At 36.7% G+C, this 102,625-nt stretch overlaps 12 protein-coding genes and 1 long non-coding RNA gene across 21 annotated transcripts; 4 read left to right on the top strand and 9 right to left on the bottom strand.

Annotated features, from left to right (window-relative positions):
• The first annotated feature begins 4,515 nt into the window (after positions 1-4,515).
• LOC137962238 (serine carboxypeptidase-like 45) lies at positions 4,516-7,619 on the top strand. 2 transcript variants are annotated; one of them, XM_068808993.1, is made up of 10 exons: positions 4,516-4,919; positions 5,287-5,388; positions 5,478-5,573; positions 5,746-5,838; positions 5,941-6,020; positions 6,143-6,424; positions 6,510-6,634; positions 6,747-6,839; positions 6,981-7,098; positions 7,239-7,619. In XM_068808993.1, the coding sequence occupies exons 1-10, from the start codon at positions 4,664-4,666 to the stop codon at positions 7,386-7,388; spliced, it is 1,395 nt and encodes a 464-aa protein (XP_068665094.1). In that variant the 5' UTR covers positions 4,516-4,663; the 3' UTR covers positions 7,389-7,619. The 2 variants fall into 2 exon arrangements, with proteins under 2 accessions (XP_068665094.1, XP_068665095.1); XM_068808994.1 differs by having other exon boundaries at positions 4,517-4,910; positions 7,239-7,618.
• Positions 7,620-8,528: 909 nt separating this feature from the next.
• On the bottom strand, positions 8,529-13,188 carry LOC137962892 (protein NEOXANTHIN-DEFICIENT 1). 2 transcript variants are annotated; one of them, XM_068810013.1, is made up of 12 exons: positions 13,012-13,188; positions 12,426-12,497; positions 12,248-12,331; positions 12,073-12,136; positions 11,903-11,949; positions 11,580-11,634; positions 11,441-11,479; positions 10,801-10,969; positions 10,301-10,376; positions 10,168-10,224; positions 9,404-9,693; positions 8,529-8,875 (listed from the first exon to the last, which is right to left on the bottom strand). In XM_068810013.1, exons 2-11 carry the CDS (start codon positions 12,491-12,493, stop codon positions 9,444-9,446), a joined length of 909 nt encoding a protein of 302 aa, XP_068666114.1. In that variant the 5' UTR covers positions 12,494-12,497; positions 13,012-13,188; the 3' UTR covers positions 8,529-8,875; positions 9,404-9,443. The 2 variants fall into 2 exon arrangements, with proteins under 2 accessions (XP_068666114.1, XP_068666115.1); XM_068810014.1 differs by lacking the exons at positions 8,529-8,875; positions 9,404-9,693 and adding an exon at positions 9,866-10,088.
• Positions 13,189-18,341: 5,153 nt separating this feature from the next.
• LOC137964008 (vacuolar protein sorting-associated protein 26B-like) lies at positions 18,342-30,873 on the bottom strand. The gene is made up of 13 exons (XM_068811270.1): positions 30,848-30,873; positions 29,127-29,427; positions 23,653-23,703; positions 21,421-21,495; positions 21,211-21,285; positions 20,983-21,055; positions 20,851-20,895; positions 20,219-20,330; positions 19,600-19,666; positions 19,457-19,501; positions 19,254-19,309; positions 18,973-19,148; positions 18,342-18,870 (listed from the first exon to the last, which is right to left on the bottom strand). The coding sequence occupies exons 3-13, from the start codon at positions 23,653-23,655 to the stop codon at positions 18,692-18,694; spliced, it is 906 nt and encodes a 301-aa protein (XP_068667371.1). The 5' UTR covers positions 23,656-23,703; positions 29,127-29,427; positions 30,848-30,873; the 3' UTR covers positions 18,342-18,691.
• On the bottom strand, positions 30,818-38,569 carry LOC137964007 (protein MEI2-like 4). Of its 5 annotated transcripts, none has more exons than XM_068811264.1 (15): positions 37,955-38,569; positions 36,839-36,999; positions 35,926-35,971; positions 35,246-35,557; positions 34,683-35,125; positions 34,430-34,588; positions 34,250-34,381; positions 34,021-34,172; positions 33,667-33,764; positions 33,128-33,577; positions 32,370-33,036; positions 32,188-32,272; positions 32,033-32,101; positions 31,736-31,915; positions 30,818-31,573 (listed from the first exon to the last, which is right to left on the bottom strand). In XM_068811264.1, the coding sequence occupies exons 2-15, from the start codon at positions 36,926-36,928 to the stop codon at positions 31,412-31,414; spliced, it is 3,045 nt and encodes a 1,014-aa protein (XP_068667365.1). In that variant the 5' UTR covers positions 36,929-36,999; positions 37,955-38,569; the 3' UTR covers positions 30,818-31,411. The 5 variants fall into 5 exon arrangements, with proteins under 5 accessions (XP_068667365.1, XP_068667366.1, XP_068667367.1 ...); XM_068811265.1 differs by having other exon boundaries at positions 31,076-31,573; positions 33,131-33,577; XM_068811266.1 differs by having other exon boundaries at positions 31,076-31,573; positions 34,024-34,172.
• A 4,322-nt stretch (positions 38,570-42,891) lies between these two features.
• On the bottom strand, positions 42,892-48,241 carry LOC137964006 (protein MHF1 homolog). The gene is made up of 5 exons (XM_068811263.1): positions 48,126-48,241; positions 47,960-48,031; positions 45,064-45,144; positions 43,554-43,719; positions 42,892-42,981 (listed from the first exon to the last, which is right to left on the bottom strand). The coding sequence occupies exons 1-4, from the start codon at positions 48,226-48,228 to the stop codon at positions 43,574-43,576; spliced, it is 402 nt and encodes a 133-aa protein (XP_068667364.1). The 5' UTR covers positions 48,229-48,241; the 3' UTR covers positions 42,892-42,981; positions 43,554-43,573.
• Positions 48,242-49,168: 927 nt separating this feature from the next.
• LOC137962191 (transcription factor bHLH52-like) lies at positions 49,169-50,100 on the bottom strand. The gene is made up of 2 exons (XM_068808922.1): positions 49,450-50,100; positions 49,169-49,366 (listed from the first exon to the last, which is right to left on the bottom strand). The coding sequence occupies exons 1-2, from the start codon at positions 50,098-50,100 to the stop codon at positions 49,169-49,171; spliced, it is 849 nt and encodes a 282-aa protein (XP_068665023.1).
• Positions 50,101-59,299: 9,199 nt separating this feature from the next.
• Positions 59,300-61,522, top strand: LOC137962837 (trihelix transcription factor ASR3-like). 2 transcript variants are annotated; one of them, XM_068809938.1, is made up of 3 exons: positions 59,300-60,022; positions 60,474-60,515; positions 60,960-61,522. In XM_068809938.1, exons 1-3 carry the CDS (start codon positions 59,401-59,403, stop codon positions 61,247-61,249), a joined length of 954 nt encoding a protein of 317 aa, XP_068666039.1. In that variant the 5' UTR covers positions 59,300-59,400; the 3' UTR covers positions 61,250-61,522. The 2 variants fall into 2 exon arrangements, with proteins under 2 accessions (XP_068666039.1, XP_068666038.1); XM_068809937.1 differs by having other exon boundaries at positions 60,459-60,515.
• On the bottom strand, positions 61,474-64,702 carry LOC137962836 (uncharacterized). Of its 2 annotated transcripts, XR_011115172.1 has the most exons (3): positions 64,301-64,702; positions 62,006-62,974; positions 61,474-61,785 (listed from the first exon to the last, which is right to left on the bottom strand). XR_011115172.1 is itself a non-coding variant. In XM_068809936.1 (2 exons), the coding sequence occupies exons 1-2, from the start codon at positions 64,661-64,663 to the stop codon at positions 62,060-62,062; spliced, it is 1,278 nt and encodes a 425-aa protein (XP_068666037.1). In that variant the 5' UTR covers positions 64,664-64,702; the 3' UTR covers positions 61,474-62,059. The 2 variants fall into 2 exon arrangements, 1 of the variants encoding a protein (XP_068666037.1); XM_068809936.1 differs by having other exon boundaries at positions 61,474-62,974.
• Positions 64,703-64,849: 147 nt separating this feature from the next.
• LOC137964034 (stress-induced protein KIN2-like) lies at positions 64,850-65,509 on the bottom strand. Its single transcript, XM_068811297.1, has 3 exons — positions 65,388-65,509; positions 65,215-65,316; positions 64,850-65,143 (listed from the first exon to the last, which is right to left on the bottom strand). Exons 1-3 carry the CDS (start codon positions 65,439-65,441, stop codon positions 65,057-65,059), a joined length of 243 nt encoding a protein of 80 aa, XP_068667398.1. The 5' UTR covers positions 65,442-65,509; the 3' UTR covers positions 64,850-65,056.
• A 1,896-nt stretch (positions 65,510-67,405) lies between these two features.
• LOC137962971 (NEDD8-conjugating enzyme Ubc12-like) lies at positions 67,406-71,685 on the bottom strand. Its single transcript, XM_068810127.1, has 7 exons — positions 71,546-71,685; positions 69,960-70,033; positions 68,786-68,899; positions 68,275-68,383; positions 68,089-68,167; positions 67,873-67,989; positions 67,406-67,786 (listed from the first exon to the last, which is right to left on the bottom strand). Exons 3-7 carry the CDS (start codon positions 68,892-68,894, stop codon positions 67,649-67,651), a joined length of 552 nt encoding a protein of 183 aa, XP_068666228.1. The 5' UTR covers positions 68,895-68,899; positions 69,960-70,033; positions 71,546-71,685; the 3' UTR covers positions 67,406-67,648.
• Positions 71,686-79,542: 7,857 nt separating this feature from the next.
• Positions 79,543-80,020, top strand: LOC137962189 (late embryogenesis abundant protein 29-like). Its single transcript, XM_068808920.1, has 2 exons — positions 79,543-79,665; positions 79,817-80,020. Exons 1-2 carry the CDS (start codon positions 79,543-79,545, stop codon positions 80,018-80,020), a joined length of 327 nt encoding a protein of 108 aa, XP_068665021.1.
• A 16,573-nt stretch (positions 80,021-96,593) lies between these two features.
• On the top strand, positions 96,594-98,470 carry LOC137963765 (basic helix-loop-helix protein 80-like). The gene is made up of 8 exons (XM_068810960.1): positions 96,594-96,935; positions 97,054-97,239; positions 97,337-97,402; positions 97,516-97,584; positions 97,686-97,775; positions 97,874-98,047; positions 98,152-98,271; positions 98,381-98,470. The coding sequence occupies exons 1-7, from the start codon at positions 96,594-96,596 to the stop codon at positions 98,239-98,241; spliced, it is 1,017 nt and encodes a 338-aa protein (XP_068667061.1). The 3' UTR covers positions 98,242-98,271; positions 98,381-98,470.
• A 450-nt stretch (positions 98,471-98,920) lies between these two features.
• LOC137963766 (uncharacterized) lies at positions 98,921-100,282 on the bottom strand. The gene is made up of 3 exons (XR_011115242.1): positions 99,700-100,282; positions 99,235-99,325; positions 98,921-99,131 (listed from the first exon to the last, which is right to left on the bottom strand). It is a non-coding gene; the product is annotated as an uncharacterized lncRNA (long non-coding RNA).
• Between the last annotated feature and the right edge of the window lie 2,343 nt (positions 100,283-102,625).

Here is a 102,625-nt window from a genome sequence, read left to right as displayed (position 1 = left end):
TGACTTCTCATTCATACTTGTCTTGTTGCGAGTCTTATATGTGTAAAATTAAACCACGAGGCATGACTGCAAGCATCAAAAACAAAAAAACGAAAGCTCCAAGGGTCCAAATTTCAAGGATAAAAAAGGGAAGGGCCGCGGGGACCATGTGAGTATATTTGGTGAAAAGCCAAGGTATCTCTTTCCCATTATCAATATCCATGTAAAAAGCTTAAATTTTTTCAGAAAAGCTGCTCTTTAATGGAAGGAGAGCTGCTGGTCACGGGACATGCAGACCAAGGCTGATTTTGACAAGAAATGGAGGGAGCGTTGGTACTGCCCTCCTCACAAAGTTTTAACTTTGCAATCGATGGCTTCTCTGTTCGATAAAGCTGGGAACTGGGAAGTCTTCCCCTCCCTGCCACCCATGGCATCTCTGCGTCCTGAATCCAAGGACACTTTTTGTGTTTTGTTTCCGCCTTGAGTTAAAAAAAAAAAACACAAACATTAAGTGTTAGCACCACTTCCTTGTTATGGTCTTAATTACTAGAACACCGATCCAAATCAAGGTCCAACTAGTGGAACAAAAAAAATTTGGGTCCCATCTGGATGTAATGTGCCACATAGTCATAAAACAAGTGGCCCTCAGAGTTGGTGTGACCATCTTTTTCTTAAGTGGAAATCATTCCAGTCTTGACAAAATCATGATTCCAAAGTGTGAAGTGAGAAAAATCCCCAAATCAAGGTAGAGGGAGGTGGGGATGAGGATGGTTTTCTCAAACCTCCCATTCCCACCTTTTGATGCTCCCATCCACATGCTTATTCATTTTTTAATCTTTCTTTTTTACTTAGATCATGTTAAGTTTCCCCTTTGACTCATCTTTTAAACTATTTCCCATGTTTGAAATCACCTTTTTGTAATTAATTCCTTATTTTTTTATGATAACTAAGAGGTAGACTACTACATATGTGACTTTTCTTCTCTTTCTAAATGAGAATCTCAAAGTTTTAATTTAAATTAAACTACATTAATGAAATAAAGATATAAAATTTGGTTTGTACAAAGGGGGTTTTAAAGGTTTAATGGGTCTCATATATTCCATTGAAGTTTTTAATGTTGTTAAAAGGAACTTTTAGAGGGTATTATTATGTTATTTATGTATAGTGAATTTAATGTTCTTAATTAAAAAGTGTTAAACGTCAAACGCCTAGTCAATACAACTCAAAAGATCGGTCACTTAAGAGCGAAAAACTACCGTTGACACCTACCGTTCCCGTTCCCTACAGCTGCACTCCGGGATTCGAATGCTGAACGTAGTGAAAGGTGTGGAACGCCTAGCCAATACTATTCAAAAGACTGGTATCTTAGGAGCAGAAAGCTATCGTTGACAAAAAGACAATAGAATCATGCATTTTTTTAACCTAAAAATCTTTCTTGACAAAACCAATTCTTGCCCACTTAAGCATAATAAAAATGGGTTAACCTTGATTCTTATCTAATTCGTTTTTAATTGAATTAAACATAAAATTAAGTAATTTTTTTTTTGTTAATACCTACCCATTATTGCCTAATGTAAATTCAAAGCTCCCTTATGCAAATTAAAGTAAGATTACCATCACAAAAACTTTAGCTTGTTTGTGTTCTAAGACAACAATTAATTAAGAAAAAAACTAGGAATGGGGTTAAGAGACCCACTTAAAAGACATCCTCTTCTCTTCTTCAACCTCAAGACTATTCCTTTTACCAAAGTTGCAAATTATGAGAGAGAGAGAGAGAGAGTGAGAGGAATTCTAGTGAAAAAGCTAATGGGCTTTTCCAAGAACAATAATTAAAAACCTACTAAAACCAAGTAAAAGTTGCGTAAAAAGGAAAGGCAAAAGTCCTCCTTTGCTTCCTTCACAAACCTACAATATATCAATTTTAGAGAGAGAGAGAGAGAGAGTGACCACACTCTGACTCTCACATTTTCCAACTCCCATGCCTGATGGCACCCACTCTTTTTAAAATAATGATTTTTTTTTTTTAATGAAATGGTTGTCTTCCCAAAGGAGATGGAAGGGACAAAAAGAGTCTGTTTGGGAGTATAATACTGTCTTTTGTTCTGTGAGCTTTCCATTGCCATTTTGTCATTTTTGCAGTTGTACTCAATGACCCTTTAAACATCATTCTTAATGGATTCTCTGGTTTTGATTAACAATTAAGAAACATATTCTTAATACTCTCTTTTGTATCTATGATTAGAACAGATTTTATCTGATTTACGAACAATTTTTTACCGAATCGGAACCCAAATTATGGTATTTGAATCGGGTAATTATCCGAAATCGAAACTTTGTAGCTAGATCTAAAGTTGGAAGGTTGAAATTACCCAATCTTTAACATACTCTCTACTCTCCTTAATCAAGATTAATTTTGAGAGAGAGAGAGAGAGTTAAAATGGGATTACCATTTTCGGAGATCACGCGAGTCACTAGTCTCTAAACCGTTTGAACCATTTGCAACTTCCGTAGTCCGACCAGTTAGGCCGAAAAGTCCACGGAGGGTAATTCCGTCAATAATCTAAGCAAGAACACTCAGACGGACTAAACTACTAAAATACCCTTTACTTCCTGTCTACAATGTCCGTTTCCATTGAAAGGGTGGCATTAAAGTAAATAAGTATCGAAGAGTGGGCGAATGAAAAGTCCGTGGGGTCCCTTTTCCTTCCCAGCCTGTCGCGGCGGCCGGTTAGTAAGACGATGAAGACAAGGTATCGTTTTCAGCAGACTATGTGACAACAAAAAGTAGAGGGAAAAAAGGGAAACTACAGAAACATAAAAAAGGAGCTCAGATTATAAATAACCCGCATGTGGCTGCCAATCAGGCTATATCACCTTCTGAGATTCTCATGCCCTAGCTCCAATCCCACCTCCCATCTCCCAGTAAATCCTCACAGTGTAATGGGTTATTGTGTAGATCATAATTGCACAATTGGGTTTTATTTGTTTCTAGAATCTGAAAATGAGAACTTGTTCGAGGGGATGAGAGAACAATGGAGACTACTGTAATTTATAGTATCAGAAGTCAAGTGGGAGGGCTGTGGAAAAAAGGAAACCAAGAGGAAATTTTTCTTCTGTTGAATCCATTCCCAGTTCCCACCCTACCTTTCACAGCAATAAAAGAAAAAAACAAAAAAACTTTTGGAAGGTCAAACAAAGGAACATACCGACAAGCAACTGCTGTTCCATTTCAATCTTCTGGACAAGCAGGTGGCGAAAGGAATTGCAAGCATCTAATCTATTTCAAGAAATCTCTGTCTTGTTGTTGCGTATTTTTCTACTGAATGTGAAATTGTTGAGTGATGACTCTGGAGTTTAATAAAGGATCCGCTTTGTGAGACCAAGATCCATTTCCTTCTTTTTTTGTCTAAAAGAATTAGAGAGTTGGAAGTGGGGAGCACGAGTCTTATCCTTTGAAAGTACTTGAATAAGACAGAATATCGCTCCTGTGGAAGGCCCAGTTTCTGTAGCAGAGTAAATATAATGATTTTTGCTGCCAAAAAAGTTGAGTGTGGAGATACCAGTTCATGTCCATCCGAAGGGAGTGAGATTGAGTAACATCTTCTTCTTGATTCATGGGCAGAAGACGGCAAAGATGAAAAACTTACACAATTCCCATGTCTGAATATGTGAATTTGGTACTTGACATGAAAGCCATCAGATATCAATCACTCAACAAGTCTATTTGCTGGGAAAGCTCAGAAAGTGCGTCTATATTCCTTTTGTAAATTATGTCTCTTTTGTCACAGTTAATCCTTGAGTATTTTCCTTATGAACATGATAAGAAGCATAATTAGTGTGTTTGTACAGATTGCATACTTTTATGGTATTAATTTCTTTTTTTCTCCTGACAATTGTACCAGTAGTCTTGCATCGGTTATGATTCTTACCTGTTTGTCCTGGAAGACTGCAGTGAGTTCGTATTAGTGTTATCAGGTAAGAATCTTGCTTCAGAGGAGCCTTACATCCTGCAATATACCAGTGCTTTATGTCATCAAAGATTGAATGAAAGGTTACCCATGATCAAAAAAGCATGTCAACCCTCCTTCCCCTGAGAGAAAAAGGAAAAAAAAAAAAACTCTTTGTTTGCATTGGAATCTCTTTTTCTTTTGGAGTCTTGATGGCTGAATGGTTAAAACTCTAAAGTCTAAAGCTAACTCTCCCTCGACCCATTTCAGCAGAATCTGATAAAAAGTAAAGAAATTTAGATGCTTGATCTTTGCCTTTTGTTTCTTTCTCTTTTCGTAAGGTAGCAAAGTAGAAACGGAAATATATGAGTTTTGTTCATTACAAAGAAAAAATAATATTTTCAACAGTGTAACACTAGAATTGAGAAGGATGCAGATTTGGATTTCATTCTCAGTACATTTTAACAGGAACAGATTCAAATGCTGGATCAGCTTGGGGTCCCACGAGCATCTCTGGCATGAAGGATGATGGACCCCTCCAGCATTTCTGCACTTTTTCTCTCCAAGCATGCACATAGGAAAAGGCTTAAAAAATTTGAAGGAAGAAGGCGCTGTCCTTATTTATTGGCCACCCTTTTGCTCAAAGTTCCGTTAAGCTGCATCTTCTTCTTTTTCTTTCCCTTCAAACTTCTGCCATCCGTTCTACTTCTCTGTGAATTTTTTTTTTTCATCCAAACATGGATTCTGGAGCATGGAAAGTCATGGCAGTAGCTTTGGTTATCCTTTTTGTATGCTCCTTCGTAGGTGTCGATTCATTTCCGTCCGACAAAATCACCAAGTTACCCGGACAACCTCCGGTGAGCTTTCAACAGTTTGCTGGATACGTCACAGTTGATGAAAAAAAGGGGAGAGCTCTGTTTTATTACTTCGTTGAGGCGGAGATAGATCCAGCTTCAAAGCCTCTGGTCCTTTGGTTAAATGGAGGTATGAAATGTATGAGATCTTCACCGAATCCGTGACTTGGGTCTTCGTAATTCGACTAACAAATGAGATTGACGAAGGGGGGATGAGGGATTTTATTTGGTCTTCAAATGTGTAGTTTTTTTCTGTTGAAGATGGGTATCTTCTGGCTCCAGTTCTGGGTAATGCCGATTTGTACTCTTGTGATTTAACGGAAGTTTCCACTGTTTAATTGGTAAAGTGGCCACTCAAAATTTGCGTCACAGAATTGAAGCACCAAAAAAGAGCGAGACTGTGCTTGGGGTTTTGAATGCGGACTGTGTTATTTCTGGGTATAGAATGTGGCTGTTGTTTTCCTCTTCGTTCTTCTTGTCTTGACTGTGCTTCCTACTGTACTCAGGTCCTGGCTGCTCTTCTGTGGGCGTCGGTGCATTCTCTGAAAATGGGCCGTTCAGACCAAGCGGGGAGCTTTTAGTGGGAAATGAGTACAGCTGGAACAAAGGTAACCCAGAAAATTCATCACCGTCTCTCTTTTAACATGATAATTTGAAGATCAACCGTTACCTGACTTGATCTTTCTGTGATTTGCAGAGGCTAATATGTTATACTTGGAGACACCAGCAGGAGTCGGCTACTCTTACTCTGCTGATTCTTCCTTCTATGAGAGCGTGGATGATAAGATAACAGGCACGAGTTTCTCATCTTCTTTCTTCTGATTCTTCAAATGAGAAGCAATAATTTGTCATTCTGTGAGCTTTTTCCATGATTTTTTCTTTTGGTTTTAACGATCGATTGATCGTAACATCTTAAGGCGTTTTGTCTTTGTGTTTTGAAACCGATGTTCTCTTTGGTTCTTAAGCTAGGGACAATCTAGTTTTTCTTCAGCGCTGGCTCCGTAAGTTTCCCCAGTACAAGACCAGAGATCTCTACATCACAGGAGAAAGTTATGCAGGTACTCTATTTGTTGAAGCCTCAAATATTTTCTCCGATTAAAATAAAAATTTTGGCCATTCCAAACTGAAATTCTTTTTTTTTCCATGTTTTGAAATCACAGGACACTATATTCCACAGCTTGCAGAGCTCATGGTTGAATTCAACAAGAAAGAAAAGTTGTTTAACCTCAAAGGAGTTGCTGTAAGTAATTAACATGAAAAACTAAACCAGTCAGATCGTTAGTGGGATTTTGGGATGATCGCTGACATGGGTTGTTTCCAGGATTATGCTTGAGCTGAATCATTGGCTTTTGTGTATTGTAGCTGGGAAATCCAGTTCTGGAATTCGCAACCGACTTCAACTCAAGAGCTGAATTCTTCTGGTCTCATGGGTTAATCTCAGATTCAACATTCAAAATCTTCACTACTGCCTGTAATTACTCTCGATACGTGAGTGAGTACTACAGAGGGTTCGTTTCTCCTGTTTGCTCCAGAGTTTACAGTCAAGTGACCAGAGAGACGAGCCGCTTTGTTGACAAATATGATGTCACACTTGATGTTTGCATTTCTTCAATTCTTTCCCAATCAAAAATCCTGCGTCCTCAGGTGAGTTCCGTGCCTGTTTTAATCCTTTTTGTTGTACTTCTGTTTCTTTCTTCTTGTTCTAATTGCTATTTTGATTACATTTTAGCAAGTAACAGAGCATATTGATGTATGTGTGGAAGATGAGACGGTCAATTACCTCAATAGAAAGGATGTGCAGAAGGCTCTTCATGCTCATCTAGTTGGAGTCAATACATGGCTAGTTTGCAGCAGGTACTATCAATTGATTTCATTGCAGACTGCAAATTTAAGGTAGTTCACTCTAGTTAACTGAGAACTAATGCGAGAACTACAAGATGATTTTAGCTTTTATCTTTGATGGCAGCGTGCTTCAATATGAGGTTCTCAACTTGGAGATACCCACAATTTCTGTTGTGGGTTCACTGGTCAGATCCGGCATTCCAGTTCTGGTTTACAGGTAAATGCTTCAGTTAAGCTCTATAACAAGCCCATGCCTGGTTTCAGAGAGGAAGAAGAAAAGCTTTACTGGTTGTAATCGATCAATCATTCAAAAAAAGAAAAAAAAATGAGTTAATCTTGAATTTATCTTTGTCTGCAGTGGAGATCAAGATTCTGTGATTCCACTTACTGGGAGTCGAACCCTAGTCCATGGGTTGGCAAATGAAATGGGACTCAACACAACTGTACCTTACAGAGTCTGGTTTGAGGGGAAGCAGGTAATGTTACAATGATTGTAATGGTTTCTAGATACTGCAGTCTAAGCTACTTCAGGTTCATTTTTTCTTAAACAATCTGTTATTCTGGTATTGGAAGTTCTAACATTACTGATATTTGATAATTTATCCGGGGTTTTCAGGTTGGTGGATGGACTCAGGTTTATGGAAACATTCTTTCCTTTGCAACAGTCAGAGGTGCTTCTCACGAAGCTCCATTCTCCCAACCGGAGAGATCACTTGTGCTGTTCAAAGCATTTCTTCAAGGAAGGCCATTGCCGGAGACATTCTGACCCATTGCTCAGATCAAAATATGTCTGTAAGTAATGTTTGGAATGTCAATTAACAAGTAAATGTAAATCTTCATTTTGTTCTCTGTCTTGTCCAATGTGATGACAACTGTGAGTTTCAAGTAATTTTGTAGATGTTCACATGAAGGAATGTTTCTGATCCATTCTCCATGTAACTTGAATTCGTCCAGCTTACAAAGATGAATGACTAAACAAATTATCAGAACCAAAGCAGAAAGTAAATGTAAATTTGCAGAATCCTCATGCAGATCTTTCTTTCTGATCTTCAATTACTTGCCTGCCATTCTTCTAATAAACCAACTTATTGACAAACCGGGTACTCGCCCCCCCCAAAAAAAAAATGCAGTTAATTAATCAGTGGCCTCAACACCTCCTCTCCATGGGGACCGAGACATTCCAAGCAAAGACATTTAACAAATAAAGCAATTAAATACTAAGACCATAAAGAATTTCAGAAATGAGATAACTCATAATGCATAAATTAAGTTCAGATACCAGTCTGAAAAGAGTATTTAGAGTATTCTGGGGTTCATTATTACCTGATAAAAACTTTAGCTACAGTGCACATCCTATCATTGCATTTACACACATACAGGGGCTCAATGGGAGTTCATGAAAGTGATACCAAATGGGAGCTCAGAAGAGCAGCTAGTGGCAGGGGTGAGAAAAATGAAAACTTAATCAATCAATACCTAGTATTTCTGCACTTTAGTTGTAAAATCCAGAAAAGAAATGTGTTTTATTGGCCTTGAGTGGATTTTGAGCAGTTCATGTTGAGATTGCCATGGAAAACAATAGCCTCTGTTTACATAAGTTCACTGTGTTAAACAGTGTGCATGATGGGTTAAATGACACATTGTGTTTCTTTTTGCATATAAAAAATGAAGCTCTTGGTGGCCATTGGTTCCAAGTAATCGAGTTGGATTCATGTGAAGCCCCTAAAATTGTTCAGTTTGCCAAATTGGCCATTTTAAACATCAGAACAAGCATCTCCCATTCAGGTAGAAACAGCCACTGACCTTTCTAAATGGAAAATTCCTTTATGAGAAAAAATGTTTCACTTTTTACCTATTTTCTTGCAAGAAGAATTTTATTTAGGCTTCTAGTGCCAATAGATGAACATACAACATATTACATGCAATGCAAAAATCAAATCACTTCACGTTCTCTTCCCCCTCCCATTTCCCATGTTGGAGAATGGAAAATGCTTTAACATCTTATTCTTAAGTGGTGAGAACGAGGAAGTATTTTTATATTGGAAAACGTGGCACAAACAAAAGAATATTTTTTTATGCTCTTATTTTCTATTGTTTTTCACAAGCAGAAGGCACCCCATCTTGCTTGAATTGGTTGTTTTCCCAAAAGACTCTCTGAGTGGCTTCCAAGTATATTTGTGATTGATTCCTCTAGACATGCATTTGCCTTGCTCTGAACTCATTATCCTTGACTTCTGGTGGAGAATATGCAGGCTAAAGCAGAGAGCTGATCAGTAATTTCAGGAAAACAACCACTGAAAGCAAATGAAACAAACATAACAATGGATGCTAGAGTTCATTAACCAAAGAATGAGATACTAAATTGATGAATAAACTTAAAAAGACTATAGTTTTGCATCTGGGTAATCAATTGTGAAAGAGAAATTGATTCAAGTTCGACATGAGAAATTTTTTGTCTGCCTTGACCGGGTAATGTAATTGATTGTAAAGTTGTTTTAGGGGAGCTCCAGTAGAAAGCAGCGGGACTGGTGCTCAGAAACTGAAAGGTCTCTGATGGCCAACATGATGGAGTTAAATTACAACTAAATTCAATGTTGCCTGGTACACAAGCATCCAATGCAGTTACTGTTAAAAGATTTTCAACAATAATAAGGATACACGCAGTATATCACAGTTAATGAATAAGTTATAACAGCTTGAAGTTAGCCCACCATTTTTGTTCTGTTACTAGGTCCCCTCAGCAAAGAGATGCACAATTATGATACTTCAAATTGAGCATACCTATATACAAATACCCAAAATGAAGGAAATGATCAGGGGATTAAAATGCTTTGGACGGCTTCCAAAATGATCCAGCTGTCTTCAGTTGAGGTATCACTACAGTGGGTGCTTCAACTTGCATACCAAGGGGATCAAACTGCAGAGCCAGTATGGGTTTTGACAGCAACACAGAGAGGCTCCTTTCTAATCCATCATCTTCTGCTGACTCTCTTACGAGGCAAGATCCTTTTTCATTGTCTATTGATGCAGTATCTAATCTTGAAATTTTTGCAGGTTTCACTGCCCGAACCCTACAAGGTGCATTATAACCATAAATATCGAAGGAAGTGTTCGTGCGTGAATGATATCTGATCTCTGTTTCTTTAACATATATCATGAAAGAATCTATATCGATGCTTTTTGAATTCTCTGCAATTCATTCATTCAAGTAAGAGGTCCATAAAAGGAGTTAAGCCACCTTGAAGTTGGTGTTGGTATCAAGTTATTTACTAGTTCAACCTCAACTGTAATCGGGTCATTTTCAGTGTTCATATGAGTTCTCGGAAGTCTCAGTTTGTTTGTGGAGCAAAATTATGATACAAACTATGCCAATCCCAGAGCAGCAAAAAAGGAAATGTCAATACCATAGCAAGTGATATTTACATGGAGGCAGGCCTATGTGTTACTATTATTGGGGCTCAGAAATCTGGAGGAAAAAAGAGTACATGAGGAAAATCCAATAAAATACTTCTCACCAACCAAAGAAAAGAAGTGTGGTCACAAACCTGCACTTAATGTGGCAAGAATACTTTAGAAGTTGAGGATTATAAACTGTTTGGCCACTGCAATTGAACCATAAAACTTTGTTTATGTTGAAGTTAAAATTACCTCAAATAGTTAAGACCATGAGAGGGCTACCTAAAACTTGGTAGTGACATTTGAATCTCAGGCCATGAATGCTTTGTGTCTGACTTTGCCTGTGCCTCTGAAATAACTGAACCACTCAAATGTGAGTCTTTATATTGGGATTGATTGGAAATATAGGGAAAAGAAAGATGGAAACACACCTAAATCATAAGCACACAGACCTTAAAATTTTAAATTTCGTTACGAGATTTGTGAAAAAACCCACAATTACTTTACTAATTCAAAACATTTATATTCTGGTTGACATAACAAAGATAATTCTCAAAAAAAAAAAAAAAAATGACAATCACTCCATAAGCAGTTCAGATCTGCCATTTATGATGTGCTACAAGAGGCAGCACCTCTGTCAATTTAAGACATGAGCATCCTTTTATCCAAGGTCCCAAGTAGACCTGTACCTTTTCTATTACCATCATCATTCCTTGGGAAAAATTCAACAGTTTTTTCATTTTTTACAGTCCAAACAAGAAACCTGAATCCAGAAAGCTCACCAGAGTTTGGAAGGTTGATACAACAGACAGCTGTTGCAGCAGAGCCCTGAATCTCACTGACTTGAATTTCTACATCGTCCTTTGCAGTGGACAAAGCTGAACCCATACCAACCAAGTTTAGAATTCCATGGGATTTTTCTTTCTCTGAGCGCAGGACCGGCGTAACTCTCTGCACCGAACAAAAGTTCCATTCTACTTAACATGACTTTTAGAACTTAGTTTAATATTGTAATAACAATCTGTTGACATGAATGGATCAGCTTATGACAGTGAAGAGGTATGTCTCACTATAATAGTATTTAACACCAAGTTGCAATCTTATACCAGTGCCTAGTTGTAACTCTACTACCAATTTTAATATATTTTACTGGCATTAGATCGTGAAACAAGTTCATGGGTTTTACTAATCACTTATCTTTCATTTTCAGGAAATCAAGCATTCATATGAAGTAAGCTATTCGCTTTCAAAAGGAAAAACAAATTCACACAAACTGGAAATTGGAAAAATGAGATTTGAAGCTTTTGGTCTGTAAGCATGAGAAGTAGATTGTAATCCAAAGTCTCCTATGGTGGAACTAAGAGGTCCATTCATGCCTTCCTCGCTCAATCTGGCTATCATAACTATTAGTTAATAGTCTACCTTTGAAAATTCTGCAACATGACTTGGAAGTCCTACTTCCTGCAAAAGCAAAGAACTTGGCCCTCATGGTAAGATTGTGAACCTGATTTCAAAATAAAGAACTTCAGTGTGTTGAATATGTTCTGCTACTCTGTCCAACCTGTCTTCCATGCGCACAAGCGTCAGAACTGTTGACGAGTACCCTTGCAGCCCATCTATTAGAAGAAAGCTACCACTTAACCAATTTGCAATATTTAAAAGCTCTCAAATCTATAGAAAGTAATGCGTGGTCAGAATCCACATCATTAAGAAAGATTAAGGAGGAGAGTTGCTTGTCCCAACATTAAAATAAACTAAAAATTCCATGTTGCACATTCTTAATTTTCTTTCGAACCACTATCTCATACTGTTACCTGCAAGCCTAGCCTCCTTAGAGGAATATCTATCTCACATTGGTAATGTATTACCAGAATAAGAACTTACGCGCATGAAGTAGGAGGATTCCATACAATGCCAGCAATCACAACCAGCTAGGAATAAATGCAGGTCAAGATAGTTTAGTCAGTTACTGATTGAGATTGATCCAATATGTTTCAGTGTAACCATATCCATTTTGATTTGTAGAGAGAAATTAAACCAGGAATGATCAATACCTCATCAAACATTCCAGCAGGGCTGTCATCATAACGAGCAAGAAAAAAACCACCAAGAGTGTATCTGCAAAGCACAAATTTTACTAGGAATTATAGTATTCAAGAGAAAGAGAAATGACTCCAAATCAGCCAAAAAGATAGGAACCAGAGCCCCAGAAACAACAAGGATGACTACCCAAAAGCTTCCACTAACTTAAGCTCCTTTGGGATAAAAGCCCGTGCTGTTTTGGCCTTTACAAGATGCAGTTGGTAGAGTGCTCTGGAGAGAACAAATAAATCATATCATTTATAAAAAATCTATACTGGAAGCGAGCTTATTTACCAAGCGAAATTTCAAAACAAGAGCTTCTTGCCTTCCTCTGAACAACCATGGAGGACCATTAGCATAACCTGAAGAAGATTGATTTTCCTTGACCTTCATGGACCTGGCAGAATAGGAAGAATATCATCCTCTAGAAAGAAAGAACCAAAATCCGAGAAACGCGCGTGGAAAGGAGATCGACATTGAAGATTCTAATGCTCTGAGCTCAGCCCAGTCGTCCTCCAGAACAGACCGACAACTAAATTATATAAAGTAGCCGATAGATATACACCCAAAGACACGGTAGCAACCATGCGCTTCATTTTTCTCTCAATCCATCTCTACAATTCAATTTATTTCACGAAGATTATGCCCGCTCGCATTTAACAAACCCATTTTGTGAAAAACCAGAATTTCAGGACAAAGAGAGTAAGCATCAGTATTTATCCACCCTCTCTGCTAAGAAAGCTACATAAACAGTTTTACTCCGCCTCTGCGAAAATGACAGCAAATACTTCTAATTATCGTAGAAGCAAAACACACGGAGAGGCAACAAGAACTGAAAAGAAATGACAAAGTCTCGTCAAACAAACACTAGAAGAAACTGGAACAACTTCAAAACTAAAGGATCTTTCTACCCTTTCACACACTGCGGGGTAAGTAAAACGACAGAGTAAAGCACCAGCCCCCGAGCCCTAACGTTGCAGAAGATTAGCTTCGAGAATCGTATTAGCAACGAGAAGAAGAAGACTGGAGAACACAGAGAGAATTTTTGAAACGCCGAGGGAATTCCTCCCTGAGAGTGCAATGGAAAGAGAAGCTACGAAGAAGGGAAACTATCCGAACAGATAAGCAACGGATAGACGTTATCTAATCATTTGGCGCCAATTCAAAGCGCACACGTACGAGGAGTGGCCAGGACGACAACGTATTAGAAATTCAGTAAAAGCAGGGACTTGCGCGGGGGCATGGCTGCCACCACTTTTAATCCAATCTTGTAGAAATTCACTCTAAGACCCTTACAACCTTTACAGCCCTCTCCTTTTTGTCGGATATCTGAAATTAAACTTTCTGTCATCTGGAGAGTCTGCCTAGTTAGCACCCTCAAAGCTTCCAATATTAATATGGCTATGACATTTATTTAAGAGTCACTATCTAGGAGCTTTCTTTAAGTATCAGAGGCTCCTCTCTAGGGTCTACCAGTGACAACTTTGAGGCGTATGCACAATCTTGTAGAAATTCACTCTAAGACCCTTACAACCTTTACAGCCCTCTCCTTTTTGTCGGATATCTGAAATTAAACTTTCTGTCATCTGGAGAGTCTGCCTAGTTAGCACCCTCAAAGCTTCCAATATTAATATGGCTATGACATTTATTTAAGAGTCACTATCTAGGAGCTTTCTTTAAGTATCAGAGGCTCCTCTCTAGGGTCTACCAGTGACAACTTTGAGGCGTATGCATGTACTGGCTAAAAACATTCACAACAAAGTAGATAATAGGTTTAGGCAGTGGGATATACTAATTTCCTTAATGGCCTTTGGTATTTCCCCACGTATACATTTTCTCCAGAATTGTTGGAAGATATTATGTAATTAGGGTGACATTGATGTAATTAGTTTACGTTTTTTGTCTCTTATTCACTCTTACTAGGGTGAAGGGTATTCTTGTAATATTAGTTTTTTTTTATATCTATAAATACAACTTAAGGGGGAGGGTTTGGACTAAGTCCATATCCTTATTCTTTATCCTCTTTTCTCCAAATTCGTTACTCTTCCTATTCTTCTCCTAAAACTTTCTCTCCACAATTCTTCTTCTTCTTCTCACCCTTTAATCCTCTTCTACCATGATTATATATTATGGAAACCTAAGTTTTAACATGGTATCAGAGCAGGGAAAGATCTGAGATGGAAAAGGAGAGGAAGATGGAAAAGAAGGGGAGGAAGAAGAAGAACAAGGAAAAAAAAACAAGAGGAGTTTCTTATTTTTCCTTTAGTTTTCTTTCTTAATTCATATTTTTCATTGGATTTTTAACTCTCTTACCATATGTTTCATATAGCAAAATATATACTATTGGAAAGATATTTCAGTTTAGTTTTCAAATCAAATGAATTGTTGAAATCAGATTTTTCTAGGAAGAAAAATTGATCTCTAAAGCAAATGTCAAATAGCAAAAAAGTTTTGTGCAACATTAGAAAACTTCAAATTTCAAGTCATTTTATGCCATCAAGAACAAGACTTTATATGGAGAATTATATATCAAAAGAAAGATCTATAAGTCTATTTTCTTACCTATTCATCCAATTATCAATCTGAGTTTTTTAGATGGAGATATCAATCTAGGAAGAGTCAATGATCTGTTGGGTTCTCTAGCTATGGATCGTGTCACCCGACGTTCCCCTCTTGAGTCCAGTGTTGAAGATGAAAAATGAAGTGTTGTAGTTCTCTTTGAACGTCAACTAGCTGCTGGTGAGTTCAGAGAGAAGAGAGAACAGAGGTGAGTGAAATGCTGGCGAGTTCAGTGAAGGAGATGAGTAACTGCGTGAAGAGAATGGAGGTCAAAGGAGAACCTGATTTCCAATTTACCTACTGGAATTAACCTACTGAATTTTTCTTCTCTTCATTTCATTCTATAAAACCAAGGTGTGCTTTACATATTCAACGTCAAGAGACATGGATTCCAGCAATATTACATCAACCTGCCACTAAGTAAAAAAACCAACAGCCAACGTCAAGAGACATAGATTTCAACAATATTACATCAACCTGCCACTAAGTCAAAAAAATCCAAAAATTACACAAGTCACCCTCTTCTTCTATCAGCTACTCTTGATGCTATGGAGTCCATAACATGATCATGCTGGCCAAAGAAATAAGAGTACAAAGTTCGGCCTGATTAGAAAGTCCGAAATATATCAGATTATTTATCTAAAAAATATATATTTTATGAAGAAAATTTATACTTGGATGAAATGTATTTAAGTCTAGTTTCAGAAGGATAAAATTTCATGTCAATCTCATCTATATTTAAGGAGATGACCGCATTGGAAGAATCAAAAGTCATGCCGATATTTTGTTGCATCAAAGATTCAAATTTAAGCTGAATTTTTTGCTTCATTTTTTGAATTATTATTATTGATCAACAATATCTGAAAAGTATCTCATGATCTATCCTTGGAAATTTTCTATTTGTTAGCTAACAATATTTGAAAAAAAAAAATTAGAATATCATCTCATTTCCAGAAGCTTTCGTTGATTTATTTGTCAAAGAGAATAAGTGTTCTTATCCTAAATTATGGCAACTTCCTAAAAAAAAAGTTACTTGCTTTAATATTGCAAATTACAGATGTAACTATATAAGGAGATTTTGATCTAGGATAAAATTCAAAACGTGTGTTTCTTCTCTGGTTATGAGAAATCTTTGTAGCATATTAACAGCATGTTGGAGTAGCACTCGATGTATTTATCCCCTTATGAAGTGAGTAGCTTCACTCAGCCTATCACTCGGTGAAATCCTTTCAAGTTATAACTGTTATAGCCTCAAGATGTGCTTTGGGTTTTTTATCTTGAATTTTAGAATTGGTTTCATTCTGTAATTACATCTCGCGTGACCTATATTAAAAAATATGACATCTATGTCATTGGCTACTAATGCATTGGTTTAATATGGATAGCTCTTTGTTTGGTGTCTGAATTGATCACTAATGTAGTAAGTGGGGAAGTAACATCCATTACTATTTTATTCACTCTTCTCTGTTTTTTAGAAGACCTTGTAGCTGCTCTCGGAACCAATAACATTCAGTTCAATTATTCTTTTTTAGAAGATTAATAACACTTGGTTCAACTTATTGACAACCTATTACTCGGTTCCAACTTATTATTTGGTGCACATCTTCTTTATTCAAGAATGGACTTGCTATAGATTATCTCATGTGTCCTTATTATTCTTAAGGATTTTTTCTATTTATCAGTTATCTTCTTCTATATAATAACATATTTGGTATGTGTTATTTGGTACTGCCTCATTTCCATTGTTCCTATTGTATCTTTTTTATTGAGACATTATTATTGAATAAGAACTCCTTGGTTGCTTGCCTTGGGTTCATTATTTTTTGATTATTGTCAGTATTGGTTTACTAGTTTTTATGATGAAGATTTGTATTACTTATGAAAATAAAGCACATGGTGGCCCCGACATCTTATCTTCCTTTGATTCCCATTACCCTCTTCTTATTTGGCAATCTTTCTTCTAACGTCCTTTATTTGACTCTCACTTACCCCTTTGGCCAACCCTTTAGGAGCGTTGCTTTGGTTGATCTCTTTTATTTATATGGGTATTTTAAGTCATTTGAAACTTTTTTATTGGCACCTTTGGGTCTTTTATCGTCGTCTTATGAATGACAGATATTACCCACTTTGGTCAAAATCCTTTGAAGATAACTTATATTTTATCGCTCATTTCTATATTTGAAAATCGGTATCTGGTGTTGGAACACCGTGATGGATTAGTTTATTACTACGTCTATGATATTTGGTTCAAGTTGAAACGATGAGTTGGTGGAAGATATAACATAGGCATTTAGTATTTAGAGTTTAAATCTAAATTAATATCTGCTTTTGAGATTTCTCGCAAGACCTTTTTGTTATTCTTAAGCAATATTGTTTCATCGTCATGAGATGGAATCGGTCAGGATTGTCCAATCATTCTGACCCTGATTCTGTCTCATATGCGTTTAAATTTAAAAAACACTGAGATTCCGTGAGATATTTTGAGGAGCCCCCTGTAATCAGTATCGAAACATGACAGAAGAATACGATTGTCCATTCATGTAAGCCATAATTCCTTCTCAGTGAAATGAGCTGCAGCTCTGGAACTCCGAACCCCGATGATGTCCCATTTGTTTCTAAAGTTACGGTTTCAGGTACAAATGAAGGTGTTTGATGCCGCTGGGTATTCGTTTGCCCCTTTACCGTTGTTTGCAGGACAACAAAGGAGTCTTGGGTCGCTCTCTAGCATTTGGGAAGATTCAGCAGTGATTCGTTTGGCCCTTCACCGTTGTTTCTCTCAATGGGGTCGACTAGATTGAAGTTTGCTGGATCAGTCTTGGGGTTGTAGTTCCCTATTCCTTTCCCAACAGCAAAGAAGTTGAATCCATGGAGGTGGATGGAGTGGTTCTCCGGAGCTATCAGCCCAGTGTCTTGCAACACAAGTTGCACGGTTGAGTTGTACTTGAGTCTGTAAAGCCGCGTTCCGTTCTGGGTGGCGAGATTCATGGTCGTCAAGTTGCCGGTGTAGTTGAACTTACTCGGAGGATTGGCAGGGAGGTCGTCAGTGAAGACACCGCTGTTGTTTAACTAACGGGCTAGAAGGAGGGCCGTGGTGGGCATGACGAAGCCGACATTGTTGATGTTCGCCACCACTCAGCTGCCGTTGTTACAGGTGGCACAAGGGTTGACGCCAAGGCCGATGGCGAACAGAAGATAGTGATCGACGGTCAGGGGGAACCTTTTCCGGGTACTTGTTGGAGTTGAGGCTGCGGAAGGCGGAGGTGAAGTTGTTGGAGACGGGGGTGGCGTTCTGCGGGGGAGTCTTGGTGAATGTGGAGAGAGAGGAGGCGAGGGTGCCGTTGTAGTGCTGGAAGGCTGTGGCTGTCTGATTATCGATGGCGACTATCGGGGGTGTCCATGAAAGTGGAGGCGGCGACGACGACGTAGCTGCCGGCGTTTTTGTCTGCCTTGAGAAGAACGTTGGTGGTTCGGCCTGGGGCAATGAGGACAGTGTCGGTGGTGAAGGGCTTGATGTAGGTGGCGTCGACTTCTACCACCGTCATCTGGTGGCCGGCGATCTTAAAGAAGGGTGTTGGTATTTAATAATTTGTGTGAATAGGTCAAGTGAATTAAGTTGCTATTAATTTTTAAGGAAATTTTAAGATATTACCCCTTTTTTTAACATTATTTACACAAATACCCAACTTTGAACCAGAGACATGCTCATGTCTGTAGGCTAAATAGAAAGAAAAACCCTACTCCGAATTTAACAGAAAGAGAAGGGTGTTGATTCAGAGAAAGAGAAAGTGCAGTAGAAACACATGCTTGTCTTCAGTTGCCGAAGATCCTTGGAAGCAAAACACAGCAAAGAATAAATGAGCTTTAAGAATCACATTCGTCACTGAAATATGCACATTCAAACAAGTACCCTTGCAGGATCTTTCTCATTCATCCGACCTCAATTCTTTGCAAATGGAGATGCACAAGCAGCAGTACTCGTTGTTGCTGTAGTATGAATTCTTGTCCCACTAGAATGCCCTCAGGACCTTGGCATCAAGAAGCTTCTACTAGTCGGTAAACTGTGATCTCTTGCTGCTTGAAATACCGTCTGTCCTCTTCGTCCACAAGAACAAGATTCAAGTAGTACTTCACACTGAACTTGTTGTTGATATTGCTATATGTCGGTGTGAGTTCATATGGGCTTAGAAACAATCTAATAGGGATGGATTCCCCTGATGGCCAGAGAAACAAAAAGGCCACATTTAAGTTATTGGTAATCTCGAAGCACAGGGTTAAGGGTCACTGCAAGAAATTGGATTAGATTAAAGAGTTACCTCTGACTGGAGCACCATCCATCAATTCGAACTTTGCTAGCGTCTCAGTTTCAACATATGTGTTGGGGCCTGACCCTGTGGATTCTCGGCGCCGGATTTCAAGCTCCATGTTTTTAATCTTGATTCTTACTAGGAGGAAATATATTTTGCCTACAATGACATCCTTCAGATGGTATCTGGATTTTGCAAACATTTCAATTAACAAATACAATACCATCACCAACAATTCCCACAAATATTTGCAGTTAATCATTCATCTGCACAGAATAAATTCCACTTACTTGCTTTTACCATACTCAAACTCGATGTGCAAGCAATCCTCAATTCCAACTTCCATCTGTGTAAATAAGCAAATGAAAAGTTTTATGCATTTAAAAGGGGCAACAGTACATATACCTTGCTCTACAAAACCTAGACAATTGACATGATCTTGGAAAATAACGAGAATATTTGATATGTTAAACTTTACGAAAAAAACACGGACCTTTATGCTATTGTTGATTGATGGAAGAGGACTATAATGGCGAACCTGAACCAAAAAAAAAAAAAAAAAATTGTCATTTCCATAGAAACCAGAACAGCTGTAACTTTATTCATCAAGAACCCAGACAACAGAAAACTGATTACCCAGATATCCTGGTACTCCACAATGTTGCTGACATAGTTCCGGCTGATTGTTACTTTCAGAATATACCTGAATAATTGAAAGGCACAATAAAGATGTTGAGTTTTTTTTTATGTGAGAAAAAGAAAAACAAAGAGATAAACGAGGGGATGGCTGAAGTGGAAATTGGAGCCTGAAGAGCCATGCAATAGGTGCACATGGAAAAGGGTGATGGGCACTACAGAAGAAACATCTACAGAAGATAAAGGTAGCAGACACGAGAACATTTGAATGGATGTGTGACAAAAATAACACAAGTATAGGAGAAAACAAGAGTTTTTTTCATATGGCTTAAATAGGTTTAGAGGATGGTTGAGTGGAAGGGCAAACATGGCACAAGACAAGTTGTGAAAGGATTATAGAAGGGTAGGTCAGTGATGAAAGCTCATCGAAAAAGCAGTAGGACAATCCATGTATATGACAGGAAAAAAAGTTGGGACAAATCTATTATGATAACCAATGCTGAGAAACAAATTCTTCAAGGCAAATCTAGAAAGCATCCAGATTCTGGAAATTCAGCTAATCGAACTTTCTTTACGCAGAACGTCAGAAGATTGAGAGAAGACTTAAATAGAAATATACCTAAGTCTTACGTTTACCCCATTGTAGGACTCATATGGCATTTCAACAGTAGAAAACTCAAAAGGGTATGTTTTCCGTTCATATATATCACCGGGAACATCTAGTTCACGCACTGCATACAAGATTAACACCAGTCAAGACTTATTTTCTGAAAATGATTAATATAAATAACTGGGAATAGATCCAAGGCATGAAACCTCGGAAAAATTACACATGCAACACATAAAATGATATTTTATATTTTATATTAATAGATTTCTATATTAATGGAAATAAAGATTTACATAATCATTTAATCATTTAATCATTTAAAAATTATGTTTAGCATAAATTCAAAAAAATTAGAAAAATATTATTTTGGTGGACACAACAACTTAATGATTTTAGCTCCAAATCAAATAGAACGATGACAATACAGCTCTTATAATCAGATACACTGGTTATCCAATCTTTTTCTTAATAAAAGAGTATGCTAAGCCTAAAAGGACTTCATCAGTAGCAAAAAGTCCAAAATTTTCATTAACCTAGAATTATCAAATTGGCTAGAGAGCAGAATGGGAATGTATAACATAAAATCTCAAGCTGTCCACCAATAACTATTTTCAAAAAAAATATCAAGATTGTCAACTCACCAAGAGAAGTGAAGTCATAAAATTTGCCACGATCAAAGTAGAGCTCTGCAAAAAAAAGAAAAAGTGACAATCAGAATGTCTATATGAAACAGCCTCAAAAGACATTTGGTTATTAAGATATTAGAAGCTCACCTATCTGCCCTAGAAGTTCAATTTTGACACCATTGTGTTCAACCTTTTTACCTTGAATTGGTTCTATAGCAATCTGCATAAAATTTGACACATCACATCATGTCTCAGGATTATAATTCTTTAACTACAATCCCTAGGCAACAGAGTGTAGGACTACGAAAACCTCCAAAGAAATCAATACTAAAGTATCCTATGGACATAATATAATACAGATAAGTTTTGTTGTACCTCCCCAACAATGTTTTCCTGACTTTGAAAAAGAGGAACTAATGCTATTTGCCCATTTTCCTTCTTTATGGAGGCCTGAAAAAAGTATTTCTTCTGAAGTATAAATATAAAACTCAGAAATAAACAAATAAGAGAAATAAACATGAAAAACTTCTCTTCAGGATCTTTGCAAAGTGTTCTTATTTGTAAATAAGAAGATTATCACCGTACCTGCTTGCGTGCTCTTCCACCAGAAATTGTAATTGAAATGTTACATGGAGGCTTAAATGCTCCTATTAGGTAATTCTGATTGATTATCACAAAAAAAAGATATGTTAGAGTTGATGAATTACATTTTATAGATTTGAAGCTTGTTGAAATTAGTAGGATATGAAATATCACAAACAGGGAAGTCAAAGTAACAAAAATTAATGAATAAAATATGGAAGATAGGTATCCTAGAACCCAAGCTACAGGGATTCAATAAGTATATCCAAGAACCTAAGCAACAGATATGGAAGAGTTTTACATGACTCTCACAGTAAGAAATCTCATAAAACCAGAATTAATATGGTGGAGCCTTACAAGAGTCTCACAGAAGGAGATCTCACAAAAGAGTCTCAGTTAAAGGTGTTTTAGTTATGTTAGTCTCCTATTTATGTTCAGTTGTTCAATTGTTTTAGGACTTATCTTTTAGTGTTTAACTTTGGGTGTAACCGGGACAAGGGTAATTTACTTGTAATTGGATTCTACTTGTTTCCTCTATTGTAAGCAAAGACTTATTGTACTCAAATTACAACAAGTCAATGAAGTATTTCTCTTTTCTAGAAATTAATAAATAAAACATGGAAGATAGGTATCCTAGAACCTAAGCTACAAGGATTCTATAAGTATATCCAATAACTAGTTACAGAATATATGAAAAGTGGCAGAATAAACAATCACTTGAAACATCTTTATTTTGTCACAGGGTTATATATGACTTCGACAGAGAAATCTCCCTCCAGTCAGCAGGTAGAGATCAATCAAAATTACATAGAATATTTCATTAAGAACAATTCTGCCTTGTTCAGAGACAGAAGAAAAAAATTACAATGCAAATACTGAAAAGGGAGAAGTTTGAACAAAAACGAAAAAGAAAAAGGTAGGCATCAAATTAAGGATGTAATGCTTTGATAGCATAAAATCATGATGATATATGGAGAATCAAATAAAGTGACAACAGGAGAAAAAGAGAGAAATTTGATGCAGAAGAGAGGTAAAAAGTTGAGCAAAGGCTTCTAATTGCAACCCCCCGTCCCTCCTTCCTTTTGTAAGCCACTCACTAGAAAGTATGTCCCCAAGAGAACTGATACTAAAAATGGGCAGAAATAGCAGTGGGTATGGGCATTAAAAGGTAGATGGGAAAAAGGAGGAGATCATATGATAAACTAATAAAAAGAAATTCGTCAAAGTGAGTAAAGAACTTGGGGGAAGGTTAGGAGGAGACTTGACCAGAAATGTAGCAAGTCAAAGTCTGCCATGTGGCATTCTCAAGTTAATTCCCACAACACATTATCCTAGGAGCTAACAAATGAGATACCAGATGGAAGAATGTGGACTAATTTAACAATGACGGAGATGATGACTAAATATCCAGACAATACATTCTTGAAAAGTAAAAATGATAAATACAAGACAAACTGTGACATGTGGTGATATGAAAATGTCATAATACAAAGGACGAAACACCATCATGGTGTAAAAAGTTTTTCTTTTAACAGATGAATTGATCAGAAGATCACTTTTTATCCTCTTAACTTTTTGAATGTTCAATAAAATTGGTGCTTGAAGAAAAATGCAATTGAAGTTTATCATATTGACAGTAATTTGTCAAAATAAAGATAAATGAATTGACAGAGTAATTAGGCATAGATAGGCATTTATTATTTTTATAGCTAGCAAAAAAGAACCTAAAGAAGAAAACAAACCCTCATCAGGAGACACTTTTAAAAGTATATATAATGTACAAATTCTTTACAGCCTCTATGAAATTTATATTGTGGCAAGCTAAATGTAAGCACTAAACATAAGCTTCCATGGTGATCACCTATATTAGCTTTACATTTCTGAAAGGCCAAATGGACAAGATTACCACCTATGTGTAAGGTGACAAAGATTAGACAATACAGAAAATAAGCGTATTAAAAACATTATCTGCAAAACAGCAAGAACAAAACCAGTTCATGTGATCACAATATAGATCTCAACACGGATAAAGCAATCAAAATCTAACAGGACCTGACTGTTACTTCATAGCAATAAAGCAAACATGTCTCAAAAAAACAGATCCAATAAGGTTAATACTAAAGAAAGGAACAGGATAAAACCAAACAAGAATTAAAATGCTAAACAACAATGAAAAAATGCTGCTGTAAATTCAATCACTTTGAACGTTCAGAACCAGGTCTCCTGGTTGCTTACCATGCTTTCTACAATCAGTGAGTGGCTTGAAGTCCTACATCCAACAAGGACCTACATGCATACATGCAATGGGAATCACTTCCAAATTCAAATAGAAAGGCCAGTAGCATATATGACAGTATATCGTTTCCCACATAAACATGGATATGTTGGATGACTAGTAAAAACAACTAGACAAAGGATATGCACTATATGCTCTTCTCTCAATTTCATAGAAAAGACTATTCTGGCTTTGTTCACTCCTGACAAAAAGCAATCCAGCTTGTTGCATTGCAGGACGATAAATCTAGTCAAGAATGCCTTATGTCCTGGTTTCTCCAATCAAGACATTTGTATCTCTATGTTTGCGCTACTAAACTAAGCTGGGATTGAATATAAGAAACTCATAGAAAGCTGGAGAAAACCTTAACAATCCTAGCTCTTTGTACTGCTTTTTTTGGTTAAACATGGCATCATTACAACTATTATGGATCTTATTTAGCCATTAACATATTTTACCAAAAAAATCAGCCAAAAGTTACCAGAAAATGCAACAATATATTCTTTGATCAAGGGCTTTATAAGAGACCAACATCACAAAATAAAAAATAAAAACAAAAATAATAATAATAAAGAATAAAAGAATATTCCTTACACTATTTCAGAAAAAGGCATACAGTTAGCATATACAAACTTGCAAGCCGTTAAGATCTGTTCTTCTCAATTAGACCAGGAAACACGAGGCAATATATCACCCTGTGTTTTAAAATAACATTAAGGGTAACTGGTGAATAAAAGGAAATAAGTTCTTGAGTTAATACAGAAAATAGTTGATTGTTAACAATGTGAATGATGTCTAATGTCATTAGCACTTCCAGTTAAAGAACACAGAGCATATGTATATGCTCTGGTCACTAGATAGTGGAGAATTTAAAAGAGCATAAAGGCGAAGAGACACTTACAAATGATTAGAAACTCAGGGAACAATGACTATTGGCAACTTTAAGAGAAACATCAAGCAACAATAGTACAAAGAAATATTCCACAAAGAACAAAGAGCACCATAATTCCAAGATAATCAACAGTTTTCAAAATCTTTAACCTTCTTAAGATTTCATATAAGAACAGAAACAGACCAAAAACCCAAGAAAACCAAATTATACAAAAAAAAGAAGATAGATTTAGCCATTCTAAACACAAAATAGCCTCACTAGAATTGTCATCCTTTTGATGTTTTTTTTTAAATGTGTCATCCTATTGATGTTGATAGATAATCTAACAACAGTTGACCATATTTTTGTTTCGCCAATGGCTTATTCTCTATCTTCTCTGCAACTTTTGTATGGTTTGCTTCTCCCTAAGAGCTTTAAGGTAAGGTATAAGTAACTAGGTAGTACAACTTGTACATCCAATAGGATAGGACAAACTAACAAAATACAGTCTTGCCAACGAGGGGCAACATAATGACACAAACACAAACCACAATTTTGAGCAGGATCCAGTGGATGGCATAGATGAAAACTAATGTTTTATGTAGTCCTAAAATTTCATAGATTTTGCAGCTATTTGTCTTACTCTTACTAGGGCTTCATGACTGGCTGTGTTTTGGCACTTCATAGACACATTAGCAATCTCAGAAATAAGGTCATAAGTCGTTCAGTCTACCATCTACCAACTCACTGTCTTATTACCACTCTGATGCACTCTTGCTTTGGTAGAGTTATGATTATATCCAAACTATGATACTGACTATACCACATATTTAACTATCAAAAAGAGAAAAAGGCATGATAAGGATATGTATTATCATTCCATTCGCGTAGCTCCCTCATTCAGAATAATTGGAGAAGAGTAATCTTTCTCCTCTAATCCAAATGCTCATGCTCATTTATTGGTCTCCTCCTCCTTTTGGTTCTCTTAAGCTAAATTTTGACGGTAGCTCTTGCAGAAATCCTAGGTTGGCTGGTGGAGGTGGTGTTATTCGCCTTTTGGTTCTCTTAAGCTAAATTTTGATAGTAGCTCTCGCATAAATGCTGGCTTGGTTGATGGAGGTGGTGCTATTCGAGACTCCTCATGTAATATTCTTTTTTTTTTTGGAAAGGTGATATGTAATATCCAACTTGTTTTTTTCTAATTTCTTTGGCTTGTGTGATTTCACAATGTCAAAATAAAGAGCCCTTCTTCAGGGCCTTAAAATTTACTCAACTAGTTTCTCTATGCTTCTTATAGTAGAAGGAGACTCCTTAATTATAATCAGTCCGGCTTCAAGGAAGTAAATCCCTCCACAAGTATTTAATGGATTTTTGAAAAAAAATTAATGATTGTATTTTTGGTTTTGGTTTCTTTTGCTTGTTGCTAGTTTCATCTTCTTTTTATGTATTTCTCTTTTACTGGAGCTTCTTTTATGTAATATATTTTTCGATGTTATAAAAAAAGGGATACTGATTAATCATTAAGATGCGATGCATTTAGTTGCATTGTGACTCTAGGTTATGGAGGTTTTTACTCAACACAAGCATTGATTATTTGATGAAACTTATACTCTTTAGTGCACATGTAATCCTGTTTACAAAATTAAGGAGTAAACTAGAAGAGCAACCATACACTCGCCCTGAATCATAACTCCAAACTTGTACAAGCTGAGCAGTTGATCTCATGATTGGATTTTTTGCACAAACCTTGCAACCTATAGTTGGACCAACCTCTACAACTAAATGTACAAATATGGAGTTGCACATTCATGGTGCACAAATTATTATCAAATTAGAGTAGCGAATAGACTAAGCCCATTTAAGTACTAATTTTCAAAGTTAGTGGTATTTTAATGCCATGAACTTATTTAATCCACATTTCAGTCATCTCCATAGTGCAGTCCTTAATAAAGCATTGAATGGATGTGGCTGTTTTTTTTTTTTTCCATAGGTGAATTGGTTAAAACTTAATCTTGATGATTGTTTTAAAGGAAATCCAGGTCCCACGGGACAAGGGGATTACTTTCGAGATCACACAGGTATGGTCCTTTGTATTTTCCCTCCCCTTGAGTGAGTATGACTCTGAGGTAAAGTTTCATGTTCTTCTCCATGGTTTAAGGGCCATATAACCAGTTGTTTATATCTCCCATTATCATTGAAAAAGATTCTAGAGTGAGCATTAGTTGGCTTACGGCATTGGCAAGGCCCCATGGCGTTTACTCCATGTACATGATGAGATTTGTCCTCAGTCAGGGAGTCATTCTTGTTGAAAGCATGTAGTAAGAAGTGCTAATTGTACTACAGACTCTTAGCCCACTTGTGGTTACTTAACAACACGGTGTTGTTGGTGATTCATTCCCTTTTAGATACTGGCTGGGTTTTTTCTTTGTTAAGGCTGTTTGCTGCTCTCTCTTTGTATCCTTCTTATTCTTTTGTTTAATGAATTTCTCACATTACTCAAAAAAAAAAAAAAAAAATCCACATTTCTGCAAATGCCCACACAGAAATAGAGATTCATTGATAATCACTGAGTTCATTCTTCTCATTTTTTGGTAGGAGGGTAGAAAAATTAGTAGTGCAACAACAGGGATGATGTGGATTGGACCTTTGGCTCAAAAGCACATGCAGGGTTTCTAATGTGAAGTCTTGGGTTCAAGCCTCACCAGGGTATAGGGTGTATGCATGTTTAAACAACATTAGGAAAGGAAACTTTAAGAACACAAATGGGATGATACAATTAGGACGGTAAAGAGCAAATTGCATGCATAAGCATAGAGGTAGCAAATGTCTTTTAGCTTAACTGTTGAAAATCTTCAGAAATATTACCATATGGCACTAACAAGAGAGCAAAGTCCCATTTCCAGTTGCTTCTCGAAAAAGTACCATTTCCAGTTACTTTTTGAGGTTCACTCACTAGTCACCTTTCCTTCTTCGGTTCAGAAAAATGGTAATGAGGGGTCTATAACCTTCTTAGTTGCTCATGGAGTTGTAGATTCAACAAAAGAGGAGTGTATTGACAGTACTAGAGCTCCACTTCATCAGATTTAGAAGCCTACTATCAGGAAAAGAAATTATGGAAGTATCATTAGATTTTGACACATATGAATGTTTAACCTAGGAGCATTTCATAATTGCCTACTCAAACAGGATATCTATCTTTAGCTAACCTGAGGTAGCATGTTATCCAGGGACTTGTCAGAAACATAATCACGTGTAAAAGGCCGCACAGATGGGTAAGATATTGTCCAAATCTCCCTTAGATGGTCTTAGTTTTCTTCTTTTTATGTCCTAAATGCCTGACTCAGTCTTTCTGCACTTCTAATATTGTTCATTTTGGCTTTATTTCTACCATAACTTGATATGTTCACTATAGTAAAAGGAGGCTACAATTTTTAATCCCAAAAGTCTCGAGCTTCTCATGCAATAAACAAGCAGTTTCTAGGAAGGGAAAAAAAATATAACTAAATAAAATTATGAATGTCAAAATTAAGGATATTAAGGAAACAAATGAGAGTAGATAAATGATTGGAACCACCTTACAACTGTAGCATCCAGCGACAAAACTATGAAAAGAACTTTCCTTGCAAAAAGCAATAAGCTCCTATCAAGGTTTTTTTACAGCCTTTCCAATTTATTTAATTTTGGTCATTAAATTGTTGTTGTCCTAATATTTGAAACCCTCTGTTTTGGTGGTTCATAATAATATTACTCCATATTCAATTCCCACTTCCTTTCTTTCTAATTTCATGGCTCTTTTTAAACTTGTTATTAATAGAACCTACAAACCTTTCTCATGTAAATATATAAAAACTTATTAACTTAACCTAAAAACCTTTCTCAAAAAAGTATATATATATATAACCAACAAAACTGATAGGGTAATAGAATTCTGACATAGACTCATCAATCATATTTTTTTCCACACCTAAGACTGACCTTACACCCTTATGTCTTGAATAAGAAACCAAACAACATAAGTGCAAATAAAAAACAATCCTCATCAAATTGCAGAGCTGTAATGACAATGCTCAACTTTATCAAAACAAAAGGACAGATTTTTCTTAATGCAACTTGTGGTGCATGGTTCATCAGACGATACAGATTTCGGATACGACAGAAATAATTCAGATATTGCCCTGATTGAGCTCATCAAACTCAACAAAAACTAAGAACCAAATCTTCCAACCATCTCATCATCATGCACGACTGAGGTCCATGCTCTGCACTATCAGCCCGTTAGTATCCCCCTGTATTAAAACCCCACGGAACGCTCATAGACACTTTTGACAATCAGAAATAAGAAATATAGAAATCCCCTTTGGATACATGTACTAAAATGCATAACAAAGTAATTACAAGATTGCTCCCAAAATTATAAATCTAAAACCCCTGTTCGTAACCACCTCAAAATCCAATGCCCACTAATCGAGACAAGTGATTCAGATAGCAATCGATGCAGAGACGAAGAACGCAAATTCAGATGAAAATAACAAAATTAATTTTTCAACTAATCAGATATCTTACATTCGACGTGGTCCATTAATAAAGGGAGAAAACTTCCACGAAGAAACCGCGTCGAATCTGAGTGTCAAAGTGACCTGGAGCTAATGCAGTCACGGAGTTCTCTTCGTTCTCGCTGACGATCTTTTAGGCCGTCTGGGCGGTTGACGGGAAGAGAGAAAACGGAAGTTTGACGGCTACAGATCAGTGAAGAATTCGAGAGAGTGGTAGTCGACGGAAACCGTTTTCTGTTCTTTTCACGTTCTGAATTTTAACCAGAGGCTTGAAACGGATTTTGACTCGGAACGGATGGGCTCAGTTCTGCCTGTCATGGACAAGGGGGAGAATAAATGGGATCAAAATTTTGAAAATAACCCTAATTAGAATAAGAAAAACTTTTAGATGCAATTGTTCTCAGCAAAATAGCCTTGTAAATGTTTATTTTAATTCGAGAGAAATATAAAAATTATGTCACAAGACCAAAAAATTATAATAAAATATAGCAAAAACACTTAAAAAAAATGTAACATGTGTGATATCACACTAATAAAAAAATTTATGTGTGCATCTCAAATTACTCAAACTAGTAATTCTTAGCCTATGTATATGATCCATAGGAAAGGTATTCATATGTCGGTCTACCTGCTAGGAAGAGACGAGTATAAAGCTGATTACCCTCAAATTGTGGCCTAAATAAATATGATAACCCTTTAAAATGGTATAAAAGTTTTCTTTGTTGTTCGAACCTCTCTTGCTTTCTGACCTTTTTTGTTTCGAATATCGATTTATCTTTGTAGAAAAAACTGACTGTTAAAATTCTTTTGCATATAAAAGTAAACTCAAAGATTTTTTCATCAATATATAATTTGTAAATTGAAAAGTTCAGTATGGATGTGTGAACGCCACGAAAATAACTTATAAAATAGGAGATCTATGTTAATTAATATATAAAAATAAAATATAATTCAAAATTTTATATTAATGATCTAAATAATCTAAAATAATAAAAATAAAAACAATACATTTTTATTATTTAAAAGAAAATTATTAAATAAACTATTTATATTTTTACATACATTAAATTAATTGTGTTATAATATATCCACTAGTTTATATTTCTACATATTTATATACACTTTGAGACTTGAATGCTAATTGTGGATTATGTTACTGCACTTTGTTGAGTACTGAATTAGAAGATGCAATTAAAACCTGAATATAAGAAATTTTTTGGGGATTTTGGAGATAGGATCCCCACTTAACCCAAAGATGAGAGACACAAGATGTGGCTGCCAAGCCTTCAAGTCTTTAGAAGACATTGCCCAATTAAAGAATTCATGAAGCTTGCTCTTATTCTTGTCAATGGCAGAGATTGGAGATCTAAAACATGCAAAGCAACCAAATGAGTACAGAGAAACAAACCTGGCTGAACCGACAGTTTGTTAATTGTAGCATGTTCCTTCTCAGAATCACCTTTACAACCAACTTTTATTTATTTATTATGTATACTTAAATGTAGGCATATGCATTTTGTGACAGCAGGGCTAGATTGGAACAAAGAGATGCTGGCAAATGGCTTTGCTGTACAGGGCTGTTTTTTTTTTGTCTTGGGAGGATTATTATATTGGATAACTTTGATCCATTTCTTAAAGCATGCCATGATTGCAAGCAAAGGCCTACAAGGAGAGATAACAAAGAAGGGGCAGAAAGAAGAGTTAAAAGTAAAGAGGAGATTAGCCACATACCTTCAATTAATGGATGGACTTTTCCCCTTTTCTTTCATTAGTCAAACATTTCATGAACAGCACTGCAAAAACAAAATTCACAGGGCTACACACACAATATACCTCAACAGAGAATATCAGTATTTCACCCTGCCACTCCAAAAAACACAAAAGAAAAAAGAGAGAGATACCCAGATAATGGGGTCTCCAATCTGAGGAGAAGAAAACAACAAAAGGATAGTGAAGAAAGAAAGGAAAATCAGAGGAGCCCTTTCAAACCGCAGCAAAAATACAGATTGATCCCACTGCTCTCACATACAAATTCCTCCTGTACACTTATTTCTCTTGACAGTCCAAAATTCTTGAGCTTTGTCCACTGTTTGGCCTCGCCTATCCCTCGTATTTAGGCCTTTGGTTCCAAAACTAAAGGGCTACTCGAAAGTGTCCAAAAGAATCCGTCAGATCTCCGCCAGTGTTACAAACACTAAAAATTACATAAATAAAAGAAAATTTCTTGGGGACAAGTTCTTTCTTTGTATTACTGGTTTATGGATCTAAGTTAGTGCCCAAAAAAGCTGGATTTGGTCACTCAGAATCCTTTGAAGAACCTGAAGAAGATTCTGTTCCGTTGGAAGCTTCCTCCCCATTTGCAGAGGTTGATGGGCTTCCTTGGTGAGTTTCGTCGCTGTTGTTGGTCCTGGTTTTGCCAGGACGACTACGGATGTTCACCCCGATTGGAAAAGGCTCCTATAGAGAAAAAAAGGCATTCAACAATTACTAAAAGTATAAATTAAAATGACTCAGCAAACAAGATAACATAACATTTTCATTTAAAAAAAAACAATAAAACATTTCACAAAAAAAATAACAGCATAAGTTTTAAATAATTAGGATACTGTGGAACATTACCTGATCACCGACATTCGGACCATCCGAGTGAAACAGTATTGGTCGACATCGTTTATCCTCATTCATCAAACTTGAATTTTGGAAGTGAGCAATGAGAGCAGTTTTCCCCTGGATGCGGGCATAAGCAAGTGATGCGACTTTCTCACTGTTAAACTTCTCCCACTTTTTCCCATTGAAAGCCTGAATAGGATTCCCTCATTTTTAAGTCTTTTTGCCAAAATGGAATAGAATTCAAAGTGAATGATTTTTTTTTAATACATCAAATAGATTATGATAGCATTACACTAAAAACGGTACCTGATAGAATGGGACAATTTGCACCGGATCAATCATGTTGATGAAGGCATAGCCCACATTGCATTTATTCTATAAAATCAAAACACAAAATATTATAAAAAAAAGGAGCACAAAAATAGTTTAACCATTTAAAAGAAATTCAGAGTTGATCTTGCCTTAAAGTCAATAGGCAAATAAATGAAATCATATGTTCCTCTGTGGTGCTCATCAATTGCAGCCAAAAGCATCTTCGAAGTATACCTGTGAAAAAAAAAAAATCAATAACAATAATGAAAACAAACCCAGAAGATACAAATAAAAGCGACTGATGGAAGATAGGAGAGAGGAACTTGCATACTTGTTAGGAATGTTTTTTATCATAAGTGTAGTTCTGGTGTCCTCCCCACGCACAATACGGTCAATATCAAGTTCATACTGCTTCCTGTTGTCAGGTTGATTAGAATTTGATTCACCACCTCTCCTACCTCTAACCCGATGTTCACTAGGGCCATCAAATGAATTAGGCATGGGAGGAATCATCGGATTTCTTCCAGGGAACATGTGGGTCCTCTGCTGAGTTGAGGGCATCCCAACATTTGCAGGTGAAATAGAAGGATCAATGCAGTTCCCACTGACATGAGGAAACATGTTATGGGTAGCAAGTTCAAGTGGATGTAAGGTAGAGTTCCCAGAATATCCAATAGTTCCAAGAGAACCAGGGTGAAAACCAGATGCTTCAGCAGAGTCCCCTGCATAAGCAGGGTGTCGGTCCCAAAGCGAAGGATTAACTGCAGGTGCAGAACCTACATGGTGTTGATGGGGTAGAGGTAAAACAGTGCTCATTATGTGAGATGGTGCATGAGGAAGTCCATGCAGTTGTTGTGGAAGACCTTGCACACTGTTCACAAAAGATGGAGAGTTTGACCACATCATGGGGCCAGGAGGAGGATGATAGGAATTGGAGTTTCCCCAGACATAGTGATGCCCATGAAGGGGGCAACTTCCGTTTCCGGAGGTTCCAAAAACTGCAGTATCACAAAAAGCAATTAGTAAAAGAAAAAAAGCACAACAACATCCAGGCAAGAAGCTAAAAGAGCAACACAAGGTTTTGCTTACCACCTTCATTGACTTCAAAAGAATGTGAATGCCTATTAGGGACACCCGAACCTAATCTATGCATGTGTCGAGCATCAACTCCATCGCTTTGCACAGAATTCAAACTGACTGCCATGGTGGACATGGTTCCTGGGGAATTGTATGGGATGCCGCCATTGGTTACACCATCAGGGTACTCAGGTAGTGATTGAGGATGAAATGTTGGCATGTTTTGGAAGCTAAATTTCATTTGGCCCAATGAGTGACTGGCTTCACCAAGCCCAGATTGATTGGCATGACTCCCCACAGATACAACCCTAACAGGAGAGGACATGCTATGAGGAACACTCGAAGAAAGCCCATGAAATCCATTTTCAGTGAATGGGCTAATGGGAACTCTAATTGCAGAATGTAGACCCTGGATAGCTCCATTCTCATGGCTTGAAGCGATTGATCCATGTGGAAGAGATCCTGAAAGGACAGGAATTAAATTTAAGAAGTCAAGGCTTAATAACCATTTGTAAACACTAGACAGGAGGGATGGAACCAAAGCATCATACCATAACCTCCAGAAGGCGAGTCACTAGTTGGGCTGCTAGGTTGCTGGAATCCAACAGCTTCCTCCTCGTCCAGTTCTGGAGAGAATTGCTGCATCAAGCTGATAAATTTTTTTTTTGTCAAACCATGAAATGCCACTAGGGATAATACCCTACAGATGCAGAAAGAAAGTATTCAAAATGAACATTTCTTAACTCCTTGAGAAGGGGGTTTGGGGTTAGAGAAGGGATGACTATTAAAAGCACCATTAAAATAACAATTCTAAAAGAAGCTCGATAGAGGGTCTGAAGTCCTAAAATTGAAAACCTCTAAATGATTAAATGAAAGAAAGAAGACACATTTTGAATGGAGAATACCACCGTCTTGCACCCCCAGGGCGGCTGGGCTCAAGCTTGATACGCTTTCCTGCAATATCACTCCTGTTCAAAGCACGAAGTGCAGCTTCAGCAGCTCTAACATCATAGAACTCGATGAATTTGTGATGACGCTTGTGTGGAGTTTCACGGATCTGTAGACCAGCAAATCAGATCTTAGCAGGTCGAGTAATACAGAAGCCTACAGCTTGACAACAGAATCAAGTTTCACCTCTTTAATTTCTCCATAAATACCGAAAATCTGGCGGAGTTCATCATTAGAAACTGAAGAATCAAGGTTGAATACCACTAATGTGCCCTGGTTAATATCTTTCTCAGTAGGATTATCCTGCAAATACATAATCTATCATCAGACTCTACCAGGAAGGTTGCAGTCAGAGATAGCAAGTACCTTAGGAATTGAAAAATGTATGTCCAGCTTCCTACGCCTCAATGGCTTATTTTGAAGAGCTCGCATTGCGTTCCGAGCAGCCCTTATATCATAATAAGATATCATCACAAAACCTCGATGTTTACAGACAGTGTACAAGGTACGTATATCTCCATATTGCTGAACATTTTTTAATCAAAGTTGTCAGAATCCACTTGCTACTAACAACAAACAATTGACTCAAAATGATCAGCATATGAGTGAGGAATGGTACCTCAAAAAGAGCCTTAAGCTCCGAATCTTCCACATTGCTATTTATATTTCTTACAAAAAGTGTTCTAGAAGGGTGCTCCCCATAAGGATGCTCACCAGCAAAAGGGCTATTTGGACATCCTTGCTGACCATTCGATAAACCTTCAAGTAATTCTGAACTCTTGTTACCACCATAGCCATTTAGACCATCGTCTGCTTCTAGTTCCAATCCACCACCACTACTAAACAGATCGAAATCTTCAATATCCTCTCCAGTATTGGACTGGCCAACATATTCAAGTTCATCGAGTACTCCTGATAGCAGGTCATCATCATCAGGAAGGAGGTTCCCAATAGTCTGAGCCTCAATTTCTTTGAGGGACCCTAAGGGCTCATCTTCATCAAACTGAGAGGCAACAGTATCAACAGACTGACCATAAAGTACATCACTTGTTGATAATCTCACTGCATTAAAAAAATATAACAATAAGCATTTTTCTTAAAAAATGCAATAAGCAATTAAACCATCATTCTGGAAAAAGTATAGCCATAAGAGCAAATAATCACAGATAACTCCAAACTTACACTTTCTTGTAAACATGTCTGACAATGAACTGGAGAAGAGACCGTTCTCAAAATGGGTTCCTTCACTGTTGTTCCCTTCACCAAAAAAGGTTGCAGGTTGCACATATAAATTTGACTTTGATCCAAAATCTTGATCCATTACTTTCCATGATGCCATAGGCAAGCTGGATGCCCTCTCATGACTTACCAAATGTCTCTCAAAGCTAACCTTGGCCTTATGATCTATAAACTGATGAAGTTCTAAACGCTCCATGGTACTTGCACCTACCACATGCAGTTTTTCCAATGGTGATGAACAATCAGCCTTATTGCCTGACAACAGTAGCATCTATTATTATCATTTCCAAAACAGATTAAAATATTAGTAAACAATAAAGCAATTTGTAACGCCACAGTAAGAGCTACTGAAAATTTTGATGACAGAAGTTCTCTCTAGATAATTGTTTACTTCAATGGACATCAGAGTTTGCCATTTCTTAGATATAGAAATTCCACACATAGATAGACACTATATCAAATCTGTGTAATGCGCATAACATACAATCACTAATCACTATAGATCTTAATAGATCAGAACTTGCTCTCAGAAGATCCCAGATGTTGGATTTCAATCCTTACACACTAAAGAATCTTTCATGAAACCAGAAATGGAACATTAAACCTCTAGTGAAAATACTCACCATGATGACTTGGCACGGACTCAGGTTTCCAAAACCCCACTTGTCTCTGTGAGAAAAAAAGGCAAAGAAGAATAATGACAAACTAACACAAAAAAGTAGAATTTACAAATTGACGTTGGGAGCAAAACCAAGAAGCTAAATAGCCATTTCCACAAGAAAATTTGCAAAGGATTACAAGGCACCTTCAATTGATACACCCAAAGTATTAATATAAAAAAATACAATGAATGCTTAAGAAATACTGATCATGAAGAGCCATGATGAAACAGTTAAATGAATGAAGGAGGGGGGAAAGTAATTATCATCACAAAACCAAATTACGAATCACAGTATGACAGATGTTTATAGGAAGTTCAAGAGTAATAGTAAGATATACAGAATTCAGAAAGAGAGTAGTTTCAAAAGCCAAAGCGCTGAAAGCATTCTAAGAGGCATTTGGCCAATAACAAGATCGAATATAGAAATCAGGTTCAGGGTTAAAAAGATAACTGTAATAACATCCAGAATACACGATAGTTTAAGATATTTCATACAAAATGTATTGCTTCAGAAGTGATCAGGCAATGCTGAAGAGAATATGAAAGAGATCTAAGAAATTGATGCCTTCCAGGCATAGGAGGGAGGGGGAGGACAAAAGGATAAAAATCACAAATGGTCTACTAAAAAGAAAAACTCCAACAAAGACAACATTTGCAATTTCCAAAAGAAGATGAAAAAAGAATACGAGGCTTCTGCAAGGCACGAAGACCAAAGTCTGTCAGCTCAACTGAGAAACTCAGGTGGATGCAGAAAAATTGAACTGCATGAAGCTCTCTTCAGACCTCAGCAGATGGATAATAAGAAATAGAAACGGCCCACAAATTATGAGGTGTTAAAAAAAAAAAATAGTCTCAAGTAAAATAAGGGTACATACCTCAGCAGGAAATCGGAGCTCCTCAGAAAAGAAGGATGATGGCCCATACATTGACGACAAGCCTCTTTTGTCCATTATTTCAGACGGCATCCTTCAGAACAGAAACCTAAGCCTTAAAGGTTGTCTCCCAAGCATCAAGATTGAAACCAAAGACCTGCAATCTGCATCGGGTTGTCAAGCCAATCAATTCAAATTCAGCCGGCATTCAAAACATTAAATTTAAAAAGCTGAAACCCGAATTGCCTCAAATACCAACGCCTACTATTACTAAAGAAACCAGAGTCATAGGAACAATAACATTTAACAAACAGGGAATGAAAAATGGGTATCATAAACGAAACGGATGAAAGGGGAGAGAGGAGATCAAGTACATCGGTGTACGAGGAAATCAAAGAGCACCCAGAGAGAGTTCTACGTCATTCCATTAAATTCAATTTGACAAATCATCACCACAGGGGTAAACTAATCGAGGTTTAGAACCAAAAGTTGCAGAATTGCACCGCAAAAGTTGTAAAATGGGAATGTGGAATTAACAACCATAATATTGGAAGAAAAAGAGCCACTAGTACGAAACAAGTAAAACGAATGAAGGAAAAATCCTCGCCAAACAGTAAACCGAGCAAGTACATCAAAATTCAAACACAGGAGAACTCCCACGAAATCGGTAGTAGTGGGAATGTTAGGGAAGAAAAATGAGGTAAAACGTGAGATCGCGACACAAAAATTCATACTGCCGAAAAACGAGAGACAGAAAAATTCAAGCCAAGAAAGTGACAATCGATCTCAAAAGAAAAAAACTAAAACTTTCCCGGCCTCAAAAATTCAAAAAAGAAAACAAAAACATAAACCATAAAAAAGAAAACAAAATAAAAATCCCCTTACGGAAAAACTGAGACTATTTTCGCAAAATCCCGATCACAGAACGCGCAATTCAACCGTAGATCACAACAAGGAACTCAAAGCCATGTCAAACCCAACCGGAAAATAACTCAGCACGTACTAAACCCAACGATCGGCAGGCAAAAACTTTAAAAAAAAAGAAAAAGGAAGAAACGAAGAACGTCATAAAGACGAATTCCCAAAAAACAAAGAAAAAAAAATGCAAAACCACCTCACCCGATCACGCTCTCGGTCCTCGGCTCTCCACAACTCCCCTTATCTCAACCAGTCCGACAACGCAAAAGAACCACAACGGAACGAGAGGAGAGAGGAGGAGAAGGGCAGGGTGCGCATTTAACCCCACGACGGAGCGGAAATGGAATGGATTACGGCATAAGGCAAGGGTGTTTGAACAAGGGATCTCGGCATCTGTGCCGTGTAAGAAGCTCCAAAGCGATGCCTTCTTTTTCCCGCATTGCACGAAATACACCCAGAAACTCAAAAAAGAAGAAAAAAAAAAAAAAAGGAAAAAAAAGGGAACGTTGAACGCCAACAAAAATCCCTTTCTCCTAATCCGTTTCCTCCCGGAGGCCTCTCACCGTGGGTATCTACGGCAGCCCCGGTGAAGGATCTGCACCCGAATTCTGACTCCGGCGACGGCGAGAGGAATCAGAAGAAATACCGAGTATTCTCCGATCCCTCGCCCGCTCGCTCGAAAAGAGAGAGGGAGAGGGCAAGGAGAGAAGGTGTAGGGGGGCTTTGAGGGAGATGTGAGAGAATGAAAAGAGGCGAGACAGGCGAGGGGGTTGCGGAAGAATGGATAAACGGCCGTAAAGCAGAATTCCCAACTGATCGGCCTTCCTACAAACACGAGAGGAGAGAGGGGCGGGTCGGAACCGCTGACGGCCGTTAATGAGAGAAAAAGCGAAACCGTCCCCGGCCGTTAAACTGTTAACGGCGCCCTCGTATCTTCTCCAGCCGAGCCGTGGCTCACAGCAGTCCAAACCAGGCTCCAATTCTAACAAATTACGTAAAATACCAAAATGTGGGACCCACAGTTAAAAATAACTCTGGGCCGTTAATTATCAGAAAAGAAAATAGAAACACTTTGGATGATGATGGGATCGGGAGAGGGTAATTAATAGTAATATAAGAAAATCCAAATAATACGTGGAATAACGAGGACGAGGGACTGGTTCGGTACTCCCGAGGGACACAGAATAACTGACCCGCGAGCCTCCGCCCCACGCGGACGCGTGAAAGTGACCACAGATTCGCGGCGCACAGATTTGCGTGTTTCTTCGAAGACGGATTTAAACGGAGATTAATTAATTTAATTTATTTTTTATTTTTGTTGATATGCTTGGCGCAAAATAAAATATTAAGAGGTCTCCGTTGTCTCCCACGTAACCGTATCGGCGTTACCAAACGAAACGTGACGGCGGATAGAAACGATACAATTGTTTGTCCGCTTGTTTCGGGCATAGGGTTGGACCGATAACGGATCTTTAGCATTTGGTGGGATTTATTTTTTTAATATTTTTTTGAAATTATTTTCAACGTTTAGAAAATTGGCCTGGAGGAGGGTAAGTTGACTAAGTAGAGTAAAAATAATTGAATAATTGATTTAATTAAGTCCGTTACCAAAGATTAAAAAATAGCTTTGATTTTTTTTTTTTTTATGAATTCAATAATTTGACTTGTTAGATTTTGTTGAAGTCATCGTTTGAGCTACCGAGTGTTTGTTCTGGATTTTTGGTATTTTTTTGTAGATTAAATTATTTCAACTTGTTTTCTTTCAAACTCGAACAATACATTGCTAAATTGATACTTAATAAGAAAAATCATTTAGTGCAAAACATACAAAACGGAATCTCAACCGTCCAATCGTGATCAACAACTATCTCATCTGATTGAAATAGCCGTTTTGCATGTTTCACACCAAATGATTTTTTGTATTAGATCAGTCGCGTGTATGTATATATATATATATATATATATATATATACACACATATATATATATATATACACACACACATATATATATATATACAAATATATATATATATATATATATATATATGTATATGTCAAACTCTCAAAAACTCGGTATATATTACAAGGCTAAATGTGGCCCAAACGATCAATACGAACTCTCAAAACTGTAAAAAAAATCATGGAAAAATAGACAATTTTTTTGCCTACAGATAATTTTATTTAAAATTATTGGGATTTACCAAATATTAATAAAAAAATCTTATAAGCTATGGTTGATGGTGACAATAACTTGGTAAAAGAGTAAGATTATCGTTTATGTGAATCATCCTACATTTATTTGATATAATTATTATTTCTTGGTAAATGGTAAGACTACCCTTTCTTCATTAACCAATCTTGCTTGAGAAATAAGTTACCAGTGTAGCATTATTCTTCCTCTCTCTTGGGTGGCCTATAATTAAATTATAGGGTAATTTCCTTTCCCTTCCTCTCTCTTCCTCTCTCTTTTGGGTGGCCTCCTCCCTTCTTTCTATTTAAACATAGAGAGAAGAGAAGGGGAGGGGTACACCACTTTTATATTAGTTGGTCTCTACTGGGTAACATTAATTAGGTCAACCCCATGTAGGAGGTGTCACAAGAAATCCTTATCCACCCCTTTGGTCCCATTTGTCCTTTTTGAATTCAATTTTGGGACATGGGAAAGGTTCACTAAAAGGAGGTAGATATGTCCTTCTCAAGAAAGTTTTGTTGCCAATTATAGAAGTCAAGTAAATCTACTCCAGGCCAAAGGGCACATAGTAGTGAGGGGTGGGGTACCCACACATGAAAGGATAAAATTATCACATCATGGGTCCAATTTAATTTCTAGGTTCATTTCCATATGATTGAACTAGTAGTGCCTTGAGAGGCTTTATAAAAAAAATACAAATAAGAATTGGAGTAGGGATGGGAAATGGGTGTAAGGGATATTACAAAATAAAAATGCCCTTCTCTTCTTAAAGCTAAAAAACATAAAAAAAAAAAAAATTAGGACTAAGGATTAGATACTAAATTTTAGGTTATTATCAATTTTTATCCCAATATTTATACGTTAAATTTATATTAGAAATTCAAAACTCCGATGAGACAAAAAAACATTATACTAATTTCTAAGAACTGGGTATCGAAAAATTCGATATAGGTTGACGAGTTTGGGCAATTCAAATGATTTTCTAAGTATTTGTCAATTAATTCACCTAAAAAAATGAACCCCTACAATCTTAATTATTATTAAATAATATTTTTTAATGGAAAGATTTTATTTTTATTTTATTTTCTAAAAGAGAGAGATATAAACACTACCCTCCCAAAGGGCAGCTATGTAACTACTTAAGGACATTTTTGTCAACTTCCAAAACCAAGTACAAGGCCTCTATCAGTTAAATAGCAATAACTCACTTGTTGAATAAAACCTACCCATCAAGTTCAAATGGGTCCGACACTAAAGACACCCAAGCCAATCATAGGAGACATCCATATTTAATAATGTGACCTTCGAAGAGCCTTGGAGATCACCAATTCCAAGATTGCCACTCAATTTCAACCACTCACCCATAACCCTTATTTTAATGAACTAAACACATGGGCCTATCTACACAGACATTTAATCTAGTGGACCCCATGATGGGCTTTTTTAGTGGTTCCCTAGAAGCATAAAATGAGGGTACATCTTCAATCACCCATGATAGATTTTTATTTTTATTTCGGATTCTGACATGTTGAGTAAATTTTTATTGAATGATTTCAGACTTCAGATTTCAGAGTTCTGAGAAGGTCTATGGTGAAAGCTAGGAGTAGGAGTCAGTTGTCCTGCTCATTTTTTATTTTTTATTTTAGTTTTTTAATTGGAGGGGTTTTGGATTAAATATTCTCAGGTTAGGTCTTGGGATCTTGTGTTAGGCATCTCAGGATTAATAAATTGTACTAAAAAAATTCACCTATGTTGAATGAATGATCTGTATTAAGGAATGATAGATATTTGAATTTTGGGGGAACATGGCAAAGATTTAGGCAAATGTAGAGACCAATTCTGATTCCTAACACTAACACTTGTCACAAATGACCCACCAACCTCTTGTTCTCGTACAAATTTGGGAGGACATGTACCATAGGACTCCCTTAAGTCCAATTTAATTATCACCTGGTACCACATACCCTTCTCAAAACAAATTATGGGTCTAAGAATTTTTGTTATTATTTATTGATAATTTAAGTTTTATTCAGTTTATAGCTGAAATCATATGTGAACACTGCTAGGTTCGATAGTTAGGAATCATTAAATAATGGATATCATATAGATCAAGATGAATGTTTTATTTAGGGGGGTTAGTCAACTTGAAGTCCGAGATAAAGATCAACCGTATGATGCCCTTCATCAGTTGAAGTCGTTAGTGGAGCGCATATGACATTTCATCTGGATGCTGGAGCTGAAGCGGTCCTTCATCTCCACGTTTTAAAATCCTTCGTCTCATTGAAGACCATTTTTTATCTTCTTCGAGATGAAGGACGCGCACGGCTGGTTTTTTTTTCCCCCTCTCTCTCCTTGCACCCCCCTCTCTCGCACGTCTTCATTTCCCTTTTTTCCTCCCTCTCTCCCGCACCCCCTCTCTCGTCTCCCTGCGCCCCCGACGTCGCTGCTCCCTCTCTTCTCTTGAACTCTCGTCTCTGACCTCCGTCTCTCGGTCTTCTCTCGGACTCGCTCTCCGTTTTTCTCTCTCGCTTCTCTCTCTCTCTTATCCCTCTCGACCTCCCTTTCTTCTCTCTCTTCTCCCTCTCTTCCCCCTTTCAACCTCCCACTCCCTTCTCTCTCTAGCTATTCTCCTTTTCCCCAAAATACCTTTCGATTTCGTTCGATTTCCCCATTTCGATTTCGAAGATGAAGATGAACTTGTCCACACTAACACCCTATTTCGAAGATTTCAAACATGAATATGTCCACACTAACACCCGTTTCGAAGATGAAGATCATGTAGATGCATGAGATGAAGATGAAGATCAAATTTCTAGTTTGTTGACTAACCCCCCTTAGGTAATCTGTTTATTAAAATTCATAACTACGTAAAGATTTATTATTTATTAAATGAAATGGAGATAGATAAAGATTTTTTTATCAAAATAAAGAGAGGGATAGTAAAATATGTTTCAAATGATCAAAACAAGTAATAAAATACCCCTTATCTGCTCGTCATTTTTTGCCATCCCTCGCGGTGTGTCTTGGATCTGGACCTTGAAATTCAATAAGAAACGTTAACAGGTTAATTTGATTATTGGGATGTATCACACTTGTTTGGGGTCTAAAATTTGTCAAAAGACAATATAGCTTCATGTGACACGAATTAGTTATAAGATCTTAGTGTAATCCATGGGATAAGGGTAGTTTCTCCAAAAATATTGAGATGGGTACAGATGTGAAGTTGGGGCCTTGGGCCCATCCCATGATGACTAGCCAACTTAAGAAGCCTCTTTTCCAATTAATAAATTCAAGATCTTTGTGTTCACTAATCCATGTGGGATTATTCCTTAACACTCCCCCTCATGTGGAGGCCCTCTTTTGTGGCTTTACATGTGGATAATTTGGATGGAGACCCACATATGACTATCTGCTCTGATACTATGTGAAGTTGGGTCCAAGACCCATCCGATAATGACTAGCCAACTTAGGAAGGCTCTTTCCAAAATAATAAAATCAAGATTTTTGTATTCACTAATTCATGTCGGACTATTCCTTAACAACTGAGAGATGATTTTTAATGTACAATTGCAGAAATTCCCACTGCTAATATGTTAGAGATATTTACCTGAGCAATTAAAATTAGGCCTATGACAAGTCCAGTACGTCAGCAACTGCAGCTCTTTCATCCTTCTTGGAAGACTTTTTACGCTTCTTTTCGTTTTGGGGTTCTTTGGCCTTCAGTTCCCAAGACATGGATCTCAGCAAGGTAGCCACATGCTCATTCCTATGAGCTGAAACCAGAGTCGAGAAGATTAAGTATAACCTAGAAATTCTGGCAGGTGTTTGGGCTAGAGAATATAAAATATGGAGGAATTTAAAACAATTGCTGCAGTTTATAGCAATAGCAATAATTACAGAGTTCATAATGGCACTATTGAATGAGATTATTGGATAAAGAATTTCAACAACATAATAAGATATCTTCTACAATGACGACAAACCAACCTGTGTTGTTCAAAAGATGGTGACATCTTTCTTGAAAATCAAAATGGTCTCACAATCTTGTTGCTATCAGTACCTTAATCATACTAACGAAGTCAGGTTACTAGTGTTGATATCATGGAAATGATGAAGTTCTTTGTAAATTCATCAATTTTTTTCTTTTCTAACTTAACCAAATACCACATCATCATCATGGTCATACACATTCCAACAAATAGAGTCCATTTTCTAATGCCATCCCCCAATCCATCCACTGATCTATCTTGCTTATTTTCTTAATGAGAACCATCATCCAAACCGATTTGTTACAAAAAAAATTCCCCTGTTTCATGTACTTTAAGTGTATATAAAGAGAGTCCATTTTCTAATGCCATCCCCCAATCCATCCACTGATCTATCTTGCTTTTTTTCTTAATGAGAACCATCATCCAAACCGATTTGTTACAAAAAAAATTCACCTGTTTCATGTACTTTAAGTGTATATAGAGACTTACAATTAGTTAAAGTTGTTTCTTCAATGTTGATTATAATACACCTGTTGAAAAAACTCTTTTATGTGGCCATTTAACAAAAGGGCCAATTAATTAAAGATACTGAATATATAAATGACTACGGAAGAGTGCAACCAGGTATGAGGAATTCAAAGATTATGAGCGTGGGCTTCTCATATTCTTCTGCTTCATTTTTCATCAATTTACACCTTCCACAGTGTCAGTCTTTAAGTAACTATCCATAATGCAATATTGTCCATTGCAACTTTGTTTGAACTATGTTACACCCAGTAACGTTATTTGACTTGTATTGGGCTGCAACTAAGATTATAATACTAAACAACCAGATACTCATTTGGAATATAAGAATCAAGATTGATAGTTTATTAAGTGCATTACTATTTGAAGACCCTTGTAGAATGGATAATTAGCAGGCTTGCATAGATAAAAATAGAAGCAAAAAATCCAATGGTCTAAGATTCATCATGGCTGCCAATTTGTCAGGTGCAGAAAAAGGTGCACAAAGCTTCTTTTATTTAATTATTTGTTTATTTTAGAAAACGCAAATAGCACTTTGCCTGAAGTCAACACAGTTTTTAGGAGTTAACGTTTCTTGAAACATGAAACACACAACACGCTTACCAGAAAGTACTACATCATCCATGTTCACAGATTTGCGGTTCCCATGGTGAGCAAAAAGCTCGAGGTCCTTAGCCAACTGCTCTGTTTGTCATAGGAAGAACTGTTAATTACTTCACAAAGGAAAAAACAAGTATGAAAAATACACTCAAAGAAAATAAAAAATGGCTGCACGAAATTCCTTTTCAGCATAACAGTATATTCAGAAATAAGTTTTTGCAAGTTAGGCATCTAGAGAGACCAAGATGGTGGCACTGCCAACTGTCAGAACTAGAGGATGAACTAAAGGGTAGAGAAGATCATCATTACCTGCATGTTTTCATCAAGCATAAGGAATAGAAAGGACTCAATGCTGGGATTCCCACTGGGGGGAATGGGACAGATGACCAGTGGACACTACACTTTTCTCTTATGATGCGGACTTTCCTTCAAATCAGTATCAGTGATGTGGATAGAAACAATGCAGTGCAAGGACCTCTATGAGGCTTAGGCAAAGGAGGAAGGTGACCAGTGGACAACCTCACATCTCCTCTTGCTCTCTAAATTTTCATTCAGATCAGTATCCGTAAGCCTGATTCAGATAATTTTAATTTGATTTTATAGATCCAGTTAATATTCAGAAATTAAATGAATTTTTTGTAAGTAACAATTATGATGAGTTTAACATGTTATTCTGTATGAACGCATTAACAAGGTTCACAAATGTACTTTGAACTTGCAAAAAGGAAGTTCATCATGATAATTTCCAGCTCTAGGGGCTCCCGTTCATGGATTGGGCGGTTCTTTGGAATAAAGAGGTCAGCAATCATCTTTTAATTACTTCTAAATGCTCCTCCATTGAGCTCCTTGAAGGGATCCAGAATACTTATCCACGACAAGGTTTGAGGTGTCTTCCAAAGAAGAATTCTTTCTGTTGAAGTTCCTCTTGGTTTCTTTCCGACCAGATACCCCTCGGAACGTGGGCAAGACAGGCCTTGAGCATAATCCTACCCAACTTCTAGCAGCATCTCTGTGGAGCACTCCCACCAGCAATCCTAACCCACTAGGTCCTGAGCAGGTAGCTTCAGGGTGGACTATGAGCAACCTAATTAACAAATGAGGAAGAGGATAAGATAGTCAAGAAATCATAATTGTTGAATTGAGAAGGATTTTTTGTTCTAGAGACTGATGTGCTCTCCATAAAGTTGAAAGAGAGGGATTCATCAAACTCAGATAAGAGTTTTTGAGTGAAAAAGGTGGTAAAAGTGAATTCCCAGATGCGATGAATGCTACATTGAACACTGGTTTCCTGAGAGGATCAATGACAGTCTTTCTGAATAGATTAAAAGAGTTGATGTCTTGAGCAACAATAAGGAAATCCTCTTCCCAAGGTTTATCATGTAGAGAATTTACATTCTTCCTTATAAAACAAAGTGTATGCACATCACTGGATACATGAAATTGACCAATAGTACCACAAGCAATCTCCTCTGGTACAGATAAACACCACAACCCTACAATACTGAACCTCTGGGCCATTCATCTTCTTTTTAAACAACTAATATAGTCATGTGAAGTGCATCACTCATGCTGATCAACTGGTGACAGCATGTACGCACTAAGTGCAAAAACAAGCGCAAAAAGAGAAGACAGAACAACAGGAAACAATAATAGATTCACATCTATATGCTGTTAAACCTGGTGAAATGTGAACAAAAAAATGTATTTTTTTAGAAAAATAAATCAGTATATAAATCCTTGATTATGTAATATGTCTTTGAAGTATCAAAAGAAAAGAAACAATGAAGAAAGGGAGAACTGAACATAACCAATGACCTCTGATTCCTTTGAAGAGAACGAATGCATTTCTTTTTTCACGTTTGTTTTAAATAATGAGTGAACTCATTTTCTTTTTTCTTTTCCCCTTGATGTGTAGTGTCTTGGCCTGTTCCCTGGGCTTTTCATTATTCTTAATTCATTAATAAACTCAGCATTAGTTAAAAAATGATTAAGGAAGACATGAATAATACTTTTCAGCAGCCTCTAACGTCAGAGGCAATTGGAATAAAGCAATCCCATTCGTTGTTTTGACCTACATAAGAAATCAAAGGGCTGAAAAATTCCTCAGCATAATTCAAGAAGGATGTATTGCTGATAGTTAATTGTGTGAAGAAACTCTGCAATGATTTGGTAGGAGCAAAGAGATTACACCGGTAAGGATCAGACCGGCTGATAGAAAAGGAGAGAAGAACTAAGCAATGCCAACAATATAACCAATGGAAAGAACTGAGCTGGGTAAAGCTAGAATAACAAATCCAGACGTGCGGCAGAAAGATAGAAGTAAACAGAAAATGTATAAGAAAACTGTTAATTTGAATGCCTTCTTACAATAAATCTGACACCTAGAAAAATGATTGTGGTTTTTCTTCTGCAATATTAATTATCGTACTTCTCTGTTCTGCGTACTCTTTATCAGGATTTGTATACCTAAACAACTCAATAGTAGCTGTACGCCTTTCCCCAAGTACCGCTAGCTGCACGATTAAGATAAATCCAGTAAAAGCCGAAGCTCCTCATTCAAGATCATAAATGTTAAGTTACAAAAATCATTCATCCTTTTCTCTGGACAACGTAATAATTAACACAATGACTTTTTTACGTTTTGAACCAGCTTTTGCTCTTCTTATTGCTAACTGTTCACAGAAGGAATCGTTCACGTAATTGTTGCAAATCACCAAATAGTATTTCCAACCCCAACCTATTAGATCATGATCCTTGCCGAGTCTCATGCAATAGAAGCTTCTCAATTTCGCGCACTAGCGCCACAAATGAAACCCAAACAGTTGAAAAACAACAAGCAGATAAAACTGACAGATATGATATCAGTAGAAAATAGAGAGAGAGAGAACTCCGAGGTTGCCTGTCAATTTGAAAGCTAGATCAGAAATGCATGCCATCACTGGTGCAGAGACCTCCGTATCGTACTTTTTAGCTGTTAAAAACAGCAGCCCAGAGAAAAATCGTAAATAAAATTGCATGAAAATTAAACAAGAGAAACAGGTGTAAGAGAAAGTTCAAAACTAAACCTTCGGTTTCCGCAATAGAAATGACAGAGAGACGGAAACGATCTCTCAATAGCTGCATTCCTTCGTCTTCGTCAATCTCCAAATCGCTCCCGCCTCTGTTCATTGGCGCGGTCGTTCTGGCCCCCGGGGTGGACTATCCCTGACAGCGCTGCTGGCTTTGTAGTGAAAACGCGGTCACATGGTTATGGGAAGGCTGGGCTGGAGTTCTCCGGTCCGAGTTTCATGGTTTTTCCACTCGGACGAACCGACTCGGTCACCTTGAAGTACCTAGTCGGGTATATGCAAGTTGTATTAACTAAAAATATACAAAGAGATTCCGACTCTCTTTTAAGCCAGATGTTCAATTTCTTCCAAAGAGATTTTCATATAACTAGGTTCCAGGTTTAGTAGGCGATAAATGCTCGATGAATGCTTAAGGACATGCTTAAGTCCCTATTTACAAGTTGAAACTAGCCCAATTTTTTGGCGTTGATCGATACACTTGCTTGACACATTCAGTATGGTGAACCATATCCAAGGTGCTTGATCGATCATGCATTATAAGCCTATATGTTAACATAATGTATGATCAATCATGGTTTATATCGAAGATTTGCTACCCATGAGATGAATGATCATACAACTAAGTGGATGATCGATGATGTTGTTTTGCAATATATATCATTACGCTCTATAAGGTGTTTCTTCAATGTGACTTGAATCTTCATTTGGCTTGAGGTCTTGTATTAGATTTGTCGATTCTTTCTTGTAGACCTTATAGTTTGTATCACTCGAAAGAAATACATTTGAAATGCTTACGATTTTCCAATTGTTCGCATAACTTGAGTTTTGTTATCATCAAAATCCCAATAATTGATCAGAGGCAACATTTCCTTCTTGAGAACTTGAACTAAAAAAAATGTAAGTACGCCTTAGTTTGGACTAACACAACAAAATCGATCACTAACCTGTTCCATGAAAATTAGGTATTTACAGGGAAAAGATTAGTACAAATACAACAACAACAATGGGACAAAATTGGTTGATTACGCAGCCAAAACTCTTCAACTCAGTGATTGGAGCAAGCAATGCAGGTCTTTGGAGATTGACGGATTTGATCGGAGGCGCTGATCCATCGCTAGGGTTCCGACAAGGTCTTTCGGTACCATACATTTCCCGTCTTCGTACAGTTTCTCCTGGATCTTCGGAGAGCAAATGAGTGCATGGAGGCCTTTGACATTGCCTGAATCTTTCTCAGTTTCCTGCACGAAAGCGAGCAAACGGAGATTCGAGTTCAGTTTTGAGAAAAAAGAAGAGACCGTCAATGGGAAGAAGAACCTGATACCTGAAGCGACCCCATGAATTGGAGTAGTGCAACTTGAGCCTCCATAAACTTGACGTAGTTGAAAGTAGCTTGGAACATCTCGGCTGTGTTCATTTTGTTCCCTCCCGGAATCAGCTTCCCGAGCTCCTGCGTCTTATCACTGATCTTCTTCCGCCGCTGCCGAGCGGCCACACTCTGCACGGATAAGCTTCCGCCCTCGGGCTTCTTCTTCTGAGTATCACCACTTACCGGAACTTGGAACTCCGAAGCCGATGCCGCAAACCCAGTGAAGAACTCCGGCGCGGGGACGGAATTCAGAACGGACCCATCAAAGGGATTGAACTGGGGGGCCGCCGGGGTGAAGTCGGAGTACGTTCGAGCACGTTTCCGGTAGTAGAAGTAATCGAATTCGTCGGGCCGGAAGAAGTCCGGCGACAAATTAGAGGAGAACAACGAGTACTGATCTTGCTGAGGGAAGTGTGGAGGAGGCTGGCTGAAGTAAGGGTCCTGCACCTGGTAAAAGCCGTCGAATAGAGTGTTCAAGTTGCCACAACTGTCGCAGAAGCAGGGAAACACGTTCCCTGAACAAGCTTCCGTAATTTCATGGAAGTCGCTACTCTCTGGGTTGAGATACGGGTACGTCCCGTAATCGGAGAAATAGCTTAAAGCCATGGCGACGCAAATTCGACGAATCTGAAACAAGTCGAATTGATCAGAAGACGGAAACCCAACAAAGAACTGGAGTGACATGACAGTGAAGTGTAATATCTAAAAGAAGCAGAAAATCTAGAAGAAGAATCTACGAAGAGTAAGATCTACCTGAAACGAATCCGACCGAGACTGCTCCAGATATCGCTCCGTTGTCGTCTGGTGGAACAGAAGCAGATGAGGGGATCGAATGGAAACACAGAGAGAGAAGGAGAGAGAGGAACGTGGAGGAAACGGATTAATGGAGAGGAGAAACGGTTAACGACCTTCGAATCAGGCGTCATGTGGATTAATCAGCCCCTTTAATTCGCAGCGGCTTTCTCCTTTATTCCAGAAACCGTTACGCCGTTATTCACCGTCAGAAATGAACTTCTAGTTTCCCTTATTTACGGACCGGACCGGCTTTCTCTTCACAGCCTCTTCGTCTAGGGTGGCAATGGTCGGGTTGTAACTCAAGTTTGGGTCCGGTAAATTTAACTTGTTGTTAAATGGTGAGAAAAATAAGAAAATACATAAAACATGATAATTTTTTATTTAAAATATTACAATATATAATTTATAAAAGAAATATTTTATTATTAAATAGATTATTTTAAATATAAATAATAAAGAACAATTTTTTTTTGACAATGTTATAAAATTAACTTGGATCGAATTGGCCAATTGAATCGATTCAATACAAACGGGGCTCAATTGGCTAGGATCCTATTAGGTTCGGTGGCGAACAAACTTAGAAGGAGGAGGGGTGAATAGATTTGCTAACTTTGACGCTAATTTTTATTCTTTCTTTTTTTAATTTCTTTACCAAGTCCTTAAGTATGTTCATTATATCATACAATTAAATGTGTAATATAAATATAAAAATCGGAGCTCAAGTATAATTAGTTAAATACCATGCAGAAGCAATCTCATAATAAACACAAAAGAATACAGAACAATTTATAGTGGTTTACGATCCTTTTAACAAATTTCTATTCCACTCCCAAGGTTTTGCATCACTGTGCTCTCCAGGACTTTAAGTCTTTCAAATGACCACATAACAAATTTACAACAAGTCACCATTATATATGAATAGGACGACTACTAGATTGTGCAACCTCTATGCTCAAAGGGATTTTACAACAAACAATTGGGTAATCTTACCTAGACAGACACAAAGACACAATAGTTCACTAGGCATACTTGTCTAGACCTACACACTGGGATTTTCAGTACTACCTACCTCCATAAGATCTTATAGTTGACAATAGCAGCACATCAATTTTTGTTGCATTTCCCTTCTCAACAACTCGTTGTTTTCTCAATCCAATTGGGTAGAGAACGGTTTTATGTTGCCTAGGCTTGACCAAAAGATACAAGGTTTACTTTCTTACAATTGAAGCTAAATAGAAAAACCTTTAAATAGGGAAGATCTTACAATTAAATCACAAGCAAATAGATACACCAACCCTAAGAACGTATTGAAAGTAAAATATAGCAGCTCAAATGGTCCTGAATGACTTGAATCTAAACTTCAAAGTTCAAGATAAAATTGGATTGGTTTTTTGAATATGGAGGAATCACTTTAAGCAGTTCAAATCAAATATAATTTTAAAATACAAGCACACTAGTCAGGGATCTGAACACAATATCTTGAGTTCAGATTTGTTATACCAATATCAATCAATTAATTTCAAAGTGTAAGCTTAGTGATGCTTGATTTTTTTAAAACCCTCCCAGATATTATCTGAACACTTAAACTTGATTTCTTAGTAAGAAAATGATGATTTAGATAGGCCTAATCAAGTATGAATCAATGATTTCAAAATATGAAAAAGTAGATACTTGGTTTTTCTAAATATCGGCCCCAAAATTTCAAAACTATTTAGCAATCCCTTCAATTTCAAATGCTAGAATGAGTAATATAATTTCAAAGTATAAGAACCATAACTTTAGCATGAAAGATTCTAAGCAAATAAAGATTTCAAAGTAGAAGCACAAGGAGTACTTACCTCTTTTTTAGGTGCCTTTTTGAATTCCGTAATTCAATCCCCAATTATGTTTCAAAGTGTGAGAGCACATAAGAGTCATTGATTGGTCCTTAGGAATCAAGAGAGTGTTTGTTTGGGGCAAAAATATTTTAAATTAATACGTTCTTGACGTTTAAAAAATGAATCGTTGAGTTCGAAAACGGACCTTTGTCTCCTTGTGAATTTTGATAAAATCGTGATTAAGAATCTTGATAAAATACTTAAATTTTTCATGATGAATTGTTAATCACATGGATAGGCCATTTAAAATTTTGGAGACCTATATTGTTTGATTTGAAGTTTTCTTTCTCATTCTGCAATTTTTTAGGAATGGGTCATTCAAATGGGTGATCACTGGTCAGACAATCTTCATTAAAAGTCTCTTCATCACCTTCTGAGCATTTGGCTTCTTTGTCTAGGTTGTTCAGGTGATTCACCAAATGAAATCATCCAACAACTTTTCTCTATCATATCAATTGAACGGGAGCAATTTGGTTGGTTGGTTGAACTTCATCTGTTTCTTCTTCTCTTCCGGTCTTCATGCACTTGATCCTTTCCAGATATTGTTAGTTAAAAAATAGAAACTTTCCAATGGTAGATCATGAGATAATTTCCTGATATTGTTGATCAATAACAACAACTCAAAAAGTGAAGCAAAAAATTCAGATCTTCCCATGCAACAAGATACCACTATGACCTTTGATTCTTCTAATGCGAATATCTCCTTAAATATAAAAAAAAATTGACATTAATTTTTCTCCTTCTAAAATTAGACTTAAATACCTTTCATCCAAGTATAACTTCTCTTCATAAAATGTATTTCTTTTGAGATAAATAATTTGATAGATTTCAAACTCTTTAATATGGCCAAACTAATTACTCTTCCTTGTTTATTATTTACTCTTACTAGGGTGAAGGGCATAATTATAATATTATACTTTTATCAGTTGTAAATAGAGTTTAAGGGGGGATTGTTGGAAGATATGCATATGTTGGAGTGTCATTGATGTAGGTTTGGAAAAAGTCCATAACCCTAATTCTTCATCCACTCTCTCCTTCTCCAAATTCGTAACTCTTCTTTTTCTCCTCCTCAATCTTCTCTCCACAATTCTTTTTTATCTTCTCATCCTTAATTCCCTTCTACTTTAATTATACATCATGGAATCCTAAGTTTCAACATGGTATCAAAGTGGGAAAATATTTGAGAGGGAAAAAGAGAAGAAGATAGAGAAAAATGGGAGGAAGAAGAAAAAAAAAGAAAAAGAAGCGAGAGGAGATTCTCGTTTTTCTTCAAGTTTTTTTCCCGATTCCTATTTTTCATTAAACATTTTAACTCTCTTATCGTATGTTTCATATATAAAATTATATATTTTTGGAAAGATATTTGAGTCTAGTTTTCAACTCAAAAGAATTGTTGAAATCGGATTTCTAAAAAGAGAAATCAACATCTGAAGCAGCAAAAGTCAAATAGCAAAAAACATTCGTGCAACAGTAGAAAATTTCATGTAGCAAAAGAAAACTTCAACTTTTGAAATATTTTATGTCATCAAGAACGAGACTTTATATGGAGAATTATATATAAAAAAAAAGATCTATAAGTCTATTTTCTTACCTATTCAACCAATTCTCAATCCGATTTTTTTAGGTGAAGAATTAGGTTATAAACTTTTTCCAAACCCTTCTCCTTAAGCTCTATTTATAAATAATAAAAGTACAATATTATTATTATGCACTTCACCTAGTAAGAGTAAAGAAAAGACAAGAAACATAAACTAATTATATCAATAACACCCTAATTACATCATATCTTCCAATAATTCTCTAAATTGAATGGAGAATTAGGCATGAACAATCCACCTAACTCTACTAGGCAAAATTGGAGATAAATGAAGTGTTCTTCCTTAAATAAAATGACAAATTGAGATGAATAAAAAAGTAAAAAATTTCAAAAACCAGCACCACAATGATCAATTAGTCACTTAAGACAATGATCAATCATTGACATAGATATATTAATGGTGATAACAAATGACCGATCATTCTTAAAAATTATTTTTAAAAGGGTCGCATCATTTGGAATACCCCAAACATTCAAACCTCCACATTCACACTTTGTGAAACCCTAACCTAAACCCATAGAAGAGGACATAGAGCCAAATCCAAGCCATTCTCCATGGATTTTTGGTAACCTTGAATGCCTAGCCACGACTATGTCACACAACAAATTTCTCTACCAAATATGAGCTTGATTAGGACTTGATTGAGCGTTTAACTACCAAAATCCAAAGATTATCAAACCTAAAGAAATGATACAACATAGGCATGCCAAGGAGAAGATCACTTAAAGAGTATCAGTTATGCCATTTCCTTAGTCATTGGACAAATTGTACGAACCCCGTATGTCATAGACATTAAAAAATTAAGCATGAAATTTAGACTATTTATGAATAATAGTGACTCACATCCTCAATTAGAGGAAGGGTACTAACTCACAACTCACCACTATGGATGTCTTTTGGATGTGTGCTTTAACTCAACAAGTCAAAATTGATTATACCTATTTAGTGATAAATAGGATAATTGATATGGTTGGAAACACCAAGGCCTACACACTTTCCTTTTGGACTGATAATTACCTTAATCCTAGCACATCATGGAGTCCACTTTGATCATGAAGTTGTCTTTCCAACCAATAAAACAATTATTTATGAAGTCAAGGTAATTAAAATTAGATTTGTAAAGGCTAGAGGCCTATGGATCTAAAAAATCAAAAAGGAAAAGAAATTTTGATTGTGTATCGGTGGACGAGAAGATTGAAGATGAAGAACAACCTAATAACTATGTCTTTTGTGAAAAGAAAAAGAGTTAGGAAGGATCTTCTTGTTCAGATGTCTCACCGAACTTGAAGATAGTGTGAAATAACTTAAGGGAGCGTTGATGAAAATGTACATAGGACAAGGGCTGACCGAAAAGCCTATTTCTAAAGTTAGGACCCTACTTTATAGTGTGCCTAACCTCCACCTCCACCTCCACCTTAGACATAGATATTTGGTTTTACCTTGTAAAGGGCCCGACTTTTATAATTTTCCTTAAGTTACCTTTTTTATGTATTTTGTGACCATGGACTACATTTTGTATTTTGTGAAGCTTATTGAAAACTTTTTTTTTATCTATTTTGTCATCTTTGTGTTTCATTTGTTCAATTCCTTTTTTAAGGAAAGGCAAAAGGAGGGCAAAAAAATCTATCATAGATCAACGGGGAGTTAACTATAGAATTAAAATTTGAAATTAATGAAAATAAATTTTGGCATAAATTAAAGGGGATTTTACATTTTCTCAATTTTTTTATAAGTTGGAGATTTGTCATCATAAAAAGGAGGAGATTGTTGACTTAGATTGACTCAAATCAAAGAGTTTGAATTCCCTACATTTTGAGGAGAACAAAACTCAATCTTTTTGGACTAACTAGCTTTTTAAAACCGTCGTACAAATGTTTTAAACAATCTATTTTATCATATTTAAGAAATTTTCACATTCTCACCTTGTTTTAGAAGGAACTGCGAAAAAGATTGATTGATTGATTATTCAAAGAACAACAAGCCTTCTACATTACGAATAATTGATCATCCAAAAAGCTACAAGGCAAGTTGATAAAGATTGATTGATCAACCTTTTATGAGTTATAATCAATCAATCAAAATGTTATTGGTCTCCATAAAATAGCAATCATTAGGCTAGAGAATTTAAAAAATAGAACCATTGGAAGGCCTTAATTGATCAATGTAAACTAAATGACTAGTCGATAGTTGACTTTCCTCCAATGTTCCATACTGGCTAGTTTTTTTTTGGCTATCGATAGAGGACCTAAGTGCTTCCTCAACCATAAAAAAAACTTACAATTTGCATACTCAAAGCCTTCACATGCCACTTGCCTATTTTCTTGTGCTATTTTTATTGAAAAGAGAAGTTTTCTCTCATTTCTTTCCTAGTCTCTACAAGCTCCACACTCCTGGTCTCTAACCCCTCAGTATAAATTAAGTGTTCTAAGTCAATTGATGTCTTGTTTTTTACGTTATAGGTAGAATTAAGAACAGAATCAAGCATCTTACCTTCATATTTATGTTGTGTCATACGTATTAGAGAGCGCTTATACCTTCTTATCATTCATAATTAAAAAACAATAACACCACTCTTCGTAAACAATGTAAGACTAGCAGCAAGAATATAGAAATAGAAGTTAAACTTAACATTGTTAAAATAAAAAAATTCCTCTAAATATTTATGGATATACTAAGTAGATCAAAACGTGTTTCTGGGTATTTAACATTTTAATTTTTAGTCATTGTGTTATTTTTTATAAAAAAAAATTCTTTTTCCAGTTATTTATGTATAAGATGGATTAAAATTGTACTTAAAACTCGTACTATTTTAAATCAAAGTCTATAATTAGTAAAATACTCAAATAAAAGAGATAATCAACATAATTTGATATTTTAGTTTGTTGTTGTTGTTATTGTTGTTTGCTTACTTATTTGGCTTATATAAAGAATGGTGGTTTGACTCGAACTCTATAACCAATTTGGGTACTTGAAAACTCGGATTGTTGCATTAGAACTCATAAATTTAATTACTAGACTTGGGGCGAGCCCCGTGTTAGAAGGGACTTGCTTAAAACAAGAGTGGTCCGATCCCCGACCCAACCCTCTACATCCAAGTCGACCAACCTTAGCTCAAAGAGAAGGGGTGAGTCCAACTTTTGAATCAACCCTCCTAAATCCAAGTTAACCCACTTGAATCATAGAGTCAAACTTGAGGGGTTGGAGCACTATGATGTAGAGTGTTATGTAAATCTAATTAGTACAAGATGAGAATAATGACATAGGTAATGGGGGATAATATAAGAAATGACACAAAATGGAAATCAAGTGTTTATATTAGAAATATGGTTCAAAACCTTGCATTAAGTTAATGGTTAAAATCCAATCTACTCAAGGAAGGATTTTTTTTAATCAGGGAGGTTTTCTTACTGAGGTAGACATGGTGGAGTACCAAAGACAAGATTGAGTAATATAAAAGAAGGATTATGATGGGTAAGAATCACCATCTCGGCTTTTCTCATGTGCCTCTCTCATATTCTTTTCCCAATATGAAAAAGGGTAAGCCCCATTGTTACTATGCTAGTGACCCTTTCGTTTAAAACAGATATTGCAGAGAACGAAAACAAGGGAAGAAGAAGAAAGGGTGGAAAAAGCTACATGGAGAAAGGAAGAAGTGGGGGTAGTTCTTGTGGTTGGTGTAGGACACCCCCACCCCTAACTGCTCTTTTTTCTCTTTCTCTCTCTCCCCATCTCCCTCCCCTTCTTTTCCTACTCTCACTTTCTCTTCTCTTTTTCTTACATCAATAGTGACAAGGGCAGGTCGGTGGGGGATCCCCACACTGTTACCCACTTGCCCATTGTTATATCTGTTTCAGAAAAATTCAAAACCATGACAAATTTTCACTGGGGGTAGTTCTTGTGGTTGGTGTAGGACACCCCCACCTCTAACTGCTCTTTTTCTCTGCTTTCTCTCTCCCCATCTCCCTCCCCTTCTTTTCCTTCTCTCACTTCTCTTCTCTTTTTCTTACATCGATAGTGACTAGGGTAGGTGGGTGCTGGATCCCCACACTGTTACCCACTTGTCCATTGTTACATCTGTTTCAGAAAAATTCACAACCATGCCAAATTTTCACTGGGGCACTACAAAAACCTAAACCTTCAAAAGGTTTCTTGGTATAACATTAGGATCCGTCTTGCAAGTTCTTGAATCCCTTCATTTGAAAGAATCATAATTTGCTTAACCCAGCTGGGCAATTCATCAGTAACTAGCAGGGCAGAAGTTGCAGGCAGCAGGATCTAATCTTTCTTAAACCACAGAACAAGCAGAAAGCTTAACCAGGACTGCCATGATTTCCACAGTTTGAACAGAAGAATCCAAAAGGAGGGTAAATTTTTTTCATACTTAGATTCAAACTCATAAACGAATCCTGGGAGAGTCGTAGTTTGATCTTAACAGCTACCTAACCTAACCCAGCAAATGAGATCACCAACTTAAACCACCAAACAGAAGGGGATTAAACTGGTCAAAACACAGATGTGTCATTCAAATACTAAATACATGACATTCAATGAATCATGGCCGATCATGGCTTTTCACTTTGAGAAGAAATGCAGTAAATTAATGTTGTAGAGAAGACAAACTGCCCCATTAAGCCTTCTAAATGAGTGCTTGTCATTATAACAGGACAGGAACTTCAAACTGTCCCTACACCTTAACAAATGCCAAACAATATCCACATCACAGCCAAAACTTACAAATCATACTGTATAGTCAGGAGGAAAGAGTTGAAAATTAGGTGAAGTGTGAAACATCAAAACTTGAATTCACTGAAGAAAAGAAAAAGAAAAAGAAAAGAGAGATGTGGGTAAAGGTCCTAAGTGAGGGGATAAGCCCCCTATAATTAGAAAAACCATTAAAGCAAATGATGTGATATGGGGCATAGTTAATTGACATGATAAGGTAAGACTTCATTATCTAGAGGTCTGAAAGGGCAATAACCCTAGAGAAAGGAAGGGACGGATTACCAAGAAAGAGGGTGAAGCCAGTTGGGTATGGACAAAAGAAAAGGCGAAAGTGGCAGATGCCCGAGTGTCCCAATGAGGGAAAAGCAGGAGAGATGGGTTACTTAGAAAAGGGCAGAAGGTGGTCCTCCCCCTCCACTAGTGACCTACCCTAACCAGTCAAGATTTATGCCTCACAAAGCCCTTTTCACTAACTTCCTTTGAGGGAATAAAGATTGAAGGTTTGATCTTTGTAAAGCAGAAAGATTTGATTAATGGAAGGAGTGAGACGTCTTAGGCCCATCATTAGATTGAGTGATGGACGAAATTACTAAGTGGGGGAAGGGCTAAGGATTAAGAAGAAGGGTGGGGGTGGATAAATGAAGAAGGCGTTGAGCTTTTTCCTGTAGAAAAGAAGACTCTCATAAACAACAACAACAACAAAAGCCTAAACCATAATCAAAATCTGGAAATTATATAATAAACACTTTGATTAGACACGCCATCTTTGAGACTCGTCTTCCCTTCCCTTCCCTTCCCCTGCCTTCCCCAGTTCCCTCATGTCATAGGGCACATATGCCCTCCGCGCCCAAACCCCCGTTACGTCGGCCCCGTTACGCCGTCACGTGACTAAGTGTTCCCTTCAATCCACCCCAATGGACCCCGACACCGGGTCCACGGCGGCCGCCGCCTCCGCTAACGGCGTTGAGCGGCCGCCGCGCCTACCTCGCTGGACCCGCCAGGAGATCCTCGTGCTCATCCAGGGGAAGAAGGTCGCTGAGAATCGCGTCCGCCGGGGGGCCCGGGTCGTCGCCACGGCCTTGGGTACGGCCAATTTGCCGGAGCCCAAGTGGGCGTCCGTGTCCTCCTACTGTAGGAGACATGGTGTCAACAGGGGCCCCGTGCAGTGCCGGAAGAGGTGGAGCAATCTTGCCGGTGACTTCAGGAAGATCAAGGACTGGGAGTCGCGGATTAAGGATGACGCGGAGTCGTTCTGGGTGATGAGGAACGATGTGAGGAGGGAGAACAAATTGCCTGGGTTTTTTGATAGGGAAGTTTATGATATATTGGATGGAGCGGGAGGGGCCGATGGGAAGAGAGAAGGGGCCGCGGCGGAGGATGAGGTGGTCTTTGATAGTGGTCGGACTGCCGGGGCCGATGAGGGTTTGTTCTCGGATTTTGAACAGTCCGGTCAAGATGGTGCCGCTGAAGCTAGCCCGGAGAAGGACGGAGACAGCCCGGCTACGGAGACTCCTGCCGCCCCTTTGCCGATTTCCGGTACTCTAGTTGCCAATTGCCAGATTCTTCTCGCGTTTCAACTTATTAAAAACGTAATTGTATCTAATCATATCGATTAATTATGGTTCTGCTGATCAAGAATAGCTGCATGTCTGCGTCTGTATTTCGGTCGTTCAGAAAACTGATTTATTTTTTTCTTCTGGTTTTGAATTTTCTGTAATCCGCATACGCATCTTTGTTTTGCTTATTGAGAAATTTTTCTTTTTTCTTCTACCCTTTTTCAGTTTCTGTATTTGACATCCAATTGTTTTATCAAGTTTTTTTTTTTTTTTTTTTTTGGCTTCAGAATTTGGTGGCAAGTGGAATCATTCAAAAAAAAAAAGAAAAAAGTTAGCGACTGAATTTATTCTGTCCTAAGTGCATGATCATCCTGCATTTTGCTGCATCGTGCTTCCGTTTAATTGATTTCTTTTAGCAATTCTGTGTGCAGATCAATACCGAACATTATTAGACCATGAGGATGTTACTGCAGGTAATATTCAAGCCTCGGTGATCTTTCTTTTTCTGTTTGATATTTACTAGAACTTGCACGCCCAGCATTACAGGCTTCTTATGAAGCACGTAAGCACGATTCATCCCTGTCAAAACGGATCTCTGCTTCTGAGCTGCAATCTACTCTTTATAAGTGCAGCTAAACAGTTTTTCTTTTTGCTTCTTTACTTAGCTGCCTTCTTAAAACTAGATCTCTGCTTCTTTCTCTTGTTATTGCCTTCTTAATGGTTTGGTTGCTTGAGAGTGAACTTAGACTGTTCATCATGATTTTCATGGTAAAAATCATGGTTCTGTTGAACATGCAGCTACATGTTCGTGTTGGAATCCTGACCAGAAATGTAACTTGCAGGGACTGGGGCAAAAGCCTGATCCCAATTGCATATCTTGTTCACTATTTCACTTCTCACCAGTTATACTCCTGCAGCTAGGACCAAAGAGAAGGAGCTAAGCGGAAATCCTGAAAAGGTTTCCACATCTCAGGAAGGAAGAAAGAGGAGGCGAGTCTCTCCGGAAGATGTTCGACCTACGCACACGCAGGAGCAGCAGTTGATTTCAGTGTTAGAGCAGAATAGCAGAATCCTTACAGCCCAACTGGAGGTTCAGAATGTCAATTGGCAGCTGGACAGAGAACAGAGGAAAGAACACACAGACAAGTTGATTGGAGTTTTAGGCAGACTTGCAGATGCTCTTGGCCGAATTGCCGACAGATTATAACAAGCCCCAGATGCGAGGAAGACCACTACATGAGGAGCCTCTGTACAGAGATAAATTAGACAAATTATTTAAATCCAACTTTTGGTATTTATATATATCCAGGATCACTGTAAAGAGTTCATAGTGCAGTTGTTGTTGTTGTTTTTTTTTTTTTCCTCATTTCTGAAGTAGATAAATCATCACAGAACCAACAAAAAACCTGAGTGTAAGACATTATATCACCTTGTGGCCCTCTATTCCAAGTTAATAAATTGAAATACATCAGATCTCTTTACCAGCAACTGATTATAATTGTAACATTTTTGGTTTCATTTGAATTGCAACAAAATGAGATAGTTCGAAGTTTTCAAATCAGGAGAATCCTTGTAGGCAGAGGAACAGTAATGTTATAGTGATAACAAGGATCACAGTGATCACTTTCTGCATCTTACCCCTTGTAAGTATATGGTACAGGGAAGCCAGCTGATGAATTACCCATTTCAATGTAAATGAAAAGTGCCCTTGCTGCAGAGCAGCAGATAAGAAGTTGATAACCCCTGATAGAAAATAATTTCACCATCAATAACGATCTGCATTAATCTGCAATAACAGAACTTGGAAGTGCAGGCGCTACAAGTTAAATCTCTATTTCTCTTGCACAAGCACTCAAAGTAGTGCTCGTGCTCACAAGAAAAGAAAATCGAAATACTTGAACCAACTTGTATGTTTATATCTGGGAACAAAAGGATAATGTAATTGAGGTACAGGCGGATGTACCTTACTTTGATAGCACTCAAGAGCCTTCCAAACAATACAATAAGATGTTTAGAATCAGTCAGCTGAGCATTCTTTAGACCGATACTGACGACTGGGCTTCTGGGAACTTCTGTTGACAAAGGATGTTTCCACTTCATCCTCATCCATTGCACAGGCTTCACTTTCTTGTTGCTCAGTAGCTGTAATTCCTACTGGGCACATGGCCCTGCTCAGGGAATCCGCCATCCTGGAACTGTTGTTTGCTGGTGTTGGGTTAGCTAACTTCTTTCGAGTAGTAAAAGTTACTGATGTTGGTAGGCTTACTAAAGAGTCAGATTCCACCAGGGAAGAAGTTGATTTCTTCATCATGCTACAGATGTCTCTGTAAGCTTGTTTATTGGATTCATCATCAGCATCAACGGTTGAATCAAGAGTATAACAAGTATAATTTTGAGGATTGCGTATATAGTCGGGAACATAAGAAGTACATTGATCAATATAAGGAATCTCATGAGCCACTCCAGGCATACCATTCATTTCAGCAATTGTATTAGATTCCATTGACTCATTGACCTTTGATAAATCATGGTCATCTCCAGAGTCTTTTTCTTTACATATGGGATTAAACCGGACACGTTTTTTAGGCTTTGCTTCCATCTCTGTCTCCTTCCTTTTCAGAATAGACTTCACATTGCCACCATTTTCAGTCAATTTCTCCTGCAATTCTATAACATCAGGAATTTTTCGATCATGTGAGTCAGACACATCAAAAGTGTTGGCTGTTTTCTGGTCTTCTTTAAGCCTAACTCCTGCAGCCAAGTGGTCTGCATGGAGATCTCTATCTAGATATTTATTATCCTCAAATAAATCATCTGAGATAATATCATATGATCCTAAAAATGACCGCGGATTATTAACATCTCTCATGTACAGCCGGTCACCCATGTCTTCTCTCCCAGAAGCCACTTTGTCAAATTCATCTTCCTCATCCTGCATATATCGTTTCATGTAAGTTAAACAGTAATATGTGGCAATCAATACATAGCAACTCAAGTAACTAGAAATTATTCAACAACAAAAAAATATATATATCATTGGCAAATTCATTGGAACATAGCCACTAAAGCAAACACAGGTCAGAAGTTCTGAAACTGCTATTTCATTTTAATAAATTAAAACTAGTTCAAAATAACCCACCCTCAACTACTACTACTTCTTGTGATTAGTACACCCAATATTGCCTAGTTTGAATGGCAAATTAAAGCTAAAAGAAGAGAATGGTTAAGGATTTTAGGAAAAAAATCAGAGAAATACCTATAAACTACAGAAGCAGGGTAACTGCCAGCAAGCAGAGGCCTCCTACTGAGCTACAGACAAACAGCTTATAAAGTTTACATATTTTTAGAAACATAACTACTCTTTCCCCCCTTATTTTTAAACTTTCAAGATGTGCTGTCATTCCAAAAAGAAGATGATTCAGGCTGTGCATATCCCAGATTTATGACTAGGCAACGATGGCCAGGACTTCAGGAGACTAAGTTGTAAAGGTATGCACTGGGGTTTCAGGCAAAGAGACAAATGCCGAGTGTCCTACTTGACGGTGGTGAGCTTTCAATAGGAGAAAACCAAAAATTTGTTGCAAGTGACAACAAACCACTGAAGCTCCAGCATTGCAACAAAAAAAAAAAATCCTCTGTTGCCTCATAATAAACCACTTTAATGAGACAATTGGCAGAGAACGAACAACCATAAATATGAGGGATTGCAAACCATGTTTTCCTTGTCATCAGAATTCATAGCACAGGAAAACAGTTTCGAATACTTACCGGAAGAGACTAATCATTTTAGCAAATAAAGTACAGGAGGTAACAATCCAATAGAAGGAATAAAAGAAGGCCATTAGAGGGTAGTGCATCATGAAATGAAAAGTCAACTATAGGAACGACAGTAAAACAGGGCATTGAGGAAGGCAGGAGACAGAAATCCATGAATTACCGTTCTTGAATAATCAATTCGTTCAATAAAAAACTGGGAATTTATAAGTCTGATCACCGGTAAAAAAATCGAAAAACTGCTAGTCCGTGATGAAGATTAGGGCAAGCTCAAAACGCTGACATCCCAAGAAGCCATAGAAAGACTCCTCTCTCCAAACAATTCCTCCAGCAGGACCTCCAGAAACATAAAACTATTGGAAGAGAACCAGAGCTCCAACAACACAATATCTTTATTCATGACTTTCAAATTCGCAAATGATAACACCAACGACAACAGAAATTTCAATAAGAAGAAAAGGAGGGCAACTGAGCAGAAAAGCACCTCATTATCAAGGGTGTCATCCAACCCAATTGAGTCCCTAATTTCCCTCTCTTCCTCCTCAGCATCTCGTAGGTCACCCAGAGAACCTTGGCCTTCATCATCGAGACCGTCAAGATCCTCCTCCAGCTCCTCAGCCAAATTCTTAGGTTCCCATCTCTTCTCATCCGAGAAGAACCCATTGAAAGAAGCGCAGGGAAGATCTTCCATGTCGACGCTATCCTTTTCCCGCCTCCATTTCCGACGTTCAACCTCCTCATCGCTGACGCTCCACGGTGAAGGGTGAGAGAACTCGGAGGAGATGGGCTGGGGTTGAAGGAGAGAGCCGAAGACCTTACCGACTCTGAGCTTGAAGTTATCATCCATGACGGATTTTCTTGAATTTCTTCAGCTTCTGTTGCGTTTTCTAACAAAGGCCTCAGTTACTTGTTTTCTGCTTTTCAAATTGGATTTTAGGGGAGAATGACTCGCTTGTCCGAGTCGATCTGACTCGCCCGAAAAAATAAATAAAATAATATGAATATTTCCATTAAAATCCAACTGAACTACAAGAAATAGAACTCCATTATTCATTAATAGATTGATTCAACGAAAGACAAAAAGCTTGAGAAAACGACACCATCTCCTAGGCTACAGTCTTACATAACACATCAATCTCTCTAACTTATTAATTGATGGATTAATCTCCAAGAGAAATAAACAAAGATCCAAAAATTCCTCTTCCGTGTTAGGAGAAATGGTGGTGGAATGGACATGTCTTCAGGTGGAACGGTGCTTCGTGGTGGTGGTGGTGGTGGAGGTGGTGTTATCGTTCATTCCAAGCGCATTCTTCACCTGCTCTCCCTTCTACAAAGCAGAAATAACAAAATCACAACAAGAATTATATAGAAATATGCATTGGAGATCTGAAACCAAACCTGTTCAGCATATTCTTTGGTCGATTGTGCTGCGTCGGAGATTTTGTCAGCCGCAGCTTGTGCCGTATCTTTCGCCGACTCAATCATTTGGTCCTTCTTCTCCTGCAAAAGCACCACAGATTAAACCTTACCCTTTGAAGCGATTCGAAGGAGGAGGAGGGGAGTGTTCTCACCTCGGCCTTGCCGTGGGATTGACCGGCCTTGAACATTTGCTTTGATTCAGACATTGTTTCCGAGATGAGTTGGACGGAGTTGAACGGAGAAGTGGGTTTCCTGAATTCGATCGGAGGTATGAACTCGCTTCGTTGTGGTGATTTGCTTCAGCGCTGGTTGCATGTTTATATACCCATTTGAGGCGAGAGAGAGATTGACAGGTGGCTTTATGGCCAGTTATTTCTGCATTTGACGAGGGATTTTATCAACCAAAAAGAACTGTCAGAAATGCTGGAGGTGACAGAAAATTCTGTTTATTAAGGATCATCAATTCTACTGGCTGCTGATGACGCAGGATTTGGTGGAGAGTTAGTTAACGATTTTTAAAGGTACTAAAGACTCGGAATAGAGGTTAAGGAGTAGGCTGATACTCCCCTCTCTCAACTTTCAATAGTGGGTGAAACATTTCCACCCTCCTACTTATAGGGGTGGCATGGAATTGAGCCCGTTCGCGAATAGTTCGAGTGCGGCTTGGTTCCGGTTCGATTCGGTTAAAAAAAAATTGATCTTAATTAAAATTCTAGATTGGATTTAGGGTTCGTTTAAGTAAACGAGCCAAGCTCAAATGAGCACCGTTTCGGTTTATGAACTTGTGAGCCAACTCATTTGCTTAAACCAACGAGCTTGGGCATTCAGCAAAGCAGAACTTTTTCCCAAAACATGATCCAAAACTTTTCAATAGTGGGTGAACCATTTCCACTAAGGGTGGCATCAAGTTGAGCCAAACTCAAACCTTTATATGTTAGAGTTTGGCTTGATCTAAATATTTCAAATTCGAGCTCGAGTTTAGCCTCAAACCTAAAATTGGAATCTAACTTGAACCCGAAAATTTTAATCAAGTTTGAGCTCAAGCTCAAGTCGGGATCCAGCTTTAACCTATATTTAAAACTATAAAAATAAATAAATAGAATATTATGATAAACTTAGTACCATTGAAGTACAAACTATCGTAGAGAAGTCAAAGACTTTGCAATAGAACATACTAATGTATAATAACCAGTTTAATAGACCTAAAAGAAAGAACCAATACCTCCATCAATAGTATTTGTTTCATTGACAAACAACAATATTAGATGTTGAGGAACCCAAAAGGGTTGAACTATCGATCGTCTTTGAGGTTTAAGATAAACAAGAGCAAGTATCAACCGAGGGAATTGATGAGAGCAAGTGTTAAAGATATTTCCGTAAAAATATTATGCTAACGAATCAGCTCACGAGCTAACAAGCTTATCTTGTTATACTTAACGAGCCTTATTTCAAGTTTGTATTCGAGCCAAACTCAAGTAAAAACTGAATTAAACTGAACTTTTTTCACAATTTGCTAACCGGTTTAGCTTGGTGCCAACCCTAATTTCCACCCTCCCACCCCTAGCTTCTCTTTTGCCTAAAAACAAGGTGGAGGGCACTTCTCGGATGTCAAAACTAGAAATTTTCTTTTGGTTAAAAGGGGAATTAAATATCAATTAGCAAAAACTACTTAATAGAACTAAAGTTGGGTCTTGTAAAAATAGTCATTAGGTTAAGAATATGAGCTAATTAGTGAACATTATCAATTGTGTATCATATCAAAGGCACAATATCCAAACGTCGGACCTTTTTTTGGTCCCTTCATCTAATGACTTTAATACAAAAGGTTGGCATTTAAAAGAAAAGAAAATTAAAATTTAAAATTTTAAAATTAAACAAAAAAAAAGTAAAAACAAGGGCAGTTACCTAGACGTTTTAATTGTTGATTTTTTTAATTTCCAAAAACTTATATGACATAACAAAGCAAGAATATGAATTCAGAGATCTTGATTTCTGTACCAGCAAGGAAGAGTTCACCCGCTGTTGCTTGCCTTGAAGAAGCTGAAGGGGACGAGGCAACCATCGTCCCAGGCGAAGGTGCAATTATAGCCTTCTCCTATAAGCTAAAATATGAAACAAGAGACAAGGATGCAGTTGGGAGAAGTGGAGGTTTGCAATATAGACATAAATATGTACTGAAAGTGAGAGTGAAGTCGAGGATAATCCACACTGCTGATGATACACACTACAATATTGCACAAAACTAGCACCCTAAACACCAGAAACACAAGACAAATAACTTTCAGTTGAACCCTCTTCTCAAGGAGCTTACTTGGAGCATTTAGAGCAAAGACATAATACTAATGGGTGTTGGGGCCACAGGCAGAAAGTTCATTATATTTGCAGACTGTCTCATTGCCTGCAAATAAATGCATTACACACATCTAGGGAAGTAGTATTGCCCCACATACCCTCCAGCCATTGCCCTTCTCACGTTGGCTTCAAACATCTTTGGGTTATCCCTGAGCACTGCAGCTGCATCAGAGTTCAGGGGATCCTCATGGTTCGGTTCCTGAAACTCACAGAACATTCTTAAGAGTCTGTCATGTATTGGAGGGAAAAATCGGGAAAACCATCTTTGGAAGAACAAGAGAGTACCGTGAAAAGATGATGCAAACCATATATGATGGTGTTAATATTGAGGACAGGCTTCCAATCCTCCCGAAGTATGTTGAGGCAGACATTTCCCTCCATGTCAATATTGGGATGGTATACCTGCGGTAAACATTACAAAATAATAGATTCTGTTATAGTAGTCAATTTGGAACCAACACTAAAAATATTGGACTTGTTTTCAAGGAGTTTAAAAGATACCTTGGTCTTGCACTTAACTTTAGGTGCTTCATGGGGATATATGGGGGGCACATGGAAAGTAAAGACAAATGTACCCCCTCTGAGAAAAAAGATTATTCAAGTCAAAGCGAACCATAGAGGACTCCAACACTCTCATGCTCTGTAACTAAAAAATCAAAAAATGGCAGGCAAGAAAAGAACACTTACAGGTAATATCCTTCACCGGGACGAATGCTAACCTCAAAGTTCATCAGATCATCCTTACCATTCGGGAAGGTTATAGCAGTTGTTGTGGGTAAGTTCAATTCATTGATATCTGAAAGATATGGGAAAGAAAATTATTCTGTGTGCAAGTTAGGTAAGAAGCAGGTCATTGCAAATAATTAAAATATGGAATTATCCTTGCATGAGATTTAGACCTAAAATATGTATAACCCAACTCCAAAAAAGTAAAAAGGTATATAAACAAGTAAATAATAAGGACTAGGACTTCTCTCTAACAACTAAAAGAATCAGATGAAAATAGTAGTTCAATAGATATTTCGGGTTTTTTTCTGTTTTGATAACGATTTCAACCTGTAAATTAGTTTAAAGCACCATTAACACGGTATAAAACCCTAAGAAAAAATGTCAACTTAAATAGGACGGTATAAAACCCTAAGAAAAAATGTCAACTTAAATAGGAGAAAAAATTATGTAACTTCAGAGAAAAAGAAACCTTTATGAAGACGCAATTCCCCCGCACTCTGCTTCTTGACTGGTGCCCTACCATTGGCATTTTCAGCAATTTCTCTCTGTTTTTCCTTTACTTTAAAAAGCTTAATCATTATTCCTACAATGACAAGGAAGAGCAAATTAGATATTTCTCAACTGGATAAAATCCTTCGGACAAGAGAAGGAACGACACATGACAGAACCACCATCATCTAATTAACTTCACCATCTTTTCATATAATAATTACTTCATTGTACCCATCAACAGTGCATGTTAGACAGCATGAAGACAGAACACGATATAATTGATCAATATATTTGTTTTAAAACTTTGCAATACAAGAGAATCTTGAGTATTTTAACCATATTTTTACTAATATCTATCCACGTTGAATTTGTTGCATATGTGGGATTGGGGTGGGGGTTGAAGTTTTTGTATTATTGGCAATACTTGGTTGTAAGGATAACCACAATAAGTTGGCTTTTTTTTTCTTTAGAAAGAAATGCAAGTAAGAAGGGAATTTACTTATACTCGCTTACAGATGCAAACCTAAGGCCATTTGGTCTAGTGGTATTCTATTTACATCCGGTGCGTCAAGTCGCGAGTTCGAATCGTGCCACGCCCCTCTCAAAAAAAAAAAAAAGGGGGGAATTTACTCGAGATGAAAATGTCCTAGAAGAGAAGACAAAGAAAATAAGAAAATGTCGTAATAACTTGACTCATTCATTCATGTTAAATTTACCCCTTATCTTTTTATTGATTGGTAGAATCTCGCCTTTTCAGAGTTCATTTGCATCTTTTTACTGAACAGGTAGAATTTTTATTTATAGGTAAAGCTTAATTAAGACTATCTTCTACCAGATATAGCAAAAAGCAGTCTTTCAGATAATCACCCAAAGAAGCATACTACATTAAAAATGTAGAATTTCCTTTGAAGGGAGCCATATTAAATAATAGAAGTTACTTTAGATACAAACTGAAACAAAAACCCAGCAAGTTGCCACTTATCAAAGGGTAAGGATGTGTAGCCCATATATAGGCAAACTCTGCCACACAAAACTTGATTAAATTGAACATGCATAATCAGCACAAAGCACACGTGTTAACTAGTAATAATAACACAGTACAAGATAGCAGTCATTAAAGATGCCCTTCAACAAAGTGGACTAGCACTTACTTGTTCTGGAAAAAGTATGACTTGGAAAATTGTTTCCACAATTAGGGCAACACAACAGGGAAAATAAAAATTTTCTGCAAAATAGCAATGAAATATATTAGGCTGTATTACAACAAAAAGAATTTTATATCAAAAGGGCAAGGCATTGAAACAGAATAGTGTACATAAAGAATCAACCAGACAGAAGCAACAAAGCAGCAGTGTTTCAAATGATTAGTAATTCCCTCCTTACTCTCTTACAAAGATTTCAAATGCCGAACATAGTTAGGAGTTAAATATTACATGTGTATTATAGAGAGACAGACTCCCCCAGGCCATGCACCTATGATTTACAACTACAATGGGATACAGAATGGCAGTCCTGTTAATAAGAGAAACAGCCTGAAGTGAAGAAAAATTATAAGTAGGTGCAGGGCCTGGTTGCCCGTGCCTCGTATAAACATACAGCATAGACTACGTCTAAAATATAAAGAAGTCTTAAACAAACAGCCCCTCTTAACAGCTTCTAGTAGAAGGAAAAATTGATCCACTGTTTTTGCATAAGTAAAAGACTTCATAGTTCCCTTTTCAAGAGAGACAGTTTTTTTATTAGGTATGACAAGAAAGTTTTTTCTTATTGTCTCATTCTTATTTTTTTAGTTTAACAATTTGTACAATTTTTATTTGATGTATTTTTGCAACGAGTTTTTAAGTTGGTTAAAAATTTATTTATGTGTTTCATTATTATGCGATATGGCAGTTTTGACAACTTTTCCCATCTTAGCATTTCTTAGTTTATAATTTTTTATGTGAATTTCACGCTTTCCCTTTAGTTTTATTAAGAATTTTCCATTCTTAAGAGAGTGTCACATCATTATGCATTCATATCTATGATAACAAGATTTACCCCAAGTAAGCTTAATTTTTTTGAGGGATTTATTAGAATTAAGAATTATAATATTCTTTTTATTCATACTATGATACGTACCTAAAACTTCATGACTCTATCCTAACAAATTAATCACAAAATATAGGGTTTTTCCCAAAAGGAGGATTCAAGTTTCAATCAATCCCAAAAGAGAACATACTTTAACTATGCCCAAATAAAGGCTCATACTTTCTGCGGTAATCAATAGTATTTTTTTGTTGAATCATGATTCAAGAATGTTAATTACCAAAGTTTAATTATTTAGCTAAATATATGCGGAAGGTATTACATTATTTTGTTGGGTGTTGGGGATTTATGGACTCATTATAGAGGAGCGGCCCCTACTTCACTGTTCTGAACGAAATTGAGCTTTAACACCGCAAAACCATTCAGCCTGAGGTTAATTTTGCCCAAAATTTAGTGATGGAATGAAAAAACTCAAAATTACCCTGATTCAAAACGCTTTCTACTATTTTCCTCGTTTTTATTGGTCTTATCATATATCCTGAGAGGAAAGCTTTTAAGAAAATCAACGCAGAGATCAGGGACAAGGACAGGGTCAGGAAGAGGAACTGGAAGAGAAACAGGGACAGGGACAGGGACAGGGACAGGGGAAGGCGCCGCCTCTCCCCTTCCAGCCTCAAATGAAAATTAAACATAAAAAGATTAATTGCCATACCTGATATATAGGCACGACAAGGGAGAGGGAAAACCGAATCTGTAGTGTGGAACGAGATCAGGTCGGAGCAGAAGAAAGAACGGTAGGGGAGTGGGGAAGGAGATCGTGGTCGCGCTGGAAAGACAGAGGGCGGTAGGGCGTTGAGCTAGAGGGAGGGGAAGGAATCGAAAAAAGTATAAAATATAGAAAACTAAAACAATAATTAGTAAATTAAAATTAAATTATTAATTTAATTAAGTATAAAATATAGAATACTCAAATAAAAATGTTTACTTTAATAATGTCTATACTTGATCAAGTTCTTACTTTAACAATATCTTAATTATTACTATTAAATTATTAATTTAATATAATATTAACAATAATGAATACAATAAATAATAAATATGGTATTTTATAAATAAATTAAGTGAGGTTGAGAGAATTGTTTTAGGAAAATCGAAGCCAAAATGGGGAAAAAAAAGGAGCATATAATAGGCAATTGGGGAAGGGAGAAAATGGGATAGGAAAATCGAAGAAAGAGAGAAGATGAGAGAAGTGGTTGGGGAAAAGAGATAATGTGACAGGATAGGGTTTGACGAGAGGACTAACAGGAAGGCATCAAGGGCACGACAAGATGATGAGACGACATATAGCATAATGTTAAGAGAGACAAGAGAGACTAGGATTGGGAAGCAAAGAGTGTTGAAGAGAGAAGGATGCAAAGAGTGGTGAGAGAGAGAAGGATGCAAAGAGTGGTGAGAGAGAGAAGGCTGCAATAAACGTCGAGTGATTGAGTGAAAGTGAATGAACTGAGTGAACCCTTAGATTTCACTTTCACTCCTTTTACACTAGAGCGAGTGAAAATAAATTACATAATTCATTAACTTTTATTTTCACTCAAGGGCGCGCACTAATGATTTTGTCGCTTTTACTTTCCCCCAGGTGCACTAATAGGCCCTTTAACTTTATGACTTAAAAATAAATTCACAAAATCACCCTCAATCTGTTTCGAATAATTGGTAATCGGATCTGGAATAGAATTAGGGATTTAGGATGCACCTATCGGGTTTTAAAAACCTACACACAATAATAAAATAATAATTTGTAAATAAACTTGAAATTTCTTCCATATATGAATTTTTTTATTTTTAAATGCACTTTAATAATTAAAAATATATTTATTTGAAAGGGGCAAAAAAGGCTTATGGGTATATATTTCTAATTTTAAAATATTTGTCTCCACCCAAACCCTTGTGGAGATCTAGGGTGTTCCTCCCCCTAGCAAAAGTATCAAATGGTAGCTATATCTTACATATAGTGGGTACTAGAGTGTTATGCACGCAATAACACTATTATTTTAATTATTTTTATTTAATTTATTTTATTTTATTTCATTTAAAGAATTAATAGGCCACATGGGTATTTTTTTAATATTTTATCTTAAACCTTGTAAGAGTGAGCCTTAAGGGGTAAGAGTAATGAGAAAGGCAAACATTGATTTAGAATCAAGAGTTTTGAGTTCTCCTCAACGAGCTCAGAGGTGTGCGTTCTCCTCAAAGAACCTAGGTTTTCAACCTTCCCTTTGGCTTGATTTTCGTCTTTCTCTTCTTCCTCCCTATGAATCCATGTGTCAGATCCGAGACCGTAACAACTGGTATCAGAGCGAGAACACAATGATGGATTCTTCAACCTATTTCAGATAATTGGTAATCTGATCTGGAATAGAATTAGGGATTTAGGATGCACCTATCGGGTTTTAAAAACCTACACACAATAATAAAATAATAATTTGTAAATAAACTTAAAATTTCTTCCATATATGAATTTTTTTATTTTTAAATGACTTTAATAATTAAAAATATATTTATTTGAAAGGGGCAAAAAAGGCTTATGGGTATATATTTCTAATTTTAAAATATTTGTCTCCACCCAAACCCCTGTGGAGATCTAGGGTGTCCCTCCCCCTAGCAAAAGTATCAAATGGTAGCTATATCTTACATATAGTGGGTGCTAGAGTGTTATGCACACAATAACACTATTATTTCAATTATTTTTATTTAATTTACTTTATTTTATTTCATTTAAAGAATTAATAGGCCACAAGGGTATTTTTGGAATATTTTATTTATAGGTGTATTTTTTTAATATTTTATCTTAAACCGTGTAAGGGTGAACCTTAAGGGATAAGAGTAATGAGAAAGACAAGCATTGATTTAGAGTAATCAAGGGTTTTGAGTTCTCCTCAACGAGCTCAGGGGTGTGTGTTCTCCTCAAAGAACCTAGGGTTTTCAAGCTTCCCTTTGGCTTGAATTTCGTCTTTCTCTTCTTCCTCCTTACGAATCCATGTGTCAGATCCAGGACCGTAACAACTGGTATCAAAGTGGGAACACAATGATGGATTCTTCAACCTGAGAGGAAATACTTGCAATACTCCAGGATTTGCGTACAACAACAGGTAAGATGTATCAAGATGTACGCACCCTAGGTGAGCTGCAACAAGAGATGCGTCAATCGTTCATGAGAATATTAGAGAAATTGTTTGCAATTGGGAGGCATCTCGCTACCCCAAAAAAAAAGGTTATAAGACCAAAAATCTCCGAGCATGAAAATTTGATAGAACGAAAGGCAACAGAAGCTGTCTCGGACGGGAAGAAAGGCCACAAGCCAAAAAAATTTTAAAAACTCCTAAGTAGGGAAATCCTCGTCCTATTGTTCACCATCCGAAGTCGCTGTGGACGATTTGGGTGCGACCTCAAATTCGAAACCGGGAACCATGAAAATCGCCAAGAAGGACCCAGAAAATCTCCCCAAGCGGAGAAGCCACGACGTCTTGAGGTTCTTTGTTTCGTGCAGCAGAGAAATAATGCACAATTGATGGAATTCCGACTTGTGTGTATGAATTCTGAGATAGAATTTTTTTGGGGATGCTGAGATTGATAGAAAATTTTTATGGGTGTTGTTTTATTTTTCTACTGTTGGGAATAGTAGTAGTGAGCTATTCCTTATCAATTTGCCAACGTTGGGCTTAATTTTTTGGGTTCCATATTTGCTGCTATGGCACTGTTCGTGGAAATGTTTCAACGTAGTGGGAGTTTTGAATATGAGACGGTAGCTAACCTGGGAAAAACGATAGATAATTTTTTTTGGGTGTGCTGGTAATGGTCTTGTGGTTGAATGATATCAAATTTTATGGAATGAATTATATTGTTGTGGATGAACACCGCAACAATGTGGTTGTTTCTTGTCATTGTTCTAGTAGTAACAGTCCATTTCAAAATGTTTTGTTAAAATTTTTGGATGATATGTATGTTGCTCGACCACTGTTTGTCAAAATTCGTCAACCAGGTGGGAGATTTGGAGATGCAAATTTTTTTGTGGGGATGCCTTATTTTTCTGTGGTTGGGGTGAACAGTTTGCATATATTTCAAATTTCTGCTGCTATTGCATTCTTGGGTTGGACTGGAGAGCCACGTCCAATTTTTAAAATTGATGCTACTGTGGCAATGCAGAAATGGGCTCAACAGAAAAACATAAAACCTGTTAGAACTTATGCAAATGACCAACACCTGGAATTGGAAGCACATGAAAATGAATCACTGGGTGAATCTATACCTCATGAGAATCATGGATATGTTGTAGTAATTACTGTTGTCCAGCACTGTGAAAACAAGTTGGAAAAAAGAAAACCAATAGGTCCATATTTAGGCCAACAACATGGCAATGTTTATTGGCAGAGAGGAAGTTTCACTCCATTGAGTTCTTTAAACCCAGAAAAGGCTCTCTTAACCCAATTGAGTGATTTTTTTCACACCAAAGAGTCACCTATGGATGTGGAGAGGAGACATGAGGAAGATGCTGGATTTGCAGCACTTGGATTCTTCCATTTTTTTGTACTGTTGTTGTGGCACTGTAGAAACCAGTGTCGCCAACAGTGCCATTGCAGAAATCAATGTTGAAATTTAAAATTGTTGTTGTTGTTGCTATGAAGAAAGGTGCAAAACAACAACAAATGCAAACTGTGAGTAAGGACTTTCTTTCATCAGTGCCAAATTTGGGTGTTGTTGGTGGCGCACTAGATGCTGCCAACCAGGATAATGGGGCAATATTGATGGCGGTATATGCAAATTGTGGGAGGAATACAATCAAATTTTTTTTCAGCACTGACCTCTGTTCCTGCAGTATGGAAAACCACTTTGTTCCAGCAGATTTGAAGGTCAAACTGCCCACAGTTCAGATGCCCAATCTCTTGCAGTGGGCTCATCCTATAAGTGTTGACATGCCTACGATAGAGGGGGAGTTCTGGAATTATATAATCAGAAGTTATGTTGAAAAGGGGACTGTTATACTTGCTGGAAATTATTGGGTGGTTGAAGTGAGATAGAATGGGGAGACTATTGGGTTCTTCCAAATGGTGTCTATGATGCCAGTGCAGAACATAGTGCTGCCAAACAGCCAAGGTTACAGTGATGTTGTGACAATCCAACACACATTCTACTAGATACCCAAGGACACAATGCTGATGTTGTAATGTTGCACCCATTGCTGCTAGACAACCAAGGACGCAGGCTATTGTTGCAGTGCAAAAAAATATTGCTACTAGCTAGCCAGCAACCAATGCTAAAAACTATGGCAATGCAACAACAATTGCTGCTAGACAGTCAACAACCAGTGTTGAAAACGGTGGTAGTGCAACAAAACTTGCTGCTAGACAGTCAACAACCAGTGTTGAAAACGGTGGTAGTGCAACAAAACTTGCTGCTAGACAGCCAGAAACCACTACTTTGCAGTTGGGTTTTTCTGGAAATGGTGGAGAATATTCTATGGAGAATGATTTTTCATATTGTGGATAGAACACTAATCAATTTCTGAATAGTCTCATGGACAACACTGTTGTTGGGCTCTACACAAAGGTTTTCAAAGGCTTATTCATTGTCTTCAACAAAGGGAGCTAATGGTCATCGTCTTGGGGCAGTTGGGACAGTTGAAACAATCCTTCCTGTCCTTTTGACAGCAATAGCGGTGCCATACATAGCAAAGACTGCCAACTTCTACGTTGCTGCTATATAATTCCCCAGAGCGCACTACTTGCTCTTTGTGACTCCTTTCAGCAGATTTCCTGCAGTGTTGCTGCTGCCAACACAGGCATCCACCATATTGTTCTACGACTGCAACAAAGACATCAACAGCGAAAGTATGTTGTTGTTTGTAAACTTCATCAGTAAGAGATCCATAGATAAAGTTGTTGGTTTTGCAACACAGGGGTTATGCATAGCTTCACTAGAACTATTTGGTTCAATGGAAACTCATGTCGTTGGACTAGATGAGGTCACTTAACTACGTGTTCAGTGCTTACACTCATGGTACTTTAGTCAAGAATGTTCAGCACTTTGCTGAACATGGACTTGGTCCAAAGACTGATGTTATCGGGGACATGCTGCATTTTGCCAATGAGGCAACCGTTGGGGCATATCACACAAGGGTTGTTCATATCAAAGCAGAAGTTGCCAGTTTGGAGCAGGTGATAGTTCAACTTGTTGTTCGGTTGCTTATACATATTGGGGTGTGCAACAGCAAGTGATGTTGGCAGTGTCGGCAAAAAAAAAAAAAAAAAACTTCTCTGGTTGGATGACTTAGGGGGAGGGGGGGGTGGTGTTAGTCCACAATGAAATGGAATGAATTCCCCCCGCATTACCTAGGTCATCACAAATAAGGCGTTAGTGTAAAAAGACTTGAATTGAAGTGAGATTACACCATTTCATATGCCCAAGCAAAAATGGAGGAAAGTTAATTCCTACCTTTTTTCTGAATCATTCACTTACCTTTTTTCTGCTCCCCCCCCCTTAAACGAAAAAATCCCTCTCATTTCCTCTTCTCCTCTTCTCTCGCTCAGCCTTCGTCTCTCGATGATTTTTTTTGCCCCATTTCTTCCCCTCGTCTTTGCTCTCTCTGCTTTCTCTCGTTTTCGCTCTTTGCTGTCTCTGTTCACCCCAACTTCATTCATCCCGTTTCTCTCGTTGTGCAATACCTAGGGTTTTTGCCATCGGCATCAACGATTCGCGGGATTTTAGGGTTCTTACCGAGTTGATGATGCTTCAGAGAACGGATTGGGACAAGAACCTCGTTGGCGCAGAGCAATGGAGGGACATTTGTTGCCGTGAGGTCGATCTTCATGCAGTAACAGAATTTTGCGGCGGTTTCGAAGGTCTCAGAGCCGCCTGGGAAATCCAAAATCGAAGTGTCGGAGCCGCAGGGCTCTTCGACGACGACGACGACTTATTTTTTATTTTATTTTTCACTTTTTAAAATTTTATTCTAATAACACGTAATTAGTATATTAATTTATAATAAAATGTAATCATGAATTATTTTAATTATAATAAACTTTAAACCACTGGATTTACATTTTGTGTTAGTATATTATTAATTAATAATACGTAAATAAATATATTATGTTATTGATAAATTAATATATTTATTTATTTATTATGTATTTTTTATTTTTTATTAAAATAGTGAGTTTTAATGTTAAAAATATCTTATGTCATTACAAAATAATTTATTTATTTATTATATTCGTTTATGTTATTTTTAAAATTTTATTTATTTTAAATAATTTATTCTAGTCACACGTAATTAGTATATTAATTTATAATAAATTTTAATCATTAATTGGTTTAATTATCCAAATTTCTATAATTAATTAAACCATTAGGTTTATTTATTATATTATCTTATGTTATTTTTTAATTTTTTATTAATTTTATATAATTTATTCTAGTCACACGTAATTATTGTTTTAATTTATAATAAATTATAATCATTAAGTAATATAATATAATTTTTCATTAATTAAGATATTAATATATTGTGGATTTACACGTTAAATCACTTATAAGTATAGTAATCACGTTTATTTTGGTTAATTATATGTTTAGGTATATGTTCTATTTAGTATATTATAAAAGGTTACTAGTTCTCTTCTTTATATCATACTTTTCATTTGGGGGCACTAACACTGGAATTTGTTTTCCAGCCACTTGAACTCGCCTATACTAACACCCAAACATGAGTTGAAGTGGAAGCAATTCATCTCACTTCAATTCAATTTTCCACTTCATTTCTACTTCATTGTCGACTAACCCCCCCTAAAATGTTCATCCCACATTATGAGACAAAGATAATGTAACTGATATATATTATATTTTATGAATTTATGTTAAGCTTGAATAATTAGATCTAACTATAAGAGAATTTTCTAGGGGTGTTATTGTATTTAGAATTTTTATATGGAATAGACTGGAATTTTTAAATAATTGACCTTAATATTATATTATAATAAAAAAATTAATATCATAAGTTTTTGAATTAAAATAATTTTCATATGATTAAATCATTTTATTAATAAAAAATATTATTATTCAAAATTTTAAAAGTGTTTTATCATCTAAATAATTTAAATTAACAGCATATATAGAAAATTGAAAATTTATTAGTGACTAAATAAGTATTTAATAATTCATGCCTAATTAAAATTATTATTATTATTATTATTATTATTATCAAACTAATAAATAAAAATTGGAAGGCCGATGATCTCCTTGCCCTTTTTTCCTAAATTGGGAGGAGGAATTTGGCCCTCTTTTTTAATTTTTTATCTCTCTTTTTTAATAATGTCTCTCAGTCGTCTCCCTTCATTTCTTGCGTCGCTTCAGAAGGTGGAAGGCTCGCCATGAAAATATGAAACTGAATGCTGTACAGAGACTAGAGTGATAAGGAGGAAACTACTGTTCTGTCAATCGTCTAGTCTCAGTTGTAACAAACCTTCCAAGGAAGAATCAATCGTCTAGTCTCAGATGTAACAACCTTCCCTAGTCAAGAGGCTAGAAAACGCAGCAACCCTCCACCGCATGAGACTTCACAGGCAGTATAAAATCCTGGCAAATCTGTTCGTTTGAATCATCAACAAGCCATCCGCCATTGCTAGATCATTGCGAAGAGCAATAAAAAACAGCACCATGGCATCTCGGGATCTCCGATTCCAAGCCGGTGAAGCCGCCGGCCATGCTCAGATGATGAGAGATCATGCAGCAGATCAGACTCAAAATGCTTCGGGACAAACAGACAGCTACCTTCAACAAGTAACCCATTAATCTTTTCACTTATTGGGTGTAAACATCTCAGGAGATTCACCTGAGATGTCTCGGATTTTGATACGAGCGAAGTAAATGTCTCCGTTGATTTCTGTAACATCGTACCTGCTTTATTCATTTTTTTCTTCTCGTTTCGCAGACGATGAACTTGGCACAAAGGGCGGCTGGTGCAGTGATGAACACGGCGCAGGGTGCTGCAAATGTTGCAATGGAAACAGCCCAGGGAGCTGTCGGCGTTACGGCGGATACAGCGCAGGGGGCTGCTGGTGTTGCAATGAATTCAGTGCAGAACGCTGCTGGAGTTATAAAGAATTCTCTGGGAAAGGGGGACAGTCACCAGTAAACGAAGCTTTTAAGATGTAGATTCATATTCTTTCTGATCTTCGTCTCTTTGTATTCTTTTTGTTCATTCTTGTTGTAATAATTTACTCTTTGCATGAGTAAATGCTCCCTCGGGAGTAGTTTGTGGTTTTATTCCAGAAGATAGCTTCCTCGTTTCTCCGATCTTGACATTCAATTCAGGGAATTTCACTTAAATACCTATTTAAAATAAAGTATTTTTAAAAATACCGATGTCATCAATATATTTCTAAAACTACCCAACTTTGACTGGTCAAATGCCTATGTGTGCAGTCAAAAGCGACACATAAGCTTTGACTGCTTATGTGTCGCCACATCATCTGTGCAGTAAACATAGATCGACACGTCGTCTGACACATAATTATTTTACCATGTCATCTGCCACATAAGCTAACACATCATTAAATAAAAATTAAATAATCCTCACTGTATTCCACCGCATTGTTTTTCAAAATAAATTATTTTAAATGCCTTATGTGTCCCCTCTCATCTTTCTCCTCTCCTCTCCTCTCGCCCTCTCGCCGCTGCCGCTCGGCCTCCTCTCCTCTCCTCTCGCCTTCTCGCCGCCGCTCGGCCTCCTCTCCTCTCCTCTCCTCTCGCCCCCTCTCCTCTCCTCTCACCCCCTCTCCTCTCACCTTCTCGTCGCCGCTTTGCCTCGGCCTCCTCTGGCCTTGCCATCTCTCCTCTCGCTGTCGTCTCTTGGCCTCGACCTCCTCTCCTCTCCTCTTTTCCCCTCTCCTCTCGCCCTCTCACCACCGCTCGCCCTCGGCCTCCTCTCGCTGCTGTCGCTCAGCCTCGGCCTCCTCTCCTCTCCTCTCCTCTCCCCCCCTCTCCCCTCTCCTCTCCCCTCTCGCAGTGCTTGCTGCCGCCGCTCCCCACCGCTCGGCCTCAGACTTCGCCCTCGATGCCCCCTTTCAATTAAAAAATTAAAAATTTAAAAATATTTTAAATCGATAATAAAATATGTTAAATTAGTAAGAGTAAATTTTTTTAATTAATAATATATTTATTTTATTTTTAATTATTTTAAATATAAGGTAATAATAAATTTGAAAAAAAACGTATTGATAAATTTGATTTTTAAACTCAAAACTAAAATTTTCAAAAAATTTTATTAAAATAAATTTTAAATCCATAATAAAAAGGTGTTAAAATGGTAAGAGTAAGATTTTTTATAACTTATTATTTTAAATATAAGGTAATAAAAATTGTACCGGTACATTTATTTTTTAAACTCAAGTAAAAATTTTATATTTTTTTAGTTAATAAATATTTTTAATTGATAATAAAAGGTGTTGTAAGATTTTTAATTAACTAATATATATTTTTAATAATCTATTATTTTTTAAATAATATGATAAAAATTATACAAATAAATTGTATTTTAAACTCTAAAATAATTTTTAGGCTTCGAGACATAACATTTATTACTTTTCCCAAAGATATATAGATATTAGGTAATAAAAACTTTATCTGATTTTTTTATTTTTTAAAAAAATATTTAATTTTTATTTAATGACGTGTCAGCTTACGTGGCAGATGACATGGTAAAATAATGATGTGGCAGACGACGTGTTGATCTATGTTTACTGCACAGATGACGTGGGGACACATAAGCAGTCAAATCTTATGTGTCGCTTTTGACTGCACACATAAGCTTTGACCGGTCAAAGTTGGGTAGTTTTAGAAATATTTTGATGACGTCGGTATTTTTAAAAATATTTTATTTTAAATAGGTATTTAAGTGAAATTCCCTTCAATTTAAATCAATTCTAAAGGAGAATTAAGATTGTTAGCTTTCTTAATCTCTCTCACGAGCCATCGAGATAGAGAGAGGAGGAGAGGCTGCCTCTGCTCCCTTTTGCACGAACAGCATTTTAAGCATTTACACTTTTGACAATCATTTTTTTATCGAATGATCACTATAAGAAAAAATGGTTCTCTTATTCACAAATATGGAGTATATGTACATGTAGAATTAGGTGATGATAATGACAGCAAATGAAGTTTGGAAGTAAGAGAGTTACAGTATGAGTTTTGGTAAAAATATCTACAACTGCAACTTGGTATAAATATGAGGAAAAGTGATGGTGTCTTGGCGATAATGATGTCAAACAAGATGGTAGTCAAACTCAATGAGCTTTGTGGCATTTTTGACATTCATCTGATGTAAGTCCCACTGACAAGAAAAAATAACAACAATGACGGTATGAACCGTGGTCATGTGAGCAATAGGAGCAAATGTCTCCTCATCATCTAAACCATACTCCTGAGTATAGCCTTCTACTACAAGACGAGTTTTGTGTCGTGCAATAGATCCATCAGCACGTGTCTTGATGTTGTATACCCACCTGCAACCAATAGTTGACTTTCCTAGAGGTAGAATAGTCACTTCCCAAGTATGAGTAGATTCCAAAGCTTGCAATTCTTCTTGAATGGCTTTAGACCATTTAGGATGCGATGAGGCTCTTGGAGGCTTAAATGAGTAGCAGAACAATGATAATCATCAAGAAAACCAGGTGGATTGCGAGTACGAGTGAGATAGCAAGAAGTTACCTCAGTGGGGTCATCCAACAAAGAGTTAGTAGGGGGCGTAGGTGGATCATTTGTCGGCGGAAAGCATGGGGAAGAAGTAGGTAAGGTGATAGGGATAAAGGGTCAACATATCGGATTGAGGGAGGAGACTGAGGACACGGAAGATCAACATAAGGAACAGATTCTCAAAAGACAACATTACATGATATACAAATGTGTTTGGTTTCTGGGTCATAACAGCGATATCCTTATTTCTCTATGCCATACCCTACAAAGATGCAAGTGGCTGATTTGGGGGACAATTTTGAACGCTCAACACTAGGCAACAGGACAAAACAAGAGGAACCGAAAGTCCATAAATGAGAATAGGATGAACTACATTGAAAAGAAGTTTGTAAGGTGACTTGTTCTATAGAAGGGGCGTGAGGGTGTGATTCATGAAATATGTAGCAGTGGAAATAACCTCTCCCAAAAGGACTTGGACAATTGAGAATAAAGGAGCATGGTGCGAGTAGTCTCAAATATGTGACAGTGTTTCCTCTCAGCCACACCTTTTTGTTTTGGTGTATCCAGACAAGACAACAGAGGAATGAAGCCATGAAATTTAAGAAGGTCTATAAAAGCAGTAGAACAAAATTGACCACCAGAATTAGATTGAAAGATTTTAATTATTTTGGAGAATTGTGTGAAAATCATAGTGAATTCAATATACACTTTATAGACACCAGACTTATGATGAATCACATAAAGCCAAGCATATCGTAAAAAAATCGTCAATAAAAATTACTAATTAAAATGGGAAAGATTAGTTGAGTAAAAGTCATATAATTAAATGCTTCAGAGTCAAAGAACCCCAAAGAGTGACAAGATGTACCTAAAATGGTAGAAGTTTCAAGATGAAAATTACCAGGAGCCATGAGAATCTTACTAATCAATCGCACTTCTGCATATGCGAATAAAGAATAGGGTGCCTCTTCCACAATTTCTTAAGTAGGAGTTTCAAAGATGGTCTCCATGACTGCAACTCTAGAGGAACTGGCATTATTGCAACATATGAGACAAAGAACATCATTTTCCAATGACCACTTTTGCCACAGTAAACACAAAATGGTTTTTTCCCTAAACCTTTGGATAAAGCAGCAAGAGCAGTATCAAAGGGCAGAGGAGTAGACATTCCTTTTGCGAGTCTGCTCAACAAGTAGTTCGGGAAGAATGTCATTTGTAGTGGGTAGTGGCTTACAATGAAGAATCAAATTCCTTGCTGCCTCAAAATCATTAGTGAGGGCAAGAAGAAATTGAACAAGTTTGATCCCTTCACGCAATGCCTAATACCCATCATGTGTTTTTGCCCATTCAGGTTCAGTCATGGTTAACTAGTCCCATAAAATTGTTATTTGAGAATGAAATTTAAAAATATTTAGAGAAGGCAGTTACTGTAATGCATGAATTTGCATCTCTAGCTGAGAGACACGGACAAAATCCATATGAAGGTAGGTTGCCCTGAGCTTGTCCCAGACTTGTTTAACATATGTGGCCTTACCAATAGACATAGCAATATATTGCTTACAAGTTAAGTGAATCTTTGAAATAATTCTAGAATTATTCATTTTCCACCCTTTGAATTTCTTTGCATTTGCTTTGCTTGGTTGAGATTTTGAACTATCCACAATGTCCCATAAACCACATCCATTAAGATAGCCTTCCATACATTGAGACCAAAAGATATAATTGGACCTGTCAAGTTCAACATTAATAGGCTTTAAAGTCTCATTTGTAGAACTCATGATGGCAAAGAAATCGATTTCAAGTGTTGTAGAAGAAGAATTCAAAGAAAAAATTTCTTCCCACATAGCCAAATGCAAAAGTCCAAACACAATAATGACTACAATCCCATAAAAAACAAAATATAATGATGCTATAAGGATGCTTTAAGTGGGTTGTATGGTAGAGACATTGAAAAATCTTACCATAGAAGAATTGTAGCAAAGTGTAGACTTTCAAGGTGGGTGACATGGAAAAAACAATGGTGAGTTGGAGACAATAACAATGTACGAAAGGCGTCCATGGATCTAAGAATTGTCGGAAAAACATTTGAGACGATTGATAGGGTTGAAGCTCTGATACCATGAAAGAGGTTACCAAAGGTTAGATTCTCTTATTCACAAATATGGAGTGACTTTTATCAACAAAAAAAAAACTCTAATAAAAGTAAAAAATTTAAATGACTCCATGAAAGCTACGCTTGACTTGAAATAAATAGGGATAAGAAAGGCACTACACTTGAGAATAGACAATGATTCAATTTACATTCTTCTTGCATCATACACTATTTGTACGTTAGAGAATTACATGATTATCACTTAGTGATGCAACACTTTCTGAAGTATTACATAGTTATCTGTCCAACCGTGTATATACTCAAATTAATGAGTTGGGATTATGTTCTAATAGAATATCGAAGGTGGATACATTGAACAGCCTATAAAGTAGCATTGTGTTAATCTTATGTAAGTTGAAATGGATATGGTCATAATCTTTTTTTATGTAATAATCTACTAAACAATTCATCTATTACATGAGACAATGTTATGTGGTCTAATAAAATATTAATGGATATATCTAATTGAGAGGAGAATCACCATCTATCTTCTGCCTCTTAACATAACATGTGGGATATCATCTTTTGTGCTTATGTGTGATTGCTAAATAGGTGTTTTCATAAATTTTGATATGAAATAAAGCTCTTCCTAAAGGTTTAATTGTAGAAGCATATATTGACAATGAAGTTTTTATATTTTGTTCCATGTACCTAAATGGAGTTGAAATTAGATTCAACTAGACTGATCAAAATTACAATGGAGATATCAATCTCCTTAAGAATAAAATATTAATTTTGTACACATTGCTCATGGGCTAAGTAGAAGGAACAAATTATTTATTAACATGATCTTATACAAGAAAATTATGTGAGTTGTATAGAATAAATGTGGCAAGATTGAAAATTACCTCTTCTAAGTATTCATCAAGATCATTTTGTAAGTTTAATTAGATAGTTGAATTTAAATGAGTAAATATTTGTGTTAAATAGTAAACAAAAAGATTTTCTCAAAAGATATGGTACAACCAATTTAGACCAATGACATGAAGAAGAGTTTACTAATTGGCTTAAACATAAGGTTAGTAGTGTGCATTGAGGATTTTTAATTGTATTAGAGTGTGCCAACTCTCCTAATATTTTTTTTAGAGGTCAAAAGTTTAGTGGATCATAGCCAACTTGATATACAAAGTGACATATGCATTCTCGGTATTGACTCTATATCAAACAACTACTAGTCAAGTTGCATTATAAATGCATGTGAATCCACACTGAGTAGCTCAAGTCAATTCATAGCACTCAAAGCAACGATATTGTTATTAAGGGGTACTATAAAGATAGTCACCTTGATTATTATGGGGTGCTACAAAATCGAGTTGCGAATAGTGTAAAAGGTGGTAGTGAGAAATGTATATGATATTTAGAACAATAGATAACCACTATTGATGAAATAGATGTCTACCAATAAGAGTTGTCAACTAAAAATATTTACAATGTCTATGTGGATGAGGATGTTGGGTCATTGTCTAGGTCCGATGTTCCTCCCAAATGTACACCTGAGTCAATTTCGAGAGTAGAGAACAAAGATGAGGAAGAAGAAACAAAAGTTGAGGATGAATACATAGAAGAAGATGAAGAGGTAGAGGACAAAGACAAGGAAGAAGACGAGGAAGAAGAAGAAAAAATATGATAAATTTAAGTAGTTTCTATGTTTAACAACATTAGTGTGTACACGTTCTAATACATTTTGTGTTCCAAATAAGTTTGTACTATTATGTACTAATTGGTATCATATCATATATCATGAACAATTGTACAAGTCATTTCATATCCTAATTCATTCACATCATGCCGCGACGGACACCACTTACACCATGTGCACCACGTGGGTCACCTAAGGATAGTCCCTCGTTGGCTTCCCCTGTTGATGATGAGTTCCTTGGAGAGGAGTACACTAGAGACTAATGGTACTAAAGTTCTATTTCTAGCCTTTGACAAAATTGCATTTTACCAAAATATTTTTTTAAGCATTGTTGTAGTTATTTTATATTGTGGAATATAAATTATTTGCTCATATAGGTGGATCTTTCTCTAGATCCCAACAAAAGTGAGGACATGGCCCAACAAAGGGCATTAGACTTGATGAGGCTATTAGGGTGCTTGGTGGTAGGACCCTTGTTGTGATTCGAGATGACCAAAGAATAGCCCCAAGGGACTACGTTGGTTTCTCCACTGATTACACCGGTCATGTGTTGTGGGAACTATTTGCATTTCTAGGTAAAGAAGTTTGAGGCATATACGACCAAGCAATTGGCTTAGGGCTACCCTCATACTATGGTAAACATGTAATACTTTTCACTTATCATTTACTTTTTGCATTTGCCTCTATAAAAAATTTTGATCATGATATTCCATATGTATTATTTACTTGTGAAGGAAATTTTTTATGTTAATTGATGGAACAACAACATTAGACATTCGATATGGGGTCTACATTTTTTGTAATACTGGTATGAAATGTATACCTAGTTCAAGGCCTCAAGGAAGGTTGGCACCCTATCATAGGACTTCTCAAAAAGACTAGAAATGTTTATGTGATGATATCTTCATGAGTGACCAATTTCAAGTTATCACAGTTTTGAGTATAAGTATGACATTTTAGTTGTATGAAGTGATACTAATGTTGTGTAGTTGTACCAGGCCAGATCATTATTGGCAATGTGTGAGGAGAGAATGTTTTCTTAGATATAGTGATTACAAGTTGAGCATATTCATGAGTAATAAACTCCACAAGCCAAATATGATGAGATGTGTTGATTCTTTCTATAGTTTCGTGCAAAGCAAGGAAAGACATTTTTCAAGTTCTCCTTTTAAGTGATGTTAGCAATAATTATGTATATTTTTATACATTTTAGTTTGTTTACTTTTATATTTTTATATGCGACTTTTATGTACGTTTAGTATTTTTCAAGAAAGGAGGTGGCACAAATTGAAATGTGATATTGTAAGAGAGTGTTGCCTAAGAAAATAAAGTGACACATAGCCAACATATGACATTATAAGAGAGTGCCACCTTAGGAAGGGGGGTGATTATAGTTAATATGTGGTATTGAAGGAGAGTACCACCTAATGAAAGAAGATGACGCTATTTTAAACCACATGAGAAACACAGTTTGTGCTCTCATGAGAGAAAGAAGGAGTCTTGCCAAGTAGTCCACAGACAAAAAGGTGGAGTGGTTAAACCACCCCCACTACCCTATGAATAGTAATCTCCTATAGGTTTGGAAAAAACACTTTTAGGCTTTGCATGGGAAATTTTTGGCTATTAGGAAAAGAAATGTTACTCTCACAACACCCCAAATTTTAAATTTTGCCTAAAATCCTATCAGATTCTTGCACTTAAAGTAGCAAAAGGCAATCATCGTTATCGCAACTTTGCCACTATCCTTAGACTCACCAAATGAAATACAAGACCAAATCTCCTTATCAAACATCAAGTGAAAAATAGCTATAAAGTTGAAGATAGTCAACCAAGAAAGTTTTAATTCATTTGTCAAACTATGCATAACATTAATCAAACTCATTTGTGTCGATTGAATCAGAAATCTTGAACATTTTTCTTATTTTTGTACTTAATTACTGCACCTATTTGTGGACCAATCATCCTTTTATGTCGATATTGTGATACATTCTTCCTTCATTTTTTACTCTCTTTTGCATCAATCATTTAGTCTCTTGTTGCTCTCTTTAAATATTGATCAACCTTGCAATTCTAGGTAAGTTTGTTCTCTTATTAGATCTCCCCTCTCTCTTTCCATTTGATGTTGTTTTTAATCTCAATTTTTTCTTTCCCCTTTATTGCTTTTCAATCCCTTCTACACAAGTTCAAAAGAAATATTTTTTTTTCTATCATAGAGAAAGTTTGGAAATAATCTTGTATTAGGTGAGTGCATCGCTTTAAGTTTTCTCCCTTTTGCTTCTCTTCTTTAAGAGATTTTTGGTAAACAACGTGCAAGGTCGTACTCTTTACTATCTAGCAAGTAATGTCCTTCATTTTTTTTTTGTTTCTACTTGTTTTCTTTTTCATTTACTTACCCAAATTATTGTATAACATTGTTTTCCATCACCATACCATGTGATATTTCTTTTCTATCGATATCTCATTTCTCATTGTTTATAATGCTCTCATTTTTATATATATTGTTATATTTACTTTCATCTTGCTTCCATATTGTTTACTTATCATCCTCTGTCTACACATATGTTTCTAAAGTTCAGGTTTCATTGCTTCTCTATTATGGTAATTATGTTTACTTGCTATTTTTTAATGTTTCTTTATTTATTTATTACATTTTTGTTCATTTAGCAAAAGGTTTTCGATTATTGGTTCCAATTTTCTGCTTCCTCAATTCTTCGTTACCTTTTTTTTTATTTCCTATATTTTTCTTGTTTTTGTCAGGAGGGGGTCTTGGCTTTGATTTGTCTTCCTCCTTCTTCTTCCCAACCCATCCTACTTTCGAGTTAGATGACCACAAGGTGACGTCTTTTTTCTGTTTTGTTTAAAATTTCAATATTTTTTTCTAGCTATCATTCTTTTCTCTTGAGTTTTGAATTTTAGGTCATTAATATCTATCTTAAATTGTTTCTAATTATTTATTCTATTTTTTAAGTTTTTAGAGTTATTATTTTCCTTTTTTTATATTCTATGTTCTATTAAATTATAATTTTGAATTTTTAATAAAAGATAAAAAGTTCTATTCAAGACCCATAAATTATTCAATTTTTAAATTTTACATTTAATTAATTTTATTTATTTTATTATCCATTAATAAAATTTAATTGAAAATATACACGAAAAATTTAAAATAAAAAATAAATTGAAATAAAATAATGTTATATGTTAGAAGAATTGAAAATTAGTGAACTACAAATGGAAAATAATAGATTGAAATTATAATTTTAATAAAAATTAAATAAAACCTAAGTATAATATAAAATAAATTTTATTATTATTTATTTGATTTTAATAAATTAATATTTTAATTTCAATTCAGTTTTATATTTTAAAATTATAAATTATTTAATTTCATAGTTTATATTTATTTTAATTTTAAGTAATATCTTCAACTCCTTGAAATAGAAAAGGAATTCGTTAAGAAGCAATTGTAGCCATGCAAGAGAGATACAGGGTTTGAGGAAGACGATAGGAGCGAATGAATTCATCTTTGACACAGCTTTTTGCACTCTTCCATGGATTGTCCAGTCGACACTGATAAGACGCAAAGAGTCTGTATTGACGGTGGAACTCTCTTTTCCGTCTCAACCTCCATTACTGCTGTACTCTGGTGCAGTCGGAGAACGGGACAAAGACGAGCTACGTGGAAACCTCTCTCACATATGTCAAGTCTCCGTCTCACTATAAATCAACACCGGCAGTCCTATCCAGCTTAACTCGCATGGGTTCGCCGCCGCCACCGTTCCGTCCACCTCACACTGATTCGGCTGTCGAAAGTGCTGAGAAATCCGGACTTTCGGATTGATCAGTTTTTGGTTTTTCGAAAGATTCGAGAAGACACGAAGAACAGCTGTGAAACGATAGATGGAACAGAAGCTTGAGGTTTTTTTTTCTGAGGACAGAAGAGGAGAAGTTTCCGATCGATGATTCTCCATCAGTGGACGCAGTCAGTAGAGAGTTAAACGTAAACCCAAGATTCTGAACGACGAAACTGGACAAAGTTTTGTGTTGGAATCATCGTCATCGGATAAGGATGAGAAGCCATGAATGAGAGATTTACGTCTTTCATCGATCAGAAGAGAAATAAATTTATCCCGTGAGGAAGAAGTACTTCCATTTCCGTTGATTAAAACTGGAAGGAGACAATCATCGCCACGCGAGATTCCATGCTTTTCAAATCAAAGATAACATCAAATTCCAAGAGCCAAAGGACAGATTCCATTACATCAATCTGTCATTACATGCAAAAGCTGAAATTATGATCAGCCTACTTTTGCTCTTATTAGTTATAAAGATTGGAGGATTTTTTCTTAGTTTTCTTCTTTCAAGTCTTAATTAACGTGGGGAGAGATAATTAAATTTTGAGACTTTTAGGTTTTTACTCAATTTTTAAAACTTAATTAGATAAATGATAACCAATTTGAATTTTTTTAGAAAAATACCTAACTTTACATGTGTAATGTCAAAGGTGACATAATCGATTGCACGTCGGTACTTCATCATGGCACATCAACACACGATGAGTCGATTGACACGTCAACTACCATGTTACCATACACATCATCACCCATATAAGATGCCACAATAATTAAATAGATAAGGGTTAAAATTTTAATTAATTAATATATTTTTTATAATTTATTATTTTAAATATAAGGTAATAAAAAGTAAATTTTATTTTTAAAATCTAAAATAAATTTTTCAAAATTTTTAAAATTTTAAATATATAAAATCGATGATAAAAGGTATTACATAGATGATGACGTGGTATGCTATGTTATATTTTAAACTGTGGTTTTTTTTTTGTCATTTAATGACGTGGCATCCTACATGGGCTTGTCGTTCAACTCACTGAGTATTGATGTGGCAACATGTAATCGGTCAAAACCTACGTGTTACCTTTGATTGTACACATGTGTAGTTGATCGGTTTAAGTTGGGTATTTTTCTAAATAAGTTCAAACGGTTGTCATTTATCTAATTAAGTTTTAAAATTTTGAAAAATCGGTTTTTTAATTTGACTAGTCACTTAGGGATAGGTATTAAACCTAACTTAAATATGTTATCAAAACAGATAAAGAGTCCCGTATAGACAAAAGTTTGGTATTTATTTTGGTATAAACCATGGACCCAACTGTAACTATTACTATGTTACAATTGAGTAAGTTACAAACCAAGATGACTAGTTAAAATCTAATTCTTTTTTCAACTTATAATTAATTTTTTTTCAAATAAACATAATCTAAGTGGGATATTCAAATAAAACAATTCAAAACCATTCATACAACCAATTAGCAAATGGGTTTTGATAGTCTTGTGATTGAGTTATGTCGGTACCAATTTGGTCTCAATAGATAACATTTGTAACATAATTATTGAATATTATTTTTCTCTTTCATCTACATTTTTTAAATCTAATTTCCCACATCCATTGAATCAATTGAAAACACAAAATGTAAGTGAAAATTGGGTTTTACTACCAATATATTTTACTTTGGGTCATGTGCATAAAAATATTTGCAAATGAGCATTATAAATTTAATTAAAAATTAAAAGTAGATTAAAATGGTTTAAAACAATTTTGTCTTCATTAATTTAAGCTATCTTCCTATATTAAAATTTTAAAATAAATTAAAAAAATTGTGGGTTTCTATATCAATCATGGTTGGAGAACCACTTGTTTTGTGTTCATATAGATCTAAAATATTGAGTTAGGTCACATCATAATCTTAATAACCTAATGGTGAACATATTAGCATATTATGTTACATATAACTTTCGATATATATTTAGATGTTGAGAGAGATGCCACTAGTGTCACATAATGTAACGTATTTTAAGAGAAAATAACTAGCATTACAAGAGTATAATTCGTAATATTGGATTTTAGCACTATCCAATTTTAACTCTGAAATGGGTTTTGTTGAATGGATAGGACCATGTATTCAAATTCGGAAGTGATTCGTGCGAATATGAAAGGAACGTAGATGAGATGATACATATTAACTTCAATTTTTGTATCTTTATTTGATTACTAATTTTGGATTTCAGTTTGGAAATGACTGACCAGAAGCTTAAGAAAATTAATGTAGATTTTGAAGACGAACAATTTTGGCCATATTGTGGGATGTTGTAGAGGTCATTTTCTTTAGAACCCTAGATATCTCTCTCTCTCTCTCTCTCTCTCTCTCTCTTTATTTATATATATACTCGGTCAATCCAATATGAAAAACTATTTGGTACGAAACAACTATCTCAGCCATCTAATCATGATCAGATATCTGAGAGAGCCGTTGATCATGATCGGATATCGAAAGTTTGTCCGTTAAGAAATCATGAAAAATAAATTAAAAACCATTAACGTAATTCTTGAACACTTGCCTCTTATTTTTATCATATTTTTTGTTATTTTAAATTTGTATTTGTTTCAAGTGCATAGCATAGTTTAATATCTCTACCAATGATTTGGACTCAATTCAGTTCTTCAAAATTGGGTCAACTCAACCTAAGTTCAGTTCAAAAGTTTTAAAAATTATAATAAAAAATTCAATACCAAAGTTTCCAAATTGGAAAATTGGTGACAAAAGATGATTTTCTCATCGTTTTGTTTTGTTTTATTGGTAGAGAAAATGAATAAGACATATTTGCAGGCTCCAACATAAAGTAGGACATGAAAATTTGCTGGTTCATAAATGGATAAAAAACCAGGGCTGCAATTCATAGAAGAAAAACCCTCTCTTAAGCCAATTTGAATTTGTTGAAAATTTTCCGTTGTTTATACAATCAATAAGATATAGAACTCATCCAGGTTTTACCTTTAACTCGGTGAAATTAAAGGTAATTGTGGGGAGAAGCTTGCTGTTCTTCTCTCGCATCTGTCTAAGCTTGCAAAGATGAAAAGAAACATTTGCTTAGAAATGACGGGAGAAAATTTACCATCCGTGTTTAAAGAATGTAGGACTGATTCATGGGGGGTTTTCGTTTCTTCTTCCTCTCCAAATTCCAATGCCATTTTGACCAATTTTTGTCTGCTTCATCCATGAAAGTACTGTGTTTTGCTAGAAAACCAGTAGAGTCGCAATTTTAAGGACTCTTTCACACACAAAAAGATCTTTCAATTCAATGCATTCCAGTTACGAAACAGTTTCTGAGTCATTTGAATCTAGCACATACGTAGTTCCCATGAGCTTAGTTCGATGAACCCTTTTTGTGTGAATTCTTTAAACACAACCAACTTGTTAGGACAAGCAAATTTATCTTCTTCCTTTGTATCTTTCTTCCCTGTGGGCAGCAAGGTTTCTTTTGAGACAACCAGTTGATCGATGAAATGCAAACTGGCTAGTGAATTCTTGCCTTGCCTGAGAATTGTAATGGAGTCCAGTCAATCCATGTGCCAGATCTGTTGGGAGGCAACCAGAATGGAGAAGTAAGGCGATGGTTCCTTCCATGGCTGAATGTAGCAAGAATGCCTACCCACATGGATCACATAAAAGATTGAGGGAAATGAGGATCACATGCCTTCATCTGTGTTGAGAATCTTACTTTAATGGCATCCACCCTTCTGAGGTCTTTGCGTTTCCCTGTTGACAGAGACTTACAGTTGTTCATCCTCTCCATTTTCCAAAAGCTCCAGCCAGCCATGTCTCTTTTAGTTGGTCTCATGCCCAGTCAGGAAAAAACACGTTTAGTTTGGCCTAGAAACATGGATTTGATTTCAGACTTTGGGACTTCAACGTTCCTGTCAAATTCAAAGTGTGAATAGGGCTTCTCATTTTCAATGAACAAATGCTTTACATGGAGAGGGAAGGGGTTTTGATCCTATACTGTAATTTTCAAATGATGAGATTCGTTTATCTATTTTTTTTATATATATTAATATGAAATTGGTCTTATCTCTCTCACTATTTTTAAATTTTTCGTATTAGATAAGGTCCCTTACAATCAAACCCATGTCTCCATTTTAATAGGTCACATTAGGGGACAAACTCAATTGCTAATACATGTACTGACAAATTTATCTCAAGAAAATTTGTTCTACCTGAATTATTATGTGGACTTACTTTTACACCCACAAAAGGAGAAGCCAAAATTCCTCATGGAAAGCTTTCCTTGTAGAGGACTGAAAATTATCACTCAGAAAATGCACAGAAAGGACTGAAATGGAAGGTGCTTTTAATTTCTCATTTCCTTACTTTTCTCTGTTGCTTCTCTGTTTTTTGTTTTTTTTTTTCTTCCTTTGATGGTACCTCCTAGTTGTTTTTACTTCTTACCCAGCAACAGTGCCCATTCAATTCAATTAAAGACTCTGGGGAAGAAATTTGCATTGAAAGAAACGTGTTCAGTGAATTGAATGAAGGGTCATGAATGAATGATGATTCCTGAATATACACATCTGGAAGAACAGAATTTATAAGACCCCTGAATTGGCTCTCTCTGGTAAGGAATTTAAGAGATCAAATCATTTGAACCAGTGGTGAGCATTTCTGCTGTAGTCTAACAGAGGCAAACAGAGAGAAAAAAAAAAAAAACAAAGGCATGTAGTCTACTTGGTAATACCTACACTAGGAATGTGTAGTTTTAAAAAAAAATCTGATGGGAACGTTGTGAATCATATGAAGGACAACATCATTCAGGAAGATATTAATTCCACAATGGATCTGCTGCACTTTACTCTATCTAGCAAAGAAAATCATGTAGAAGGTACTCATTTTTTCATGTCATCAAAGAATTTATGGACTGAACACCAGAGAAATTGATCCTGTGCTCCTAATAGATTATAAAAACTGAAACTAGATCTTATGTCTTCATATCTAGTTAGTAATAGTTATTTTCCTTTTATAGCTTGGAGAATAACTGCAAGATTTCTTCATTACATAAAGAGTACTTCCAATGACTATTTTGTTGTAACATTTTCCAGTATTTCTCCGTTAAAAGACCCCTTCTGCATCCATAACAAATTAAAACAAAAAGATATGAAATGGTTATTGTCACACTGTTTTTCACAAACTAACAATCATGACCCAGTTAAAGCAATTATTCCCTTCTTATTTGGCTAAATCTGGACAAGACTGCACAGCTATAAGGAGGAAGGGTGGGTTTTCCTCCAATATGAGGCAAAACCCTTGTCATTTCATGAATTCTCACAATGTCTAGTTCTCTCTGATGCAATTTGTCATACAGTTAGCACCATCTAGAATTAGAGATAACCAACAAGAAAGAAAAAGAAAATATGAGTGTTTTATTTTGTTTAACTTTAAATTTGATGAGTTATCACTTTCAAGGGGATAACCTATTTGTTGCCTTTGAAAAATAGCTTGTTCTTGAGCATCTAAACTATAGAAGGAACCCCTTCATAGGATGATGAGCAACCCTGAGCTCACTCTGGGGTTTTCACCTGCTTTCCATGTTTTTCAAGAGAAGCAAAACAAATCCCTTCTTCCAGAAATAAGATCATCTACACTTTTGCATCTACACTTTTGCTCCAGGAAATGGATTTTTTACTGGAGAGAATAAGAGAGGAATCCCCCACAGCTACCTGCCTCATCTGGTTGCAGGGGAAATAAGATGTCAGGTAACTGTAGAACAAATAGGATTATTTAGAGATAAAATTTAGCAAAAAAAGGGATTTTTGCTTAGAAAAAGCAAGAGGAGTTTGGGTGATAATCAATGGTTAGTTATCCACTTCTGAGTTTGAGCAGAAATACAATAACAATAGAGAAGTATGAAACATGAACTTTGGTCCCATCATGTCTTGCATTTTCTGGATTTTCTGATTTGGAAAAAGAAAAAACATAGAAGGTATACAGCCTTCTTTTTTGTCTTTAGATCCGACAGCTGAAAATGAAAAGGAGACAGATGCGTCCAAATGCCACTAAATAACAAGCTGAGTTCTTTAATACCCCAACCTCCCAAAATCCATATGTATTTTCAGGAATACTGTGCAAAATAGACAGGAGAGAGAAAACAAAAGATGAGTAGAGAAAAAGTGGGACCCAGAAGAAGAGAGAAAAACACATTCATAAGACCAGTCAAATGTAAAGAAATTTGCATGGCCTTATAAGATCCCTCTGTCATCTGTATATAAACCAGGTCTGTTCCTTCTATCAGACACCTTCCTGACTGCCACTGCTGCTCTCTTTCTCCTCTTCTGGTCGATTATTTGCGCTTTCTAATTGAAATCAGAGCTCTTCAAATGGCAGCTTTTTCATACCAACACAATCCTCCTCTTCTTGACTCGTTTTTTCTTTCAAACGTCTCGACAAAAATGGCTTCTTTACCGGAAGAAGACGTGAATGCCGCCTCCTTTTCTTACTATCCCGTACATGTTCTTGGCGACGGTAGCTCCCCTGAAAAACCCACAAAAGCGCCCGTTGATGAAAATCAAGTTGATTCTTTTTCTAGCATTGCACAGAAGACAGACTCTTCCTATATTGTTGAAGTGGAAAACTGTAGCTATCGTACTCAGCTCCCGAGTCCGATAGATAGAAAGAGGAAGCACAGGGATCAGAATAACTCTAATTGTGCTGGATCTAAGGTGAGGTTTGTGAAGACGGTCACAATTTTCCGCCAATTGTGGGAGTTACCGTTCAGCTTTTGGTCTTCTCTGCTTATCTGAATTTGGGTGTTCTTTTTTTGTTCCTGGATCTTTTCAGGAGGGAAAGGCAAGGCAAGGGAGGAAACAAAACAAAGGCAATGCTAGCCCGAAACAAGCAGAAGAGAAGAAGCCTAGGATTGCTAAGAAGAACACAAAAAAGGCCTCAGGAGAGCCCCCAAGTGGCTACATTCATGTGAGGGCCGGGAGAGGCCAAGCAACAGACAGCCACAGCCTTGCAGAAAGGGTACTTCAATCACAGCATAAAATTTCTTCAAAAATGTCGTCGTTTACTAGTTTTCAGCATTTGATCCTTTATTCCTTTCATGGCTGGATTATTTCAGGTAAGAAGAGAAAAGATAAGCGAGAGGATGAAGCTTCTGCAAGGTTTGGTTCCTGGTTGTGACAAGGTGAAGTTCATCTCCTCATCTCCATATGGCGGTTTCCCTTGTCCCCCCCTTCCTGACAAAGGGATAGAAAGAAATGTTCTGACAGTTTCATGTGACCTGTCCCCGATGAACAGGTGACTAGCAAGGCCCGTACGCTGGATGAAATAATCAATTATGTTCAGTCCCTGCAGAATCAAGTAGAGGTAATGATTTCAACCTGAGATAAGGTTGATTGTCAGCGTTATATGTAGCTTTTCAGTCATACGTGTTTCTGCTTTCTCACAAGATATTTTTCTCTGGCCAGTTCCTCTCTATGAAGCTTGCCTCAGTGAATCCTGTCTTCTATGACTTCAGCGCGTCTGTGGATTTAGATGAATACTCACCTATCTCAGAGGTAACTACATCTCCATCTTCCGGTGATCCATACTTAATTTCTCCCATATCTATGGTTTCTTTATGGTCTTCTCACTTGTTATAGCATTAAATTTTCAGAAAGAAAGGAGCCTTCTATCGCAAATGCCATCTTGGCAACAGTCCAATCACACCTTTCAGACAATTTTTGCAGATTCAACAGCAACTTCCTTCCCCGCTGCAAATAACTACCCTTCACTAGAGAATGGTTCTGTTTTTGTTTCTGGGCAGGGGCATCACAATGCTTTCTCGCAGGTATTTAAAGATTATAAACTCAAGGACACATAAATCCCCTTAAAGACAGCTTTAAATTTTCGAATATAGTCTCTCTGGCTTACACCAAAATACGTCCATTTCAGGATAACGCCAATATTTTGTGGGACATGGGAGGGCAAAGACAAAGCTTTCTTAATCCTGCTGAGCACAACAACCTGTGTTCTTTCCAGTGAAGAGTAAAATGCAAAGTCACCCCAGATACTGTAAGAAATCCATGTCTCATAATTATTTCTTTATGACTGTTCGTCCCTTTTTTTTCTTTTTAATCAATGTCGACCGCTTGAACTCACTCCATCTCTGAACTGTATGCAGAGGGTCAGGAGGCTAACATCAGCAGAGGGTGAGAAACCCATATAGATTCAAAACTTTGTTGACTATAGTTCATCTCAATGGATTTGGGTCCTTCACCCGGGTGTCTGCTCCAGTGCCAGGAAGAACAGATTAACTTGTCCAACTTGTGCTGTCCGACATGGGAGGAAGAAAGGCATTGGAAAACACAAGAAGACTATAAAGCCACTATCTTTCAAAGATCCATTCTTGCTCTCTTGTTGACTAGTGGTTCTCAATCACATATTCTCAAACACTTGGGGTGGGTGAACTCGTGAGATAAATTATGGAATTACTACAAACCTTTTCTACCCCGCTGTTTTTTTTCTTGTCCCAGTGTAATTTCCACCCAGATGTAGAAGAGAAAGTTGTAAGAAATATGATGGTAAAACCCTGTTGATAATTGATATGACTGCTAGTCTTGTAGCTTTCATGGCTCTTGGAGATTGAAGCCCTCAAGGGTATCTTTGTATGTTGTTGTTTCTGTGGTGCTGAATGAACCCCATAAAGAGCTGTACCCAGAGAATCCAAGTAAAAAAATCTATGAATCACTTTTGTTGTAGATACTCTGAATAGAGGCAGTTCATATAGATTTGATCCTCCCTAGTTGAAGGCCACAGAGTCTTTATCAATAACATTTTGTTCTTTCCTAGGGGTTTTCCTAGGTTGAGCTACGCTTCTCCTTGAAGTCAGCTTTGAGAACAAAAGGCTGCCATGAGAGAACTGGCCTACAAGTCTGAAACAGACCTCCAAGTCTCAGCCAATCATTACTTCCTACTTGGACAGGAATCAATGCAAAAGTAATCAGAGATTAATAGAGGTCACTGGTTGGAGAGTACCATTCTTGTTGTCTAGACTTCCCATTAGTGCAAATATAATCCTCGTAGTAGATTTGGCTCTTCTCAATCACTCCCCAATTCTCACCTCGATCTGCATAAGAACCGAATTTTAATAAGACATTTCTGGTCCATCAACAAATAATCAAACACACGTACTGTGGAAACTGATATCTAGGAAGCAGCCTTGACATCCATGACAATATAATAAAGAAAATAAACAAATAAACAAAAAATGTGTTTAACTTCCGGTAACAACTAACTGAGATTAGCTGCATTTCAGTTTTAAGGAGGCTGAAGTGGGGTATATCAGCCGACATGGAGACATGCTTGGGTTTATTAGAAGATAACGATGCTGCTGCTCTCTCTTTTTTTTTTCAACAGATCACAAACAGCTTGGATTTAACAATGGAAGAAATGGCCTCTGTCATGCCAACAACTGAACTAGGTCCTACCCCTTTGTTTTACCTTAATCCATCTCCCAGTTCTGATTCAGGGCAAAAGATTCCTGCACATTGATTACATAATTTAAATCTGATTTAACACCAGGAAGCATCGTTCCGACAGACGAGGAGTCATGGAATTGATTATCACCAAAACCCCAATTTGCTTCCATCATATCAATAATTAACTGATTCCCGTCCACTTCCCGGTTCTGATTCAATGCGTCAGATTAGATAATTCCATCACTGTTCTACATAATTAATGGCATAATCTAAACTCGACAGAGAAGTGCTAAAAAAGGAGGATTATCAAATGATAAGAAGCCAATCACCTGGCCCGATAACTGGAAAGCTATAAAGTACTAAAGATGCAGAAAAAATTATTGAAATTTCAGACCAGTACAGGATCAGCAATCTTGGCGGTCTTTTTCTCTCCGCAAGCAGATCCGATGTCGTAATTTACACCGAGTAGATCGAGTTGAAATACCCGAAATTTTAAAGACCCACCGAATCAAGAAAAGTCCTCAAAAGCGTCTGTTTTTTCTGTGTTCTATCCTCTCCAACATTGACCCATGATAAGGCGGCAATTGATCCCTACACGTGATCCCATCGTGGGCCCACGAAAGTGTCCAGTTTCCTCGCGGGCCCATCTTCCCCTCTCAATCATAGTCTGACGTAGACGCTCGAACTCTCCTGAATTCCAAATTTACCCCCAGGGAGATTGGTGGAACGGTGACATTTACGTGACATTCTCCGAATGATATGCCACGTCGTCAATTATTTTTGTCTACGTCAATTATGCTTATATTTTTAAATAAAAATAAAGATAAAAAGAAAGATAAAGCAATCTCTCCAGGTTCGGCATGGGAGAACGTGAGCGTAGCCGGAGCACGACAACGCGAACGCGACCACCAGGCCGGGAACGGCGAGAAGCAAGACGCCGGCGAGGCGGAGAAGGTAGGGCACACGTCGCCTCCCGATGTCCACTCGTAGATGATAGTAGTCTAAAACGATGGGGACACGGGAAGGTCTATCCATGGCCATTAGAACGGAAGCATATATGGACAAGTTAAAAAACACCCAAAAAAACAAAACGGAAAACAAACACCCAACTCCTGTTTTGTTTGGCGAAGGGATAAGAACCAGGAGATTATCGAATTCATTGATGAACGTCGGAAAGAGACGACCAAAAAGGAAACGGGGACAAAGACTGGCAGGAGGCGCTGTGCAGGCTTCGTCCGCGGCCGGAGGGGGCCCGCGAAGGGCAGCCCGCCCGCCTCCCGGGAGCATGCCCTCATGGCTGGCGCGTGCTGTATTCACTCCATCTGTCGCTTTTGTCTGGTGATATTGAAGTAATGTGGGAGAGAGAGAGAGAGAGAGAGACGCAGGCAAGGTGAAGACGCTGATTTTTAATGTAATTGTGGCTTCACCCCGTTGTAATTGTTATCCACATGCATGTCCCTTGCCTCACTTCTCTCTTACTCTGTGTAGCCAACAAAAAGCAAGAAAAAACCCTAGCCAAAGGATTATATCCATAGGACCAATCCTGTGATCTACCACTTCATTAGATTTTCATGTTAATATCATACCTTATTGACAATGATAATAGTGAAAATATCGGATATGACATCAAATTAATTAGGTAAAGTGGGTGAACAAATTAACTCAGATCAAACAGGTGATTTCTTCAGTTGATAATACTAAAAAAGAACCACCGATCGCTTATAATGATCAAACAGGCATTTCTTAAGTTGATAATACTTAAAAAGAAACATCAATCACTAATATCGATCAAACAGGCGTTTCTTCAATCGATAATACTAAAAAAGAAACATCGATAGCATATAATGATCGAACAAGTGTTTCTTCATTTGATAATACTAGAAAAAGAAAAAATTAATATAAATGGTACATATTTTTGGATCAATTCAATCATATTTAACTAGGAAAAGAATTGGAAACATCAAAATGATTAATGGGAGTTTAGAGAAGATGAAGGACTTTTTCAATGAGGAACAGACAGAGATTAGTTCATGAAACTTGTCATGTTTTAGCTTCATAAACATTGTTATATTGGTTGGGTGTATAGTTCTGAATTTTGACCTACTTCAATTAATTCTAACTCAAAAATCCAAACACTTGTTGTCTTTGTGTGTTTACCTTCAGATAGCTCAGTTCTCAAATTCAAACACAAATTTAAGGCTGCTCCAAATCTATCATTGTTTTTATTTGAGTGATACCTGCACTGAACTATGAACTACATTTCTTTATTATTTATTAATTAATTATTAAATTTTTAACAATTACCAGTTGACATTAAGAAGTGGAACCATCACAAGCTGTCCCAATATTTTAAATAAACCAAAAGAATTAAAAAATAAAAATATTCATTTTTTTACATCTAAATTTTGGAAATTGCAAGTCACTTATGCAAATAAAATATATCATTGAGACAGACTAGACATAGCCTGAGGACTAAAAACTTGAGTCAAGTTCTTCGTTTGAATCTGTCAGATATGCAACACCCCATCTGATGCTGTCCAAGGCAATCAAATTTGGCTTTTTCCTTTGCCCATTAGTTCTAGGCAGGGCTACTGCAAGTTGCATTAGGGTCACCTTGTTCTTCAACTTTGGTGAGAGAGATAATGGAGGTAGCCCATGTTTACTGTTTGCCTGATGGACTTGCTTTTACATCATGATCTGAAATTTGACAGGAAGGACCACATAAATGACTATAATTTTGGGGGCATTCTTCTCAACAATTTGGCTGGAAATTGCCAGAGTTGCTAAGAACATGTAAACAAACTCAGGTGGGTTCGTGGATGTGTTTTTGAAACAGTGTTATCAGACCGGATTGGTAATTGAATTAGACTCAGTCATCTATATGGCATGAAATTTAGAGACTTATGAGGAAGACAAAAAGGGCTGACTTCCCTCCCATGTCTCTGTTT

The sequence above is a fragment of the Aristolochia californica genome, unplaced genomic scaffold, assembly GCF_029961685.1.
Source record: "Aristolochia californica isolate CCGP_79_NKW_82.1479 unplaced genomic scaffold, dmAriCali1.0.hap1 SCAF_4, whole genome shotgun sequence".
In the NCBI taxonomy this organism is placed as follows: domain Eukaryota; kingdom Viridiplantae; phylum Streptophyta; class Magnoliopsida; order Piperales; family Aristolochiaceae; genus Aristolochia; species Aristolochia californica.
The sequence above is the reverse complement of the archived record's forward strand: the minus strand, read 5'-3'. Positions and strand labels throughout refer to the sequence as shown.

Bases quoted from the DNA above. Each gene is read 5' to 3' on its own strand.
- LOC137962238 (XM_068808993.1), top strand. From the start codon at position 4,664: ATGGATTCTGGAGCATGGAAAGTCATGGCAGTAGCTTTGGTTATCCTT. The intron at 4,920-5,286 runs GTATGAGATCTT...TACTGTACTCAG, and splicing joins GTTAAATGGAGGTATGAAAT to GTCCTGGCTGCTCTTCTGTG. The intron at 6,840-6,980 runs GTAAATGCTTCA...CTTTGTCTGCAG, and splicing joins ATTCCAGTTCTGGTTTACAG to TGGAGATCAAGATTCTGTGA.
- LOC137962892 (XM_068810013.1), bottom strand. From the start codon at position 12,493: ATGAAGGTCAAGGAAAATCAATCTTCTTCAGGTTATGCTAATGGTCCT. The intron at 12,332-12,425 runs GCAAGAAGCTCT...TGTTCTCTCCAG, and splicing joins CCATGGTTGTTCAGAGGAAG to AGCACTCTACCAACTGCATC. The intron at 11,950-12,072 runs GTATTGATCATT...ATTTATTCCTAG, and splicing joins CTGCTGGAATGTTTGATGAG to CTGGTTGTGATTGCTGGCAT.
- LOC137964008 (XM_068811270.1), bottom strand. The intron at 21,056-21,210 runs GTACAACAAAAC...AATTTTATGCAG, and splicing joins AGGAAAACATTGTTGGGGAG to ATTGCTATAGAACCAATTCA. The intron at 20,896-20,982 runs GTGAGCTTCTAA...TTTTTTTTGCAG, and splicing joins TGAACTTCTAGGGCAGATAG to AGCTCTACTTTGATCGTGGC.
- LOC137964007 (XM_068811264.1), bottom strand. From the start codon at position 36,928: ATGCCGTCTGAAATAATGGACAAAAGAGGCTTGTCGTCAATGTATGGG. The intron at 32,102-32,187 runs GCAAGATCAACT...TTGATTTTATAG, and splicing joins ATTTGCCTATTGACTTTAAG to AATAAATGCAATGTGGGCTA. The intron at 31,916-32,032 runs GTACCGTTTTTA...AATCCTATTCAG, and splicing joins AAATTGTCCCATTCTATCAG to GCTTTCAATGGGAAAAAGTG.
- LOC137964006 (XM_068811263.1), bottom strand. From the start codon at position 48,228: ATGAACAGAGGCGGGAGCGATTTGGAGATTGACGAAGACGAAGGAATG. The intron at 48,032-48,125 runs GTTTAGTTTTGA...TGTTTTTAACAG, and splicing joins TTCTATTGCGGAAACCGAAG to CTAAAAAGTACGATACGGAG. The intron at 43,720-45,063 runs GTAAGCGTGTTG...CTCTGGTTTCAG, and splicing joins GGATGATGTAGTACTTTCTG to CTCATAGGAATGAGCATGTG.
- LOC137962191 (XM_068808922.1), bottom strand. From the start codon at position 50,100: ATGGCTTTAAGCTATTTCTCCGATTACGGGACGTACCCGTATCTCAAC. The intron at 49,367-49,449 runs GTATCAGGTTCT...GCTTTCGTGCAG, and splicing joins AATTCATGGGGTCGCTTCAG to GAAACTGAGAAAGATTCAGG.
- LOC137962837 (XM_068809937.1), top strand. From the start codon at position 59,401: ATGGACCCCGACACCGGGTCCACGGCGGCCGCCGCCTCCGCTAACGGC. The intron at 60,023-60,458 runs GTACTCTAGTTG...GATTTCTTTTAG, and splicing joins CGCCCCTTTGCCGATTTCCG to CAATTCTGTGTGCAGATCAA. The intron at 60,516-60,959 runs GTAATATTCAAG...ATACTCCTGCAG, and splicing joins CCATGAGGATGTTACTGCAG to CTAGGACCAAAGAGAAGGAG.
- LOC137962836 (XM_068809936.1), bottom strand. From the start codon at position 64,663: ATGGATGATAACTTCAAGCTCAGAGTCGGTAAGGTCTTCGGCTCTCTC. The intron at 62,975-64,300 runs GTGCTTTTCTGC...CGATATATGCAG, and splicing joins ATGACACCCTTGATAATGAG to GATGAGGAAGATGAATTTGA.
- LOC137964034 (XM_068811297.1), bottom strand. From the start codon at position 65,441: ATGTCTGAATCAAAGCAAATGTTCAAGGCCGGTCAATCCCACGGCAAG. The intron at 65,317-65,387 runs GTGAGAACACTC...GTGCTTTTGCAG, and splicing joins AATCCCACGGCAAGGCCGAG to GAGAAGAAGGACCAAATGAT. The intron at 65,144-65,214 runs GTTTGGTTTCAG...TCTGCTTTGTAG, and splicing joins CCAAAGAATATGCTGAACAG to AAGGGAGAGCAGGTGAAGAA.
- LOC137962971 (XM_068810127.1), bottom strand. From the start codon at position 68,894: ATGATTAAGCTTTTTAAAGTAAAGGAAAAACAGAGAGAAATTGCTGAA. The intron at 68,384-68,785 runs GTTTCTTTTTCT...CATATCTTTCAG, and splicing joins GGAATTGCGTCTTCATAAAG to ATATCAATGAATTGAACTTA. The intron at 67,787-67,872 runs GTACTCTCTTGT...TGTGAGTTTCAG, and splicing joins GTTTGCATCATCTTTTCACG to GAACCGAACCATGAGGATCC.
- LOC137962189 (XM_068808920.1), top strand. From the start codon at position 79,543: ATGGCATCTCGGGATCTCCGATTCCAAGCCGGTGAAGCCGCCGGCCAT. The intron at 79,666-79,816 runs GTAACCCATTAA...CTCGTTTCGCAG, and splicing joins CAGACAGCTACCTTCAACAA to ACGATGAACTTGGCACAAAG.
- LOC137963765 (XM_068810960.1), top strand. From the start codon at position 96,594: ATGGCAGCTTTTTCATACCAACACAATCCTCCTCTTCTTGACTCGTTT. The intron at 96,936-97,053 runs GTGAGGTTTGTG...GGATCTTTTCAG, and splicing joins CTAATTGTGCTGGATCTAAG to GAGGGAAAGGCAAGGCAAGG. The intron at 97,585-97,685 runs GTAATGATTTCA...TTCTCTGGCCAG, and splicing joins CCCTGCAGAATCAAGTAGAG to TTCCTCTCTATGAAGCTTGC.